This window comes from Ixodes scapularis, unplaced genomic scaffold (assembly GCF_016920785.2).
Source record: "Ixodes scapularis isolate PalLabHiFi unplaced genomic scaffold, ASM1692078v2 PGA_scaffold0__279_contigs__length_252992795, whole genome shotgun sequence".
NCBI lineage: Eukaryota > Metazoa > Arthropoda > Arachnida > Ixodida > Ixodidae > Ixodes > Ixodes scapularis.
The window spans coordinates 147,100,949-147,236,218 of NW_024609835.1; the positions used below are offsets into that span (position 1 = coordinate 147,100,949).

The following is a 135,270-nucleotide window of genomic DNA, read 5'->3' on the forward strand; positions in this document are numbered from 1 at the left end:
TAGATATAGTCAAGGGCGACCACGACCTAAGAAAAATATACATATCTGCTGTTAAAGTATATAAATGTAATCGAATTACTTTTTTTATGGCAGTAGGCCATCCTGGATGTATACCTTCTGTGTCAGATCCAAAAATGTTAATTGAGTGCTTTTAGCGATTAGCGTGTCTTTCCTCCTCTTTTAATGGTATAAAAGCCGAAAGAAAACTACAACACAAAAACTTAGCAAGATGTTAGATGCGCTTTAGAAGCACCCATAATAAATGGCGCGTCGTTACCCAATAGCGAAGTGGCAAAAAACGAACAAAAGAAGAAAGCATCAAGAAAATTAATGTTCCAGACACCTGCGGCTTCCCGAATTCCCTGGAAAATGAGCTTGTCAGTTTCTATTCAGCAGTTTTTATTCGAACTAACAAATAAAATAAAATAAGAAAACATGCGTTTTGCGGCGTTGCCCATTAGTCATCAAAGAACAAGCGCCCTTTTCTTCGATGAGGAGGCTCCGCACAATACCTGACTAATCTTTCAGTGAATAATCGATCGTCTTCGGTAATTTTTAGTTGCTGTCTTTTCATAGATTGGAATCGGTCTTTCTCTTTTCCGTTATTTTTAATAACATTTTGGTTATTAATTTTTTTTTAAACACACTTTATGATTTATTATGTCCCCAGGCAGATACTCTGGAAAACGTTTTCCATAAAAGATAATTTTTTTGTTGCTGGCGATCTGATGCCAGCACTACTTTTACATCCGTCATTGGTGAGGGGATATTGAGGCTGTAAATACGGACAATGGTGTCGTGTTTCCAGTCCGGTGCTCCAAAGTAGTTAGCTGGACGCAGGAATTTCTTTTAGTCTTCCTCTGGTGCTTCATCTTTCCTTTCTATACTGCCTTCTAGTTGGGGCAAAATACCGCCAAGTGGATCAGAGTGACACCGTCTGGGGAAAACCCCAACCTGTATGAGTTGATTGAATAGCCAGAGCAATGTGTGGAAGAAGCGTGAAGCATAAGTAACTGTTAAAAGACGCACAGCGCAGTACGTTAAACCCCCCCCCCCCCCCCCAAAAAAAAAAAAAAAAAATGGAATACCACAGCGCTTACTTGCATCTAATGCTTTGACTTCATGACCTCGAGCGTCAACAGACACGTTAAAACACTATGAGATTTCACACTTAGTAATACGCTGCAAGTAAAGGCGGAAATACATGTGCAAACAAGCACGCACATGTAGAACCAATTTTGCGTCAGTAAAAAACAATTCTTTCTATTTAAAAGGAGAAAAGCAAAACCCACGACGGGCTGGTATTTATCCCACCGGTATTATAAACATGCCTTTAACTAAACCAGATCTTCTCTTTACCTGCGGTAAAGAGAGGATTTTTACGGATCGTTCTAATGACTCCGATAGTGATACAGGATGCTCCGCTGCCGCCCTGGCGCATACGTCTGCTGATCTCTACAATAGGGAGCTGGATGGCGCATAGCTGGTTTCCGAGCCTTTCGAAAGTGTAGGGACCGCGAGTTCATGCTTTTGTCGGAAGTGGGGCGTCTGCTCTGCTTGCCTGTGCATTCAGTCGATAATTTTGGTCCATGATTTATTGCGTCCTTGAGTGGGTTTCAATAATCCCGTTCTGGTCTAAATTCCAACAATGAGGTATTTAAACTTAAGACGTATCCAGACTTGATCAACTAGAATATCATATTTTATCATCAAATGGCTTCCGAGAAGACACCTCGGGACCGCATGCGCTGTTACTGCGCTACAAGATGGCTCTCTTGAGATGATAAGCAAAATCTAGCTCCCTGGATGCCGTTTGAAGCTGCGCTCGGAAGAGTTGAAAAGCTCGTCAAGCACTCACTTCCAGGACAAGCCGCTTACTTCCGATTACTCTATACAAGTTAGCTCAACGTGCCATCCAGCCCCCTAGTTGAGTTCAGTACAGGCGTCGTCACGTTAGCGTGTATTGCTTCTGGGTGTATTGGAAGAATGGAAACAATCTGCTAAAACTCTTCAATGCCCTTGTTTCTCTAAGATGGCATGAAGCATTTTTTTGCTCGCTCCTCATAGCGTGCATTTTTTCAGTTAATTCCCCGCACATGTTCACCAGCCTAAATGCATTACTTGTATCAGCGTGTACCAGCCTTAAAGCAAGTGTACAAGTATAAATGCGTTATAGGACAACGTCTGAGATACATTTTGAAGAGGATGAAAGAGTATCGCAATTTTATTATTATTTGTTGAAATAATCAGTCGCAATATTTGCTAAGCAACCTAACCCGACTTTAGCCCCAGTCTACGCCTGTGACTTTTACGGCAATAAAGCACAAGATGCGGGGGGGGGGGGGGGGGGGTAGGCAATGAAAACAACTGCAGAAAGCATGACAGTATAGCCACTGTTATTGGGGCTACGCCGTTATGCTAAAACTGTGACCACAGGCGCAGTTTTAGCATGTTCTTAAAACAAGTACACTTCCTTCGGCGTCAAACATTGCTTTGGTTATGAATGCATGCAATTATGCAATGCAATGCGTGGCACGCATGCAATGCATGCGTGGCGATAGCTACATTCCAATTTCATTGCTTTCTGGTTTTTCAAAGGTTTCTCAAAAAGTATTCTTTAAGCGTCTGACTTTTCAATTTCACCAGACGCTCAGTCCAAATGAGCACGGTTTTCTCATGGACCACCTGTTGGAACAACTCTTGTAACCATTTTGAGGTTCGTAAAACCTATTGTTTGGTCCCGTAATCAAGTTGATGTTATTTATTTTGACCCTTCAAAGGCGTTTGACTTCGTAGATCACTATGTATTCCTGTTGAAGCTGTTGCGTATGGGTCTTCGTTTTATTGTGACTGGTTTGCTAGTTATTTTAGATAACGCTCTAACATGGTTTCCTACTTAGGATTCTAATCATTTCCTTATCTGTTGAACTCAGGGGTACCACAGAAGTCTAACATTCAACCTTTGCTTATTAGTATTTAAGAGCGCAGCTACTAGGTGCCCGTTTCCGGGTGTAGCGGCGTCGCCGTCTGCGTCGGCGTAACCGCGCGTTGCATTATGGAACGTTTCCCCGCTAAAGTTTGCGGTAAAATTTTTCCGCTAAATTTCCCGCTAATTTTTCCCCAATTTCCCCTAGCGGAGAAATTGACGCCACGGGACCTCAACACTAATTCAGTTTTCCCTCTAAATTTAGCGAAAACATTTTAGCTAAATTTATCGAAAATTTTCTGCTGAATGGTGGGGAGCAGGAGAGAAGGAGGGTAGGGTACGGAAGGGGAGAAGGGGCACAGCCTTCTCTCCATACCCTCCTCTACTCCTCCTCCAGAGCTGCGCTCTAATTCGGCATAACAGAGAACTCCAAACGTCTTTCATTTTCCAAAAAAAAAAAAATCTAATAACTAGCGTGAGTGACTCAGTGATGTTTCAGTTTGCTGGTGACGTCACAGTTTTTCGTATTATCTACAATCCTGGTGACGGTGATTTGCTACAAAAAGTGTATTGATGCAATTCATCTTTTGTGCCTTGCGAGCACGCTATTTTTCTTTTTTTAACCCCCGCCCAACTTTCTGAGCCCGGCTTCTTAAAACTTTTTGAGCTATCCAGGCACCCACAGATCAACTATCTTTTGATACATTTTAACGTTACAGGCATACCGTGAGTCGGCGCATCAAGTACAAGATTGGATCCGCAGATTTCACGTCGAGCTGAGCCGGGCGATTTCATGTCAGCGAGATAGCTGCTGACACCTGACCGTGATTGGACACGGACGCCTCCTCCTCTGGTCACCCCATTTCCGGACACTTTGGACTGACCATACACTGACTTCCTGCTAGCGCCTACAAATAACCGTGCTGCCAACCGTAGCCCACTTTTTGAGTGATCCAGGCAGCCACAGGTCGACTACCTTCTGATGCCTTCCAACGTTACAGGTACGTTGCATTTACACACGGTACCATCTTCTGTAAGCAGCACCGGGATCGCCTATGTGTCAGCTCTGCCCTGCCTTTTTTATGTGTGCAAGCGTTATTTCGCGTTGAAATGAGAGAAAAAACAACCATCCACTATTAAAGATGTTGCTAAAGTCCTCACTGACCTCTGTACCAAAGTAGACGCTAACAGCTCAGAAATTGAAAGCGAACTGGCTAAGGCAAGTTCGTCCAATGCAGCTATACAGCATGACACTGCAGGCGTCCAAACTTCGGCATCTTTTATAAATGCTAACTTCGAAGGATTTGAAACGATGGTCAAAGAAATGCAAACTGAGATAGCCATACTAATGCGCGAACAACTGCGAACCCGCAAAGGCTGTACTAACCTATACAATTAACTTTCAGAAAAAAGGAAAGAGCTGATAGAGTTAAAACAGTACAGCAGACGGAGCAACATCAAAATAAAGGGAGCTTCTATGTCACCGACCGTGTCCCTCGATGAAATAATTGTAAAAATCTGCGAGAAGCTTCGCACAAAAATTGCAAGTCAGGACGCAGATGCCATCCACCGGGGACTGACAAACGATAAAAATAAATCAAACATTATTGTTCGATTCTTCGTACATTCTGTTCGTGACGTTGTACTCCAAGCGGCTTGGAAACAACGCCTAAATGCCGCGGCTCTCCGCTTCCCAACAAATGAACCAATCTACATAAATGAGCACTTATGCGTGAAAAATAAGATCTTGCTTGGGAGAGCCCTGCAACTAAAGCGTGAGCAATTGGAAATTCACATGGACTTCGCGGGGTAGGATTCTGATGAGGAAAGTAGAAAATTCAAAGGTGATTCAAATTACCTGTGATGACGACCTCGTACAAATTGTGTAATTCCCTCCAGCCCCCCCCCCCCCCCCCCCCTCTGCTTTTATGCAATAAATTGAGACTAAACTAAAGTGCTATCTGTCACCTTGGTGAATACGTTATACTCAAAAAAAAAGCTTGTCTTTCCGTGCTATAGTACAACGTCAGAAATATTCACAAAAATAGAGACGTCCTTCTTGCTTTTCTATCACGAAATTCCTTTACTTATGATATAAAAGGCATAACCGAGACGTGGCGAAGAAATGACGAGAGTTTTGATATTCCTGGGTGTGTTGTGGTTTCGCTACCTAAAACTGCAATTCATAGAGGCGGTGGTGTTGCACTTTATATAAAATCGTCTATATTATTTAACGAGCTCCCTCAACTAACATGTTCGACTACCAATATAGACGCTCTCGTTTTGGAACTTTGTTATGGTGTCGTGGTTGCTGTTGTATATAGACCGAAGGATTCCTCTATGTCCTTGTTCCTCAATAAAATGGAAGACATTCTTATATTTATTACACAAAACAGTTAAATATCTGTCATTTCTGATGACTTCATCATCGATTTGTGTAAAGCTGTGCCCACAGATTATCTACTTCTAACACAGTAGTTTAACTTCATAAATGTTATAACAGAACCAACAAGAGTGACACCCGATTCATCCACGCTAATTGACCATATCTTATGTAATCACGACGCACATGAAGGGGCTGGTGTATATAAAAAAAACAGTGCCGATCACTTTCCAATATTCATATTTCTATCTATAAACGCTGAAGAAACACCTCAACTCTGTAGACCCTATTTGAGGCCTCACAATAATTACGAACTTTTGCTTAAAAAATTATCGGAATTTGACTTTAATTAACTATTCAATTTCCAATACCAACATCGAATTTCGAAATTGAATCACTGTATTGAAAACTGCAATCACTGATTTGTCAAGCAAAACAAAGTAAGCCACATTATTCAGAAACGATCTGCCCCGGGATGAATCGTCAAATGGTATCCACACTTCAAGAGAAGAACATCTGGCAGCAGAAACTGAAACGTCGTAAACATAATTCTTACTACTTGTCACAATGCAATATACATCGCAACCTATCTCTGTCACTGATTAGAACTAGTAAACCGAAGATTATTCTAATTTTACCGAAAGTCATGGGGACTTAAAAAAACGCGGAATGTGATTAACTCTGTTATTAAGCCAAAATCGCAAAAGCAAACTCCTGTTATAGTCACGGATGAGACTGAAGACGCATTCAACTCTTTCTTCACTAATATTGGAGACCACCTAGCTAACAACATTGCCAGCGGCAGTGCACATTCAATTTCTTTACCTGACTTTCTTCCAAGCAATTTTTTTTTTAAGAAATACGACTATAGAATTTATATACCAAGTTAATTCACTGCCTAATGAAAAAATCTGCAAGTCTGATGGCACCTCAGTTAAGGTCCTAAAATGCAATATTGATGTACTTAGCTCTCCAATGGAACATATCTTTAACCATTCTATAACAGAAGATGTATATCCAGAATCACTAAAATGGCCAAAATCTGCCCAATTCATATATCAGTGGGGACGTTAATGAACCTGTGAATTATAGGCCTATATGAGTTTTAAGCACAATTAATACACTATTCGAAAGATTGCTTGTACGGCTCATCAACGCATTTTTAGAAAAATACAATATTTTCCCCCCACATCAACATGGATTCCGTCCAAATAAATCAGCTCCTAGTGCTGTTATCTCTCTCTCTCTCAGAACATTAATGAGTCTTTAAATGACAATAACATTAGCATCGGTATATTTTTAGATATAAAAAGGCATTTGATACCGTAGATCACAGAAGTCTTCTTAATAAATTACAACAATATGGTTTCAGAGGTCACTCTTCAAATTTCCTGACAAGGTATTTCTCATCATGTTCACAATTTGTTTCTTTGTTAGATCATAAATCCTCGATAAGACCAAGAAACACTGGAATTCCCCAGGGATCTGTATTGGGACCGATACTTTTTGTCATTGTACGTTAACGACTTAGCGAACATGCCCTTAAACTCTGACATAATAATGTACGCTGACGATGCCGTCTTAATTTACACGAACCATTCATTGCGTAACTTACAAAACACTATCAATCAAGTACTAACAGTTCTACAGGAGTGGTTTAATTCTAACAAATTGAACTTTAATTATCAGAAAAAGTATACGGTTTTTCGTTCAAATAAAAAAGACGCTAATACCGACAGTTTCAAAATTTGCATCGGAAATCCAATCCTGGAAGAAGTTAGTTCATTTAAATATCTAGGAGTAACATGAGATTATCATCTTCAGTGACAACAGCACATTATAAATATTTGTAAAAAGTTAACGTACGCTTGTTATGCCTTACTGGAGGTACGATAATGCTTTGACACTCCCACGATGAAACGTATATATTTTGCTGTATTTCATAGTCATTTAACATATTGTATTGAGTCCTGGGACGTAACTTTTGACACTTACCTTTTGCCATTGCTCAAATTACAGAAGAGATCTCTCAGAATTTTGACATACTCCCACTATTTCCAACCGTCACGTATCAATTCAACGACTTCACATGTTCACATCTCTGGAAATTAAAGAATATAAGATTGCTTGCTTAATAAATATTATTTTAAAATCAAACAATCCACTGCCTGCGAACATCTTAACTAAAGGTACTCGATTAACAAGGGCCAACACATCTGGTCACCTTAACATACCACCGTCTCGTAACGTATACGGCGAGCGACTGATGCAATCATGCGGAACTAAAATCTGGAACACTTTACCATCTTCAGTCACCCATTCATGCAACTTTAACAGCGCTTTAAAATGCTATATTTTTTCGTAATAGAACATGTCTCCCATGATCCTGATACTCAATCGCATATTCTGTTATGAATTCATAATAATGTATTTCAATTTGAATACACTCGGGCTTCTTATGCGTGTCGTTATTATACATTATATAAATTACCTGCTTTAGTTAAACAACTCACTTTCTATGTTTTTTTTCTATTGTTGCTTTTTCTACTTTTCTTTCTTTTTATTGTATTTCCAGTAATAGTTCTTAAGAGTGCTGCCTTCCTAATATGTGTTATCTGGACCCATAGCCAAAAGGCTATGGGCCCACATGGTTCTCAACAATTTGCATGCGGCAACTCATGACAATAAACTCGATTGATTGATTAATTGATTCAAATCAACACTCCTCACCAGACTTCCTCACAAAAGGGAGAGGGATATCTGTAGAAGCACAAAAATACGTGAAAGAAAAGCGCTTCTAGACACACGTGCCCAGAACCAGCGTTGATGACGCGATTCAATTGAGGCACGGGCACGGAGCTAGTTATCACACCGTTCCCACCACAAACCATCCGATGAGCAACCTTTAATTATAGCTTCTTGTAGATATGTAAATATAATATTTTTGTTGGTTGTAACGACTTCTGCTTGTAATCCAACCATCCACAATTGGTGACCCGGATGTAATAATTGCGGATGGTTGGATTACAACTGGAAGTCGTGCAACCAACAAAGATATTATATTTACGTATTTACAAGATGCCATAATCAAAGATTGCTCATCTGGCGGTTTGTGGTTGGAATGGTGTGGTGGCTAGCTCCGTGCCCGTGCCTCAAGTAAATCGCGTCATCAACGCTGGTTCTTGGCAGAAGTGTCTTGGAGCGCTTTTATTTCGCGTCGTTTTTGTGCTTCTACAAAATATAAGTATCCTGAATTGTAAATATTCTTTGCGCCGTTTAACAGAGAGTAAAGGAAGTCTTCAAAGGCAAGACGAGTTGTTGGATTCTTTTTAGTATGATATTTATAAAAATCAACGTAACCGATAAATCAATTAATTAATCGATTGAAGGGAGGTAGTTAATCGGGTTAAAACATGTTAATTAAGGGTTAGCTCTAATTTATATTCTTATTTGTAAATAATGAGGAAACGTAACAATATATGGCAAAGAAAAAAAGCTAATGTAGATACAGCAAGAAAGCCCTATAGTGAACATTAGAACGAAACGACTCCAAGTTAAAAAAGCCACATTAATCCTTTTTAATTTTCTGTTCTGAAAAAAAGATATGACTAAACAGTTAGAAGAAACTAATTTGTTTTTCTCTGTTCAGTATAGGCTACAATAAAAGTGTAATTTGGTTTTCTTGTTGTTTTAACTGTAGCGACATGTCTCTTTTGAAAGCTCGAATATCCACGTGCCTTATCCAAATTTCTTTTCTCTGTTTATTCCATCATCTTATCGCACAGCTTAATTTTGTCTTTGAGGTATTTATTTTTTTCCTAATTCTTGCAATATAATATGCCATTTATAAAACAGTGCACAGTGCCTGCGTTTCCTTTGCATCCTCTCTTTGTCCAGTCGTTTCGTGGGCTGTGTATTAGGTTTAGGAAGACAAAGTGATTGGAAAAAGTACTAGTTAAACACAATCCGAAAAATAAGGAAAAACCAAGCCATGCTAGAGCACTTTTTACCAGAACACGCATCGTTCCCGAAAGCGTATGACGACATGTTTTAACGAGCTTATCTGTTTGTTTGTTTTTCCACCAAACATTTTTTGGGGAAAGGAGAAGCGATAAAAATATGTGAATCAATCGGTACTACGCTCGGCGCTAGGAAACCATAACTGGGGTCTGGAAGGATAAAAAAATAAGCGACAACGCGGGTGTACCATTTGCAAAATCTAGTGTTTTTGATATTAGATTATAGAACTAGAATATCACTTTGAACAACCTAAACTGCGATTTCGCAACACAAAACGCAGTAGAGAGTTTACAGTTGCTTCTTTAACGCAGGATAGACCAAAAAGACAAAACAGTTAGGAAAAAAAAAAAAGGTCTGGCATATAAAATTTGGAGCACAACACGTTCTTGATTCGCAGGTATTTATATAGCGTAATTGAAGCTTGAGGGTCAGCTTACAGAAAAATATAACTAGAAGACTACTGAAGTCTTATGGAGCTTAATATCACTGCGGTGCATCCCAATATGGCATTTTCTTTTCGGTGTTTTAGGATAACGTCAAAAACCGGCCAACAAAATTTATTTGTACATTGAAACGCGCCGCTTTCAAGTAATTGATTTTATGCTTTACGCTTCATTATCCAGACGCTTTTTAATAAGTTCGTGATAATGATATATTAATACACCTTGCGTAGGCTGGCTATGTGCATACTTTAGAGCAGAACTAATCCATTGCTGCTGGTATGCGCACAAAAAACATGTACATAGACGTAGTCAGACGCCAGCATGAGAGGTTCATAATCCTCATGGTTACATAAGGTGATACATAAACCAAGATTCATAATACAGCATTAACAGCATAATGAGAACAAGGTCGTAACACAATCTGCGATATAAATGTGAACACGAGACGCTCCACGTCTATCGAGGGAGACTGACGTGTTCTGGGTAAGCTCCGCAAAATGAACGCGAATGGAGCGGCGCCGCCGGCTGAGGCCACCCAACCTGCCCCGGCCGCGGAAGGAAGCTACAGGATGCTGCTGCCGCCCCTGCCAACGGGTGAGCACGTCGCGAATATGGTTTTTCTTCACTGTGACCCTAATGCAAGGCCCTACCGAATCGACGATTTCCAGGAAGTACTGAAGAATGCTGGGGGAAAAGAAAATGTGACTGCTATTGGGGCATTCCGGTATAACCATGTGTGGCTACTAACGCTTAAAAGTGTGGAAGCAAAGGAGGCCATATCAAGCCAGGGGAAGATTACAATCAAAGGAAGAACGTGCGTCGTGATAGACCCGAACCGCATCGAAAAGGAGATACGGGTGCACTGGCTGCCGCCATTCATCCCCGATGAAGTGGCAAAGGCCTTCGCCTCCTTCGGCGAGGTGAAGAGCGTCGTCAGGGAGAAATGGAGGAAGCCCGGCTACGAGGACTTTGAGTCGACAACACGGACTCTGCACCTCCTACTTCACGAGCGAGTGTCGGTGAACGCCATCCCACAGCAGCTCTGCATTCTCGGTGTGGACGTCCTCGTGTCTGTGCCGGGCCGACCACCTACCTGCCTCCGTTGTGGGCAGGTGGGACATATGCGCCGACAGTGAGAGACGCCTTGGTGCGCCAGGTGCCGAGGTTTCGATCACAGTGCCGACGCCTGCGTCCCTACATACGCGAGCATGACTCGGGTAACCGGGGCTGCGGCTCGGAACACCAGTGAGTTGGGCGCCGTTATGGATGAGATTGAAATGTCCGAGACCGGCCCGTCCAGGCAACTGCCTCCTAAAAAAGGACCTTGGAGAGAGCTGGAGGTGGACACTGCAACAACACCGGCGGAAATCTCGTGCACGGTGCCCGGTACACTCACATCGAGCAGTGCGGAGACGGGAACGCTGGACGGCCGCTCCATGGATGAAGAGCACCAGAAGACGGAGAAACCGGTTTCGGGGGAAGCGAGCGGCGCCGAGGGGACTGGGGACCTTGATGGGGACGATCGGGGCGAAGACGCGGAGGTCGGCGGTTTGCCCCCCTGGCGGCGGCAGGGCAGACTGAGGAGGACTCGGAGCTCGGATGTTCCTCGGCTCCCACCCCCAACCCCTGCTTTCACCGGCCTGTCGGGACGACCTTGACAGGCCCCCTCAGTGGAAGCTCCCCCTGCTACCGACGTTTGACCTTCCTTCCCCCGTATGTATGTGCCGTAGAGAGGTGGCAGAATCTTCGCGAATGGACTGAGTATTGTTCATGGGTTTCGTAACTCGCAATTTTTTATTTCTATTTTATGACAATGGCTACTAACGCTTCTTTCTTGTTTGGTGATGTTGACGATACTTTTAGTTCGCAGTCAAAATGCAGTTATTATGATTCGGATACTTTTAAACACTTCAATCAACTCCGCGATAAAAGACAATTTTCTTTGTTTCATTTGAATGCGCGAAGTTTAAGAAATAAACACGAAGGTGTTGACATGTTACTCGATCAGTTAAACCATAATTTTGATATTTTAGCTTTTACTGAAACCTGGTTTTCAAACGACTACGATGTCGTTCACTTCGCGGGATATGAGTGCACGTCAATATCCCGGGACAATATGAAGGGAGGGGTGTGGCGCTGTACGTAAAGGAACACCTAGATATACATGTCGTGTCAGAATTCTCTATAATTAACCCCCATTATGAGTCTCTCATGGTAAAGTGTGCAGGTACCATAGTTGTCGCTGTGTATAGACCTCCTTCGGGTACAGTAGCCACGTTTCTAGAATTCCTGGAAAATATGCTGGAATGGTGCGCCCAAATCGGTGAACATGCTATTATTTGTGGCGACTTTAATATAGATGTGTTATCAGCAGATCCAGCCAGACAAAGGCTTCTTGATGTTTTTCATTCTTTTGGTCATGAAAATGTAATTCATGTCCCAACCAGGGTGACGGAAATGTCTCAGACCTTGCTTGACCTGTGCTTTACAAACTATCAGGTGAATGAGCTAGAGGCGGGTGTTCTGCTATCGGATCTAAGTGACCATTTACCTATTTTTATTTTTTTACCCCCTTGTTCAACACAACGTAAAGAACCCACAAGTCATGCACCCATTATGTATAGGGTCATTAACGATAAAAATATTACGTTGTTTCAAAGTTTAGTCGAGGAGGAAAACTGGAGCTTCGTTCTTCGGTTGGATGATCCCGTTGCAGCATACGACTTATTTTCTACAAGAATTAAGATACTATATGATCAAGCGTTTCCAATGGTTCCATTTAAAAGGAACAGGAAGTCTAGAAAGCCTTGGATTGATGCCGGACTTCTTAGGAGAATAAAAGAACGAGATAAGCTCTTCGCCCTTTTTATAAAAACAAAACATCCGGATTATCTAGCTGAATTTAAAAAGAGCAGAAATAAACTAGGCGCTGATATTAAACGAGCACGAAATGTGTATCATGAAAATAAGTTCGCAGATATATATAATAATCCCAGAAAAATGTGGAAAAATGTAAACGACCTACTTTCTAAAAACGAAAGAAAAAGTATTTCTGAGCTTATATTTGAAGGCATGTCCTGTACAGGGGCTAAGCTTGCTGATAAATTTAATGCCCACTTTTTGATGTCCGGTGCTTCCCCTGGCAATGTTATAAGTAGTTGTGATTACGAATCTTACATCTCACCGGGTATTGAGAGTTCAATATTTTTGTTTCCTACTACTGAAACCGAAGTATACAGCCTAATACACAAACTTAAGAATAACAGTGCTTGTGGTGAAGATGGTATAAAATCCCAGCCTATAAAATCAGTTGCTCACTTAATTAGTGGGCCAATCTCACATATATGTAATCTAATTCTGAGTACCGGCATATGTCCCGATAAATTAAAGATAGCAAGAGTGTCGGTGATTCAAAAAGGAGGTGATAAAAATGACCTAAATAACTACAGACCAATCTCCGTTCTTCCCATTTTTTCCAAACTCATAGAAGGAGCTATTAATGCACGACTAATAAATTTTTTAAAACAAAATAATGTTATAGCTGAGCAACAATACGGCTTTCAGAAGCAAAAATCGTCTAAATTGGCGCTGCTAAACATCAAAAATAAAATAATTGACAATTCCGAGCAGAAGTTATATACAGTAGGAGTGTTTGTTGACTTCAAAAAGGCGTTTGATTCAATCAAGCATCATATTCTTTTCGGCAAATTGTTCAAATATGGAATTAGGGGAATCTCACTTAGTTTAATAAAAAGCTATTTATCGAATCGTTCACAATATACAGACATAAATCACGCGAGGTCAAATATGGGTCAAATAGAATACGGTGTCCCGCAAGGGTCCATTCTTGGCCCTCTCTTATTTTTAATCTACATAAATGACATTATAAGAATACCTCAAACACCAGATATAATTTTATATGCTGATGACACAAACATATTTTTTTTCTGGAAGAAGCCTAGAAGTACTCGAGCACGAAACGAACGCATGGCTTGGAAATTTATCATCGTGGCTTAGAGCAAACCAAATTCAATTAAACACGAAAAAAACAAAGCATATTATATTTCGACCACGAAATAAATGTATTCAGCAGGAGATTCAAATTCAATTTCAAAGCGAAATCATCGAACGTGTTATATCACATAGGTTCTTAGGTGTTCTGTTTCATGAAACTCTAAATTGGTCTTTCCATGTGCAGAGAATAAGAACGGAAATCTCACGCTCTATCGGGATTATCTATAGACTTAAAAATGTGCTGCCTCACTGGGTAAAAAAACAACTATATTATACCTTAGTTCATTCACGTCTTCACTACTGTCTCCTTGTATGGGGGACCACAGTAAAAACAAATATATAAACCCTGCACTTATTGCAGAAAAAGGCCCTGCGCTTGGTCGAAAATGCCCCGTACCGGAGTCACTCTGCTCCGCTCTTTAGAAAGCACCGAATATTGACTATTCAAAATGTTATAAATAAAAAATTATCTTTATTAATCTATAATCAAATCAAATTAGAACCAACTGTCTGTTTCAGTACGTATCTTTGGACAGATCATCCCTACAATTTTCGGCACACCAGCCACAGAAGGCGAAAAATACGCACAAACTATGGCATACAAAAATTAGATTATCAAATACCTGTACTTCTGAATTACCACCCTGATCTCATGACCATTATTCTGGGAGGTATGTCTATACAAGCTTTAAAGAAAAACATAAATGTCTATCTATTGTCCCTTCAAAAATAACATGTTTTTTTCAGTATTTTTGTTTTGTGCGCGTATGTTGTTTTTTGTGCAGCATCTCTTTGTAGAGATGGCTGGCTGGCTGTACTATGTTGTTGTTTGTGGCCCCTTTGTTTTTCATGTTTGTGCAGGCATAAAAATGGATGTGCCTCGTTGTTGTTTGTCTTACGTGGGGGAGAGTCTGGTTTTAGTTCATTGTTTTCTCTTTGTTTACAGTGTTCTGTACCGCTTATGGGATTTTTTGTTTGATCTTCCATGATCAAGTAGTTTTCGTCATCTAAGTCTTTCATTTTGTCTGGACGTGGAGACGGCGGGGGGCTGTCGCCTTGTCAGGCATGTCGATGCCTTTTGTGACGGCCCCCCAGACAGCTGTAATCCTCGACGGTTGTCTAAATAAACTTTGATTTGATTGATTTGATTTGATAGTGACTTAACCTTGTGGAATGTTATGAGTTCACTAATCTTAGTTTTTTTCTAGCGTTTACTCAAAACTGCAAAACACTAGGCAATAAAAGTTCAGCAAGAAAAATATAATCTCCGAAAATGGGTCAATTATTTTGTTAGATTGAAATAATTATTTTTTTTCCTCCAGATGTTCAAAAGGTATTTGAAGGCTGAAAGGTGATCCGGCAAGCACTAATCCACGGAGTCTCCATTTTAGTTGTGACAAATTAAGGCTTTCGGCTAAACATTCTCATGAACATCGACTATAAAGACGAATCATGCAATTATTTTCTTCCGATCAATACTGTACTTAAGGTGATAAAGTTATTAAATGCCTAAATCATTTAGCTTGCCACCATAGAGCCTAATAAATATGATGTTTTTCCTGTCCCATTAAATATGACCGAAAAAATAGCCATAAAGGCAGGTTAAATCGAAAGGCACACAGCATAAATAACCTGGAACAAAATTCATATTTAATCTAGGATTGTATAATATACAAAATGACAATCAAAATCTTGCGCACCATTTTTTTTTTCATAGTAAGAAAAATCGCATGCCGGTCATAGTCGCTGGCCCATAAAAAATAATTATTCGGAAAACAATCTTCCAGAGAGCGCAGTATTTTTAATACCCCTTTTAAACATCTAAAATGAAAATTGGGAACTGGGAAGAACATCAACTTTACTTGGCTCCGGAGGAAATCATTATTAACTAAATTGGCCGCGCGCACGGTGTTGAGGATCAATGAAATCCTCTTATAGAACCTGAGAAAACGACACCGGATTTACACCCAAACGTAGCAAGCACGGCAGAGGATTACATTCTGTTTAGAAAAACATTCAGATTCACTGAAGAGGAACAACGCTTTAAGGCAAAATAACATGCTTTATTTTCACACCGCGTTGCGAAAGATCGAGCGAGATGTTATAAATAAAGCCTTAGGAAAAGCACACATGTCACCTCTGGTGCATTTGTTTTTACTGTTTAGTATCTAGGTTGTTTACGTTCTAGGTGGTTTTTTATTTTTTTTTATTATTTCGAAGTCTGTTCTTCTGCAGACACGTCTCCAAAAGGAAAAATTATGTGCGTGCTAACAAAGTTGAATAGTTGGAATTTTTCGTGTCCATCTTTTCTTCGGCCTTTTGAGTTGTTACGTCCGACAGGTGAGAAGCAGTAAATATGACCCCGTCTTGGTTGTAGTTATAATGAAATCGTACTTCTTAAACGAAAATACATAACAATGCTTATTACGGCGAAAACGTATGCCAGAGCCCCACCAAAGATTAGTTTCCTTTCTAAAGTATGTCACATTAAACGATGACTTAATTGGTTGCGCAGGCACCCAATTAAGTCATCGCGTATTTTTATAAGGCAAGAGCGATACAAAAAGTATTATTTACAAAAAAAACTATATTTACAGAGTTTTATTAACACGAAGAAACAAAAACAAGGAGTTTTAAAACGTCATTCAAACGAAATTATCCGTCGAGACAATCAGATTCCTCGTGGATTAGTAAATACGTGTATTGAAAAGTCCCTTTAGACATTACCGACGTCTCTTGCCTATTGTGCTAAAACTCCAAAGCAAGAGATGTAGAAAGAGACACAAATGAAGCAACGTCTTAATTTATGGAAAGTTGCGTTCTAACAACAATCACTTTTCATCCATGTACATTACTCTAATATTACAACCATTCACGACAGTCTAGCCCTGATTAAAGCAAGTTTTATTTCAGGCACCTGCTTGCAACTAATTTTATTTCTGTCTTGCAAGAAATACCTGACCCTAACAGCAGAGTACCTCGGTCGTTTGGTTTAAGGTCCTTCTGCCAGTGTATGTACAAAAAATCGTCAAATTGGAGCTGTCCTTGGAAGGACTGTCAGGCTTGACAACAGTAATACTTTGTTTTCGCGCATTTCTTGCTTGTAGAGCGCCGTCATTATACTCAAAATAATTTTGTTTATCTGCCACGACAATACTAAACTCAAGACATGTGCCGTATTTCATGTGTTGCCTAGTTATGCAACAACAGTACACGCAATCGTTTTATATGATTTGACCGTTCAGTGTGGAGAACAGAGCGTTACGTAGAGCGGATTCTTTTTATCAAGGTGAAAACGTGCTCTAGATATTATGCTTTAATATGAATATTATGTAGATTTTTTTGTTTATCAGGTGTGGGGCACGAGTGCAACTTATCTACAATACAAAGCACGCTAATCAATATGAACTGTGAAACACACTAGACGACGCGTGCGATAGCAGGATAATATGACGCCAGAATGGGCCTAATCTAAGAAGTGAAGGATAAGTCTACCGGCTTGTAAAATGAACCTCGTAGATTGTAATCAAATTTAGGATCAATGTACTAGAAAACAAAGTATTCAAAAGGAGCGCTCTCTCATTATCGAAATGGTGCTATATACAAACCAAAAGAAGGAGGTAGGAATGGCGATTATTCTCGTACAACAATGGCGAGTATCGTTAGCTTAAAATAACATCTGCCTCATCAGACCAGACAAAAAAAAGAATATATATATATATATATATATATAACTTTGTCGACGGGAGGAGATAGTAGAAAACAGTATAAAAATATTGCTTACTTTCACCAGTGATTCAGTGAAAGAATACTCCTAAAAAATAGCTTCTACATAATTATAAGAGTCAGAGAGAACCTGGCTCACCCAAATTGCTTCCAAGATGCGTGACGGTCTTGTAACTGCACTCTTCTTCACGTTACGATAGACACCAGTGAACGCTACAAGCCACTTGAGCCAATACAACGCTGTCCAAGTGCCACGTCACCATCCGGAGGCGCACAGCGACGCAAGAGGTGTTTTGTCACGTGAGACGTTCGCAGCGCGGAATTTGCTGGGATGGCTTGCAGCATCAGCTTCAGTCGAACGTAAGACGGAAAGGAAAATGAGGTTCTTGTCTGCTGCTGAGATGGAGAAGATGGGCGGATAAGTTGTTTAGCGAGGCAGGGAGCTCCTGACTGCGAATTGTCAGGCTCGCTGTCTGACTTTCCTTAATGGATGGATCGTTTTACGCGCTTGACCCCAAATGTACTTACACAAATTCCTTGCAGGCTGAGGTATGCGTTCTCTTGGCATATATTCGTGTTTTGTGCGTGCAATCTGGAATTATAAGAAGTGTTCGAACAAAAACAAACATGAACACGCCATAGAATCCGAAGTGATAGAATGCATCAACTAAACTTTGCCCTGTCTTTTTTTTTTGTGGTTCTGGGGTGGAGAGGCACCTTGGTCGAGTAATCTTTAGCGAACATTAGATGAAAAAAAATATTTACTTTATATCAAACGCATAAAGCACGTATTTACATAGCTTTCCACATTCGTCAGGTTAAAACCAAGAGCGTTTAAACTAAATGGTTCAATTATTTTAGACACTGTTATTCATTTTATATGTTAGGGATGCGACTACGTGGTTTCTCTGACGCCTACTTGAGTGGTGATTGGTTTTAAACGGAAAGGTTGCATTTTTCCGTGGTTGGGCTAACATTTATAAGTACAAAATAAAATTATTTTAGCAACTTTAGTCAGGGGGGAAGGGGGGGGGGCACTGAAATAAAAGGCGAGCCATCTCGTTTTTCTATTAGCTCCCACGTTAGTGTTTTCCTACATCGCACGACTTTCTCTCTCTATATATATATATATTAGCTATGGAAGTGTAAGGTGTTCCGTTCGAATTATATCTCGCACTGGAGAAGTTTATCTTCCCTGGCAGCACTCCCCGCCCCTTTTGTCAATTTCACGCCAATGTCCTTCTAGCAAATCAACCTCATGGTAATAAAAAATGTGGGGTCTTTAAACCAAAAAAAAAAAAAAAAGCTTTATAAAACTAAGTTTGAACATCACTGAGATAAGTAACGTGCTCACAATTTAAAACGAAAGGTAATCCGAGTGCGAAATGTTTTGAACACGACGGGTGCATGACATCCAGACACAAGGACGTAACATTTGCACCGCACTAGATCAATTTTGCAGCGGTCGTATTTTCATTGAAAGCAAAAGCAACGAGTGCCAAAAAAGGATTTGTGGTGATCATCTAGTAACGGCAACGAACGACTAAAATAAGTTACCTTCAAAACCACCCTACTTGGTTACCAGCAAATAACGGAGTTATGCCGATAAGAAAGGAGTAAATCCCGAACGCCGCATTCAAAGCATAATTTATATATACATTAGCCACCATGGAATACCGTGTTTATCGTTGAAGCAACTGAATATATAAACTGTGTTGTTGTTCTTTTTTTTTTTTTTTCTTGCTAGGCAACGCAATCTAAAATTTGTGGCGCCACATAGCGTGAGTAGGGTTTTGCGACCTTGCTTGGTGGGTCGAAAGCTGATTTTGGCGCGCCTAGTTCGGCTCCTCTAGTTTGGGGGAATACTTTCTTGGGGTCGCCGCTAGTGCGCCATATAATGAGTTGTCATGTGCCGTGGTTCGTGTGTTGAACCGCATTTTATGAATCTTTATGACAGCTGTCACTGGGAACTCTTTTGCTCGGTATAATGGCATCTAATACGACGTTAATCGAGGAAAGAGAAATGACAGCAAACGGAAGACTGTTATCTTGTGCTTTACTCCAAGTGTTCGTGGTTGGAGATAGTTGCAATTGTATCGCAAATGCTTTTTTGTTATTCCCTGCTTTCTTTAAAAAAATATGACGTGCATAACGGAAGGACATTGAAGAAGAAAGCATGATATGTGGCAAAGCAGGTCTCATGGAATGGGCTACACTCCTTCTTGTGTGATGGCGGTTATCTGAATCGTAATATAAAATAATATTACTACAACAATTACTCTGAAGGGAATGGATAAAATCAGTTCTATATTGCTAGAACTTTTTATTGCTGACTTTATTATATTAGCTTTTACTCTCATAACAATTTGTCGAAGATCGTGTATCGACGGGAGCATAGGTTGTTAAAATTGAAGGCAATTATTTCACAGCGAATCTGTTGGAAGCACGAGTCTATCAAAAGTTCAGCTCTTAGAAATTTATGCATGAGCTTGAATTGGTATTGTAAATATAAATTCTGCTTATAATGTAATATATTTGGTGAAAACTTATTGTTTAGCAGCTTTACTACCAAGCGCGTTGCATACGCGATTCACATAACATATGAAAAACTATTGTGTTATAACAGTTGAACTTAATTTACCGGTTCTCTGCATTTCTGCGGACAATCGCGATCTACAGAAACTGATGAAAATAACTTTTATACAAATTTCACCAGGGCCCGGTTGTACAAATAATCATTCAGCTGCTAAGTGACGTATATATAATCATCAAGTCATATCGACATACAGCAATACATATATAAACGTCAGGGTCCAGCAATTCATTGCCCTGTACTTTGCAGATCATGCCCTGGAAAAAGTCTTGGATTGGCAAATTGCGCAGGTAATTATGACTGGACTGACGTTTCTAAAGAAAAAAAAATCAAGCCTACCAATTCTGCCGTAAAACGATGCCTGATTGTGTGCGAGCCAAAACGGACAAATGGTTTTGATATAGAGGCAGTGGGGTAAAACCCAGTGTGCATTCAATTCATAAAAAAACCTTGCAAGCATACTCAATATGATGGCGTGGAAACGAGCTCGACTTAATAACGCAGCTCATTGACCGCAGAGTTTCTGATAATGTAAAAGACAACGAAACTAACACGCTTCGCTTTATTCTCGATCCTTAGCTAGCTTGATACTATTATGGTCACTGGCAGTTTAAAAAGCACAATGTGAGCTTTTTAAGCGCACCCTGCGCTTAAAATACCGCCTAAGGGCTAACCCGAAACCTTGTGCTTCATGCTGCAGTTCTTGTAGGAAAGCTAAACTATGGTCACAGCTAGCGTAAAAAACGCAGGGCGTGCCGAGTTATACATGATGGGGAAAACAGCTCAGAAAACACAGACTACGAAGAGGAACAAACACGACAGTACAATGCTGCATTTGTTTATAAAACTAATAATAATAATAATAATAATAATAATCAATCAATCAATCAATGTTTATTAAAGTGTCCAGGAACAACCAATCGGTCTTAGTGCTGGCACACTAAAAAAAAAATGAGCAAAACACACACATACAAACACGCATACACACGAGTGCAGAAGGAGAACGTAGTTCTCCAGTCTGAGAATAAAAATATTAACAAGTATGAAAAACACTCAGATTAACAAGGGAAATCAAAAGCACAAAACAGAGACATCACCAGGTGTGAGAGAAAAAAGCAAATACTACATCAGCGCTTCAACTGATCAGCCCTTTTCCTGCAAGAGGAAGATTTGAACAGCATTTCCGAACTTGCTCCCGCATGAGTTAAAAATATCAATTGTGTCAGAGTAGCGATCATAACACTCCGCCGATCTTTGGATCGGGTTTAGGTTGCTAAAATGTCGAGCTATATAAAAAGATGATTGGAGCCGTGTAGGCACACGTGGAACTCTGAGGCTCACTTCGGACAGAAGGCTGGGAGAGTTAATCGAGCCGTGCAGGGTCTTAAACAAAAACAACAAATCTGCCTTCACCCGACGCTGCTGGAGGCTCAACAAGTTGACAAGTTGCGAGTTACACACACCGTTCAGACAAGGATCACCATTCTCAAGGTAACGATATTTAAAGATAGAAATAAATTTGTTTTGGACTCGCTCGACAGATGAACTGTTAGTTTTGGAAATGCCGTTCCAAACAACCGAGGCGTACTCTAGCTGGGATCTAACTAAGGAACAATACAGCGTAAAAAAAGCGGACGGGCTTTTGAACTCCTTCGCTATGCGAGACACGGCACCTAACGTGCGCAAGGCCGATTGAACCACTTTGATGACGTGAGTGTCAAATCTCAAGGTTGAATCAAAGACAACTCCAAGGTCCCTCAGTTCACTTACACGTGACAGCAGTTCGCCATGATAACTATATGGAAAGAATATATCATGGGTCTTGCGAGAATATGTCATTATTTTTGTTTTAGAATGATTCAAACGGAGGTCATTGTCTAAACACCAACGACCGAAGGAATATGCGTCATTCTGAAGCGCGATGCAATCCTCTAAGGTGGATATTTTTTTGTAAAGTTTTATATCATCAGCGTACTGCAGAAATGAAGAATTTAATATAACTCGAGAGACATCATTTACAAAAATATTTAAAAGGAGGGGGCCCAAGACAGATCCCTGAGGCACTCCAGAGCTTGCCTTGTACAAGGACGAGGTAGTATTGTTGACGCGGACGTAGGCATGCCTATCAGACAAATAGCTTTTTAACAAATTGTATACCGAACCACATACTCCGTACGAAGAAAGCTTGTATAAGAGGATGTTGTGGTTGACTACGTCGAATGCCTTACTCAGGTCGAAATAAAAAACGTCAAGCTGACCTCTATTACAAACTACTTCAGAGGCAGCAGACATAAAAGATACGAGATTGGTGGATGTCGATCTGCCGGACATGAAACCATGCTGATTAGGAATGACTATACTACGAAACTTGAAGGAGAGAAATTGATGGATTACCATTTCAAAGAGTTTGGAAAAAGAAGAGAGAAGAGAAATCGGTCTGTAATTAAGAACATCACCACTATTTCCAGATTTCAGTACCGGAACAACCACTGCCAGTTTCCAGTCGTCAGGGAATATCCCTGACGTCAAGGAGTTATTGAAAATTGTGCACAGTATAGGCGTAAGTAATTCATGATAAGCCTTAACAATTGCAGCGGGTATCCCGTCATGACCTGTGGGTTTCATTTTCTTAATACATAGCCTAACACATTCCTCATCGACAACCACAGAACCTAATGAGTCGCCAAAAACGTTCGAGTGAGGAAAAATAGATGAGGAGCAGTTATTATTATTAATGTAAACTGACGCAAAGTGATCAGCAAACAACTCAGACATGCCCTTCGCACTGTCGCTATGCTGATTCAAGACGATTTCGGACTCAATATTCTTCCCCAAGCGCGATTTAGCGTACCTCCAAAATTTCTTGGGATTTTTAACAAGATCTGATTCCACCGAGTCAGAATGCGCCTGGCGATCACGGTTTAAAATTTTCTTAAATCGCTTTCTGCAAATTTTAAATTCAACTTCCCACTTTGGAAGACCACTTTTCTTAAACCTCCTGTGCAAAAAATCTTTCCGTTTTAAAAGCGTTCTGAGTTCACGAGAGAACCATATAGGGAAGCGAGATTTTTTAGACGTTTTAAGAGGGATATACATGTCCATAGCCTCCTGAACAACAGTTGTGAGGAGATATACTTGGCCGTTGATATCAGACGACTCCAGGATAGAAGCCCAGTCAACACCCGAAAGATGGTGATACATTCCAGTGTAGTCCCCCGCTGAATACTTATATGATGTGTGTGGGGAAGGACCATTAGAGGGACTGAGGACCGGAGGATCAAAAATAGAAAGAACTACATCAAGAGCAGGGTGATAGCTATCCTCAGGAACCATAGAAAGTTCACTTCGAGCCACATGTATACCGTCCGTGTTTGAAAAGCATAAATCTAAAGCATTACCTTGGTCGTTTAGAATGTTATTGTGCTGTCTAAGATCTAAAAAGGAAGTAAAGTTGAGGAGATAGTTGCACTTTTGTTTACAATAAAAGTTGCCAGTAAGGACATTGAATTGTGTCCAGTTAATCCCTGGAGCGTTAAAATCCCCCAAGATTAAGATATTGCTCCCCTGTGAATCATTAATAGTATTTTCAATGTCAGCAAGACATCTTTGGAAATCATCTGGTGTCGTCTGAGGAGGAAGGTAAAACAGACCTATTAAAATACGTTCTCTGCTAGAACACTCAATTTCAACCCACAGAGACTCAGGAAATCTCTCCAGATCCTCACGTCTTCGTGAACTATATTGTTTGTTAACCGCGACCAATACACCGCCTCCTACTCGGCCCCGGGAAGAGAAATCACGATCATGACGGTAGACTTCAAAACAAGGCGGAAAGTAGTCGGAGGAACTAACACTAGGACATAACCAAGTTTCCGTTAAGCAAACAATTGAGTAATTAGATAGAGTAATGTTGGCAAAGAAACATTCAGCTTTCGTCCGCAGGCCACGGACATTCTGGTAAAACAAATCGACGTTACTCATCTTTGTATTTAGTGTTGGGCTTGTGGGCTTCTTCAGACGAGTGAAGGAGTTCTTGACGAAGAGCGCCTCTGAAAGGTTTAAAAAGACAATCCTTCGGCCACAAACCAGGGTCAGAGAGTTTCTCAAAGTCTTCGGCTGCTACAGAGACGCGAAAAGAGGCGTAAGTGTTGTAGCGAGTCTTCAGTCGATGGCACTTCAAGTTTTCCACATCGAGGGAACACAGATGCCCAACGACGTCAGTGGAGGTGGTGACCGGATCCAGCTTGGTCACAAACAATGCCCTCCGGCGGGAAGATGAGGGGGCAACGCTCAGCTTGCACGCCACGGACGCTCCGGCTTGCGCGGGGATTCGAGACTTTGGGCTGATCGGATTGGGCTTCACAGGAAGTGGATCATCTACCGACGCCTCGCTCACCAGCGCAGAGGCCGGTGCCTGCGGGCTCATCGGGTTCGGCTTACCAGGCAGCGCATCATCTTTCGTCGTCCCGTCTGCTGGTGCACCTGCAGGCTTTGCAGAGAGAGCCGAGGCAGGAGGGAAGCGCAGGGCTGCAGCAAATGTTTTTCCTCCACAGGGCCCTGCCTGAACTTCAACATCAGTTCTTGCACGCTTACCAAGCACATCGCGTAAGCTGCGAACTTCCGCCCGGAGACAGGCGATGGAGCCTGCCTGGAGCTCCGCCTGCTGTCTCTGCTCACGAAGGGAGACGCGCGTTGTCTTCACTGAGGGAAGCAACCTCCTCGGTGAGGAAAGAAATTCCTTCCAGCGCGTCGAGGAGAAGGGACCGAAGGGACTGAAGGCTGGCGTCCCCACGTGCGTCGAGGCCATCGGGAGAGGAGGCAGGCAGCGTCGCCGGACGAGTAGGGGAGGCCGATGGCGGAGGAGGAGAGCGGGCGAACTGGTCGTCGGGGTCACCGGAGATTGCGCCGCTGACGTTAGGCCTAGCTCCACCGTTGATCTTGGCACAGCTTTGGCAGACAAATGAGCTCACCTCACGCTGAAGAAATGTGCGTTCGGTCTCCGGAAAGCATACGCACTTCGTATGCGCGCGAAGTTGGCACTCAGTGCAGCGAAGAAATCTTTGTCGTCCATAAAAACAGCGAGAGCAAATCAGACATGCATCCTTGTAATATTAATAATAATGATAACATTAATTTGCATAAGGAATCTGATTTAGGTTGGCGTGCACGGCTGTACAAAAAGATTAGAATCCGTACGCAGTGCATCTGCCCGCCCTTCGCTCAAAATTTTATTTATTTTTATTTATTTTATTTACGAATACTGTCAGCCTTCACTTGAAGGCTATTACAGGAGAGGTAACAACAATATATATACAGTCATATCAAAAATTTGAACTCTATACATATGTACGTAATAGAAGAAGAGTGTTATACAATTTTGAATTGAAGACAACGTGAACCATATCGCCACACTTTGTAAAAAGAAGTGAAATAGAAAAAAAGGAAAAACGCCCTTCTTATTTATTGCTGGGTAAATATCTTTTCTAAAGAAGACTCGAATTGGGACATATTTGCAGAATTAATGACATAATCTGGAAGTTGGTTCCAGTCTTCAATTGTTTGCACAAAGAATGAATATTTAAAAACGTCTATCCTACTATTATACGGTTGGATTGTTTTATTATGATTTAATCTGCGCGATCGTTTATGTGTTTCATTTAAATATAGTTCAGGTTCAATGTTTAAGTGATTGTTATACAACGCAAATAAGAACTTTAGCCGCGCTATTCTCCGTCTAGTTTCTAATGATTGAAGTCCACACTGGCTAAGCATTTCAGTCACAGAGTCTGTTTGTTTGTATTTATTAAGAATGAAACGTGCAGCCTGCCTTTGAATTTTTTCTAGTCTATTGATGTCTACTTTTTTGTTTGGACTCCACACAATGCTGGCGTACTCTAAAATTGGACGGATCATTGTCTTATAAGCTGTGATTTTGGCATTACTAGTTGCATGCTTTAACTTTCGTTTAAGAAAGCACAAACTTCGATAGGCAGAGGAGTAGACATTATCTATATGGGTGCGCCATTGCAAATCGTGTGAGATCACCACACCAAGGTACTTAAAACTGTTTACAACACTCAAATTAACATTGCCTATATTATAACAAAATTTCAAAACGCTTTTTTTGTTCGTTATTTGGATATATGTCGACTTACGAAAATTTATTTGCATTTGCCAGTCCTCACACAATTGCCTTAGATTTTCCAGGTTCCTATTAAGAGCTAATTGATCATTAGTACTGTTTATGACAGAGTAAAGAAGGCAATCATCTGCAAAAAGTTTTAGTTTTACTGGTTCTGCAATATGCGTAGCTATATCATTTATATATATCAAAAACAATAATGGTCCTAAGACTGAGCCCTGCGGGACTCCTGAGGTTACAGATAGAGGTGGAGATATGTTTCCATTTATCTCAACTTTTTGACTCCGATTTGACAGGTATGCTTCTATCCAGTTAACGATTTTATCACACAACCCTATCTTTTTTAATTTGAATAATACTTTTTTGTGAGGTATGCGGTCGAATGCTTTTGAAAAGTCTATACAAATTACATCGATCTGTTCCTTATTATTTACAGATAAAGAAAAATCATGAAACGTTTCAACAAGCTGCGTTACGGTTGACAAACCATTTCGAAAGCCATGCTGATGAGAGTATAACGTCTTTCGCTCCTCTAAAAAAGTAAATATATATTTTGAAATGACGTGCTCCATCACTTTACAGCAAACGCTGGTCAATGAAATAGGCCGGTAGTTTTCTATCGTAAAGCGGCTTCCTCCTTTAAACACAGGGACGACACGTGCGGATAACCAATCTTGCGGGAGTGACTCCGTTTGTAATGATTTGTCGAAGATAATTTTTAAATAAAAAGATAGCCACTCTGCATATCGCTTTAAGAATTCATTCGGTATTTTATCCGGGCCTGTTGATTTTTTTGTATCCAGTGACAACAGCTTAGCAAATATTCCAGACTGGCTTATCTCTATTTCTGGCGTACTCGTTTCAATATCAGAATGAAAGGCCTCATCGAGATTTTGTACCTCGTGGGCTGAAAAGACTGATTGGAAAAACACGTTAAACCGATCTGCCATTTCTGCACTGTCAGTAATGACCACATCGTTTTCAACAATCTGCTCGATCATTTCCCTCTTTCCTCTTAAGAAACGCCAGAATTTCTGAGGGGCAGTTTTTATAAAGTTGTGAAGAGTCACTGAAAAGAATCTCTCTTTGGCTTGTTTGAGTGATGTTTTTAATTTAATTTTTAGAGCATTTATATGTTCTTTAAAACCTTTTCTGTGCCTTTTGATTTGACGTTTTCGGTGGATAACTTCACGCGTTATCCAGGGATTTGTGCGATATGTCTTTTTAGTTTTATTGGGAACAAAGGAATTAATGCAAAAGGAAGTAGTAGTTTTAAAAAAATTCCACAGATCATCTACTGTACTTGTAATGCTTAGTTGGTCTAATGTTTCTAAGGATGTCTCTAAGTAGTCTATAATACTTGTATCGTCTGCGCGAGTAAAGTCTTTAACAATTAGGGGCCTAGCAACCCTGCAATGACCCTGTCGTGGTAGTGGAATCGTAAACAAAATCATTTTATGGTCTGAAATTCCTTCTACAATTGAAATCTCGTAATCCGATACGTTTTCTGTAATAAAGACAAGGTCTAATGTTGACTGAGACTGGTCGGTGATTCTAGTGTATTCCTTGACTATTTGGGTAAGGTTGTGATTAAACGTTATGTCAATTATTTTTTCTCCGTTAAGGATATCAATGCCACCAGCTGTCAAAAGAGCCCAATTTACATGGGGCAAATTAAAATCTCCAGTCATGATTACCTTGGTTGTATCATTTACATATTTGCACAAAAACTCATTCAAGCCCTCCAAAAATTCTACTGGTGCGTTTGGCGTTCTATAAACCACTCCGAAAAGGAACGTTCGACTGTAATAAGAAATTCGGCACCAAACAGTTTCATCACAGTCGCATTCAAGCACCACACAATCAATGTCATTTCTCAAACAAATAGCCACACCCCCGCCTCTGGTAGTTCTATCACACCTAACTAATTTATAATTGGGGGGAACAATGCAATCGCTTTCTATATTGGAGTTTAGCCATGTTTCTGTAATAGCTACCACATGGGGACTGTGGGCAAGAAACAAAATGTCTAGAGCTTCAATTTTATTAACCACACTTCGGGCGTTTAGGCTAATAACTCTCAATTCAGGTGGATCGTTTTCAGCCGCCTTTGCATCGCGTCAGTTGTAGGCTGCCCCACTGGGTTGAACACGACGTCGCTGGTTTAGATTAAGATCCCACACAAATGTTTCACCATTAATCTTCAGCTTGTCATGAACAAGTGATACCTTATCGCCCTTTGCTCTGTTCGATGCCGCGCTTCCCCATAACAGTTTTCTTACTTGCACTGTTTCTTTTGCGTAGTCACTACTGATACTGAGCTTAGTTCCTTTTAGTTTTCTACAGTTTTTAAATATTTCCTCTATCTCGTTGTAGTCGAAGAACTTTATGATTACCGGTCTATTCGTTTCCTCGCGCTTACGTCCAAGTCTGTGAATTCGCTCAATCGAAGTTACTGTGATGCCGAGAGTCTCCAGGAAGACATCTTTCGTTACGGTTCGCTTCAGTTCCTCAGTGCTTTCGTTGTGTTTTTCGGGTAAGCCAAATATAAGTAGATTATTTCGCCTTCCTCTATTTTATAGGTCAATTAGCTTTTCACTTTGCTGTCTGACTGTCTGTTCTAGGTTTGCAACGACTTCCTTTAGACTATCAACTTTCACCATTTCGCTCTGAATATTTGACATTGCATTTTCCAGTTTATTAATTTTTCCGTGAATATTATGCATTTCTTGCCTAAGATTTGCTTGACCACTTTTAACTTCTTGAAGATCCTTACTCATCTGGCCCTGATTTTCCAAAATCTTTTCTAACTTCTGTTCTATTGTTAATGGTCCTGGGTTCGATTCAACGTCCCCAGAAAGCAGCAACAACATTAACCGACGCCAGCAATCACACAAAATGGCAAAACACTTTTGAGGGCACGGCACTATCACCACAAATTTGTAGCTATTTTTATAACTGTGCTGCTTGTATTGTAAACCAACCTGCAGAAGTAGTTGCGGAAATTTAGCCATGCTGGCCGTCGGGTGAGTGCCGAGCCCTCTGATGTTGGCCGGGTCTGGTCCTTGCTTTTGTAGTGGCGTGGTGGATGACGTTTCGCGCCCACGATGAAAATCCAGCCAATGGGGCCGGATGATGACTTGTTGTTGTCCGATGCTGTCCTCGGGTACCGTGAATGGCGTGTTGGATAACGTTTGCAATAGTATCGGCATCACCTGCAGGAGTAGTTGCGGAAATTTAGCCATGCTGGCCGTCGGGTGAGTGCCGAGCCCTCTGATGTTGGCCGGGTCTGGTCCTTGCTTTTGTAGTGGCGTGGTGGATGACGTTTAGCGCCCACGATGAAAATCCAGCCAATGGGGGCGGATGATGTCATGTTGTTGTCCGATGCTGTCCTCGGGTACCGTGAATGGCGTGTTGGATAACGTTTGCAATAGTATCGGCATCACCTGCAGAAGTAGTTGCGGAAATTTAGCCATGCTGGCCGTCGGGTGAGTGCCGAGCCTAAAATTTTAATTTAAAGAAAAGTGCAGCGAAAAAAAAATATTAACGCACACATATAGACCGGTACGCAGTACACGAATTTGTACACAAGGCCGCAACCCAAAATGTTTTAAAAAAAAAGAAGGGTGAAATTTAGAGTGTAATGGTGTATTCGCACGAAGGATCTTTATCTCCGGAAAAAACCGAGTTTGTCATAGAGAGTTGCGAGAAGTAAACGACACGAGAAGGAGGAGGAAGCGCAGAAAATCCAAGCGAGTATTCGCATGATGGAGTCGCATGTAGTCGAATCACCGGAATATTTCTTTTCGCAAACCAGCTGGCGACTTTCGGGACCTCATCGTACAAAAGACAAAAAAATAAAACAAAAATAAAAGTCACCCAACCGTTTCGAAGCTCCTCATCATTATGCTCCCCCAAAAGCCGGAGTACAGAGCAGGGGGCCCGGTCGCTCCGACAGAGCCATGGATATTCGGTAGGCCGGTCACAGATTCTTCTCGGCACCCCGCGAGCTTGAAGGATTAGCAAACATCCGTGACGTGACCTCAAAACTCGATGACGTTTAATCCTCTCCTCGGGGTCAAATCCCGTCGTGCGAATACACCATAAGATTACTCCCACATATATCTATACGAATATACATGATCTGCACATGCGCACACACAAACGCGCACTGCACCACTGTCATGACGCCTCCTGCTGCAGGTGATTTAAAAAAAAAAAAGCGGCACATTGCCACGGATTTAGTTCCGACCTGGGAAAACGGCGAACTTATCCTCGGCGGGGCCGAGATGAAGTCCTCGATGCCGGCCAAGATCGCCAAGGAACGGTAGCATTTGGTACGCGCTCCGATAAGTGCAGGCTGCCCCGATCTCTTGTTAATTCGTTGATGATCGCTAGGTACGTCCCATTAAGGGAGCCGTCGAGGAGTCGGCAGGTAATTCCGACCCTGGCGACTCTTCTCTGATGAGCCATTTGAAGCTCTTCAAGCGACTGTCATAAGTCAACGCGGGTTTGCGTTAACGGGTAATGAATGTCCGGGTGGCACGTCGCTGCACGCTTTCCAGGCTGTCAACCGAATTTGTTTGAAGTGGACAACACACAGCACCTCAGTACTTGAGGTGCGGAAGCACGTGCGCGGTGTATAGAACACAGACGGTGGGACCATCACAGGCTTTGTAAACCCGTCTCACAAATCCCAAAAGACGTCTGGCTTTGACAACAGCATTGCCAACGTGCAAAGAAAACGTCAAGTCAGGGGTGAATGTCACACCAAAAATTAATAATGATGTGACCGATGTAAGGGGGATTGCAGACACTGTGTACAAGGAGGCTCCTGAGCTTCGGGTGTGACGGACTGGCATGACTGCATACTTGGATGGGTTCAGAAGAAGGCAGTTCGAGTCGGACCACTGCTGCATTAAAGACATGTTCCACTGAAGGTTGGGACAGCTTGCGTGAGGTGCAGTCTGTGCAAGCAGAGGGATGTCGTCAGCATATTGGACTTTTTGAGTTTCGGTAGATTGGGAAATATGGTTGATGAATGTGGAGAACACAGTAGGGCAACTGAGGTGCGCCCGCTGAGGTACGCCCGCTGAGACGGCGAAACTCTCGGAACAGGATCTTTGGAAGACGACCTGGTGTGTGCGGCCATTCAGGAACCGAGCTAAACACCGAAGCAGAGGGCCGCGGATACCTTCCCTTCCTTGCTTCCAAAGGGGTAATAGCATGGTTCAGCGTGTAAAACGCATTACTAAAATCTAGTTGCACCATATCAGTCGAAACACCACGGTGAAGGTCTTCACTGAAGTATAGTGCATGATCGAGCCAGTGGTGTCTCACGGATCCTGTTCTTTCTAAGCCATGTTGTGTGGGATCAGGGAGGTTGGGTTCCTCCTGGAATTCAAGCAACTCACTATTGATGATGCGCTCAAACGTCTGACACAGTACAGATGTGACAGACACTGGCGGTCCACTTTAAGAACAATGATAGTCTCAAAGGACAAACGGCAGGATTTGGTCCTCTGAACTCCCCTCAGCTTTCCAAAGAGACTATTTGACTCGAGCGCCACCATCGTCGATGCACTGGCCATGCGGCTTTTAACCGTTGTCCTGGCGTCCTTTGCATTCTTTGGAACGGTCTTTGAAAGCGGTTATATTTCATTTTGGTTTAACTGGGATGAAAATAGCTGCGTAGCACGCGGTAAAAACGTTTCTAAAGACAAAGAAAGGGTTCAATCTGTTTACTTTTTTTTGCATTCTTTAATATATACTGTAATCGTTTTTTGTTTTTCGGGGGTTCAATATTTCTCGATTTATGTCAAAGCCGAAGTTTTACAATAATTCGCGGGTTCTCATTTTCGCGACGCGGTGGAATCTCAATATAGATTCTAATGTATTTACTTTTTACCGGAATTATTCGCGGGACTTTTTTTTTTTGCGAATTGTATGCGATTCGCGAAATTCGCGAAGATCAGGTTTCCACGCAAGTTAAGTCGTTTACAGTTGGTTTTTCTTTTCGCAAGAGACTGCGGTTGCCACGGAGACGCGCATGCGCAAAGTGGGGCAGTCTATGCGAGAAAGCGAGAACATGGCTGTTGGGAGCCTATGGGGTCGCTTTTTATAGACTGTCACAAATAATTACTCTGTGAACCGTTATTTCTTACTAAGAGATACACTCCTTGGAAAGTCTACCAACGATATCGGAGAACAATATTGGTGCGAAAGCAAGACCGTATTTATAACATCGTCCACGGTTGAGATGGTCACGCACCAAAGGACTCCTCTCAATTGATCAGTATAAAAGGCGCATGGGTAGGCTTTGGGGGGGGGAGGGCAATTGAGTTAGCGTGTCATCGCGTGTGCGTAATCTAACTCTGTAATCTAATTCTTTGCGTATGGCAAAATGCATAATACGTGTGGAAATGTGAAATAAACGCTGTTCATATGTGAATATAATGAGCTTGGAAAATATCTCCCTAGCGATGACATATTTTACCAATTTTGAATTTGACGTCGACTAGCACAACCTAGGTGTTTGAAGGCGCAATTTAGTAGTACTTAAAGTAAGGGCGACATTCAGTTTCCGTGGCCTAAATGCAAGGGTGCAAAAGTTAGTCCTGGTGGTTCAAGTGTTGGTCCCCTCGCCATTAGTCCCCTAAGGGACTAATGGTTGAGGCAGGGTTCCCGGAAAGTCTAAGTCGCGCTTCCTTTTTTTTAGAGTGTAGTTGCATGCATATCATGTTGATTTTCCTCTGCCATCGTGAAATGGGGAAACGTAAGCCCGCTTCCTTATGTCCGGCACAAAGGAATTGTCTGCAAACGACTGCAGCATGTTCATTTGGGGACGCGAGATGAGAGGGTAAAGCAGTTTTAGGAAGGTGGGAGCGAGGTGGTCAGGCCCGACGGGGCGCGATGACTTGAGGTTTTCGATGGCGCTTTGAAGATCGTCAAGAGAAAACTGAATGGTCGAGAGTGCAAGGGTGGGGCAGATGGCGTTTGCTTCCATTTCATCAACAAGCGAGTCTAAATCGAGATCACCCTAGTGGCTACGGTGGACCAACAAGACCTATGTGGCAGAAAGTGTGGCAATATCTCGGTAACCCGTTATTTGGCGATCCCCGGATAGAAGGCACGGTTTGTGAGGGATGGACCAGAGTTTGTGTTAGCAATGCTCTCACCACCTAGCAAGGGTGGTAAACAGAGAATTTAGTGCACAGGTCTCCTACGCTCTTGCGGCTTTAAGTTTCCAAGACTGAGGCATTGCAAGAAAATGGAAGATCCGATCTCTTTCGCGCTTGTGTCCATCCGTTTCTCGGTCCTTGAAACCTCTCCAAAGAACCATCCCTACAGTCCCACGACAATTGATAGACCGTTTTTGATGCCGGTCGCCATTAATAAGCAAGGATTGGACTCCCGCCTGATCGAATCAGAGTCCCCACCGAGCGGCGACGCACTGCTCATGTTCCATACGAGCTTGGAACATGTGCTCAAAGAATGGTGGACTCGGATAATTGGAGCATCAGCCCCTTGATGGCGCTCACTTTGAAATTGGTTCATTGAAAATGCTTGCCTCCGTCAGTAATGTCAGCTACTCGGCCAAAGGTGTCGTTTTAATGGGACGTGACCACACGCACATCTGCCCCCCAAGTATTTCCTTACTCTGGGGCTACACACTCGCTCCCAGAAAATATAGACGCTTCCACACACAAGTGCAGCAGCAGCCAGCAAGGGACCCTCACCGTATTCGCAGCCATAGAGCTCCAGGCGGAGAAAGATGCGGTCCCTCCACTTGGTCGGGTTGAAGCGGATGTACTGGGCCACAATAGGCGGGGTGAACTTGTTGCTCATCTCCGTGTTCCCGTTACGCCTTCCCATACACAGGTGCAGGCTACACGAGGAACATTTGGAGGGGGTCAATTCCACTCTGCGCAGACGCTACAACACATGCTTTTGTGTTCTCTGTCCCTCACCATTCTTCCACTCTCCCCCCTTCCCTCCTAAATAAAAATAAAGACACCCTTTATTCATTCATACAACTTTTCCGGGTGCCGCTAAACTGCACCATGCCAGCGCGGCCGCCACGGCGCGCCAAAACGCTGACGCGACAGAATGTTGAGGGATCACAATCCCCACAACGGGCTCCAAATCACGTTACTCGGTCACCGATCCCCCGTTTCTTTCTGGGGCGAATAATCTGCAATTGTTCCAGGGCCGGCATCGCGTGTGTCCGACGCTCTAGAAGGTGAGCTCTTGGTATGGTCTCGTGCCTCTGGGTCAACCTAAGGTCACTCTCTGCTGGGATGGTACGGCCTGTATCGTTACATAATGCCGCGGTGGGAAGATATAGAAGCCGAGCTGTCAGGAGCAAGAGTGTTCATGCGCCTTGATGCGAATTCAGGATTCCATCAAGTCCCTTTGGATGACCAGACGTTCAGGATTTGCACCTTTGCAACGCCCTTTGGTCGTTACCGCTACCTGCGACTACCTTTCGGTATATCGTCTGCTTCCGAAGTTTTCCAAAAAACTCTAAACTAAATGTTTGAAGCTCTTCCTGGGGTCAGAGTGTACGTCGACGATATACTAGTGTGGGGCTCTTCAAGACGAGAGCACGACGAACGCCTAACCTCAGTGTTGCGAGCAGCCGAACGCGCCGGAATAACTTTCAACCCAAATAAATGCGCTATCGGCGTCGAGAAAATCGAGTTTCTCGGAGACGTTATCGACAAAGAAGGCATAAGGCCATGCCCGTCCCTGATCAAATGCGTGACGGAGCTACCGGCGCCAGCGGACAAGCTCGCGGTTCAAAGATTGCTAGGCGTTGTCAATTATTTCAGCAAGATCGTACCGTCTTTATCTCAGAGGACAACACTCCTTAGGAGCTTGATAAAGCAAGATTCTGTTTTTGAATGGACGGCCAATCATGCTGCAGAATGGAAGCAGTTGTGTGAAAGTCTGCGCAAGCAGCCGCTGCTATCAATATTCGACCCGTCTAGACCAACAAAAGTATCATGTGATGCGTCGCAAAACGGGATCGGTGCGGCGTTGCTCCAGAGCCACTACGGCACGTGGAAGCCGGTAGCGTATGCTTCGCGAACGCTCATAGACACGCAGCAGCGCTATTCGCAGATAGAAAAGGAAACGATGGCCGTCGTGTTTGGTTGTGAAAGATTTAACCATTTTTTGTACGGCCGGAGGTTTATTGTCGAGACGGATCATCGTCCTTTAATTGCTATATCACAGATAGCGATCGGCGACATGCCGCCAAGGTTGCAACGTTTTTTTTTACGGCTGCTGCGCTACGACATTCAAATAAAATATGTTCCAGGAAAGCAACTCATCCTGGCCGACATGCTGTCGCGGGCGACGACCAGAAGTGACTCGGGTGGCGTCGACACCGACGATCTGGAAGTACACGCTGTAAGTGTTGTTTCTTCACTGATTAGCGATACCACGTGGAACCAGTTGGCTACAGAAACGAGCCTGGACGAATCTTTAAAAAATGTCCTAAAAGACCTCGAAACTGGAAAACCAATCGAGGGTAAGTAGAAATCGTTTGATGGAGAGCTCTCACAAGTCAAGGGAGTCCTTGACTTGTGAGAGCTGCAAAGTCGTAATTCCGGACAGCATGAGACGGGAAATGTTGAAAAGAATTCATCAAGGACATGTGGGCGTCAATAAGTGCAAAGCAAGGGCGCGACACCTTGTGTACTGGCACGGAATGAATTCAGATATATAAGCGTTCGTGCAGAGGTGTTCTGTATGCAGAAAGCACGCATATAGTCAACCACGAGAGCCCTTGACGATGCGTCCTGTGCCAGACCAACCGTGGTACCGCGTAGGAACAGACATCTTCGAGCACAGAGGAAAGTCGTACTTATGCGTAAACGACACTCTATCTAACTTTCCGGGGATCGAGTTACTCAGATATAGTTCTGCAAAGACTGTCATTGAGGTAACAAGTGCAATCTTTGCGAGGTATAGCATACCGGTGGAGGTCTGTTCTGACAATGGCCCACAATTTTCAAGTCACGAATTCACGTTGTTCTCTAGAACGTACGACTTCAAACACGTCACATCTAGTCCAGGGTTCCCACGATCGCACGGTCTAGCAGAAAAGGGAGTACAGGTGGTTAAACGAATTTTGAAGAAAACCAGCGAAAATAACGAAGATTTTTGGCTGGGACTTCTTGCTTATAGGACCACTCCACAAGAATTGGGTACAGCACCTGCCGATGTACTTCAAGGGAGAAGGCTGCGAACATCGTTAGCAGAAGCCAATGTCGGCCCTGGTCACCAAGTACGCAAGCATAGCCAAAAGGTCCATTCCAGAAGGCCGCTTCCACATCTCAACCCAGGAGATGCCGTTCGTGTCAACAAGGGTGCATGGACCACGAAAGCGCAAGTCCTGGAACCTTCTGGGCGTCCCCGATCGTACAACGGCATCACGGCGGAAGGGAAAGTGCTGCGACGCAATCTCCAGCACTTGCTGGCTACCAAGGAGGCATTCCGCTTTGACGAAGATGACGACAGCGAAGACGACACACATTGAGATGTCACTCCAACACAGCGCTACCCATCCGAATCCTCCAACCAAGCGCAAATAGCGACTAGTGCTTTGATGGCTAGTGCTCCTAGAATCGCGTGACCAACAGCAGCTCCAAGAAGGTCGCTCAGGCAACACACACCCCCGCGCCGGTTGAGTTACGACCGGGAGTTCGTTCAAGAACCATGAACTGTTGTTGCGTTTCTTGACATAGTTTGAACTGTTCTTGCGTGCTTATTATTTTTGTTTTTACGAGAAAAGAAGGGGGATGTATCGTGTGTTGCGCGTGCTGCATAAAGCGGAGCGAGAAGGGGTGGAAAATAAAGAGAAAGAGGTTCTTGTTCCTGGCTTCCCCACACCCGGCCCGTCATGTTTTATCGGCAATACTAGACGATACACAGCCTAGCCTCCTTTCCTTTGCGAATCCCTCACGCTTCCCTGTTGCAAAATCTTGTAAAACCTTCCAGCGACATCCGGTAATCTTCCAGTGACATCCGGTGAAATCTGGCCAAGTTTCACCTTTTTTATCTGAAACCAGCGAAGTTTACCATTCATTGCTGGATTATTTGCCGGTAAACAGATTTCATCGGAGTTTCACCGGCGGTGAGTTTCCAGATTTCGTTGGAATGCAACCCCCTACCACTTTCGTTTACCAGACGACCCAGTTTTGCTGGAAATCTTACCCGAAACGGGTAGGCCGAGACGAGCCGGGGACTGGTTGCGTAATTATGGTGGCTAGAACACACCAAGGACGAGTCGCCACGAACCCTCTCTCCCTCGCATTGGGTTCGTAGGGAAAATGTGAGTGGGTCGTTTTGCTGACTCTTTTGAAGAACACCGGTTTCTTTATCCGTCAACGTGCAACGGCCCGCCACGAACGGACGCTCAGTCTCAGCTTCCCGCTCCAAGTGTCCGACCGGTATCTTCCACAGCAGCTAAGTGTGCAGATGAAAAAAAAATATTTTTCAGTGACTTGTTTCTTACACCTCTTTGTCCGTCCCGCTTCAGAAGCATCCAACGAGCGAAAAACACTGTGCCCAAGATTTCCAAACGGTGGCGGATGTTCGTTCCGCGCGTTCGTGGTTTTCGCTAAGCGTGCTTCTGACAGTGTGTATGCGTCCGCCTGGTGCATCCTCGGCGACGGCATCAGGGACAGCATCCTGACTTTGCCCGTGATTTCTCAACGGCGACAGATGTTCGTTCCGCCGCCATCGTCGTTTTCAATAACATAATACTGACAGTGTGTATGCGTCCACCTGGTGCACCCGCTGTGACGGCATTAGGGACGACATCGTGACTGTGCCCGTGATTTCTCAATCGTGGCGGATGGTCGTTCCGCGCATTAGTGGTTTTCGCTAAACGTGCTACTGACAGTGTGTATGTGTCCGCGTGGTGTACCCGCGGCGACGGCATCAGGGACGGTATTGTGACTGCGCCCATGATTTTTCAACGGCGGCAGATGTTCTTTCCACACGTTTCGTAGTTTTCGCTAAACGTCCTACTTACATTGTGTATCTGTCCGCGTGGTGCACCCGCGGCGACGGCATCAGGGATGACATCATGACTGTGCCCGTGATTTCTGAACGGTGCCGGATGTTCGTTCCGCGCATTAGTGGTGTTCGCTAAACGTGCTACTGACAGTGTGTATGTGTCCGCGTGGTGTACCCGCGGCGACGGCATCAGGGACGGTATTGTGACTGCGCCCATGATTTCTCAACGGCGGCAGATGTTCTTTCCACACGTTTCGTAGTTTTCGCTAAACGTCCTACTTACATTGTGTATCTGTCCGCGTGGTGCACCCGCGGCGACGGCATCAGGTACGACATCGTGACTGTGCCAGTGATTTGTCAACGGTGACAGATGTTCGTTCCGCGCGTTCGTGGTTTTCGCTAAATGAGCTACTGGCAGTGAGTACGCGTCCGCGTGTTGCACCCGCGGCGACAGCATCACGGACCAAATCGTAAGTGTGCCCGTGATTTCAGAATGGTGGCGGATATTTATTCTGTGCGTTTGTGGTTTTCGCTAAACGTGCTACTGAGACTGTGTATGTGTCCGCGTGGCGCACCCGCGGCGACAGCATCAGGGACGACACCGTGACTGTGCCCGTGATTTCTGAACGGTGGCGGGTGTTCATTCCGCGTGTTCCTGGTTTTCACTAAACGTGTTAATGTCAGTGTGTATGTGTCCGCGTGGTGCACCCGCGGCAACGGCATCAGGGATGACATCATGACTGTGCCCGTGATTTCTGAACGGTGCCGGATGTTCGTTCTGCGCGTTCGTGGTTTTCGCTAAATGTGCTACTGAAAGTGTGTATGTGTCCGCGTGGTGCACCCGCAGCGACGGAACTGGAGACAACTTGACTGCGCCCAGAATTTCTCAATGGTGACAAATGTTTGTTCTGCGTGTTCGTGGTTTTCGCTAAACATGCTACTGATAGTGTGTATGTGTCCGCGTGGTGCACCCACAGCGACGGCATCAGGGAAGACATCATGACTGTGCCTGTGATTTCTGAACGGTGGCGGGTGTTCATTCCGCGTGTTCGTGGTTTATACTAAACGTGTTACTGACAGTGTGTATGTGTCCAGGTTGTGCATCCGCGGAGACGGCATCAGGGACGACATCATGACTGTGCCCGTCATTTCTCAACGGCCGCGAATGTTTCTTCCGCGCGTTCGTGGTTTTCACTAAATCTGCTACTGAAAGTGTGTATGTGTCCGTGTGGTGCACCCGCAGCGACGGAACTGGGGACATATTGACTGAGCCCATAATTTCTCAGTGGTGACAGATGTTTGATCTGCGTGTTCGTGGTTTTCGCTAAACATGCTACTGATAGTCTGTATGTGTCCGTGTGGTGCACCGAGAGCGACGGCATCAGAGATGACATTATGACTGTGCCCGTGATTTCTGAACGGTGGCGGATGTTCATTCCGCGCGTTTGTGGTTTACAATAAACGTGCTACTGACAGTGTGTATGTGTCCGCGTGGTGCACCCGCGGCAACGGCATCAGGGATGACATCATGACTGTGCCCGTGATTTCTGAACGGTGGCGGGTGTTCATTCTGCGCGTTCATGGTTTTCACTAAACGTGTTACTGTCAGTATGATGCCTGGATCGCGTCTTCGACTGGTGTGTTTAGCGTCCTATCCCGCCCATACATCAAAAATGGTCCCAATGTGGCAACAAATGACGCGAGTGTCATGCAGTTGCCTGTCGCGATCCTGGCGGTTGGCTTTAGAAATGCTGGCGAAAAGCACGAGCGAACGCGAGTGTCGCTTTCGTCACGGCGTCCCTTTAGGCATCCCAACTTCCGGCTGCTCCAGCTTCCGTGAACTGTCACAGTGGAAAGCGACCTGCAGCAGAACAGGCGTCTGCCACTTGTACCACAACTGTTGGGGCGCCGCCAGGGTTGCAACAGGCGACAGCATGACACTTCTATGACGTCATCAGTCGGAAATCGAGGGACCACTTTTTTGAAACCGGTAAACACACCAGTCGGAGACGCGTTCCAGGCACCATACTGTCAGTGTGTATGTGTCCGCGTGGTGCACCCGCGGCAACGGCATCAGGGATGACATCATGACTGTGCCCGTGATTTCTGAACGGTGGCGGGTGTGCATTCCGTGCGTTCGTGGTTTGACACGTTGTGCTACTGACAGTGTGTATGTCTACACGTTGTGCATCCGCGGCGACGGCATCATGGGACGAAATCATGACTGCCCGTGATTTCTCAACGGCCGCGGATGTTTGTTCCGCGCGTTCGTGGTTTTTGCTTAACATGCTACTGACAGTGTGTATCTGTCCGCGTGGTGCACCCGCACGGACAGCACTAGGGACGACGTCGTGACTGTGCCCGTGATTTCTCAACGGCGGCAGATGTACATTCTGCGCGTTCGTGGATTTCGCTAAACGTGCCACTGACAGTGTGGATGTGTCTGCCTTTTGCAACTGTGGTGACGGCATTAGGAACGACATTGGGACTGTCCCGTGATTTCTCAACGGCGTCCGATGTTCGTTCTGCACGTTTGTGGTTTTCGCTAAACGTGCTACTGACGGTGTGGATGTGTCCGCCTGGCGCATCCGCGGCGATGGCATCAGGGACGACATCGTGACTGTGCCCGTGATTTATCAATGGCGGTGGATGTTTGTTCCGCGCATTCGTGGTTTTCGTTAAACGTGCTACTGACAGTGTGGATGTGTCCTCGTGGTGCACCCGCGGCGACGACATCAGCGACGGCATCGTGATTGCGCCCGTCATTTCTCAACGGCAGCGGATCTTCGTTTTGCGCGTGCGTGGTTTTCACTTATTGTGCTACTGACAGCGTTTATCTGTCCGCCTCGTGCACCCGTGGTGACGGCATTAGGAACGACATCGGGATTGTGCCCGTGATTTCTCAATGGTGGCGGATGGTCGTTCCGCGCATTAGTGGTTTTCGGTAAACGTGCTACTGACAGTGTGTATGTGTCCGCGTGGTGTACCCGCGGCGACGGCATCAGGGACGACATCGTGACTGTGCCCGTGATTTCTCAACGGCGGTGGATGTTCGTTCCCCGCGTTCGTGGTTTTTGCTAAACGTGCAACTGTCAGTGTATATGTGTCCGCTTGATGTACCCGCGGCAACGGCAACAGGGACGACATTGTGACTGTGCAAGTGATTTTTCAACGGCGGCGAATGTTCTTTCCGCGCATTAGTGGTTTTCGCTAAACGTGCTAGGACAGTGTGTATGCGCCCGCGTGGTGCTCCCGCGGCGAAGGCATCAGAGACGGCGTGAGTGGCCGTGATTTCTCAACGGCGGCGGATGTTCGTTTTGAGCGTTCGTGGCTTTTTCTGCACGCGCTACTGAAAATATGTGTTTTTGTGCGTCTGGTTCACTTGCTCGGTTTTATTTGTCGATCTACCGTGCATCTAGAAGTTTGCCCAGCGGCATTGTGAGTACCTTGAGTGATATTTTTGCGACAAAAAGCTCGGTTGTTTCTATTTGGTCTGATTAATTTTGTCTGCAGCTCCGCAAGTTGTTTGCTGGTTTTGATCCTGTTAAATAAATACGTGGAACCTTCAGGTCTATATGGACTAACCGCTTTAATTTTTAACAAATAATCCAGCATCTGGTAAACATACACCCCCCACGGTTCACCGCATTCTTCCATTGACGCCCGAGAAAAAAAAAAAAAAGGCAAGTTCCGGTGAGTTTCGGCAAATCCGGTGACTTTCGGTGAATTCCTGCTTTACTGGAAGTGAAAAAAGTCCCATAATCAAGTAAAAAGGATTTTTTACTAGAAATGAAACTTCGCTAAAAGATCCGGCGACATTCCGGTAAAAAATCAGGTGACATTCCGATAAGAAAACCGGTGACATTTCGATAAATTCCGGCTCTACCGGAAGTGAAAAGAGTCCCATAATCCCGTAAAAAATTTTTTACTGCAAATAAAATGGGGGTTAAAAGTCTTTTTCATTGGTATTTTCTTCTCTCCACGACTCTCCCGCTCTTCTGTTTCGACGTTAGCGCCGCCTAGAGCACCCTCTCATGGGACGGCTCGGATGGTTGCCGCTGGAAACGCTGCGAGAATGCGTGTTTCTCGATTATTTTTAGCTCCCATGGTTCTGTTTTCAATGGACATGAGTGTGCGATCTCGATGATATATTTACCTCTGAGTATGTCTTTTTATAGCCTTACGTTTACCTTGAGCCTAAGTGTAAAACACAGAATGTGCTATAGCAACATTCTTTGAGATTAGTGGTGGATATTTCAGTTTTATCTTGTTTGGTTATACCATGTTATAGTATCCTAAACTTTGTCCTTTTTTTCATGCGGTGGTGGGCGCGTCCGATTTCTTGTTCCTTCCCATCAACATAGAAAGCCGAGCGCCGGAGTTTGGTGTTTAAACTGTTAGAAGAGATCACCATGGTGAAGACAAAGTCAGCAAGCTTTGCGTCTATGCACTAATTGGCGCAATGCTAGAATGTTGAGCTCACAATCGTGGGGTAGATTCCAGTTGGGGTGCGTATAGAATTAATTTTTTCTCCTCAATATAACGCTCTTTTGTACAAGTTTTCCTCTGAAGAGAGTGCCTCACATTTCATAAAGGTTTCCGTGGTGTTCTGTCACACTTTCCTCGGGGATTCTAAATTCTTGCACACACTCTGTGTTATTATCATAAAATTAAAGTCCGAGAAATTCCAAAATTCAGCAAATGGAGAAAGAAAGAACCCTAAAAATATTTTAAACGAAACAGAAATATATCCCTACTGAACCCAAACTCAAGAAAAGCAGATGTTCAGTTCTCATTAGCGAATGTTTTATTTCAAGTACACTTTCTTGGATATCAAAATCAATCGGGTAAGTGATTAACGCTGCTACGAACCTACTGCAGGTTCATCACTCGACAGGCAGAACAGAAGAGGCCCTGTAGAGCTTGGCTAAATAATAATGCACTCATAGCCTTATTTACCTAAGGGAGAATCTGTCGAAAAGCACGACTCGCTAACTCGCAGACGACCTGGAGGACAAAGGGGCACCAGTCTTCGGCACCGGAGGTCTCCAGAAAGACGTCAAAGGCAAAGGGCAGAAAATGTAGCCTTGTCCATTATAGAACTTGATTTAAAACTCCACCCTAGATGAAAGAAAAACGGAGAGGTCGGATTAAAAGCTAGACCGGTGGTTCTCAACGGCGGATGTTTCGGGGACCCCTTCTGGATCGGCAGAAGAGATGGGGGACCCTCTCTGCCGTGGAGCAGGGGACGGCATTGAACGATTTCAATGACAATAGGGTAAATGAAGAAAACTAAGTTGACTTAAAAAGGAAAGAGACACACAAGAGTACGGAACAAACGACACGTTTGTTTCGTCCTCTTGTGTGTTTCTTTCGTTTTAAGTCAATTTAGATAACCAACAGGTTCAAGTTTTTAATTAAGAAAACTGAATACATGGAAATCCAGTTTGCAGCCCTGAAGAGTTTGCAGTACTAAAAACAACAAAAGTTTTAGTTCTCGGTTTGAATGATGGTGTAAAGCTTTAGGGAGACCAAGAAGGCCATCAAAGACCCAACCACCTAGCTAGACCTTAAAGTTCTTCAATTAGATTTCTAGGAATCTGGTTTTGCCGATGATATACCCTAGTAGTTGAATGCGAATATTTGACTAGGATCAGTCAGAGTTGAGTGGAATAATTTAAAAAAAGTTCAACCCAGCACAACCCGACAATAGACCCAGGAGTACTTCGAGGCCCTAAATACCCTCTATCTAACAAACCACTACGCTGGGCATCAACTATTTTGTGCTACGTTGTCGAGGCTGGCTCGCTTCCGCTGTGTACACAGCACCGCACTGCTCCAAGAAAACGTGGTTTCACCTTACTTCTCATTTGCACGCGCTAAAGTGAAACAAAAATTGCCTCAATGTAGTTTCATGCATATGCAAGTAGCGCTGACAGTGTTCGAGCACTACAGGAGTGACGCTAGCCTTTTAGATCTACCCCCGCGTTTGACAGGGGCAGTTGTTAGTAATCTTTAGCTAACTACTTACTATTCGAAAATTATTCAAAATTTATTTTATGAGTAATCGTATTTGATTCGGTGCCACAATTGTGAGATTCGTTCTTTATTCAGTTTCAAAATCACTATTCGTACACCCCAACACTTTGCAGTCACGCTTGCATTTCTACAGCTCCATGCACGAGAGCTAATGACATTATTTTGAGTTCGCTTGTTGTACTTGCAATAAATAGTTTCGCAATGATACCCAGTGATCAGGAACCCGTTGTCATCGAATCTCGGAAGATAAACAAATAAAACTCTTCGAAAAAAAAAAAAAAAAAAAAAACACGATGGAAAGGAACGCCGAAGCCCCGAACGATGATAAACATAATTGTAACGTTCATTTTTTTTTTTTTTTTTTTTACTGTTCAGGGGGCATTCCCAATTAAAACGCTCTGTTTGCGCCAGTACCTAGAGCAGTGTTGCGGAGTTGCCACTCCGGAGTTGGGAATGATTCCGGAATCATTCCGCATTTTCACGACCCCGGAATGGAATGAGAATGGAATGGCGGCAACGTTGAGGGGAATGGAATGGGAATGGAATTAGGTGTCTTTTGCCCGGAATGGAATGAGAATGGAATGGGCAGGATTCTTCTTTTTTTTTTTTTTTTTTTAGTGGTTACGGTCAGTTAAACTGAGCCAGTCAGCGTGTCAGTTGCTCAGAAATAAAATGAGCGGGGAAACTGCTAGCCCGCGTGGAGCCCTAACAGAGTTATACGCCAAAAAAAATGCAATACAAAAAACAAGCGTCAAAGCAAAGAGCAAAGGGCGAAAGGGGGGTAACGTGGCGCCTTTCACGGACGCGCAGGCATCGGGCTTCGATTGCGTTACACGAGAGCGAAACAAGAAACCAAGCACCAAGCAGAAGAAAAGGGAGCGGAAAAGTAAGAAACCGCCATGCACAACTGCTCATTGTCCTTCTTTTCATGCTTTTTTCTTTTTGTTTTTATTACGACGATTTAAAGAATGCACGCGCGCGCACAGACTGAGTTCTGGGAGCGGAAACGACTCCTAACTCGCAGAGCTCTGATAACTCGTTGACTCGGACGCCGTCGAAAGATGATCAGGTATTGTTTTCTTATAGTTCGAGGCGCGTTGTTTAGCAGGCAGCCAACCCTGCTGCCTTCCACGTTCACTCGTGCACACTCCTTTGAAGTGCGAAATGTGGGTTAGCATCGCCACTAAAAGAAAGCGAGATTCACTTCCCTCTTCTCCTTTTGCGCTTTGCTCCGAGGCTTGTTTTTTTATACTGCGTTTGTAGTTTGAGTCCGCCTTTTACTTGGTGCTTTGTTCCGATGCTTGTTTTCTGTGTTATATGTTTTAGTGGGTTGGGGTTACAAGCAAGCTAGCGGATTCCGCTCATTTCCTTTGACTTTAGTCTCTGCATACTTCGTTTCACCTTGCGATGGACCGCTGCGGACGCTACGAGTCACCCTAGGCCATCCAGCACCGTGAGCGGGACTGCAGGGTCACGCGACACTCAGAAAGCACTGGATTGGTTTCGATGGCTCTCGTGCTGTCTGTTGAGATCCATCGTAAGCTGAAGTAGACTATCGTCACCACTCTTGGTGTGACCGAACTGACTAGACCTGCAGAAAGACCGTCCCGCGCCAGGCGAGGCGCGACCGTTGCTGTGAGGGCAACTGAGAAGGAGAGCTGGGTGCTAGCTGCCACTGAGGTTTTGGCTTTCGCGCGTCTCGGCTGTCCGATCTGCAGTCGTGCTCCTTGTCCTGGACCCTATTTGAGGCGGTGAGAAGTCAATTTGACGGTGTTGTTGAGGAAACACGAGGAATGTCAATTCGAACGGTGCGGTATTACCCCGTTAATTGTATCTTGATGTGAAGAGCTTTGTCAACGTTGACTTCCCGACCCGTCGCCACAACGCGAACAACCGACACCGAGGTAGAAGAATGAATCGGTTGGTACCGTCTGCTGCCTGAAACCGCCACTCGATCAGCGCGAAGAGGAACATCACAATTCGGACGATAAGACAAGATAAATACAGATCGAGTCATGGCATCGTAGAAGATATTTTTCTACATTAGTTGCGAAGAAAATAAACAAGCTGCACGCTGAAAGTTGTGCAAAGAAACTATACACGGTGCAGTCGGCGTATATCACCGAACTTTATTCGCCATCTGATGAGGAAACACGAGAATGAGTATGCGAAGGGTGGAAAAGGGCTGGAGAACCAGCCAAAAATTTAATTGAATATGATAAGAAATATCGAGATTCGTAAAGCAGGCGTGAACTGATGCGTTTTAAAACAGGTTTCGTGACATGGTCTATACGTTCCCTCGTGCTGCGCCGTAGAGGTTGCACTTTGTCAGAGGATGTGCTCTTGCCGGTGTGCATGAAGTCGCTTCCATCAGTGTACTAGCCGTGTTGCTGTACTGTTGCTGTATTTGAAGAATACAGTAGTATAGCTTATTCCTGCGCCACGCCCGAACTGGATATTATTATGGTCTTATCCAACAAACACGCTGGCCGCGTATGTCTTAAAAGTCAAATGCAAAAAGTTAAAAAAAGAAAAGAAAATGCGTGGATTTAAGTCTTGCTGTTTGTTGCGAGCCACGTGGTCGCGAGACCGATGTCTTTAACAAGCATCGACACATCAAGGAGCTTTCTCTATGTTTGCAGTACACTGTAAATAAACACTTTCTGCCACCAGCGGTTCGCTTAGTAAAAATCAGTGATTTTTTTTTAGGAATTTAGCTTTTTTTCAATTGTCTCCGCATTTGATAATGTCAGCTTTCTGCTGCTTATGCCGGCGACAAAATGTAGCTGTCAAGTGCCAATTTAGACGTTTAGGAATTAATGGAATAGAATGGAACGATTCAGACATTCCAGGAGTGGGAATGGGCTCAATGTTTCCATTCCTAGGAATTGAAAGGAATTGAATTATCGAAAACTCTCATTCCCCGGAATAAAATTGGAATGGAATGCGGGTGCCCATTCCGCAACACTGACCTAGAGTACCTGGAGAACATCCCACAGACCTCTCACGCGTGCATCCAGCAGTATTGTCCCGTTTGCACGAACCCAGTGAGGGCGAATGCAATGGTTATCACTTCCATTTATCCCTCTCATTCTCTAAATAACACCTATATATGCTCTTCCTAGTATGTGAGAAGAACATGCGTACAATCATCATTCATTTTAACTACTTGACCTTCATTTGCAGGGGCCCATGAAACAAGTGGACCGAATATGCTTTTATATATTTATGGCGATTGATTATGCGTGCAGTAACTGCAAATGATACTTGAAAGGTATTCCTAAACGTGGGATTTCCTAATTATTAAATGTCAAAACATAGGCTACTATACCGCTAATTTTCCTATAAAATACACGTAGTATTGCTTAATGCTTTGATGAATTATCGTAGAAAAATATATTCAACTAAAACGCCTGAATGACTACATTCAAAAGATATTGACTTAGCATATTGAACAAGAATTGTAGATATGAGAGTTTTCCTCGAGGTGAAAATCTTGTGGCATAACTTTGAATAACAGAAGGAAGCGTATGCATAAATATATAATTTTCATTACGCAGAAGCTATAAAGTATACTGTTTCAGGTGTCAGCTGCATGCCCTAATATATCCTCCGTCAAGCGTCAACAATTATTCTATGAATTCCGGCATATCTCATGGTTCATGCGAGCGGTCGGCCAACAAGGGCTCGCGGGGCGAATCCGGCACCTAAGGCAGTATTTTACGACCCCCTAAACATTATTGCGAAAGCCCCGCCAGAGACACAACAACACTCGCCGGGACTACTGATACAAATAAAGTGGTTAATTGCAAAAAAAACAAAAAAAAACTTGCGTAATCCTCTTTAGCATAAAGTTTCTTCTGAATCACGACTTGTAGCATAGTTATTTTCACAAGATTTAGACGAATAAGGTAAGAAAGGACTTTGTGGCTTTCTTTTCTTCTTGAAGATTCCGCAGTTATATCCGTGAAACCCTTGCACGATCTTCCTGACACTAATTGGTAGGGCCCCCTGGCATTACTGGCTGATGTTTCACACCACATTTATGACCTGCGCGTAAGATTACAAGAAAAGGTAAACTTGTGGGGGGAAAGTCTCAAGCGTGTAAGTTTTACCGCTGTAGCTCGAGCTCTTCCATCATAAAACAATCGCTTACAAAAACAATTATTATAAAATGTTTTTAATTGTGTTTTATATTGGCAGGAGAATTGAGCATACCTTCACGAGAGGAGTACCTGTGAGATATGTAAGTGATCTAAACAGAGTTCAAAGTCCAGTTCACTGAATTTTAAACATCGCCAACTTCCAGAAATCTGGTAAATCGATCTCACTAATACCCTAGAAAAAAAGACGAGTGTGCAGTCGCGCTGAAAAGCTCCATTAAAATATCCGTCGACATCGCTGAAATAATTTTCAAGACAAGGAAAGCTTGAAGCAGCCGTAATTGCAGCGTGCGCTATAGCACATATGTCTCCCAATACTCTTTTTCAGGAGCAAGATGAAGTCAAATGTTCAGATGAGCTCCTTCGAAAAAGGTTTACGACTCTCAATTAGTAAGATTAAGTTGTACCTTCGCATGATGACAAACAATATTATGTATATACTTCAAAAATTAGGAAAACTATTTTTTTTAATTACTGCACAAGCATTTAAGTTTGTGACAGTGTTTTTTTATCTTCTAGTTTTGAAATTTATCGACCTTTAAAATAATCCCCTTCTGTGGGCTGCTGTTATTGTCTACTGGGATGTGGAAGGCGTTCTGACCGTGCGCGTGCTCTCTTCCCCGAAATATGAGGAGCCGCGCATGAGTTCATTGCTCGGTGAAAAAGTATTCTTCGCTTGGGTGATAATCACTGCAAAAGTCTATATACCCACTTTGGTTTTTCAAACCGGCCCGACCTGTCTCCGCTTCTACAGAAGAATGACAATTCCCCGTGTATGTGATTAAACGCAGATTTCCTCCGAATACATTTCTAGATTATCCGCTCGAGTTGTTGCACTGGTACTAAGAAACAATAAAAACATTTTTATCTTACATTTTGTTATTTTGCTGCACTTTTTTTTAGTCTGTAACTATGTATAGGTGTCTCGATTGTACTCTGACGCCACTTCAAATATGAAACTAATAAGAATAAACGACTTGAAATTAGAGTAATGCTTGTCGAAAACAGAATTAATGAGCGGGGTTCTCGATGTAAATTTAAAATGCACCTTGATCCCGGAAAAGGCGCCTCCGCACTTCCAGAAATTAAAGAAACAGAATGAAGTGTTCACTTTCCCCGCTACTCCCTTTTTAAAAAGACTGCATCTAACGATCCAAATTCTGTTTGTGCACATTTACTAATATGCTTCACTTGCACTATTTTAACCGTTTCATACAGGACATTTCAGATGTTTGGTTTGTCTCAGAGATCATACACCCCCCCCCCCCCCCCCGCCCCTTTTAAAAAAAGTGTATTATTAATTTTTCCAGTTTTGATTAGTGGGAACTAAGCTAGGTGTTTATTAGTGAAGTAAAGTAATATAAATTTACGGATTATAAATATTTCGTAATTCTTCAAAATAAATCATTGGCTTAGAATTTTGATATTTTGATGAGTGAAGTTAACTCTTTTCTCAAGGCAGTCAAGCATAATAGTAATAAAATAATAAAAAAATAAAATCAATATTTCTTTAGCTTTGAAAGAAATAATTTGTTCTTTGCCAGAATGACATCATTACGAAGTTAAATTCTTGATATTCACACCGATGTTCTAAGAACGCTGCGACAGTCATGGCTATGTCTTCTACTAATCACCATGTATGAAAGGGAAAAAAGATTTTGCTTGTATTGGGATTAAACATGATTACTTCAAGGTCTGTGTCGTGAACAGAAAACGCAACTTTAAAAATTAATACCTTTATTCCACTTCCAATTTTATGTGCGATGTTGGCAAACCCAGCGTGGCTTTTGGAACGCTCCAAAAACTTGAAAAGTATAGGTGTTCGACGTAAATTGAGGGAAGTTAAAAAAAAGTGTGCTGCATATTAGGACAAGAAAAAATCAACTAAGAAGTTATTCATAGTTTGGAGCAAGTCGGGATTCTTTTTTTTTGCACTTATTCCATTTGAATACTTAATAATAAAGTAATTAATTATTTCTTTAGATATATTAGTGGTAACAACAAAAAAAAAAAAACGACAGTAAAGGTTTACAGCGTCCTCAGCCACATTCAATTCAGCGGTTTGTACTGACAAGTCTTTAACACGATTTGTTTTTCCGGGCTTCCAAAAAAACACCTAAATGAGCAAAAATAAAAAAAAAAAATGAACGCCTAACTGCATGCCCACGCACCTTGTATTATATCGCTCACACGTGGCTTCAACGAATTAAGCCTGCCATGCTGGCCGGGCGCACTGCCGCTGCAAAACCAGAGGCCAGAACAAGTCACTGATGCTGCCACAGCAAAACTACTATTACTCTCTACACTTAGTTTCACCTAAGGTCCATACGCGGCCGATGCTACGAACCGAAAAGCCAACCAAAGTGCGAAAAAAGCACGATGTTATGGCGTGCACTCTGGATTTGAATCAGACGTGCACGAAACGCGTGACTAGTAACGAGTTACTTCTCCCTAGTTACTTTTTTTTTTGGGAACGAGTAGCGTATTTAGTTACATTTCTAGAAAAGGAACGAGTAACGTTCTTAGTTACCCTTAAAGTGAAGTAACGAGTACCGGTCTATCTCGTTACTTTTGAGGAGCAACGCGTACAACACCGTTTAAACAGCCTCGTTCTAACCTGAGCGTGCGTCTATGTGACAAAGGTAGATGTGGAACCCGAAAAACAACTAAACAGTATGGCAGTATAGCAACGTTTATGCTGAACACGTCAGTCGAACTTTGCTGCTGTGAATGTCCTTCACCCAGCAGGACACAAAAACGTTCGTTGGTTGAACCTTCTAGAATCGTGTACAGACCGAATGTAAACACGGAGGTTGCCAACACGTGCAGTCACAGAACCCACTGTAAACTTGGAACTTCAGAAGCATAAAGAGCCAAAGAGAGAGGGGAATCCCAGATTCACTAAAAAGTCACATCCAACAACAGACAGACTTGAACGCCATTTCAATGAGTGAGTTACGCTCACTTTATATGCAACTAATAGATATTCTTTTCATATAGATTTTTCTATAATTGTTTGTTCATCTTATTAAGACGTGTATTTTGCCCTGCGGTTTCTTGGCTCTTTTTCTTGTGTATTTGCTCTATCACTTTTACATTTTACTTTAGTGCACGTTTATCTTAAGCTTTTTTTTTAACTTGTTTTCATGGATGGCGGTTTTTTGGCCACCAGCTTTTACGGCTTTTTAAACTCTTAATCTTAGACCTAATTGCTATGTACTTCTTGCATTGTTGCTTTCTAACCATTTCTTTAACTTTTATTGCTCTATTGCACATTTTTATTTTTAAATATTTTATTTCATTTGTTTCCTAGTAGACTTTTTTCCCACCTGACTTGAAAATGCTATCAATGTCTGCGTTTGTAATTCGATCTGGTCTAGTGTTATGTGTAAGTTTCGCTATTGAATGTTATTCTATATGACGGCTGCATTGGCTCTCGCCTTCTTGAATTATTTACGCTTGTGTTTGATTTTTTTTCGCCTGTGTAACTGTTCCAACGTTTTTTTAGGTGTATTCTTTCGCAATTGTGTAATTATTGCATTTTATTCTCGAATGTGTTCTTGCATCTTTGTGTTCCATAAGGAGTACTTCTGGGTCATAAACCCGCGGGTTCCCTGTGAAGTGTGTTTATGACAAGCCGCTATCAGCAACCGTGTTTAGGCTTCGCTGTCTGGCAATGTACAGGGGCGGAGGGCTCGTCAAGCCGCCGCTTAGCAGCTTTTTCCCTTGGTCCCCACCATCAATGATGGAAAATAAACTTCAGATCGTTATTGTTATTATTATCATCATTATCATCATCATCATCATCATCATCATTCTATTCCTGAAGCACATCACTGTTGTTCCTTCGAGTAATTCAGAAGAACGATCCTTCAGCGTCGCTGGAGATGTATTATCAAGGAAGCGGGGAACCAGAACTGATGAAAAGTTCGAGAGGTAGTTACTGCTTAAGTACAACGACTACTGAAAATAACACAAAAAACCATGAAACAAAAGCAGTTGTGTACTTGGTCGTCAAAGTAACGAGAAAAATAACCCTCTACTCTTTACGTAAAGTAACACGTTCCTTTTACGAGTCAGTAACTAGTAACGTATTTAGTTACTTTTTGAGCAAGTATCGAGTAAGGGACTTGAGTTACTATTTTGGGTAACGTGTAAATGTCCATCTTGAATGGCATTGTCGGTGTTCGCCGTCTTTCTGTGCGTGCTCCTCCGCCGGCTCGTCCGATCAAGCGCAGAATGCATGCCATGACGTTACGCTTATTGCGCTGCGTGATTGGCCCTTCGACTCATCAGATTGGCCATGCTCGAGCCTAGGGTGAAACGAAGTATGTCGCAAATTTGTCAACCGGGCCCTGTCAACAATTCAATGTCGAGCATGCGGGCCTGTACTTCGTTTCAGCTGCAGTCTAGACGTAGCCGGCGCTACGAGGTAATGGGACGAGCCAAGCAGCGGGAAAAGCCCTGAACGATAGAGCACGTACACAACGATACATAGAGAATACCATGAAGGGGCGCTTTCGACGCAGTCCGATTGGTCCCATCAGCTCGTAGCGTCGGCTGCGTCTGGACTTAAGGTGAAACGAAGTGTAGTCCATTCAAGGCAACGGTTGAGAGCACAATACAAAGAGCGGGAGCGCGAAGTCAGGTGCTTTTTTTTCTCTCGTAGTTCGCGGGCTTTTATTGAAGGCCTGAAAAACGAAGTGCGGGAGGCGTGTTGATAAACATCCACTTAATTGGATGTCTCTGAGAACACTGTACAACATTATCACTGGAACCTTTGCTATAAATAGAATATTTAGGTTAAACGGTTAATCCTAATTAACTATTTTATAGGGTAAATATAAAAATTACCTTAATGCTCCAAACTACGAACAAAACAAACATCGCCCTTCGCTTTTGTTTTTCTAAAATGCACGAAAATATTTTTAACCGTCTGCTCAAATTACGTGGAATACCCTATTCGGGATGTGCAGTTTTTCTCGAACCAATCTTTTTTAAAGGAGGTGATAATCAGACAAGTGCCGTCTTTACCGTGCATTTATTTGGCTTGCCGCGTATTAGATGGAGTGATAATGGCCATGTTAAGTTAGTTAAATAATCAAATATACGTTAATTAACATCCGATTTTTTGGTTTTAGTGGACATGTTCTAATAGCAGTATCGAGAGCAGTTGTTATTGGAGACAAAAGAATTGCCTAGAAATGTGATCGTTTTCGAGATATTGATTTTTACATTTTCACGTTTTCTAGCCCGATTTAAAGAAATCCACACAAACAGACCTCAGAAAGTCCTGCCCACAATGACCCATAGACAAATGACTTAGTCGTCTTAGTCACGTCGCCACCTGCGTTGTAGCCGCACCCAGCAAGGACACACTCCAGAAATTGTCACAATATGGTTGAATCTAGTGCGTCCCTCTTCCAAGTGCCGTTGCGGGCGACGCTTGAGGCGCTCTTTAAAGGGGTTAAAATCACTGATCTGCACTAGGAATATGGATGGCGCGTTTAGAAAACTGGTATAACGCCACAGGAAGTAAGCGGCCGGTCCCTGAAGTGGGCATTCGACAGGCTTTTTAGCCCCTCCGGTTTCAGTTTCGAAAAGCGTCCAGGGCGCTGGATTTTTTCTTGACAATTCACAAGAGCCTGCGTGCTTCAGAGTAACAACGCATGAAAACCCAAGAAATTGTTTAGAAAGCCATTCGATGTAAAAATTTTGGGAATCTAGTTTATTAAGTGTGCATATCTCCTACAGTCCAAATGTCATGTTCTCGGGGTTTTGGTCAAAACGAGATTAATAAAACCTACCCACAGTCCCGAGAAAGCAGGTACCGAAACCTCGACTGAATGCACCAGAAATCCCAGCAGACAACCGACTTCCAGAAGAAACATCGAACTCCCGATGGCTTCACTTGCGCCCTTCTCGGAAAACACAGATTCTATCCACCCTCCTATACTATACATCAGTGGATAAGATACTAACTTTAAACGTGATTATTATTGTAATTTAATCTATATATAGTACTTAGTACACACACCCAATTTCGTAATTGTAGCAATTGCGAAATTAAATATACGAATGTTGACCATTCTCGTCTGGCGACAAGGCAACCAGGTAACCGGGCAACACTAGAGCACTTGGTTTTGAAGTTCACGGGGCTTCGTTCTGCCCTCCCTGAGGGGGTAACACATTTGGCTGGGGACCTGGGTTTTACTAACGACGATGAAAGGGCGGAACAGAAAAGTATTAAAGTCACAAAGACGCGATAAGAAGATTGGTGTTAGTTATCTAGGGAAAATTGAATGGTGCACAACTAACTAGCTCAGCTGGAGACAGGCGGGACAAAGAAAATTGAGACTCCCTCCCGTGTGGCTCCGGCCCAAAGTCTCAACCCTGTCCACCAGTGGGTCCGCTGCTGAGGTGACACCAACAAGGTTTAGACAGAGCAGAATTCGCGACTCCCTCGCCGAGGGGAAGCGGCGGGTGGGATTTCTTTTTTTGCACAATCCTATAGGGTTATTCTGGTGTTATCCCACACCGCCTGGTGTATTTATGGAGAGAAAATTGGCTTAAAAGAGCGGGAGGCGTCACATGTCTGTCTTCTGAGACTTAGGCTATGTGGCGCAAGATGCCGCCCGTTACAAAGAGTATAGCCATTAACATCCCTCCATCCAGCCACCATGGTGCACATAAATCACCAGTTTATGATAATACAACGATATATGTTATCAGGTCTTCCTTCCACAGGAAATGGCGTCCATTGATGAGGTTTTAATTGTAGTTGTAATGGTGTTGATGTTGTAGTTGTAGTTGTAATGGTTGTTGGTGTTGTAGTTGTAGTTCTAATGCTTGTTTATGTTGTAGTTGGCGATGCAGGGCGTCCGACGCCGATGTCGCAAAATCCTTGAAAAAAATCGCCGACCGCCCGCGCGAATCGAAGCTGGGCCGCAGCGTGGGAAGCAGAGGCGTTACCATTGAGCTGCGCCTCAGCTTTTTATTTTTTTTTACTGCCTGAGCTACGCCACGGCGTTAACAACCCGCTTTAAACATAAGGGTTTTGCTCTATCCTATGCCCGTTGCTCGCGCTCTATCAATAAACAAAAGAAAATAGCAGATAACAAAATGCCATCGTACTCATATCAATATTCCAGAGCTCGTACCAGGAGACGCGCTCTCACGCGTGCCCATACAAAAAAAAAAAATAGAAACAAAAGCGTTTGGAAGAAAATTGAACACAGGAAAAGCGTTCAGAACAAAACAGATGTCTATTTTGTTCAGAAAGCTTTTGTTCACACGCTCCACATTGCGTGAACGCGACGCCAATTCCCAACGACTTCGGCGGGAAGTATCGCAGCTATCTCCGTTACGGTAGTGTAAATTAATATAGCACTTTTTTTTTTTGGTTGACATTTTTTGTTTTTTTTGTTTTCCTAAGGCCGCCCCGCCACGGTACGATCGCATACTCTCAGGGTGCTCGGCTACTCGAACACTACTCTTTCTTCCCGCTCCCATTGACCTTTGACCTTCCAACCTCACGCTCGTGCATGATCGTCACGGATCACGGCGAGTTCGTTCGTGACGATCTCATCGTCGTGGCTGTAGCTGGTCATTAGCGGGTCGAAGTTAAAATGGCCAGCTTCCAACGTCCCTTGATAACAATCACTCGCACTGCTGCTGCGAACGGTGTTCGAAGACCTCAACGAAGCGAGCGATGTCGTAGACGTCATCGTATCAAAACCATGGACTCAGACCAAAAGAAATGTAACGTTTCGGTTGCGCTTAGGGTTACTCCTTCCTACTCATAACGGTTTCGGTTTTTTACGTTTTTAATTTTTACAGTTTCGGTTACACGTTCCCCAAAACCTTTTTTCTTTCCGGTTTCTCCACTTAATTTTTTATTGATATGATAGACAGCCGTTTTATGATAAACGGCTGAAAGTAGTCCCACACATCCAGCAAGGGGAAAGTAACAATAAAACATCTAAAAAAACATCTTAGTGCTTCCAATTGGTCAAAAGTTGCACACGTTTTTAGCTCCAAGACTTTTTCACTGTATCTATTTGCATTATAGAGTTTGATACCTAAGCACACATCTTCAGCCATGTTTGTAAATAACCCCCAGAAAGTTCCCACTGGGTGCTGGAAGCAATATTCGCACCTTCTCGTCGCTGTAGTTTGTTGCAAAGTAAGATATGCAGAGGAGGGCTTTGCTCCCACTGAAGGAAGGAGCAGAACTATAGCCCTTCCCTAGTAAAATACTGCTGAGCGCAATAAAGGAATACAAACTTATGAGCTGGACTAGTAGGTGAAAGTCAAACATAATTGTGCAGTAGCGCAAAACAAGGAAGGTGCAGGAGAGGAACGAACGGCACAGAAAGCTGTAAAATGTGTCTTGTATTGTTCGCTCCTTTCCTTCCGTTGTTTTGCGCTGTTGCACCTACGCCATGTTTGCTATTTCCAAGCAAATGGGCGGTGCTATAGAAGCGCACATCTCTCGCTGTCCGATTCTGTGACGCTAGAAAACGTGTGCGTTGATAAAGTGGCTAGATACTTCTCCGGGACTTGAAGCCGGAGGTTCTCCTACAGACATGTGGCAACAAGAGATGACACCAACTTTCGTTGAACCGGATATTTATGTTTAACCACAAGGTTCAACTGATTCGACGAACCACCGAGCATTCAAACAGGTTCTAAATGGTTCGACGTTTTGGACAGTGCGGTTAGACATTTAAAGGAGCACGTGACAGCTTAGAGCAATAGTTTTTACGCAAAAATTTTTTTTTTGTTTTATAAATATTTACGATCAACGAAAAATATTTCTAATAACCAAAAGGTAATGATAATATTTATCCTTGCTATATTACCAAAAGAACCAAAGAGTTATGCCTTTACTAAAAGTAGAATGTTTGACCTGATCATTTAGTCATCATCATCCAATCCAAAACCAACTGAGCCAGCCCTTCGCGCATGCGCATAACAGTCGAAGCCTAGTTAAAATTTCTTGAACATTTGGATAATAATGTAAAAAAGTCGAACCTGGTCAAACTCGAACCTCAACCGGTTCGCGGAGTTGAACTTTCACTCACTGCCTTGGTCGTAATATCCCTCCTCGTCACCAGCGGGAAGGCGGATAAGCGGCCCGTGCAGTAGCGAAGTGGCTTTCGGGCGCCAGCGATCGAGATTGTTTTTTTTACAGCTTGAAGGTTGAAAGAGTCTTAGCAATGGCTAGCGATCCGTGCTTGGCGGCAGATTGCAAGCAAAGTGCCGGGAAAGGCTTTTTTTACCCTTGTTTTCGTGGGAGACAAAAAAATGCTCTCCCCGGCAGCAATGGAGACCAGTCACGTCAAGGTAATCTTGCGAGAGATGTGTGACTAGAGAAGTAGAGTCACGCGAAACATTCTCACTCATGCTCGGAATACTTCATAGCCGAGCTCTGCGAGTTGAGTATGCGCCTCTAGCTGGAACGGCGTCAAGAGCGACAAGCGCAGACTCAAGCCGGCAGTGTCCACTGCGACATCCGTCCCAAGAGAAGCGCTAATAATATCGAGAATAAATAATAAGGCACATTCTAGCGCTATAGTAGGCATTTGGCGCAGTCACATTTGCTGTTCACAATTGCTTCAGTGATTTTTTTTATATATTGACATTTATATTTGTATTGGACATTGAACCTAGCTCTGGCTACTGTCGGAGTTCCACTCACGCGGCCGATGAGATGCAAAACGAAAAGTGAAAAGTCTAAACAAAATTCATCTCTGAGTTTAACATGACTTCTACACATTGCTATTCCTGTCTGGTATTACAGGGGTTTAGGGGGCAAGTGTTGAGCTACATTCATATACGATAGAGCCGTTGCCTGGTTTGTCAGATTGGTGGCGTGCAATATTATCTGGCTGAAAAGGAGGAGAAAATCAGTTTTTTTTGTTCTATTACAGAGAAATATATAGGGCTGAAAAGTTTATAAAACCATGAAAATATTAATTTCATTGAGGGGAGGCATGTAACTTTACAGGTGATGAAAACTGCGCAAACCCGAACCTTAATTTAAAAAAAACAATCTTATTTAGGATTACCTCATTCCCATGTGCATTCGTGGATGGGTGTTTGAACGCGTTGCATCCTAATCCGGCAGTTAATAAAAAAAGAGAGAAATATGGGTAAACATTTTTGTTTGAGTAATATTCATTAACTTATTTTGAATTAAGATTGTATAATTAATTTTTGTACTTTACGCACTATTGTATCTTCAAGCAAATATTATGCGGTTGAGGTAAAAGCGTGAATTCGTGTATTTTATACGACTTTAATTGCACCTTCTTGTTTGGCTAGGTGGTTGTGGACTTCTTTTAATTTTCATTTTAGCGCGGTCTTCATGAACCTACCATCTGGCCTTCATGAATGCAGTTAATTTTAGTTTATGCATGCCATTGTTTACGAGAATCAGTCTACATCTCTTAGGTCACAGCTCAGCACCAGAATGTTCGTCGCTTTCGAAGGCGAGCAAAGTACGCGCCACACGCACGTATACGCTGAAAGTGGTACAGACCAGAAGCGCTTTTCTGGAATGGTCTATAGATATTTTGCTAAATTACTTAATCACCAAGGAGCATGCCCATGCGTTAACGTTAGTTGCACGTGCTGGCGCCTGTGACAGTAACGTTTTTAAAAGAAATCGAAAGCAAATGACATGTTCGTTCAGGTAACAAGACCGTGTGTGGCCCCTGTAGACCCCCCATTCCGAGCATTCTCTAGGTCCTTAAGTAATTTGTCAAAAAAAAAAATGTATTGCTTGACTCGTCGACATTAATACGCCAGCGTAACTGCCAGCTTCTGGTAGAAGGAAAAACGATTTTGCTAGTGATTTCACGACACTAGAGAGCCTCGGCTTCAGCGTACCGAGTGTTTTCACTGTTTGACGCTAAAAAGGAGGGCGCGAGCGTACCCGATCGCCTGCCGCGCACCTCGCCGCCCGCCGGTGACGTCACGTTGAGATGGCAGGGAAAACTGGGGAAAAACTGGAGAGAAGGATATATTGGTGTTGGCAACGAACAAAATTTAATTTTTTTAATTACCTAGTGTGAATCTAGAGGAACGAGATGGCATTTCGGAATCAGGAAGCCACCCGCATTCAGATGATTACTTTGGGTTAGGTACCTCAAAAAAATGAAGGACGTTTACAATTCTTTGTGATGTCGAATTAGAGCGCAGCTCTTGAAGAGGAGAAGGAAAGGGTACGGAGGGGAGGCTTGGATACGGAGGGAAATTAACCGTAAAATTTGGCAAAAAAATTTCTGCTCTCAACTTACCAACAAATTGGGAAACGTCCCATAATGCAACGCGTGGTTACGCCCACGACGACGGCGACGCCGCTCAAGCCCGATACAGGCGCCTAAGAGCTGCGCTCTAAATATCGGCGCAGCGTAGTACAAAACTTAGCGCTCTCAATTTTTGGTCAGTACGCCCTCTTCCATACCCTTTTCACCTTTAACTGTCTTTGTCGTATTATCCCCTCTCGCTGTTTACGAGGCGGTTGGAGGAGAGGGTGGGGGGGGGGGCTAAGTTGATTATTTTTTCTGTAGAAAACCGAAGTCATACGTCGATGTTGGAGTTTAGAGCTACAAATCAACAAATACTATAAGGATGAACGACACAGTAATGGGCGAAATGTATATCAGGCTTTGTCCTCCGCCAGCTCTGCATGACGGTAAGTTTAACTCGTTCCTTCATACTGGCTTCTGCAGGTATGGAACTTCGGCAGTTTTGAAAGAAACAAGTTGGAACGACATCTCAGAATTCGAAGTTTATATCCAGAAGGGCGCACTTGCCTAATACCTGTAGAGATGTTAGGGGTGTGGCAGATTTAGAAATAGAGACTTTTTATTATAAGGTCGACCACTAATTCCAATTAATTATTCTTAATTCTCAATTTAGATTGAACGGAAATATATTACCGGATGCACCACTCGCTGTCGCTAACTCTCTCAAAAGGCCACGATATTTCAAGATCTCTCCTCAAGTTAATTCTTGAAAAAATGTATTTTGATTTTTCGGTTAACATCGGTTAATTTTGGTCACCGGTAAATAATTTACTGTTACGGTTACGGCTATGGTTTTAAAAAATTTCATATAGCGGTTTCGTTCCGGTTACGAACACTGCAAAATTTCGCTGCTAAACGGTTTTCGGTTTCAATTACTGTTACGGTTTGAGTCCTTGCTCGAAACCGCGTGCACAAAACGCGGAAAGCAAAAGAGAATGCTAAAGGTCTGAGACGCCGAGATTGTCAAGTCTGTGATTGCGTTCTAAAGCAGGGGACACATGAGCTATGAAAACGGGCATCGAGCGACTGAGCGCGGCGGTATTCATAGCAACCGGTGCAGGCATCCGTACGTCACTGTGACGTTCGCGCCTCGCTGCGAGGCGGCGCGGCGCCACTACCATCTTGACCGGAAAGATATCTGCGCACTGTGCGTCCGTCGCGCTCAGCAGCTAGCGGAGTCGAAGCAAATATGGCAACCGTTCTTTGATCGGTTCGGTTCGGGTTCGGTGCCGTGTGCGGTTCAAACGTTCTCGCGCGAAAGTTCTAGTCGTCTGCGAAGTTATTCCAAATCTTATGGATGACACGGAAGGTTTTGTAAAATCACGTATTATCTCCACTAGCAACAGCGGGTCTTCACGAACAACAACGACGGTGCCGAAAAGCGGCGCTATGACTCCGAGCGAGGTTGGCCTAGGGTTGGTCGTTTAAGTTCGAGGTGGGGAATCTGCTTGCCGGGATGTTACCGCCACATCCGATGAAGGAGTTAACGCGAGTGGTGTATAAAGAATGCCGAAACGGCATACTTTTTACCGGAGAGACCTTTGGCACCGTCAGGTTAGTCGAGCCAGCCATTCGATACCGCCGGGAGAGAGCGAAACATGTTGTGTGTTTCGGAATTTCCCTGCTGGGTTAGTATTTTGGACTGGGTTGGTAGACATTTACATTCATGCATACTATTTTTATGATGCTCGGGGCTAACGCTTTGTCGCTGCTCATTTTGATGTCACGGTCGTACCATCTGATAATTTTTTTCATTCGTTGTGGCTTTCTTGGCATAAAATCAATAATACATATCCGTGTACTTTCGAACGAAAGCGCCCAAGTGTTTCATGAAAACTGGTCGCGTCTCATACGAATGGTTTGAGCCAGACTTCTAGGCCGGTGGCCGACCCGCATGTAAGTGATTTAACGAGCGTCGAGACGAGCGACGGCGACAGCGACGTGCGACGGAGTTTCTTAGCGTCCCGTCGCTCGGTTTTCGAATTTCTAGAAAACGTCGCGCAACGTCTTAGTCGCTTGCTCCCGTTGCTTTCATACGGGTTGCTTCGCCGCCCGACTGACCAAGCAACAGCGAAGCGGGTCAGCGTTGTTTGTCTCGTCGCTCGCCGAATCGCTTGTATGGGGGGGAATCTGGGCCTCTATGCATCTGTCTAGAACTTCGTAGCCGCTTTCAGGGGTCCCCTCTGCGGTATGTTTTCTTTAGGACTGGCACGTCATGCGCCTCCAGTTCTCTCAGTGAAGTTGGACACGTTGCTTTTGAGTATTTAAATAAATGTTTATACCCTCCAAACAGTTCTTAATTAAGAAAATTTTGATTTTGTTTTCTTATTTTCGTTTGACCGTGTAGAAAGGATAAGCAAACACGTGTTGCTAGTGTTATAAACATACCCTTTGCGGTAATGTTTTATTCGACATTATAAATTTAATTGTAAGATAATGGCAGAAGGCGACGTACACGCCAATTTTATTTGTTTTATTTTCAATTCGAAAACATGAGTTTATGTTTTGGTCATATATACTGCGCCTTAAAACAAAGCGCTGCCAGCCACTCTACATTGCGTTATAGTGGTAGCCCAGCAACCATGTGCATCGCGCGGTGGATCTATGCGCGCATGTGTTTTGGATCCACAAATATCGCCGCGTATCGCCAGGCGGTGCGTCATACGGAGCGCCGCGCGGCGCACAGTACGCAGCGCGTTGGGCGAATGACGTCACCAACCCAATAAGCATGGCGGCCATCCTGAAGGGAGTGGTTTTGATGGCCCCACGTATACATCGATTTTCCCACGAAAATATCGCACCATTTTCAAAACAAATGCATCAAATTTAGAGGCACATGCAATGGGTCCTAGAAGTATAATTATCCCATGTTTTATTTTTGACGTTCACTAAGCCCTTTACCACGCAAATTAAAAATCTGGCAAAAAAAAACGTATAAATTGATGAATTTATATCTAAAATACCTTACATTCTATTATCAGCGTAGTTGGTGCGGTCCATTATAGTAATTCCCGTCAATTCTGCGATTGCAACGTGACCTTAAACACCGATTAAAACAAATTTAATTGAAGATTTATAGTTAATTATCCAACTTACAATGGCGATTGTACCTTTATCTAATGTTCGCCGCGCCTGATAAAAATGGTGAAGACGGCACTCGTCTAACTGTCATCCCTTTCTTAAAAAAAAAGTTTCAGTTTAAATTAAACGGTACGAAAGTTATATATAATACATGCTCAGCTTCGCAGAGCCGGAGAAGGAAAAAGAGGAACCCCTCATCCCTTTTTCTCGTTAGGTGCGCGGAAACCCAAAGCTGCATTACCTACGCTTACCTTTTTAAGGCCGCATAGGAAAGTTTTCAAGGAGCACAACTATGTCCATTCTCTTTCAGTCTTTTCTGTTGTTTTTTTAATTCTAGTTTATTTAAGATCCGATAGACGACATTTCCGTACAATGGCTCCTTCTTTTCAGACCTAAGAGAATGTAAACTTTAACGCCTCGCTCCCTTTCCTCTCTTTCTGTGGTTACTAGTGGCGTTCAGAAAGCCTGCGTTATTATGTATTATACACGAGAAAGAGAGCTGCGATCGCGAGCGTCGGTGCTCAGGCGGCACAGTTCTCCCACTGATTAATTCGCTAGAAAATACTCTGATTGAGAATTTTGATTTCAATGAAGTGTTCCACATCGGTGAGCACATTTTTATCTTCCGGGAAGCGATTGCAACGCAGTGAGTTATTCGTTAAAAAAGAACGCGAAGTGTCTTGGTGCCAAAACGGGTGAATACGTGAGCAGAGGAAGAATTTTGTAGCCTAAAGCAGCCGCATGCGTGATCATTATGTTGCGGTGGTCCAAACGCTTTCTTTTGGTGAGCGTCCTGAGGCGCCTGATGGTCTCCTGTAACCCACTCAGGAGGTCCCAGTAATATTTTCCCGAGGCTGTATGACGCTTACAAACCGAATTTTTCATCAGGGCTCGATTTCAGTCTCTAAACCACTCATCGTCACCTTCCGGAATGACAGCTCCGACTTCACTTTTCTTGGCGGTGTTTAGTTCTTTAGGTAGTAGTAGTAGTGCTTTATGAAGGAAAGGCAGAGATTTTAACCCGAACGTAAGATAACCAGAAAACGTTAGAGAGAATCCTCGGTCAAATATATATTGGCTATCAGTTACCATTTAATTTTGCAGCGGCGAACGTGGCTATATCAGGCTGCTGCATCATCTGTGGGTGGGAGCCGAATATTTTGCAGGAGCGTCTGAAACAAAAATGGGGGCGGGGGAAAGAGGGGGCGTGATCTTGCGCGTTAGAAATTATAATTATCTTTCCCTTCTTACTTTGCTTTATTTACTAGTGTTCGCGATTGGACTTTGCGCGAGTTCACGAGACTCCTGAAATTTAATTTGCGCTCTTCTTCACGGCACACAAACGTTTTATGTTGTACCTTCAGTCCTTTTGCGGATGACGCAAGACCAAACAAGCTAAAACAAACTCCCATCGAAAGGGTTGTGTACTGAGACATAAAAGGACGGCCCGCAAATTCCTGTGTCCCACCGTTTTTAATTTCATCTCGTCGTTTACCCAACAATGCAATCTCGCGAGGCTCAGGTTAACGGCTACTGGAGAGGCAAGTCCATTGTGCCCAAACCTTCTATGGTCGTTATCGCTGTTGTCCCAGTCCGACGATTTTCGCGCAGAGTTTACTTCAAACGTAAACCAAATAGTGTACTGGAGGGCTGCCTTACACGAACTCCACAATTTGTTTCAATATTTTTATAATAGTTACCACCTTTTCAGACTAAATTAAGAAGAGCCGAAGAAATGTTTAGTCGCATCGAAGTGAACGTTTAGCATTTAAACTTTCAAGAACAAAATTGTACATAGAGCATCAAACTTCTAAAAATGTCACATTATTTTAAGCGGACATGTGTTTTTTTTTAAGCTCGCTATAAGAACAGTAAAAGGTTATATTTTTATATTCAGGTCAAAAAGAACGATTTTTGTTGTAGAATTGCCGCAGAATACACGTCGCGTGAACAATTGACTTCCGGCTTATCTCAGGGCTTACACGTCAGTCTATCACGCGTTAATGTCTATCGTAATGTTTTCTATATGTGGGGGTGGAAAGTCACTGAAAGTAAAGGAGTAAGGTAGGGGGGGCAGAAAATATTACACTGCAAGGAGGGGGGGGGGGGGGTGGGGCGCAAAATTGGCACGAGTCTTCCTCAGCACAGCGGCAATAAAACTCTTGGAGCAATAGAGCGGTCTTGCCTTGTAACACCACGTTCCCTCATGAACATATACAACGCTGTGCAGTTAATCAGATTTATTCATAACTTTGAGAAGTTGAGAGTATTAAAATACTGGTTAGATGAGTAAATGGGACCCAAAGTCGTAGATGCCGAAGATCCGGCTGGTTATGAAATACTTTAAGAACAAGACTTTGACAAAACACTCTGCAGAAAGTAGTAGAAGGAATCAATTGCATCACAACGACTCATTGTAACGACTTAATGTTTGGCGATAAAGGTTGCAACAGTCACAAACATAGTGAAGACCATGATTATAGTGAAAATAGCAGTATTGACTGCACCTCAGTGTACGTTTCCAAAACACGTAGATGGGTCCTTTCACGCCAAAAAATCCAAGCCTAAATTCGGCCTTTACGGATACGACCCAAAAAAAAAGTGTAACTGTTAGTGGTGGTGGAAAACAATTTTGCGGAAAAGAGGCCCCAAGGGGTGAAACATTTTTTTGCAGAAATGTTCCAAACGAGACTGCAAAATAAAGAAACGCTTTTGTAAGGCCAATACATTCTTCTAAATTATCCAGTAGGTTTATAGTATATTTCAGGAAGCAGTTGCCATAAAAAATTCATAAAAAAGCTGTTGTTCATTTTTTTATTTTTATTAACACGTTACCATAATAAGACTTAAAATTATGTGTTAGTTGTAAAGAAAACAACGCATTCTTTAGGAAACACTTTGATACAAAATGGGTTAGTGTGCTTACTAAGATAAATTGTAGATATTAAAAGTCAAGAAAAATACTAAGCTTTCGAGAAAAGAAAACTTATAAAGGTGTTCGTAAAGAAAATAAATACTCATAGGTAATTGATAGTCTAGAATGCACACACGAAACAGGCAAAGTTACAATTTTTTTTTTAAATGCGAGAAAGTAATTTTTGAATTTGTTCCACTACTTTTACTGAAAATATAGCAACGTTCTCAGTTTTCAATATAAAAGACAACAGTGCTTCAGTCTAAAAATACACACATCGTGATTATATGAAGATAATGAGAGAAAAGAACGAACATTGCTTGAAAAAGTTATTATCTCTTAGTCAACTTCATTTGGGCCTCCTGGAGTGGGGATGGTCGTCCTCATCCGGATGGTGAAGACCGATGATGGTGTTCGCCGGATGACAGCCCACGGGAAGTTGATAAAAAAGAAAAAAAAAAAACACTAAAAGTTGTTCGATCTCGCTCAAAACATTGCGACGTTGGTTCGCTTTACAGTGGTCAGTGAGGCCACGTTTATTATGAAACAAAACAACTTAACAGTGATTTAAAATCCCAAAATTAAACCCCATACTTTTGTTCCCAGTACCCCAAAATCGAATCGAAGCCAATCCCCGAGAATCCTTTCGGCACTCCTTTTGTAGGCTCGTAGGGGCCTCCTTTCCCCTCAGGGACTGACCAATGCCTTCAAATTTAACCACTCGCACGTGGTACACTGTTGCCCAATGATCGGTAAACTGTCAGCCTGGCGCTCCAACCGCCAAATCCAAAGTCCTTCTAGAGTAATCCTCTGCAATTTTACCAGTCTGGCTGGCGGCTGCAGCTAAACTATTACATCGGGTAAAAAGGCGACAATTTGATACTAAGTGGCGAAACCCTCTATACACAGGAACACTCGGTTAAAAGCCACACGCAGCTCAAAGCGCGGGCTCTCCCGAAACCCGAGACGTTTCTTAACGATCGCGGGGGAAGCTCTCGCACCTCGGCCGCGATGCCCCCACCAATGCTCCCTCCAAAACGCCAAACCAAACACAGAAAGTAAAAAAAAAAAAAAAATGCCAGTGCAACTCTGGAAAGAGCAACCTTTCTAACGAAAATCACCTTAATTCATAAGCAGGATTTTTACATACTTAATACCTCTCCAACAAGAATGTTGCAGGTACACTTGTTGTTCGCGCAACATCAGTCCATACTGTCCGTCACTTCGGACACAGATTGCACCGAGCAAGAGCGAGATCCGCGCATTCCAGATTCCACAATGTCCATATAGGTATATCTATATCTGCAAATCGCTGAGTTCTACAGTACGGGCACAGACACTACTAGAAACTCTACTCCTAATGGAGCTCGCACTAGTAAAAATAAAGATTCCTAATAAAACTAAACAATAGGACTAACAAAATGCAAAGTGCTACAAGAAAGGAATCCACAGATAACTCTCAGCGTCTCCGCCAGCACTTGCTCTGTGCTCTTTCGAGCCTCGACCTGCATGTTTCAAAATATACGTGAGGACTGACAAACTTCTCCCGCGGAGAATAAAGACTATACACCAAAAATATACCGTTGAATATAAAATACTGAAGGGCCGACCAAAAAGCAAGAGGAAAGTTAAACAGGAGGGCAGTGAAATAAACGTAACCTAAAGGCGAAACAGAAACCCCAGTAGCCTTGCTAGCTCCCCTCCTAATCTTCGCCGTCTTGTCGTCCAGCTCGTTGCCATCGAAGATGTTCTGAGAATTGCCTGGGGCGGCGTGCAGTACACGACACTCGCTGATCCCGAGCTCAAACTGAAAGTCTGCTGTCCTCGCGTGCGAGCTCTGGCCATTGGCCAAAGTGACTTCCTCCTCTCCGTGCCCATTTGGCGCTTGCCGCCCCCGCAGCTCTTGGCGTCCGAACTCCTCCTTCCGTAGGCGCTCGACGCAGCCTTTTTCCTGATCGTCACCCCACGATGCACCTCCGGCCTGACTTTCGGTGACGACACGGTGCCATCACCATCGCTTTTGTTCTCGCCTCCCTTCGTCACCGGATCACCGGCGGGTGCCTCTGCATTGTCGGCGCCAGCTCTCCTCTCAATTTTCACTTCGCCGCCACCGCAGTCATTGCCGTATGCATTCTCCTCGCGGTCTACATCTGGACTCATTTTAGTCTCAGCGTTCTTAAACCATGCCGGAGCAAGGGCTACAAACTCCGGCATCGGCGCGAGGACGGCGCGGTGTACTTTCGCAAGCTCTATCATTTTTGTCGAGTCCCTGGAACCCCTTTCAGTCATCGCCTGAATCTGGGCCAGCTTTTCTTCCTTAATTTCAAGCTGGACTCCAAGAATGTGAAGCGTTATAGCTGCCGACCCGCTACCTACTCTATCCTCTGCCCCCGAAGAGCCGCCCATGGCCCCTGATATTGTGCCCTTGGACATTGTGAGCCTCGGAGGAAACAACCCTGGGTCTCACCTGGGAACAAGGGTCCTGCCGTGCCGTCACATTTCCACGGGACGTCTCTGCGCCAGTCAACTTCCTTTGGGCCTTCTGGAGTGGGGATGAGCGTCCTGGTCCGGATGGTGACGGCCGATGATGGTGTCCGCCCGATGACAGTCCCCGGGAAGTTGATAAGAAAAAAAAAAACACTAAAAGTTGTTCGATCCCGCTGAACACATTGCGACGTTGGTGCGCTTTACAGCGGGCAATGTGGCCACGCTTTTTACGAAACAAAACAACTTAACAGTGAGTTAAAATCCCAAAATTGAACCCCATAGTTTTGTTTCCAGTCTCCCAAAATCGAATCGAAGCCGATCCCCGAGAATCCTCTCGGCACTCCTTTTTCTAGGCTCGTAGGGGCCTCCTTTCCCCTCAGGGACCGACCAATGCCTTCAAATTTAACCACTCCCACGTGGTACACTGTTGCCCAATGGTCGGCGAGCTTGTCAGCCTGGCACTTCCAACCGCCAAATCCAAATTCCTTCTAGAGTCGTCCTCTGCAATTTCACCAGTCCGGCTGGCGGCAACAGCTCAATTATTACATCGGGTGAAAAGGCGACAATTTGATACTAAGTGGCGAAACCCTCTGTACACAGGAACACTCGGTTAAAAGCCACACGCAGTTCAAAGCGCAGGCTCTACCGAAACCCGAGACGTTTCTTAACGACCGCGGGGGAAGCTCTCCCACCTCGGCCAATGCTCCCTCCTAAACGCAAAACCAAACACAAAAAGTAAAAAAGAAAAAAAAAAGGAAAAGAAAATAACAATGCCGGCGCAACTCTGAAAAGAGCAACTTTTCTAACGAAAATCAGCTTAATTCATAAGCAGGATTTCTACATATTTAACACTTTTAATAGAACAAAAATAATTTCTACATTTCGGCCTCTGTCAGCATTAAACAGATTGCAAAATGCTCAGTTTAGAAAAAAGAAAACAAAAAAACAAACAAAGAGGTGTTTAGTCTATAAAAACATTCTTAACCGTATTCTAAATTTTCAAACAAAACACAAACAAAATTTTAAAAAGTTCATTATTTTTTTAGTATTTTTTTTTTAATTTGTTTTTTTTTGTTTTTTTGGTTTGAGACAGAGACGCGCATTATTGCATACGTTAGCACATGACGGTACGGAACTACAAAGCAGACGTCGCCAGGTATAGCAAATGACAGAACGAGAACACGAGGGCGTGTCCTTCGAACGTCTGACCTCCAGCGCGCGCTCCGTGCCTTCCGTCGTGCTTTGGCTGTGTGCAGGTGGTCAAGGCGCACAAGACGCCGAAGCGTATCGAAGGTAAGAAGATGGCGTTGTAAGCGGGAAACTGAAGCTCTTCCCTGCCGTTATCACATTGTCAAGGAATGTAATCATATATATAATGGAGACGTCCATAGCAGGTGGCAGCGCTGAGTCTTCATAAGAACAATCTCCCATTGGCGCCCTTCACCTTTAGCTAATGGAGTTTTCATGGAACCTTCATTCGTCCATGGACATCGGACAGTGATCTTTCCCAAGAGCCTCAAATTGCGTTTCAGGCAATTTTTGTGATATTTTAAAGTCACAGCTTTTAGGAGCTCGTGTCACAGAAAAGCCGGCGTCATCGTCGGTGAGACGAGAATATACTGGATTGGTCGATGGGGTCATGACGTCACAGCCAGATAACCTCGCGCGGGAATTTCAAACAACCTACAACGCTCACGAGAAACGTAACGTCACGCGTGGTATGAAAGTGGTTAAAACATGACATGTAATGCGAAGTAAAGGCCGTCGCATATATCAAATTATTACACTTTATTAAGTAGTTCATTTACTTCGAAGAAAAAAATTATGAAATTAGGCGGAGGCGGGATTCGAACCCCCGAACACTTCGGTTGTGAGCCGGACTTGCTACCAACTAGGCCATAGAGAAACTTTTTTAAATTTTTATTGCTTGATTAGTTAATGAGAACAACAACACAGCGCGCACTCACGTTCACAAATGTTAAAAACGCATAGGCTTTTGTGCGGCCACGCAATTACTTTAACACACTTTAAACACACCAACGCGAACAGTATGGACATCCAGTCCAGAGGCTCTGACAGAGTGTGATATACTTTCCGGATATACGCGACACTTTCAAATAAATAGTCTGTAGAGGGATGCACCTTTATATCTGCGTTGTTTACACCCGTCCTCGTCCTCCAGAGGCTGTGGAGGCCGAGTGGCATGATCAAGTCGATCGGAACGCCGCCTTCATCCTCCAACGGCAAAAAAACGGATGCTATGTGGGATGAGGGGGAGGTCTTTCCTCAGCGTAAGGTTGAAGAATGTCCCACAGGAGGACCGCATTAAATCAATCGAAAAATATGTGATCTATTGTTTCGGGCTTTTTACATAGTAATACAATTGATCGACCATAAGACAGACAGACCTCTCTGCTCATGCTGCGGCTTTACAGGCAGCGCGCCACAGTGCAGCTTAAGGAAAAATGTCTGAGAAGAAGGCTTCACCGGCATTTTCTTTACCCTCTTTAAGACGTCCTGCCCTGGTCCGTCACAGTACAGTGACATACATAGAGGTACGGATAAAATAACGTCAGGCGTCTTTATAGAGCCGCATGCGACTTACTGAACATAGATACTCCAAGGAGAAGCGTACCTTGAGCCTACGAAAGGACAGTACAACTTTTCGCATGAACCCGTGAACACTAGCCAGGGCTGGGCAGTATTGCGGTACAAATGTAACGCGATAGTATCTTAGAGATACTTTCGAGTATCTGTATCTCTGTTTCAGATACATTCCGAAAATGTATTTGTATCTCAGTAGTGAAATACATTTAAGATGTAGCGCTTGTATCGCGGTACATTGTCAGCCTTAGGTATCTCGTTACATTTGTTGTCGTTTTAAGAAAAATCTAAAATATAAAAGCATTTGTTTGGTGCAAGTTGCTTTATAATTTGTGATATAAACCCGCCCTATGACATAGTACATCTCGGTCATCAACATTAAGAAAAAATGTGGTTTAAAAAATGTTACGAGCAAGAATAGCAATATCAACTCCTCCGACAAAGCTCTCCACTCTTTCTATTTTAGCAGGGAGTTGATTGAAAAAAAAATATGATCCTGTTGTGGAATCTCCGTACACAATGGGTGACTCAGAACTTATAATACGATCGCTTGAAATGCACCTCACGGCAAAACAGGGTTCATTTCGGGTAGGCCCTTTTGTCAAGCATGGTACGCAGTCTGTACCGTTCCGTAGCTTTTTTTTCTTCGTTATCGGAATAATTATTAATAAAAAGGTACAGGTAAGCAGAACAGCATGAAATGGCACAAAGAAGGAGCACAAGCATAAACTACAATTCATATTCGTCACGAACTACAGCCTTTCCACCGAATACCTTTCGGGAACAAACGTATTTCTATAAGCATCTGTATCTGAATACCGGAATACTGTTTGGCCGACTTTACAGAAGTATCTCAGGATATCCCGTTCCATAAAAATAGATGTATTACAGAATATGTATATTAGGCCCCATAAAGGACATGTATCTCTGTATTTGTATTCCCGAATACTTTTTGGAGTATCTCTGCCCAGCCCTGACACTAGCACATGTTGGCTCACTAGCCGACACAAGAACTTTAGTTAAAGAATTTAGCAAAAATACTTGCAGAACTGTACGAAAGAAAATCATTCTGGTCGCGTATAGACATGAACCTTGAACCAAACTGGCAGATAAAGAAGTAGGACAGTCCTGGACCTCCACTACGAACAGAGCGAAACAAATTTGTGCGGGAAGAGCCTTCCCAGCACGAGCTCCACATAAAAATTGCAAATACACTGTGCTGTCTCTGCACGTTAAGGCAAAACATATGCAATACTTGTACAATATACCAGGTTTTCGCGATCAAAAATAAATTGAAGACAGTGGCGCTCGCAAGCATAAATAAATCGCGACCTCTTCAACTCTCCGCTTTTCCCCTCGCCCTATCAGTCTCTTCATATTATATTTGCGTAGTGTCTCGGTAGTGCTCGAGCACCAAGGTTGTCCACTGGACGTTCGAAAAAATCTCACGCCCGGTGGCCAAATTACCCTGCCAGGAACCTGCACATTTTCCCCAGTTTATGGCACTACAATGTTGCCTGCAAAAGGAAGCCGCGACTCTGACAACTTCACACAAATGGTCATCGTCAGTACAAAAAACAGCTATTTCTTCCGCGTAAGAAAGGACTTTCAAATTGAGGTGACACTAACCTAAAACCATGTATGGATTCGTTATAAAAAATCTTTAAACAAAAGAGTTCTAAATAAATCGCGCACACCAAAGGGAATAGAGGACAACCTTGCCTCACTAAAAATGGACTTCGACACTATTACTGACATACCTGTTGTACAATCCGCGTGAGTTATTCTTAACCCATCTAAAATAGCATAACCGACGTTTGCGTGTTACGAAATACAAAGAGGATATTATCAGACACACGATAAAAAGCCTTCTCTAGGTCTAGTTGCAGTATTGCAACACGGCCCTTGAAAGCGCCAGAACACTCTAAACTGCTTCAAGCAACGTGAATGTTTGCGAATATAGCACGACCGTTTATGCTGCACGGCTGATGCTGCTCGACCAGGGATATAATAAAGTTTTGAAACCGTTTTGCAAAGTCTTTCATATAAATTTTGTAATCGACGCTCCTAAAATTATTGGTCTGCAATACGAAACGGATAAAAGTATTTCTGCGTAATCGGACTTTGGGATCAGTACCATATTGGGTCTTAGAAAGGATGGCGGCAACAAAGATTTTTCGTACGCCTCCGACAGTACCTCGGACAAAGCATCGGCGGCTTCCTTCTTAAACGTTTTATAAAAATCGACGCAGAGCCCATCCGGCCCGGGCGATTTACCATTGCTTAAATCCTCGATTGCTGCGTCCGACTCGCTCACCCTGATAGGAGTTTCAAACCCCTTACGCACGTGCCCTTTAAGCCTGTACACGAGCGGCGAAAATTAATTCCCAAAGCCGGTACCTTTCTGAACACACTAACCACGCAGATTGCGGTAATGCTCAACAAAAGCTCGCTCAATTGTCTTCTGATCGCGTGATTACATTACCGCAGCATATTTATTTTTTCTCATATCGCTGAGCATGGCTTTTCTAATCGCTCAGCGCACGTTCCGTTGGCCTTTCGCCCAGCCACAGCTTTTTTGACTGCGAAAGCACGATAGCCCCTCGGTATCTCTCACAGTCAATTATATCGAGCTGATTTTTTATGTCTAATTTCTTTTTCAAACCCGCCCGGCTTCGCGCTGTCTTTCTTTACGAGAACATTTAACTGGCTCCGTAACACTTTCTCTTTTGTGCCGTTCTTGATATTTAATATTACTTTTCTTTTCAGCAGAAGTAAGCTTTAGATCTTTAAAAAGCTCCCAGCGCCGGTTCATTGTCCTAGTTAAAAGCTACATAAATCACCCATTTTACTACCGAACACCTTTTAATTTTCGCTATGAAAATTGATATTTTAAAAAATGTTAAATGCTGGCAATATACCGATATTCAAGATTTCTTTTCGCTTATAAAATAATTTTTTTACCAATTTTTTGCTGTTTTATATTAAATACATATAACCATGAAGTATAAATTTATATTCGGAACCACTGTTATTTCTCGCTTTGGAAATTTAGCATTTTGCAGTATTTTCAATACTCGCAATGGACAAATACGTGAAACGATATTTTAGCCTTCATAAAGAATACTCTTTTTATTTGTTTTTGGTTGTGTGGATTTCATACTATTGATAACAGCTTAGTATATATTTTTACACTGACCACTTTTATTAGTTTCATCGTTTGGAAACAGAAATTTTCTAAATATTAAACATTGCCATTCATTTTAGGAAACACAGTACCAGATAATTTTACAGTTTGTTCCCTTACTACTAGCACATATAGGGGTTAGGTCTTGTTGTGGTAGCGGATCTTCGAAAATAAAAACTGAATATTAACTTTTTAGGGTATTCTTAACGCTTTTGCACCCTCAAAACACTAGAAAATGCGGGAAAAATCCTATTGGATAATTTTGTGGGATGTACTGACTCAATATCAACGTAGTATATTTTGCAATCTCATTTCAAACTTTTCTAAAAAAAAAAATATCTTCTTTACCGCTTGGGGCCTGCTTACCGCAAAATTCAAGGTGTCGTCAAAATATGTTAACAAAAGTTTTAACAAAAATATATTTGAAGAAGGTACTTTTGCATCACCAATACAACTCACCATTTTTTTAGGCAAACGTATAGGTCTAATTTTAGCCTCTATCATTTAGGCCTGTACCCGGAGACAAGAATGGCTTAATTGACTGTGTATCTGAGAGTTTTAGGCGGCGAGCTAGTCTATTGTTATGATGATAACCAAGGCTGAATGGTCTGAAGGACGGAACTTGCTGGGCATATTTCACTGTTTAGATTTGTGCGCTGAACGGGTGCCAATTGCATTAAATAAAAGACCTTCAGTTTTTTGCGACACAAAAACAGAATACCCAAAATAGTTTTGTTGTGCTTTATTCGCCGTGACTGCCCAAGATTCGCGAAGCCAGTGCTTGAGTATTCAGTTCAATTTTGCCGCCAGAATGTCCCGCTTTTTTTTATAACCATTCCTGAAGCTTTCAGATTCACCGTTCAATTAAACGCGTATTAAATCACAAACGCACGAAATCAGGATACTATGTCGTATTTAGTAAAAATAGTATGTTAACGCAGCTATATGTCGTATGACGTACGATTGCATTATACAAAACCCTTCGACCCCTGTTTAAAGAAAGGGGGGGGGGGTGCAACGATTTTTGAACTTCGGTCAAAAATTTGTGGAAGTTGCGGTCTGACACTTCTAAAGTAAAGAGTTGTAAACGCATTTCGCCTGCGCGTCTTAGTTGTTGTGTAAAAAGAAAAAGATAAATATTGGCATTTCTGGTACCCCTCAACTCACTCCCAGTCTTCAAGGTCTCACCTGGTCCCACCCCTAGTGACGTAATTAGGGTTGAGCTTCCCGTGTGCTCTTTCCGAGGACACTTTCTCTCCCTCTCTCTGCTGATATCAGCTGGCGTTATGCTGCAGCTTAGAGCCAAGCAATGTCACGTAATCTTCTCGCCGTAGTTCCTTCGGCTGCAGGTGGGGGAAAAAGCTCGACTTTGGCTTTGCGATTATGCAGCGGAATCGCGACATTTTTTTCAATCAAGATGTTTTCTCTATCCTCCGGGACACGATGAACAACGTAAAAATGATGAGATGGAAATTATTTTAATCTTAAAATCGTTGCACCGCCTCCCCCCCCCCCCCCCCCCCTTTTTTTTAAATGCGCTGCTTGGCATATCTACGAGAAATATAGGACGACTTACAAAAACTGAATACTTTTATTTACGATTTCATCCTTCATCTTTTTAGAGCGCAGCTCTTAGGCGACCGTTTCCGGGCTGAGCGGCGTCGGCGTTACCACGCGTGTTGCATTGTGAGACATAACAGTTTCCCCGCTAAATTTAGCGGGGAAATTGAAATGTGTGTAGGTCACGTGACTTCAATTTCCCCGCTAAATTTTGCAGAGAAACGTAGCACGCTAGATTGGGCGGGGAAATTTTCGTACTATATTTAGCGGGGAACTTCACGTTGCGTGACCTCAACACCAATTCAGTATCCCCGCTAAATTTAGATTGGAAAATGACGTCACACGACTTCGTGTCACGTCACCCATGAACAAATTTAGCTGGAGGAGGAAGAAGAGGAGGAGGAGAAGGGGAGGATGAGGAGGAAAGGAGGGGAGCAAGAGAATTGCAGGAGGTTACGAGAAGAAGAAGGGGAGGGTTAGGAGGAGGTGGAGGGGCATAGCCTTCCCTTTGTACCCTTCCCTCTCCCTCCTAAAGAGCTGCGCTCTAATTCCGCATTACAGAAATTTGTAAACGTTTTACTTTTTTTTAATACAACCGTTTTCTTTTAGTCAGGACCGATTTGAACACGTAGTCTAACATAAGTGCCTATTGTTTACTGCTGCAGATGTGTGATGTGTGCACATTCTCCACCTTTCTGTGCCCAAATAGGTTGAGAACGGCACCGAGGACTCCGCGCTGCTTGACTGCGTCTACAGTAAGGCCAAAGACGAACAGCAACTCGTGGCCAAGTGGTACCTCAACGACGACCCAGAGCCCATTTACAAGTGGATCCCAGCACTGGAAAAGAGACATGTGTCCCACAGGCTAAGGATACTCATCCTGGACTTCGCGCTTTCCGGCGGCAGCAGCTTCAACAGGTTTCGATCTCTGGACCTGGTGCGCGACACCACGAACCTGGGTGGGCGCTATTCGTGCCGCGTAAAGTCACTGCCAAGTCGGGATGCCGAGTCGATTCTCATGGCGGTCTACGGTAAGTCTTTGTGTTGTTGATAGCAGACGTTTCACAGAATCTCTTATGCAATGTGTAAAAGAAAGCACAATGCTCTAAATAAGAAACGAATTTGTTTAGATGAGATCGCTAACGTCTTAAAGAGACACTGACAGGGTATTTATGCTCGCCAAGGTTTATATTTGTACATGACATTTGAGAGCCGAGTTAACCAGAACACAATTTGCTGCTTGAAATTCGTTTTCTTTCCTCCCAAGAACCGTCGATCGAAAACTGGGCCGTTTGAGTCGCGTTCATTCCCTTCTCCATGGTCACCTGCTGTTTTCTATGGTTTAGACGCAACCACCAAAGGTAGTCAAACTCGTGGGTCATCGAAGCCACACAAGCAATACTAAAAATGGACAAAAATATGATGACCATTTTTTGGGGGGACTGTAAAAATTTAAAAATGCGTCTTTAAAAAAAAAAAAGAAAAATGTAGGAAAGGCACGTAACTTTCGGTGACTTTCTCCTCCTCTGTATGTCTGCTTCCTCTCCAGTCAAGTATTAGTTTCAGTTTCAAGCAGCTGATTGTTTTTTTTTTGTGCTTTAATAGATATATACATGACACTGTACCGAAATATTCATTTGTTAGTACTTGGACAATATAAGAGATCGCATGGCAAAACATAAAAATGTTTTTATGGGGGTGTCAGTGCCCCTTTATATGTGTACCCCTGGCATGACCTTAATAAAGGTTGGCAGAATCCGCGTTTTGTTGAAATAAACTGATGCGAGAAAAAATGACCGCGTTCTAGGGACCAGTGAATCCTCATTTCTATGACTGAAATTCTCAAGAGACTTTAATATCCCGTTGCTATTTGGAACGTGTAGGCCGCCTAGAGAAATAAACCTCGTTCTTGTAAGCAGCTCAATTTGCGGAGAACACATGAACAGGACGTTTGTCCCCCAACATTGTTTTTCGTTTAATATTCAGCTGTCTACATAAACACGCGTGAACCAAGTAGCTAGCCGAAAGCTCGTCACACATTTACGTTTTTGTTTGCACATCTTGTATAATGTAGGAGAATAGAAAACTGAGCAAAACATTAATAAAAAAGATTTATCTGAGATTAAATGGGGTTGGAATGTCATGGACGCTGTAGTTTAAATTGCTGAGGACAATGAGTAAAAAAAAAATCTGTGTGTTGGCTATTGACGGCTATAGAAGAAGAAGGATTCATCAGTTGGAGCAGCGGGAATAAAAATGCATAATTGTATTGCACTTCACCTTCTGGAAATTTCTCCTTAAAATATCTTCTCAGTACATCAAGCTAAATAAATGAAGAAAGTCTGGGCACAAAATTTAAAATTATGTTCCTCCTCTATGAAGAGAATTGCCTACTTTCAATACCAATGTCTGCAGCTCCTGAATCACGTTCCGTTCCTAAAAAGCCGTCCCACGAATGTTTCTAACAAAATCTCTCTTGACTTCCAAGTTTACGCACACACTCAACAAGCGTTTTCAGAAGAGTTAAAAACACGGAACCCATCAGCCTCGAAGGAGCACCGTTTCTTTCATTAAACCACACCAATCATGCACAGAAATCGATATTCCCCTCAATTAGGCTCGACATTTTATTCAGTCTTGGGTAGGTTACTTTTAAAAAGTAACTCGTTACAGTTACAGTTACTTTCAGAAAAAAGTAGCGAAGTTATCGTTACAGTTACCACAACAAAATAGGAACTCGTTACAGTTACAGTTACTTTTAAAAAGTAACTACGTTACTTTTCAGTTACTTTTCCATACAAAAATAGGAAAAAATAGGAAACGCCCCTCACCAAGTTTTATTGCATAAAATTAAACGTTGCACTTTTTACTTCATATTGTAACTTAGCAGCAGTTGCTGCTCGAAATTAGTGTCTGGAAGTTTCCCTCGTTCGATGGCGAACGCGTCCCTGCCCTTGCTGAACATACGCTCAACTGGCGCGCTGGAAGGAATTGCACGGGTGCAAACGCGGACCCAATACAAATGCCCTATCCTTGGTAGCGCTAGCACATTGCTGGCTCGTTGACGGTTGCGCTGGCTTCACAGAGTCGTTGGACATATTTCAGTTCGTACCCGGCAAGCCAGAAACAAACCCCGCGCAAACAGCAATAAATTTTGCATCGACTGTTGACACCACGCCGGAGTAGTGACGCAAATCAATATACGAAGCATGCTCATTGCGTAGTAGTGGCGCTGATCAAAATAAATATAAAAAAAAAAACATACGCAGCGCCCTCCGCTTGTATTGTTCATTCACGGTTGATTCACCCGATTAAAAAGCGTTTGCGCAGAAAAAAGATAAACCGTAAAATAGATAGTACTTCAAGATACTAAGATGTTTGCGTCCAGTCTGAAAGTACAAGCGCGTGCGGGAAGATAACTAGATTTTTTTCATCAAATCTACACGTAGCTATGTTCAGGTCGTGGCTCGCGAGAAAGAACGTATTCACAAGTTTGTGCAAGGCCAAACTTGGCACTCAAAATGTCGGAAAAGACAATTTGGGAAGTGCAAGGACTAGCTAGGCTGTGCTTGTTCAATGAATACTCATAAGGTAACTGGAAAGTAACGACAAAAGTAACGTCGTTACTTTCATTGTTACCTGAAAAAAGTAATAGAACAACAGTTACAAGTTACATTTCGAAAAAGTAACTCGTTACAGTTACAAGTTACCAAAAAAGTAACGAAGTTACAGTAACGTGTAACTAGTACGCGTTGTTACCCAAGACTGATTTTATTACGTAGGGTCATGTCACACGTCCCCAACGTTAGAATCCAATTAGCAATGCCCCCGACAACAGCAAATTGTTGTGTGTATGTTTATACAGCCGGAAGTTAGTCTGCCTCAGTGGGCGTCTGGTGTCTCAGGTGTAGATAAGCAATTTTACCAGTGCGGTACAACTACTAGCCTGGGGTCTTTAACGTGAGCCACGCAGTAGTGATACACGACCGCGCGCCGGTACGATGCTCATCCTGATCGAAACGGGCAGGGGCGGGGATTGCACCAAGGATTTCTGGGTTCTGCAGAGCGAGCTTTCGCTTCCCGTGCTCCGAGCTGGTGTGCGCTAGACCACTCGGCCACCGATCCCCCCTAATGCGCCCAATGTCGACAATAAAAATACGGCAATACCGTAGCTGCGCGATGAAACTGGCTGGTTAAACCAAACCCCGCAGATTAACGTGAGTTGAACGTGGAGTTCTCTGGCGCCATCGATTGGCGGCGACTCGTAGAATGCAGCTGCCCTCGATTAAGCAGATACGTGATTGAGAGCCTTCGGTACTTGCCTAATGTGCGAAAAGAAAATTTTGGCGGCAACCTCCTGTATAGCTTTGAACGCCATGAAAGTAAGACAGAATAGCTTGATGATTCCTGATCGTTCCTGTAACGGTTTGCCTCGTTAAGCATTTTAATGAGAAGTGGAATATCGGGGATACGTACTGACAGAGAGAAATACTTCAACCAATAATTATGTTATTATTGAAAGAGACAATTAAGTTATCGAAACAATTGCCGTACTATTTGTTTTCAATGTCAACACTATCACCGCTTGCAAAATTAGTATTATATTTTATCTTATTTAAATTACCTCGTGCGTATAATTAACCTTTATAGAATTCCAATACTTTCGTTGTTACCCGATGTTTTACATCAGTAAAACTTTTTTTAAAATAACTATGTTAATATTCTATGAGAAAACGGTTGTTTATTTATTTTGGATTTAGGAACGTTCCCTTAACAATGTTATACTGGAGGCATAAAACGAGGTGGTAATCGAAAGTTCCCGGACTGGGTGTGCAGAACGGATTATTTTATTTTTTTATCATACATCGGTTTAAGCTTAGTGACCTTTTTAAGTTGTCCTCGTGGGACTGAATCAGGGTTGGGCAGTATCGCGATACAAATGTATCGCGATAGTATTTTAGAAATACATTTCGTATCAGTATTTCTGTATTGCGATACTTTTTTTGCACCAGTATCTGTATTCCTGCATCGAAATACATTTGGAATGTTTCTTTGTATCGCGATACAATCAGAATGAAATGTATTTCGTTACATTTCTTGAGAAATACTCCCCCCCCCCCCCCCCCGAAGAAACAAACAAAAAAAAAAGTGCGAACGCATTTTTTTATTTTTTTTTTTTTACTTCGGAGGGCGCCAAAGTTAAGGAAATGCTGGGGCATTGTTACTATGCTGATGAAGGTTCCTTATGATTCTGCAAACTACCGTATTTACTCGCATATCGGTCGATACGTCGTATAGGTCGAACCCCTAACTTCGGGACCCCCGAAAAAAAAAAAAAGTTGAAAAATATAATACCGGGATTCGCGTATTGGTCGACCCCCCAGTTTTGATGAGGCGATTTTTGAAAAACAGGTCGACCTATACGCGAGTAAATACGGTATTTTTCTATGTGTCCTCTTCTCTCTTCTGAGAAATGTTGCGTAGTCGGGGACTCGAACCAGGTGGCGTGCCAGGAGTGGAGTCAGAGCATCTTCTGCCGCAGGTCCTTAGGTGGGGATTTCTTGAGTCATTGTTTGCTGGCATCCAATGCCCGCTGCTAACCGTCTCTCTTGCCTTAGCATACAGAGTACACCCAGCCGTGCAATGTTACGGGCTGCGCCCTTAACATTGCTCGGCTCAAGGGTACGTCATCAGCCGACGTGAACGTGGCCTGCTGCTCTGGTGATCCGAAACCCAGAAGGAGGCCAGAAGTGGCCTCGCTGTGCCATCCCAGACTACATAATCCCGCGACTCGTCTTGAGACCGCTGTTTCTCGGACAGCTCGCACCTGTGCCGGCAATATCAGTTCGCAATCCACGAAGTCTCTGTTTAGATAATGCTAGGAAAAACTTGAGGATTGCATACCGTGCGTCGGTGGCGGAGGGTCGGTAGTAAGGACCTTCAGAACAGGGATGCTACCGTGTCGTTTTTTCAACCTTAACAGAAGATAAGACATGTATTCCAAGATGCTTCAGGTTTTCCACTATTCTCAAAAATTCCAAATGACACTGTATGAACGATCTTCAACTAGGTAACCTAAAACGAAAGTACGCATTGTCCTTTCATACAGCACCGTGATAAAGTTTCATGTTCAAGGCCACACGTACAGATAAAGAATACGCGTTCATTCCACAGTGACATCATGTGGTCAAGGTTGACAGGAGTCCCTCGTCAGATAGACAGGATGTCATGGAAGGGACCGCGGTCAGCCCTTCATGGAACGTTTTTTGGGGCCCCTTTGAAGACTCCTTATCGTCCGAAACCACTACCTTCAAGGCAAAGTGCCAAGCCTACAGGAAAGTAATTTCGGGTTCGAAAACATCCACTTCAAACTTCAAGCTTCATCTCAGTTGGCGTCTCAAAAAACTTGAAAAATGTATTGCAGTATCAGTATTTCTGTATTTGTATTTCTGCCTTCCCTAAAATGTATTCCTGTATTTGTATTTCCAAATACTTTTGCCTCTTTTTAAAATGTATTTCCAATACGTATCGCGATACATTTTTACAGATGTATCTTAGTATCAGTATTTTAGCTACTATTTTAATGTATCCCAGTATTTATATTTTCAAATACATTTTTGAGTATTTCTGCCCAACACTGGACTGAATGCATCGGTCCAAGCGCGTTTGCCAGTCATGAAACGGTTTCTTAAATTCATGTTTCATGAAGCTGTCAGGGACCTTCTGCGCTTGTTGTTGGATGCTGTCCACCTTTTCAAAGCGACGCACTTTGAGCTTTAATTTAATTTTAGGAATCAAGGTGAATTCGGTGGGGGATAGGTCGGTTGAGTAGCGAGGATGGGTGCGATATCCATGGTGTTCTTTGCCGAAAAGTCAGTGGTCTTGAGGGAACTGTGACTAAGCGCGTTGTCATAATGCAACAGCCAGTTTTAGTTGTGCCAAATTTCAGGTCGTTTCCGGCGGACTTAGATTTGCAAGCTTCGCTGAACGTCGCGAAAGAAATTTGAAATAACAATCCGCTTTTCGCGAAAACATCTCCCGCACCAAACTACCCACTTTGCATCTAACAAAACTATGCGCTTGGTTATGGTATTACTACTCACTTTTGTTGCTTTTTTTGGTCTCGATGAACTCCGCACTTCAAATGGGAAGATTGCTGCTTTATTTCGGAAATATAATCCGAATCGAATCAGATTTAAGCAATATTATTATATTATAATTATTAATATTATTGTTATAAACGTAAAACCACGATTCATCCGCATTGGTGAGTGACGACGAAGGTTGCGCCTACACGTGCGGAGTCACGAAGCTCCATGTACACATAAACACGCCGTTGATTCTGGTTGGAAGTCAAAAGTCGGGGAATAAACTTCGTGAGGACGCGGTGCACTTGCAGGTGTGCATTGAGAATTTATTGGTACTGCGCGTAACCAATTCCTTCCATTTCACACAGTTCACCAATGGTTCGGCGACGATCTTCTCGGTTTAGTTGTGCAATTTTCTTAACATTCTCGGGTGTTGTACTGTCTCGCCGTCTTCCGCGAGGTTTGACCGCCCTAGGACCGAGAATACCACTCAAAACACTGACTGCGTCCCACAGCAGCATCACGGTATGCCTGATGAAGCATTTCCAGTTTCTGTGGCAGATTTACCCAACTTCACGCAAAATTTCACGCAAACCTTCTGCTCATGTTTTCCGTTCATTTTTCAAAGCGCAGACGGCTTTGACCCTCTGTCGGCAAATGAACTCTGCTGTCACCAGGATACTTGATGTAGTATTACCCGCCGCATGACCCATCTACTCGTGTGATATGCTTCCAGCTACCTATAACGGCACAAGCACCTACTTTCTTATTTTCCACATAATAAAACCAGTTCGGGGACTTTGGGATACAACCTTGTGGTGCAATATTAAGCCAGTGTTAAGCAAAAATATGTGCTCTTCTCTTTGACGGTTGCTACTCGACAAAATGTGGGATAAAGATGTGGTAAATATCATTATTGTCTGTGTACTTCACAGGAAGCAGGATAGCTCATCTAGTGTGTATAATCGAAAGTATAATACTTTTCTATTGTTTTAGTGTGTCTAAAAAGTCCACAAAATCATTTCAAAAATTTTCTTAGTACCAAGGTGTATCTAAGTGGTAATTTTAGTTTTGCTGGTCTATGTTCCTTGTACCAGCAAAACTTAGAAAAACATTTGTGACAGTGGTCGCAGCCGCGACTAAATGATTATAGCACACTAGTTTGTGCCGTAGGAAGAGAACAATCTATTGTTATTTTTCGTAGGAATATTATGAGAGTCGATATTAAGCATGTATAGGCTGCGAAACACGTGATTGCGGTTAAACAAATCCTATCTCGAAACGAGTTTCAATATGAATAAAGGTTCATGTGCATTGTCGGCGGTTAGAGGTGTAGATATTTTTACTGTTACGTGTTTTGTTAATCTTCCTTAACGCCGAGAAATTCTATGGTAGTTGCTCTTTTTTCTTATCTTCTTTTTTTTTTCTTTCTGATCTGTGCGTGGCCTCGGTCAAAACCGGCAATCGCTGGCACACAGCCACGCCGAAGTGGTTCGACTTCTCATTCGAGCGACTGTCGCCTATGATGATGGAGCCGGAAGGTGGGGGCCAGAACCCTGGGCGCGTCTCCGAGCGTTCCGCAGGCCGACAGCGACTACCAGGTCCGTCTCGCCCACATCCTGGACAGTCGAACCCTCGACTGTCCAGTCGAGGGTTCGACACTGCAGCACGTCTTCGAGTGCGTGCTCTTTATCCCGGAGACGAACTCCAAGCGACAGCGGGGTGATTCCACGTCAATTCATGCAATGATGGTCCGGGTCATATTTTAGATATTTTTGTTAAAAATATATGCAAAAGCCATGTTTTTGGGAGGAACATTCAGCTAGATATGAACGCCGTAACAATTTTTTTCGCTGAGATATAAAATAGAGAAGCTTAAAGGGTAACTGCAAAGAAAAAAACGTTTTTTTTTTTAAATAGCCTAATTGGGACAAGCATGTCAAAAAACAATTTTTCCGCGAGAAAAAACATTTTTTACAGCAATATTTATTGCGTGAGACTGATTTTAGTTTGCGGCTATTTCGCCCGTTTTAAATCGCGCGCCACGAAGTTGTGATTATGTGACGTCAATCCCAAAAGGTTCTCATTGGCTAAGAGTTTGATTGACAGCTTAGCTCTTGGTTGTTAAACCTTTGTTATTCGTTGCAATTTCCTTTTGAGCGGCATATTTTTACGTTTAAAGAATAACCCATGTGATGAGAGTTACTATTCTTTACAAAAGGTTTACAAGACGGGCACTTACGTTTGGATTCATACAAACAAAAGCTTCGCCATCTTTCATGGCCGCCGTAGTCTGCTCCCGCCTGTCTCGCCTACCTCGACTAATCGTTTCGCCGAAGTGATCAGTGTTTCGTCGTTTCGTGCTGACCCAGGTGCTTGAGTGAGACTTCTTGAAGTGAAGTAGTGTGTGTTTAGCAGCTGTCGCAGGTGTTAGTGATAGGAAGCGACGCGGGGTTTTGGCTTTCATAGCGCGGTTCTTTCGTTTCCCTCTTTGCTTGCTTAGCGTGCTTTTTTTTTTTTTTTTTTTTTTTGCTTGTTTGTGCGTGCAAATGCTGACTTTTCGTAGATGCGTGATCCCGACAGTGAGCCTTCCAGCAGCCTTGTCGACCCGAAAGGAATGCTACTTGGGTGGAGGCAATCGGGCGTTCGCGTAGCGACAAACGTGTCCAGTTACGTTCTCGTCATATCGCTCTGGAGGCCGTCGAGATTCGCCCCGTGTGCACCTAACGTCCGCGACTAGACAGAAAATAAAAAAAAGCACTATGTCGTTCATGCATCTGTAGGCAGGTACGAAATCGTGCCCAAATTTATTCACACCGCACGATGCAACACGTCGCTGTGCAAACTCAGTCCAACAGGAAGCATAAAAACGGCAGATTTAGGACAACAATGCGGAGTCCATTGTTCAATTAAAACGTAGTAATTTTGTTGAAAACGCCCGCAGCTTTTTACTCACGGAATGCGTCGCGAAACTTCCACATTTTGAAACAGAACGAGGCAGATTCACTTTTAAGAACGCTCCCAGCGTCCTCCCGGACCAGTTTGACTGGATCAGCTGACGACGACGGGACTTAACTGGTTGAACGTCAACCCCACAACAACCAATTTGCGCTCCGTGTTAGCACCGCATTACACACACCACAAACGTTTCAGCTCTGTCTCATCGCCGTGTTGCACCAAACGGAACGAGATCGCCGAAACCAACGCAGCGCTGTCGTGAACCTTGGCTCGTGGTTGCGCACTCGTGGATTCTGTGACTCCCTTCGGTTTGAAAGCGCGCACGACGATTACGAACGATACTTTCCATCTTCCGGAAACATCACAGGGGCACTTCTCCGGTTACGTCTTCGCTACATGTGCTCGCAAACCGCGTCAAACCAAAAAAAAAAATACCACGGCCTGGCGTGGTTGCCAGATCTTACCGGAAGTCGAGACGCTGCGTCGTTCAACTCCGCAACGCAAGGAGAGTGAGGGGCGGGGCGTACTCCTCTTCCGCGGGGGTCGAAAGCGCGGGAGTTTCAAATGTGGAGAAATTCTGACTACTAAATTACGTCCTGTGGCGTAAATATTGATAAAAAAATATTTTTTTTCGCGGAACATTTGTTTTGTGACATGCTTGTCCCAATTAGGCTGTTTAAAAAAAAACTTTTTTTTCTTTGCAGTTACCCTTTAAGGCGTGGAAATTGAGAAGATTTCACAATGCTACTTTGCACAGTCGTCATTTCCTTATCGAACCTTTCACGGCACCATAACTTTTTTAATAGGTTTTGCAAAGGTTATACAACACATACGTAAAAAATTAAAAATATCCATAAAATATTTCAATGCAAACAAAAATATCAAACATGGCACAAAAACGCGTTTTAGAGACATATTCACAATTTTTTTGCAAAAAAACCATCTTTCATAATACTTCACAAAACATATCAAAATGCGCGTATTTAAATATTCTTTACGAATATATAAATATAATATGCCCATCCTTAAACATATTTTTGTTATCAACGTGGAAATTTGGCTGATTTCTCAAAATGTGGCAAGATTGGGCGTCGATATTTAAAAAACGCCATCTTTTATTTTCTTTAAACTCCCCTTGGCACTTTGCAGTGACTTGAACTAACCTGTGATGGCAAAAGATTGAGTAACATATGACGTCCAAGCGGGAAAAGCTACGACAAACCTTCACTCGGAGCGAGCCGACGTCTTCGTCATAGCGGCTTTGAAGCACAGCACCAAACGTTTTGAGCGTTAGTTATGGCATGTATTTTATATTATTAAAATTTTTTTTTCATAAGGGCTGAGTATTAGTGACGCGAAAATGGACTTTGAGCTGGAATACCATTAATTAGCTTACAATTCACAGGAACAAAACGGCCCCACTGTGCGAATTCGCTAACTATGCATTGATAAGCTTAAAACTCTCAGTTATGCGAGTAGCCATGTATACATCCGGCCTCTCGGCATATGATGACTTCCACAGATGAGAAGCCTGGATTCCTCTCACAGGTTTTATGGTGGTCCACTCTGCTTGCTTTACCGCACGAAACTCTCGAACCCGTTCCACAGACAGGTGGAACATGCAGACATTTGTTACTTTTTTACGTAGCACTTCCACAAAGTCTTTAGCGGTGGCAATCGTTGAGTTGAGCGAAGATCTCGCTCAACTCAACGCAAGCGAGGAACTTGGTGAGCGTTGGTACTTCCACCTACTTCATCACAAGCGCTTTCTCCGTGTCCAGTGGCTGAAAAGATCCATCTTGCCGAAGAGTGCGGCTTCCGAGACAATTCGTGGAATTGGAAGCTATTCTTGAAATGCGCTGCCGCTCCGTCTGATACAAAAATTATTTCAAAAAAGACTGGGAAATGAACATTAACATACTCTTTTATGGCCTATGTGGCTAGAAGAGCGTGAGCTGTGTCATGTTTCGTGTACCATCGGTGACAACGGCAAAGCTTTGCGTGCCTTGCGTGGACGTAACCACACTTGCGGAGAGAGACACTTGAGTTTTTTTTCAATGAAAACTCTGCACTTCCGTTGGAAAGAGTACTGTCCATTTTTCCGCAAAATCGAAGTGGAACATCACTGCCTTGGGTGGTAAGGCGGTTCTTGATTCATGTATCAGGCTTCGTTCAAGGTCAAGGATGTAAGAATGCCTCATATACTTTTCGCTCTCCTATTGCCGCAGGAAGGCAGAAGTGTCCATAACCTTTTTGACGAGTTCGCCAGCGTCCCATAACGCGAAACAGATCTCTTTGTCTTCGTCGAGATGAAGCGACTGCAGCGGGATGCTCTGCGTTTTTGGGCACTTTTCGCAACGGCGCAGAAAGCAATCGTTCCGTGGAGCGCAGAAGAGGTAGATGGGCTTGAGGTCGTCTTCAGTAAATGTCTTCTTTGGGGCATTTGTTATTGCCGTTAAAAGCAACTGAAAATTGACGCAATATATGCATGCGCACACCTCGTGCTCGGGACTTTTTTTTTTTTTACCCATTTTGGTCGTAGGGAATAAAATTTGGAGATGCCTAGTTCGGGTTGGGGATGGTCCTTCCTAAACAGCTGGTAAGCTTCCTTAATAGAGCGGGTCATAAACTTTTTACGACTTTGAACATGTCGTTGATCATGGCTTTGACGACGTCCTTTTTGTCGGGGCTTTGAACAGAGCATGCGAGGTCGTCGCGTGTGTAGTACTCAATTGCAACCCCCCCGTCTTCGGCATTCGCCTTTTTCCCCATGTAGGCATCAGGGGTTGCCCAAACACCACCTTTGCGCTTCAGTTTTCATGTTTGATCAATCATGTAGGCAGTCGCACCCGACACCAGACGCAATATTGTTTTCTTCAGGATGATTGATGGCAGAAGCACGTACAATCGCTTGCGTTCCTGGTGAGAACTACATGCCTTCAGCACTTCGCAAAACGCGTCAAACCACTCTGCGCAGTGCTCACAACTGTCTTCGAGTTCGAGAGTTTCGTGCGGTGAAGCAAGCAAAGTGGACCACCGTAAAACCTGTCAAAGGAATCCCGGAAACTCTCCAGGAAACTCATCTGTGAAAGTCAGCATATGCCGAGAGGCAAGATGTATACATGGCCATTCGCGCAACTGAGAGTTTTAAGCTTATGTATGATGCATAGGTAGCGAATTTGCAGAGTGGGGCCGTTTTATTCCTGTGAATTGTAAGCTAATTAATGGCATTCCAGCTCAAAGCTCCTTTTCACGTCACTAATACTCACCGCGTATAAAAAAAGAATTTTAATAATATAAAATACATGCCATAACTAACGCCCAAACGTTTGGTGCTGTGTGGCAAAGCCGCTATGACGAAGACGTCGGCTCGCTCCGAGTGAAGGTTTGTCGTAGCTTTTCCCGCTTGGAGGTCATATGTTACTCAATCTTTTGCCATCACAGGTTAGTTCAAGTCACTGCAAAGTGCCAAGGGGAGTTTAAAGAAAATAAAAGATGGAGTTTTTTAAATATCGACGCCCAATCTTGCCACATTTCGAGAAATCAGCCGAATTTCCGCGTTGATAACAAAAATATGTTTAAGGGTGGGCATATTATCTTTATATATTCGTAAAGAATATTTAAATACGCGCATTTTGATATGTTTTGTGAAGTATTATGAAAGATGGTTTATTTGCAAAAAAATTGTGAATATGTCTCTAAAACGCGTTTTTGTGCCATGTTTGATATTTTTGTTTGCATTGAAATATTTTATGGATATTTTTCATTTTTTATGTATGTATTGCATAACCTTGGTAAAACCTATTAAAAAAGTTATGGTGCCGTGAAACTTTCGATAAGAAAATGACGACTGTGCAAAGTAGCATTGTGAAATCTTCTCAATTTCCACGCCAAAAGCTTCTCCATTTTATTTCTCAGCGAAAAAAATTGTTACGGCGTTCATATCTAGCTGAATGTTCCTCTCAAGAACATGGCTTTCATATATATTTTTAACAAAAATATCTAAATTATGACCCGGACCATCATTGCATGAATTGACGTGGAATCACCCAGCGGGGACTAAAGTTTGAGCCTGGTAAGATTTTCGAATATAAAGGTGCCCGACGATATGCTTCCCTGCAGAGCGTCCGGCCAGTCAGTCATTTCGAGCTGGGAAGAGAGCTTCGCAAAACTTGAAGACGAAGATACTTCTTGATCCGTCTGTCATGAAGACAGGCTCTCAATAAAATTTTTTCTCCCTACTTTCCTTTCGCGTCCTCTTAATCCCGTTTTGTCTTTTTTTTTTCTTTTTTTTTTTTTTGCTTGGGCGAAATATTGTGGATTGTGTTCAACACCATTTACTTTTTTGACGGAAAAAAATAATGATGTCATATTTAACAGAATGGGGATTGTGGCGTCATAACTATGGCTCTGGTACGCGCCTCGTAACCTGTTAATTATTGGCGAGGCTAAATCTGTGGTCTCAATATCGTGGAAGTGATAACTACCTAATAAATAATTTATATTTTAATGCGCCATGTATGACTTACTGCAAAAGACAAGGCAGCCACTCGAATTTCAGAAGACAAATATTACTCTCATCAAATCGAGACTCGACATTGCACCTGGGTATGCATCGTTTGAAAGGTTTAATGTCTCAGCGCCAGGGCGGGTTTGGGGGTCACATTGAACAATAGGATAGGGACACTTCTTAGCGGATAAAATTAAAGTTATTGTTTGTTGGTTTTGCCAAGAACGGACCTAATCCAGGGCTCTTGTTCCTAAAATGCGTCCGGTTAGTCTACTGAACACACACAAACGCGAAAGCGTTTATGTGTTCATGCTCAGGCCTTGTCGTATATGTGGTTTCGTTGTGCTGCTTAGAGCGGTTCAGGGATCCACCAACGATGACTCCATGCTCAGGCCTTGGCTTAATGGTGGTTCTGTTTTGCCGTTTGGTGCGGGTGACGGGTCCACTCACGACGACTTCATTGGCTGGCCCTGTCCCCTAGGTGGTCTTGTTTTGTCGCTTGGGGCGGGTCAGGGATCAACCCTTGATGACTTCATGCGCAGTCCTTGTCTTCTATGTGGTTTTGTTTTGCCTCTTGGGGTGGGTCAGGGATCCACTAACAATGACTTCATGAGCACTTGTCTTCCATATGTTTTTGTTTGCATTTGGAGCGGGTCAGGGATGCACTAATGATGACTTCATGCTCAGGCCTTGTGTTTTATGCGGTTACATTGTGCTGCTCGGGGCGGGTAAAGGATCCACTAACGATGACTTCATGCTCAGGCCTTGTCTTCTATGTGGTTTTGTTTTGCCTTTTGGGGCGGGTCAGGAATCCACTAACAATGACCCCATGCTCAGGCCTTGTCGTCTATCTGGTTTTGTTTTGCAGAGGAAGGGAGGGGGGGGGGGAAGGTTAGGGATTCACTAACGATGACTTCATGCTCAAGCCTTGTCTTTTATATGGTTTTGTTGTGCTGCTTGTGGCGGGTCAGGAATCCACAACGATGACTTCAGGTGCAGGCCTTGTTTCATATGTTGTTTTGTTTTGCCTTTTGGGGCGGGTCAGGGATCCGATAACGATGACTTCAAAGGCAAACCTTGTTTGATATGTGTTTTTTTTTTTTTTTGCCGTTTGGGGTTGGTTAAGGATTCACTAACGATGACTTCATGCTCAAGCCCTGTCTTCTATGTGGTTTTGTTTTGCTGCTTAGGTTGGGTCAGGGATTCACAAACGATGGCGTCATGCGCAGGCCTTGACTTCTGTGTGGTTTTGTTTCGCCACTTGGTGCGGGTGAGGGTTCCACTCAGGATGACTTCATTATCAGGCTTGGCTTCTAGATAGTTTCGTTGTGCGACTTGGGGCGGGTCAGGGATCCACTAACGATTACTTCATGATTAGGCCTTGTCTTATATGTAATTTCGTTTTGCTGCTTGGGGAGGGTCAGGGATCCACTAACGATGACTTCAGGCTCAGGCCCTGTCTTAAAGGTGGTTTTGTTTTGCCGTTTGTGGCGGGTCAGGGATTCACTAACGTTGTCGCCGTGCGCAGGCCTTATAAATCTTTTTTTTTTATATATATATCTATAAAAGGCAAAAGAATAATCTTGACTGTTACTCCCAATGTGGGTAATCATCTTTCTATTTCATATCTGCGATCTTGTTGCGTGTTTTTCCCGATGTTTTACTGCCCAGCGTACCATAATAGCGAGAATCGGAATTCGAATTCGCGGTGTCCACCAACCATCGAGCGAAAACGCGAAGATGAGATTATAATGTAGAAGTTGGTGTTCACTATTTTAACGCTCCAAATGACCTAGCTGTAGAATAAAAAAAAAGTATAGATATAATATATCAGTTTTTCTCTGTATGGCTAGGAAGAGGCCATTCAAAATTTATCCGTCAAGTTTCTAAACGTGCAATTTGACGATTTCTTACAAGATCTTATTTGTATTAATCAGCTCCAATTTATTCGACAACCGTCAATGACTAAGCCTTTTATGCTACGTTTTCATTTAGCCTGTTCTTTCTTTGCAGAAATAAGCCTCTGCATGTAAAAAGAAAAGCGTTAAGAGTTGATAACGCTGGGAGCTTAAAAATGGAAGTGTATGGCTTAGTTCTCCATTCTAATCTCATGCGACATGTACTGGCCACAGAACAGCTGTACAGCTGATACCAGCGATACAAGAGTTATTCAACCGTTGTTCACCACTACCACTCTCGACTTCGGGGGAAGACCGCACTTCTCGCTAGTATGGTGACGCAAATTCTAGTCACACGCTGTATTCAGATAAAGGCTCGGACACGGACTTGGGTCCTGTGTGCATGCGCGCGCCGTGCAAACAAAAGTACCCATGGCTTTCGGCGATGAGAGACTGTCGAAGATCTATAATCCGTTTCAACTTAAAGAGCAGCGGACGCTACCGGCCATCGAAGCCAATCCAACACTGAGAGATCGTCGCGTGACCATCCGGTTCGGTGCGGCGACACGCGAAGCACTAAATCACGTGATGCAGTCAACGGTGCTTGATTGGCGGCGATGGCTTGCAGCTTCAGCTGCGGTCAGTTTTAGGGTGGGGCGGAGTATAGCCGCCGCCGTAATTGGGCCCATGTTGAGGCTCTTCTCTGCAACTGCGTGGGGGAACACTGCGGTCTCCAGCGCTATTCGCAAGCTCTTTGTTCTGCGTCCACTTGGGAAGCAGAGTCTAATTAAAGAGGGAAGTTCTTATTTGATGTCACGTTTGCGCAGACCGCCGCTTCTCTTTTCTCTCATTTTCTTTTCCACGTATTTCTTTTGAAAGGGAGGCGACTTACTTCTGGCGTTTTCTAAGGCTTGTTTATTTTAGGGTTTCCTTTTAATATTTTTTGTGTGTTGAAACGCTCTCCAAATGTTCGTAGCTTCGATTGGTCACCCTAATTAATTTTTCTGGCGGCATTTGTTTTGGGTTAATTGTGTAATTTTGCCTTTTGTACTTTATGCGTTTTCAGTATTAAAACGTACCTGTGCTGTCACACGAAAGTGAGAAGCGCCAGCTTTCTACTATTAATTTGCTGAATCGATCATTCTGTGCGCCTTTTTAGTACGCAAATTACTGTGTTATCCGTACCGTAATTTCTATTTGAAATATGATGATAACAAGGTTAACATTTAATTGCTTCTTTTTTCAAACTCATGTTCAAATATGCATCTTCATTTAGATCGGCTGTACTAATAAAATTACAAAGAATAAATTACTTTCTGACAAAGATCGGCTGATATCTTCGGCTGAGAATTCCGCATAACGTATATATATATATATTTCTTTGCGTTATTACAGTGTTACACTTTTCAACCGTAGGAAACAAATAAAATAAAGTAAAATAAATCAAACTTTATTCAGCTTCACATAATGTAAAATTATAAAAATGAGTCTGGAGCACAATCAAGACAAAAAAATGACCGCTTTTACGAATAATTCTTTAGAAGCCATTAACGTCACAATTATTTTTTTTTATGGTGGAGCTGCAGGTGGTCTATTTTGCGAACAAATGATGAGGGCCCAAGTGAGCTGGTGTAGCTTCATCATTGCAGATTTATCCGAGACTGCGCAGACGACAACAAAACGACAAATGCTTGCTTCCCTTGAATTACATATTCGCATCATCCAAAATCTGTGATAGGTTTATGAAAGTTACATATAAACAAACTGGAATCACCATATGTATGCGCAAACACTAAGCTACCATGAAATATCTGCCCTCAGTAATGAAACGTCAGACGATGGACTTCTGAACTTAGTATCGAGTTTCACTATCTAAATTCACTATTTTGTGTTAGACGCTCTTTTTGCATCTGGCTCCTCCACTGGCGGCGAATTTTATGCTTTGTATACAGTTCAAAATGTTTGAAACCATTCTTGTCACTGCTTTGAAAACACATTTAAGGTTCAGTCATGTTTAGCACACGGATGGACAGGCGCGTATTGCAACTGGCGTTGCATTTGCTGGGAAAACGAACGAAGACATTAATATAAAATCTGACTTGGTCGCGCTTCAAGGAAAAATTTTTTTAATATCCGACTTTCTGCGTTTTCCCAATTAGCGATCAATGTGTGGATTTGAAATTTTAGATAAATGGAAAAGGGTCATATCTCTTTTGCGTAACGTGTTTAAGAGCGATGGATGACGGATGACTGCTATGGACAACTTACGATAAATATCTACCTGAGAAATAAAAATGAATTTTCTAGATGACCTGTTAATCATTTTTGTATTCCGAGAGAAATTTACAATGTTCCTTTATTATGGATGCATTTATGGATGAAAGTTAAATGTTGTACCCTTTATAAACGGCGATCGCTTGAGCCACCTAGCCTTGAAACCAAGGAAAACAAGAATATCCTTCCTTCTCTCGCACTTAGAAGCCAATTTTCATTCTCTTCTGCATTGTAACTATCACCCCGCAGTGTGGGATATTGCCAGGGTGACCTTTCGCGGAGCGGACAGAAGAGTACAAAAACATCACCCCCGCCTCCTCCTCCCCGCGAAGGAGTCTCCAATTTTAAGACCACGATGGTCGATGTTGCCTATTTTAATATATTTGCATTCCTCCTATCCTTTCTGTGTCCGGGAAGTCTGGTTATGGGAGCGAGGCACTTACAACGGCATCTCAGCCCGTGGGATAGAGACCTGTGTCTACCCTGTTCCACGGGTGCCGCCATGTTTGCTTATGCTGGCGCAATGACAGAGTAGGGGGGCTGCGCTTTTTGCCGGACTCTGTCTTCTTAGAAACTTTCACAGAAATAGAAATGTAAGGGCGTCAGACATATATTGTCACAAAGCTCCAAGAAGAACACGGATGCCAAAAGTGCTGTAAAAAGCTAAAATCTTGCGTCATGCGCAGCCCCTCTCTTCACGGGAGCCTGCGTTTGAGATGATTAATTCTAGTTTTTATCGGTAGGGGCTAGGATTTCGGACACTGGTCTATAGACCTTTCCGTCGCCTATCATTTGGGAGAAAAATGCTGAGCCATTGACCTGCGAACGTATGCGAAGACGTCTAATATACCGCACAGCAGAGCAACAGCGCATGTTCAGAAGGCGTTCCACAGCCCAGCAGAGAAAAATATCAGCGCCCAGAAAGCGATTTTTTTAAAGGTCTACAACCTGTGCTGCAACTGCGGTATTGGCCACTGCCAAGGCACAATCATCGCAGAAAAGTCAACGGATTCACAGGAAGAACAACTTAAACTAATTATACACTTAATTATTTAAATATGTCTTTTTATGATAATACTTTAAATCTGACCTGCTGGCTTTCATTGCGTTGTGCCTATGAGTGAAGTGCCTGTGTTGAGGGCTAATGCCAACGCGCATCCCAACAACGAGAACGCGGAGAACAGACAAGCGCGCATACAGCTGGTGCAGCTCGGATTACGTTCAAGGTTGTTTTCGCCTTATGATGCAAGAATAACATCCGCTTTACCCGCTGGCTTCAGACAACGTGCTCCTCGGGGGATTGGCGCTCGTGAGAACACCGGACACTTGAGGCTTGGAGCGGCCCGGAGCCAGACGCAAGGCGCGCCCTTTTTTCATGTATTATTTTCTGGCGAATATAATATTGCCTAAATTTATGTATGTTCACTGACAACGTAACGTTGAACATAACACATTGGAAATTTGCAAAATGACAGATTATTCAAATTGAGAAAACAATTACTACTTCTTGAGCACTTGGCTTGTTCCGTTTCTTCTTAAATAAAAGAACACGTAGAGGAAATGATCATAATTTAAACCTTCCGAAAAATCGATTTTTGAATTGCGCACCAGTACCTAGCCGTTTTTAGAGATTTTTGTTTTTCCTTTGTTCCCCTTCCCTAGGCATTAATATCGTAAATCTGTGTATATGGCTATAAATTGTTCCCTTGCAAATAAACTCGGAAGACTTTTAGATTTTGTTTTGTCTTGTTTGTAATTGTAGTTCTTCTTGCTTATGATATAGATTACGATGTTTCCCAACTAGCTCGCCTGTATACTTTAGCTCCTTGCAAAAAAAAGTTATGTTTTCATAAACATGAACGGAGATGAAATTTTACATACTGGTGTGTTCCTCATTTTTCGTCTCCACTCAAACGCAAAGTAAACAAGGCCTGACGAGTCGCTCTGAATAACAAGACAGTAGATCTCTGGAACGGCCAGGCCCCCACATCCTTTAAATCCAACCACTACAACGTTAAAAAAAAAAAAAAAGTTCCCTTCAACTCGTTGGTGCCCAGCAAGAACATAGAAATAGTGTTCACCACAATTAGTGCCTCTCCAATTGAAGCATAGAATCTTCTTTTCATATTTTCTGAAGGCGTAAAGAACATGTGTGTGTTTGTGTGTGTGGCCCTATGTGTGTGTTTGGTGTCCGTGCGCGTAACTGGTGTAACATTGCACACGACGACGCTTAAATCGGAAGGTCAGTGCTGCTGATGTTTTTAGACGGTAGTCTTTGGACAGTTGATTTTGATATTCATTGAGCTATAGTGTACTATTTGTGTTTTCTCTTTGGAACTCGATGTATTCCACGTTGAAAGGTTTAGAGGCCCTTTCTTTCCACCGCCTTTGTACCTAGTAAAACCATTCCGAGAGTTCAATAACTTTTGTTATATTTAGAACGCTGACGTGTGGACAACGGACAAGTAGAAACGCAAGATACACGTCCAAATAAAAAGGTCAGTGTCTCTGGTGTTTATGGTTGTCCGTTATCCATCCGTGAGCGCCATAAAAAACAGAAAATATGTTTAACCAGAACGTTCTCCTTATTTTATCTATGCTGATCTGAACGGACACTTTTCCACTAAGCGTTTGAGCATGTGTCCCGTGGCCCTGATTTCCGCTGTCGCCATTTTCGCAGGGCAATGTTCCGTTCGAGTGTATCTATTTTTTAGCTTATTTATTTTATATTTTGGTGATTCTGGCTTGAGCATATGCTTGTATCGGGCATAAAAGTCAAGGAACATCAATTGAGCGGCACGATGCAAATGTATTCTGACGGGCGGAGGCAAGTTGGGCTGCCCTTACATTCGTAGTTCTAAGGCAACGCCGCACACGTCACTCGATCGTTAATGAAAAAAGGTATTTTACGTTTTTATTTGAGAAACGTAAAAACACTAGACAAACAGTGCACGTTTTTGATGCGAAAGCATTAACTATCCAATACAGCACGCCGGCAGCTCTATTGGATAGTTAATTTAATAGAGCCGGGGGAAAAACACGAAAAAAAAGCCATTCTAAGATTAGCTCAGCAAAACGGCTCCTAAACACTAAACATCATTGCAACTTAAGCGTGTAAATGGCTTCTCTAACAACTAACACTCTTGTTGTTGTAGCGAACAGCCCCAAAGGGCGTTATTCTTAACACAACTATAGGAAGGCGATTCCGAACAGACTGACATTGAAGTGAGATTCCACAGTACTCATTTTTTAGGGTTTTATGACTGCAGTACACCCTCTAAATTGAGTATACCACCGCCAAAAAGGGTGGTAAAAAAGACGCAATGACCAACACTCATTAAATTGGGTGTCATAACCGAAAAGAGTACACAAAAATGACTCAAACATCAATGACAAAAAATGAGTTGAAGCATGCCCGGTTAAGATTTATTTTTCGATCAAGGTTCTAACAGGCTCTACCAAATTCTCAATAGACGATTTAAGTAAGTCATTTGGCCGCCCCAGTGCCTCTGCTCGTGCCGGCAAGTGCGTGCAATTACAAGCTTATCAAAGGGCAAATCTGTGTTCACACGCACTTCGTCAAGCTTTGCAAAGGCCAGATTGAAAGAAATAGTCCTCTTATCTATTCGTAATTTCACCATGACCGAGACGCAACTGAGCAAGTGGCAATCCGCGCGAGTATACTTGGGCCAGACTAGGACCGGTACACCTCGGTAAGGTCATGAGCATTCCAACCGGATATCGTTTCATGACACCCTTAACTTGTACAATCGAAGGCTCTAGCTAAATCTCCAACTTTGCTTTCTGGGCAGCATTTACGCTTTTTAGCACTGAAAGCGTAAGCAAACTCGAGAGGCTTGCAAAGAGGGAACGACCCAGAGTCGCTTGGGACCCAAACGACAGTTCATGTTTGTAAACAGTAAAATGGTGTATTGAGACGGAAGCAGGACTACTATCAGAAACATGCTTGCAGAGTACTTACAAATAAAATAGCAATTTCATGTAATCTCTAATAGATGCGTAATACCATTTGGGCAGCACAGAACAACGCAAACACAATGTCGAGAATGAAGGCGGTCGCTCACATTCAACGGAAGACTCGCGGTTGCCGATGAGCACTTCGTTGTCCAAACGCGCCCAACTAACACCAGAAAATAATTCCATGAACTTCGACGAAGAAAACGGCTATTACCGAAAAGGTGCCACGGCGGTATTCTAGCTGTTCACGACGAAAAACCACACAAGCGACTGCAACGAACGAAAAACAGGAAAACATTGAAAAGCGTTTTTCGGAAACCTAACCTATGTGGCCAGTACACATCACCCTAACTTGGCAAATGACGAAGTCTGTGACCCCAGTGAGCACATCAGCGCGTCAGAGCACGTCAAGTGACATATTTTCGTCCAAGGGGCTTCTCCTACGGAGAGTGGTCACGTGTTTCGCTCCACCCCTCTGATTCGCTAGAAGCTGCCTTAGCATTAGCTCACAGCCACACGAAGACAAAAAAGAAAGTGGGATGCTTATCAGAAGACAAGGTCAAAGGGAGCATTCAGCGGGCTGGCTGTTTGTCAAGCAACCTTGTGCCCTGATGTCATAATGGAGTGCCGAAAGTTGAGGCCATCAATGCCACAAAATCTGGTGGACTATGCGTTCGTACTGCGGCTGAGGGGATTGGGATCGACACCATCGCCAAGGCAGGAGCAGACGACGCACTGCCAGCGGGACGATTACTGCGTCCCAATAGAGCGAATCTCTTTCTGCTGCTTTTTATAGCCCTCCTGCGCTGCCCCGGGAACGCGTCGAAAACAGACTTGTCAGGATTATATTCAGTGACTTTAGGCAGGACTTGATTTGGGTAGCACAGACTTTTGCGCCTCAAGCTGCCACTTATGAAGAAGCGTGTCTGCTCTGGTGCGAACCTTAAAATCACAAAATAAAATTTAAGAAAAAAATCGTACGTGGTCGAAGCACGCATTAAAGCACAGCCTCCTCTATACTGACATAACCTGGAGGATCGCCACCAGAAGCGGCCACGGAAATTGAAAACGTAGAGCGGAAGACAATGGATGAGAGGAGAGCCACGTGACGAACGCCCGACTGCGGCGAGACGCCAAAACACACTTCTCCCGAGCGATGGAATGTCCGCTCATGGTCCTGACGTTGCTCGAGCTACCGCTTCTTTTCTCGTCGGGTTTGAAAACTATGTTTCGGGTTCTTGCCGCTGCAAAAGCTGTGCGCTGTCGTCTAGGTTCCCAGAGAAATGCTCTGTGCTACCAGATCCGCGCACTCGAAATCTCCGACCGGGCATTCTATGGCTCCGTCGTCGAACTGCAGGGCTTTGTGAGTATAGGGGAGGTTATAGTTAACGCTAACACTCTTATAGCATGAGAAAAGAGAGGCGGTTTTACGGGTTCCAAAGAAAAAAACCGAAAAATAAAGGCGTCTGGATGCTGGATATTTTGATGTCACCACGCAGAGATAGGAATCGTGTACCCTAGCGGAGGTATCAAGAATCCGGTTCTTTCTATTCTCTTGCGGCATTGTTTCTTCGAAACTACACATAAAAATAAAATCTCAGTGAAGGTACTATATGTCAGAGTTATTACAATAAACGCTAGAGATTCAGGTGGAGCTAGTGTGATGTTGCATTTTGAAGCATACAGGAACCAGTACTCATTTTACTTTCTGTAATGCATTCCTATGGGAAAACGCAAATCCGTTTCCTCTTCGCACTTGATTATAAGAGCAAATATTGCTTAGTGTTGTGACAAAATAAAGGCTGTGCAACGTTTTTCAATCCGATGTACAAAAATATCTGTCAGAGCGTTTTTCTTTAGAATTCATGGCTTCAAACACTCCGCTAAAATAACCCAATACACATGGATGTGACTCTTTGTTGATGTTACAGACTGCAATTATAGGGCACGTATTTACGCATATAGTCAATGCTATGAAACACACACAGTGAATTATCTTGGCAAAACAGCAAAAGGATGCTAATATATGCCAAATCAAACAATCAAAACAGGCGACAAGAACGAAGCATGGAGTTATGGAGCGAAGAACACGTCCCCGATTAGTGAAAAGCTGCGCATGCACAATGAAAATAAATCAGTAACCGAGTGTTGTTGCTCTGAAGTAAATGCGATTCCTCTTGGTTCATAGCGTGTATTGACATATCATACTGTACATTACAGATCTGGGCCTCAATTTTTCTAAGTTAAACCTCGCTCAGTAATAAAAAAAAATTACAAAATAAATTACATCTTTATGATGTGAATAAAGCTACATAGTACCCGTTGCGAGTAAAGAAACTACGCTGATTTCTTATTATTCCCTGGCGAAAAGAAAAATATCACGTACATTCTTTTTGTAGGAATGCACAGCAAGACTGAAAAAGTAGACTGGCTGCTGTCTGCTTCAATTTGCAACCAGAAGTCTCGCAGACACTAGCTCCACCTGAGCCCCTACCGTTAATTGTAGTAACCTTATACTGGGTGATTTCAGATAAGATCGACCAAAGGGTGGCTGGTCGACATTTTTAAATCAACTGATGTTTTTATATGACATTGTCTAGTGTCTGGTATAAACGAATCCACACTTAGTTTTGACCAGAAAAAAAATTTGGAGACAAGAAAAATCGTAAGGCAGGGAGAGGTGGACAGTTGCAATAACGCGCACTGATGGAGGGGGCAAGTTTTGAAAGTGAATAATTAAAACAATAAAATTAGGAGAATTTTAAAACTTTTTACAAACAAACTATGGGTACAACTTGCTTGTAATATAAAGTAATAATATTTATTAAAAATTTATTTTGTTTTCTAAAAATTGCCAAACATGCCTGCTCGAACGACAAATGGCAAAATTTGGAAATCTGTATCTCATGAAATAATTTAATCATTATTACATAACTTGCAGACATTATTTTACTAATATATGGCTATTATTGAAAAAATAAATAAGGTATCTGAGTTACACAATAGTTATAATATATTTAGGCAAACATGGGAAAAAAATCAAACAAAGAAAAATTCCAATGCGAATAAAAAAAAACACCACCTTCGATTTTTTTAAACTTTGGGTACCCTGTTATACTCTATTTCGGCATTCATTTCTATTAAAAACATGTTGCATCATTGCACTGTGAAAGAAGAAACAACTCCCCAAAGTAGGGTCCTTTTTCAAAGCCTACACTTAGCAAGAAGTGACTCTGAGTTCCAGTTTCATGAAACTTGCACAAATCTTTTATATACATTTATTCAGATGAGGTCATTGATAAAAAGAGCGATCGGTCACACAGTAAAAGGGAGGAGAAACTATATACAGCATTTTACTTAAGCGTACAAAGTGGTATCATATTAGAGACTAATGATTTGAGAAAAGATGATGCAGTGCGAAGTTGTACCTTCCGGTATATTTTACATCTAGAGTGAAATAAATAACTTTACTTCCGCACACAAAAACAAAGATATAATAGTAAGATATTTAGGTTGGCTGTGTATTTACGATTACAAACAATTTCAGGTGACGGATGCCATAGTGCCTAACTGGAGCAGCTTCGATGCTCTCGGTGTATGAATGAATCGTGGTAAACCGATATATTTTATCCTGCTCGAGGATAACATTTTGGGATTTTTTTTATAGTGATCAGATAAAAATTATTAGTAACCACCAACAAAAACAGTAGGTTAAATACCCCGTGAAGAAAAATGTAATAAATAAGATGTCCCTGTATTCAAAATGAGCAGTCCTTGGAAAATCAAATTCGGCACTTTACGCTAAGGTTTTCCTCGCTGTACCCATTTAATAAAGTTGCTTCCAAGCAGATCCGACTGTCCGTGCTACATATACGTCACAGGTCCCTTCTGTTGATGACTTGCTGAGCCGCCACGCGTGCCAAGACTGAATGCCAGGGAAGGCGCGCACCGTCAGCCACTCTTCTTTTTTTTTTTGTTCACGATACCGAACAATTTCATTTTCGTCCAGATATACAAGATGCACGCCTTTCAGTTTCTTTGATAGAACGCTCACCATTGTCCTGGCCGTCTGAATTGCGCTTACTGAACGTTCTCTCAGGTTGTTCAGCGTGGCCTGGTGCTTCACGAGTCCACCAACTCCGTCACATGCATTTTTCCCATGTCCAGATGCAGAAAATAACCACTGGGCTTGTGGGCAATCGTCCTTTGCAAATTGGTGAAGCTGGTAGCGATTCTTGAAATGACTGGCGGCGCCGTCACTTACGTACGTCACGTACGAGTATACCGCAACGTTGTCTTCAACCCACTCCTTCACTTTTTCTAGAGCCAAGCAAGCGGGAGCGGCGTCGTGACACAGGTCCTCACTGATGATGGCAAAGCTGTTTGTAGATTTTCTTGTCGTCACTACACATGTAAATATCGAAACTTGTTTTTTTTTCCAGTGATATGCTTGCACTTCGTCAGGAAGCACGATGGTCCAGTTTTCAGCAAAGTAAAATGAAAAACAATGCTCCCGCGTTGCATGCACTGTTTTTCATCGTAGATCGCTTTACCTTGCGTTTGCCGGATATGGTTGTGAAGTACCCAACTTCCAACCGTCACTTGGATGACTTTTAGGAAAGTCTCAGGTTCCAAAGTTTTTTTCACAAGGTCGCCGGACTCCCATGTTGCAAGCACAATCTCTTCATCCTCCGGGATATCAAGTTCCTGGAGTGTAAGAAACTGGCCTTTTGGGCAGTGATCACAGTCTCCTTGAAGGCACAGTTCTGTTTCTGGGTCGCACAGAAATGCCAAGTTCATTTCACCAGTGTTGAATGTTGAGCCTGTAACGTTCTCTAGAGCGGCAATACAAAGATAATAATTGGCGCAGCGCACACAAACGCACACTTCCTGGTGTGGAATACATTGGACCCATCTAGGGCGCAACGAATAAAATTTCGTTAGCCCAACGCCGGAATCGGGATGCTTGTCTTTGTATATACGGAAGGCCTCTCGTATTGAGCGTGTCATGAAGCGCTTTGGCACGAACGTTTTCTCTCCGTTGAGCATGACAGAGATGACGTCCTTCTGGTTGGGACTTTGGCGCGAACATTGTAGCTCGTCTTTCGTGAAGTACTCTAGGGCAGCAGACAGGTTCTCAGGGCTCACCTTTTACCTCGTGTAAGGATCCGGCTCATACCACACGCCATGCTTTTCCTTGAGTTTTCGGGATTTACTGATGAGGTACATTGAGGCCAGTGGAATCATCTTTTGAACCTGATTCTTCGTCAGTGTTGACGGCAGGAGTGTAAGCAGTTGACAACGTTCCCGGAAAGAGGTGGCGGTTTCAAAGGCCTGCCGAAAGTTGTCCACCCACTCAGTGCATGTGGAGCATGTTGGTTCGGACGACCCCGATGGTGCGTCCCTGTCGTACGCAATACGTAGCCTTGAGCGTATATTCTTGACAGCAACCTGCTCCAGTTCTGTCTGCTTTCTCTTGACCTAGGCAGGCCTGTCCCGACTTCTTACGACGCTTGGTTGTCTCAGCGGCGACACATCTGTAGGTAGTATGCTGCGATTTATATCTTCAATTGCTTCTTCAGCTGGCACAAATATGTCAGGGCACTGCTCTGAGCTTCGCATCGAGATCTCCTTAGTGATGTGCATGAAGCAATAGTAGCACAGGCAGTCCGTCGCACTCACTTTGGTGGAACAGTCAGGCGGAAGAATTTGCTTCAACGAGTTTAGGTCCAACTCGCCAACACTTCGAAAATTCCACTGCTTTGGTATAGTCTTTTTGTGTATGCAAAAGTAATCTGCACAAAACACTCGTTCGGAGCTCCAGGACGTCTTCATAATGTATACATAAATAATAGAAATTAAACCCCAACTGATGGCATATAATTGCCAAGTGAAAGAACTACTGGGTGCACAAGTGACAAGTCCGAGGCTGAGGAGCTCACTCACTGCAAACGTACATTTGAAAAGAGAGGTCACAACTGAGGCTGTCGGCAAAGCTTGATCCACGTCAAAGGAAGAAAGAGGGGAAGTCTCCAGACAAAAAATTGTGGTCAGCGGCCTTCGAAAAAGACTTTCCGGAATCGCACTGTCGTCCCTCCACGCGCTGATATGAAAGCACCCGAGCTTCTACCACGTGGTTCATGACACAGCCTGAGCCATGTCGGCGACCGGTTCGCGAGGGGTTGGCGGTGGGGTTACGTTGATGGTCACTCGGATTAGCCCTTGCTGTACTGAGCTACCGCCTGCAGTGCCTTATCGCCGGCTGGTGTCAACAACGAGAACACACACACCCTGTCTACACCAAAACTACAAGCGTTCACCGCACACGCGTCGCCGCCGCTTTTAAGCTTTTGTGAAATTGCTTTCTTTTGCCGCGGAGAACCGCCTTATCTTAACTACGCGCCTGAAATCCTTCCAGGCGGGCGTACACAATATCAAGCGTTTCGAGAAATGCCCGTGGAGTAGAACTATGGGAAAATTCGGAGCCCGCGATGTCGATATCGTCGCCGTTGTGTTAGTACGCCGTCGCGTACTGCAGGCCCCCGTTGGGGGACGGGGGGGGGGGCGGTCTTACTACGATAACATGGCGACAGCGTTTACACTCTATGTATTTACGCGAGGCTCGAGTATTTGGGGATAATGCTGCCGGTTGGTGTGCCCCTTTGTGCCTGACATTATCGCCCGTGACGCCAGCGAGTGAGATGGCGACAGGCATGACTGCTCAGTAAGCAGGCGTCGGCGGCCATGTTTTGCTGGTTGAAGCGAACCCCCTTGTCCTTGACAGCGAGCGGGGAAATGCGAAAAAAAGATTGTATCGGCCGTTTTGCCAGAACTAGCGACGAGTGTCGTCTGCGGTTTCCGGCAACTATTTTGCCATAATCGTAAGCTTAGCGAGGAAATGATTTTTGCTAGCCACAGAACACTACCACGCAGAAAGGGAATGCTTGAACATGTTTTTGTTCTGGATATATATCAGGGATATATATGAGAGAGAGAGAGAGAGAGAGATGAAGGTAGAGCGGAAGAGGGAATAGCATATAGTCTCGCAGGAGAATAAAGTAAACAAAGTTCCTAGTGGCCGATGGCTGCATGATCTTTTCTCGGATCACTAGTCCGTAATATGATACCTCTTTGTACACAGTAGTTTCTCCTTAATTTAAGTGTGTGAACGATTTCTTTAGTTATCATTGGCCTCATCTGAATAAAAATATATAAAAGATGTGTGTTGGTTTCATGAAACTGGAACTCAGAGTCAGTTCTTGTATAAAACACTGCTAAGTGTAGGCTTTGAAAAAGGACCCTACTTTGGGGAGTTGTATCTTCTTTCTCAATAAAATGATGCAACATGTTTTAATGGAAATGAATGCCGAAATAGAGTATAACAGGTTACCTAAATTTAAAAAAAGTCGAGGGTGTTTTTTTTTTTTTTATTCGCATCGGAATATTTCTTTGTTTGATTTTTTTCCATGTTTGACTAAATATATCCTAACTATTGTATCACACAGATACCTTAGTTATTTTTTAAATATTAGCTATATATTAGTAGAATAATATCTGCAAATTATATTATAATGATTAAATTATTTCATGAGATACAGACCTCCAAAGTTTGCCATTTGTCGTTCGAGCAGGCATGTTTGTCAATTTTTAGAAAACTAAATATATTTTAAATAAATATGATTACTTTATATTACAAGCAAGCTATACCCATAGTTTGCGCCTAAAACGTATTAGAGTTATCCTAATGTTATGGCCTTAGTTATTCACTCTCAAACGGGCCCCCTCCATCAGTGCACGTTAATGCAACTGTCCACCACCTCATGCCTTACGATTTTTCCTGTCCCCAAGTATTTTTTCTAGTCAAAACTAAGTTTAGGTTCGTTCATACCAGACACTAGACAATAACATATAAAAACATCAGTTGATTTGAAAATGTCGACTAGCCATCCTTTGGTCGATCTTATCTGAAATCACCCTACTATAAGTAGTACGAGGCCCAGTCAGGTGCGTTTCTACTACCCAAACCAGGGCGCCGCACGTTATTCAAAGCTTCAGCGCAGGACGCTTTTCTCAAGCCAAAAATAAAGAAGATTGAGTTCTGCTGACTTTTTTTTTTCTTCTTCGTTTAACCTCGGTTACAGATACAGAAATAAAGAAATTCTTCGGCGGCATAGCCAATTCACGAATGACACTCTCGACACTCAACCAAAAACGGCTTCGCGTACGGTATGTCAGGATGGCGTCGGCGCAACCCCTCCCACACACTAGACATTGTAATACCCATATTCGCGTGAAATGGTGTAAGTAGGGTGTAAGTTAGGAAAGACGCTTTTTGCACACTTTTTACACAATTTATAAATATCGGTAGGTGTTAAAAGGTTGTGCTGACGTTTCACACCCCTGACACGCCCTTTATACGCCCCACTTGCAGCGATGGTGTCAGAAATCGTGTAAAAAGGGTGTATGGGTGAATTTTACGCCTTTTATGGACACGGTGTGAAAGGGGCGTATGGTGATGCTGTCAAATGCACCCATGATTTCATAGCCGTTCATGTTTATTGCTTTGGTGAAACTGTTGCTGATGCACGGCGGTAGAAACATCGGGTATAGTTAATCGCCACACGGGGTCGCGCATGATTAGGAAGCGCTAGATAATAGCTTTTGCAAATCCAATTGAACTCTCCGTCCAACACGGGTAGAAAATTACGTGTCGCGCGTGCATCATTTTTAACAGTTCAACATTGATTTAAAAAAGAAATCATCTCCACTCGCAAAAAATGAACAAAAACGTGTAAATATACAATTAAGGCAGCACGCAGTATTGTGCCGATATGGAATCAAATCGGCCATATTGTGCCGAAACCAGTTTGGTCCAGCCAATATCTGTGAAAAATGAAATGGATCGCGCGACGCTATCCCGACATGCCGCACGCGACGCCGTTTTTGGTTGAGCGGCAAGGGTGTCCTGCGTGAATCGACTATGCCGGCGAGGCATTTCTACTTCTTGACTGCCTAAAGTATGACGTCAAAAAACAAAACAACACAAGATTAAGCGAAACGGAGTCTGCTTACTTTTAACCTGAGAAAGACCTCCTGCGCCTCATTTCGGGTATAGCAAACCCACCTGACTGGGTCTCGCACTACTTATACCACCTTAAATGAGATCTTATTTGTTTGCGTAGTTCTGGACAAACAGTGTCGGAAGACAATCGAAAGTGCCGGATTCATGACACCCCCGTTAGGGTACGCGACTCTTATCTCTGCGTGGTGACATCAAAATATCTAGCGTCCCGACGTTTTTTTTTTCTGTTTTTCTTTGGTACGCGTGAAACCGCGCCTCTTATTGTTTAAAGCTCTCAGCGTCTTACACTCTAAGAAAAAATGAAGGAAAGAGTGAAAGCCGTTTACGACTCCCTGTTACACCGAATTGGAGCGCAGCTCTTGAGGAGGAGGAGGGAAGGGCACTGGGGGGGGGGGGGTGAAGTGATCTGGAGGGGGGTCACGTGACCTTGGGGGTCACGTGACGATGTTGATGATGTGATCAGTGGCGTCACTGATGACGTCATCAGTGACGATGACGATGCGGACTTCGATGACGTCTTCAGCGATGATGACGATGACGATGCGGATGTCGGTGACGTCATCAGTGACGTCACTGATGACGTCATTCGTGATGACGATGACGATGCGGATGTCGGTGACGTCATCAGTGACGTCACTGATGACGTCATCAGTGATGACGATGACGATGCAGATGCCGGTGAGGTCATCAGTGACGTCACTGATGACGATGACGATGGGGATGGGGATGCCGCTGACGTCATCAGTGACGATGACGTCATCGGGGAGGTCACGCGACCTCGGCGGGGGGTCACGTGACCCTGGGGGTGGTCACGTAACCTGGGGGGGGGGGGTGTCACGTGATTTCGGGGGGTCACGTGACTTTGGGGGTCACGTGACCCTGGGGGAGGGGTTACGTGTCACGTGACCTTGGGATGACCTTGGGGTGACCTTGGTCACGCCGACGCCGCTTAAGCCGGGAACGGGCCCCCAAGACCTGAGCTCTAAAAAGTAGCAACGGCGCGTTTTCCTCCCTTCTACTGACGCGCCCCCAAGCGGACACGAGAAAAGGGGAGGAACGAAACGTTTTTCTCCTTCTCCAGGCAGACGGGAGAAAGCTTTCGCCCTCCCGACTCATCTTCTTTCGGTTTCGTTTTTCTAGCAGGTCGCGCACGTTGTTTAATAAATAGCTGTGGAGTATGATTGAGCTTCAGCGGCAGCGAAGGCCGCCTGTAATTCCGTTTTCTGGTCTAAACGTGCAAAACGTTTCGGCAGCATTGACGTTTTTATCACAAATTTTATCGAACGAGCAAACGAAGCCGCTGGAAACAGCGAAGTTCCGGAGCAGTGCTAGCATCGCCACGTATACATTGGGTAGGATGTCCATCTCCGGATTGCGGGACTCACGCGGCACGGAACTACAGTAGCGAAACCACGCGGAACTGTGTCGACGTTTTTGACGTTATGGAAACCGCAGGAACTGCGTCCAAAACAGGCAGGTTTTACTGCCAGCTGCCTGGGTGCCTTCCGTGCTGAGTTCGGTTCTGTTTTCCGATGCCGAGTGGAACCAGCGTTCAACATGGTTCTGTATTTGTGCGTGTCAGCAACATAGCTGCGACATCGTGATGGCAGTTGTGGGTTGTGAGCAGAAGACTGGAATTATCGCCAATGTGACCGTGTGTCCGCGTATCAGTGGTGTAACAACAAGATGAGATTGTAAACTGTCGGGCATTGATGCCGCTGGTCGGGCCATGATCGGAGGGGGCGGGGTGTCGCAGGTTGACATTTCGCTTTGCATTAAAAAGATTAATGCCACCTGAGGGGTTACGTGCAATCGATCAACGTGCGGATGGTCATGTTGGAACGCTGGTCTGAACAGTATAAGCTCCTATCATACAGTGGCCAATGTGACTGTCGGTTGTCTCGTCCCCGAGAGCGATTGCGCTCTGGGGCAAGGACAACAGTACGAAATCGTGACGGAAATACGTATATTTACAGTGTGGAATTTTAGCATTAAAAGACAATAAGTAAAATCGAAAAAAAAGCTACCCTTTATTTTGCTGTTTAAATATACTACGGTTCCTGGAGAAACTGCCCTCCAAGTGCCGCGCTAGGATGAGCGCTAGAAGTTTTCGGGCTTGCGACGGCGTAGCTCCGTACACTTAACACCTGCCGCAAGTCGCGGCTTTGACTGCATTCAAGTTGATCGAAAAGCGATTTCTCAGCTCGTGAAGCATGAATTCCAGCTGAATGAATATCCGCTCACAGAGATTAATTCAAGACGGCAATTGCAGCTTTGCGCGAACAGCACAAATAGAAAAACAAACACTACAATAGAAATTCAGGCTACGACGTGCCGTGCGGGGAAACAAACTCATGGCTTCGAACCGCATTGGAGCGGCTTGATTTATTGGCTTTCAAATAATTACGGCATCATCGAGCGTTTGCTTTTTAATAAGAGATTCATCCCCTGAGAGATTTGAAATACTCTCAGAGGTATGACATTGCTGGGAAAAAAACAACATGCTGGGAATATTTTTTATTGCTTATTCAGTCACCGAGAAATTTTGTCCGTTCAAAACGACCAGTATAAAAGACGGAAACGAAGAGCTGGGGTGTAGTGTTCGGGTTAGTGGTGTTCCGAGAATTCGTCGTTTGGCTTTCGAAGCGGACGGACGCGTCACTATCAACGGCTGCTGATAGCCGTGGCGACAAGGACGAACGATGCAACGTGCCTTATCGGATTGTCATCCCCCGATACCGACAGGCGAGTACCTACTGAACTCTGTTTTCCTTCATGCCGACATCCGAGCGAGACCATACAGAATTGAAAACTTTCAGGCCGGACTAGAAAACGCAGGAGTCCTCAAGGAGATAGCCGCGTGCGGCTCATTTCAGATGAAACACGTGTGGCTCGTGGCGCTCAAGTCTGCCGCTGCCAAAGAGAAGTTAGCAGCCGCTAAAGACTTCGAGGTGAAAGGCAGGCGGTGCGTCATCATTGACCCGGACAGGGCAGAGGTGCGTCTCAAGCTGCACTGGATCCCGTTCTACATGCCAGACGACTGCGTGAAAAAAGCTCTGGAGCCCTACGGCAAAGTCGAAGAAGTCTCCAGAGAAACCTGGCACGTGGGTGGATTCGAGGTAGCCCAGTCGACCACGAGGACTGTGAGACTAACCCTGAAGGAGAACGTCACCGTCGAGCGCCTGCCTCATCAGCTCCGCCTTTCTGGCTGCTCGGCGCTGGTTCTTGCACCAGTACGAGCGCCACTCTGCCTTCGCTGCCGCAAGGCCGGACACGTGCGATCATGCGGGACCGGTGTAACCCGCGAACATTCACTGCCGCTCATAAATCAAGTGGTCTCTTAATACACATATTAAGAAATAAAGGTAATATAAAAATATCACAATTTTAGTCGTATATATTCGCAAAACTGACATAATAAGTTAAAAATACTTTAAATAGAAGCGCCAATGACCGGACGACATTAAACACACATATCTTGGCCTCCAATCACCTTCTGTGTCCTCCCTTTACTTTCACTATATTACTCTATGATAAGATGGCAATGAAACGTTTAACCACCAATTCTCCCGGTGAACGCCGAAAGTATGAAGATGCGCGAGATCTGTTCACATTATTCGAATATTCTTGTAAATGAAGTTTCCTCCTCTGAGACCGTAAGTTGTAACGCCGAAGGCCCTCCTTAAAGTTCCAACCTTGCTGTCGGTGCAGAATTTATTCTTTCTAGCTCTGGTGACATAACCAAGCTTGATAGGCTAGCAAAAACGGAGCGCGAGGAAGTCGCTCGGCACGCAAGCGCGGCAGGTTGTGTTTGTAAACAGTAAAATGGTCTATTGGAGACGGAAGCAGGACTACTATCAGAAGCATGCGTACCGTCTACTTACAAATAAAACAGTAATATCATGTAATCCGTGAGATGCAAAATCCGACTGGGGCAGCACAGAGCAACGGAAGCACAGCGGGGAGAGCAGGGAGTTTCAGTATATCATTTTCAAAATCTCGTTAAAGCTTACGGGCGCGCTACAGAGCATGCATTAAAGGGGCAGAGCGAGGCTCTGCTATAAACAGCGTTGCCTGAAAACACGATCTACAGGAATTCTCTAATCAAGACGGTCGCTCACATTCAACTGAAGTCTCGTTGTCGCCGATAAGCACTTTGTTTGTTTTTTCTGTTGTTGTTTTTTTGTTGTTGTTGTTGATCCGCGTTTTACAAACACAGCGCAATAATTCCATGGGCTAAAACGAAGAAAACGGCCATCAACGAAAAGTCGGCACGGACGTATTTCGGCAGTTCACGATGAATTTAACCAAGACGGTACTGCAACACACGAAATGCAGCTGAACGCCGAAAAGGGCATTTCGGGAACCGGACCTACGTGACTACCCTAGCCGTCACCATAACCTGGAAAACGGCGAAGAGTACGGCCCCAGTGAGCCCATCAGCGCGGCGAAGCGAGTCACGTGACAAATTTTCGTTCAAGGTTTTTTGTCCTACGAAGAGCGGTCATGTGATACGCTCCACTCTTCTGATACGCTCGAAGCTGCCTTCGTGCTCCCTCAAAGCCAGCGTTGGCGGTCACGCGTTACATGTAACCGCGTTACCGGTAACGCGTTTCATTTTTTCGTCAAGGTAGTAATGTTATCTTTACTTTTCTAAAGCAGCAACGGGTAACGAACTTACGTTACTTATTGCGAGGGACGGGTAACGTAGTTACGTTACTCGTTACATCTTTCGGAGATACATAACAATACACTCTGAACTGTTTTCGTGTTTCTATTCTTCCTCTCAGATTAAGTTCTACCGCAGCCGACGCTACGAGCTAATGGCAACAATCAGGCAGCCTCAAAAGGGCACCGTCATGGTGCTCGTCATGTTTTGTTTTACCAGTTCTATCATCGCTGAACCAATAATAAACAAAAAAAAGGCCTATTGACTTGCCTTTTTGAGGCTGTTTGATTGGTCCCATTAGCTCGTAGCGTCAGCTGCGCCTGGACTTAAGCTGAAACAAATTGTGGGCGCTAAGTCGATAATCCTTCCACTTATTGAACAAACTTCCATATATAGCCTCTGTTTTTCCGCAAGCAAAAAGTCCCGCTTTAGGGAAACCGCAACGCCCGAGCCATTTGTTTTAGTGTCAAAAAACTCTGTCGCGAAAGAAACACGCTGTTACAGTCAATCAATAAGCAAAAGTAATGCAAATGTAGCGTGTGTTACTTTTTATGGATAACAGTAAAGAGTTCACTTTATTGCGATATAAGGTATGTCGATAACGCGTTCTATCTTTTGCAAGAAGCATGTTGCGTATTTTGTTGCATTTTTTTTTTACGTAACGCCTACAACACTGCTCACAGCCACACAAATACACAACATATGGTGGGGAAGTTTATTAGAAGGGGAGGTCGAAGGCAGATGCACAATATAGCTAATCTCTCTTCGCTTGTTTGTATTTGTATTTCTCGGGTTAAAAGTAAGCAAATACAATTTCTCTTAATATACATATATATATATATATATTGTTAGGAAGAAGAAGTGGCACCGGAGAGTGGCGCGCGCTCGACGAGCATTCAGAGAGCTCGGAATGTTCCCGGACGAATGTCACCCTTACTATCCATCCTGTATCTAATCATTCCTCATTAAATCACCCTATATTTGTAACCTAATACGTGGTGGAGGTGCAGCAAAATCCCCAACCTTCCCCTCCGCTCATCTGACCTGGAGCTGCGCAGCGGCCGCTTCACCTCTGCAACCATGTTTGATGAGAACGCCAACACAACGGACCAGCGGCCTCTACACATCAAGAATCGCCAACGTGACCCCCCCGAATTCGCCGGTACCCCTGATTCGGACGTCCAAAACTGGCTGAAGAATTATGACCACGTGAGTCAGCATAATCATTGGGACGACATGATCAAGCTCGCCAACGTTGTCTTTTTCCTGAAAGGCACAGCACTACAATGGTTCGACAACCATGAAACCGAAATCAATTCATGGGACGCGTTCAAAGCCTCCTTTGCGGACGTCTTTGACACACCTGAACGCCGCAGACAGCATGCCAAGGACAAGCTTTCCAAGCGGTACTAAGCCGCCTCTGAATCTTCGACCTCTTATATCGAAGAAGTACTCCGCCTTTGCAGCCGCGTCAATGCAGCTATGCCAGAGGACGAGAAAATCAGGCACCTCTTCAAAGGGTTGTCCCAGCAACTGTTTTCTGTCGTCGCACCTAAATCGCCTCCGACCGTCCACCAGCTCATTGCGGAATGCAAGAAGTACGAAGAGCTACAAAGCGGCCGGATCCTCAACCCTCCGTTTGAACGCCTCCCGGAAGTGTCCGCCCCATCTTCCGCCGGTGAGCTTTCTACTCTTATACGAAGAATCATTCGCGAAGAATTACGCGAATTCGTGGCTTCCTTTCGCCCCTCCGCCGACATTTCACTCCCACAAACCGAGACTTCTAGTGTTCAGCAAGTCATCAAGGATGAACTTCGGGCTGCGCTTTGCCCCATCGCACCGGTTCCTTGCCCTCACGTCCCGCCGCCTGCCTTCTCGCCGCCAATCTGCGCTTTGCAGCACGCATCCCCACACCTCTGCCCCGTGCAGCATTTGAATAACGTTTCCCCACCTCCTCGACGTTACGGACCACCCCGAAGAACTGAGGCATATCGCACCGAAGACAACCGTCCGGTATGCTTCTACTGCCACTCACCTGGCCACGTTATTCGCTACTGCCGCCGCCGTATTCAATCCGAGACATACAATCGCAACCCCACTTCTACCCCACCCTTCAACGACCACAACCCCAGCCGCACCTCCGACGACCGCCGCAACTGGAGTCCTCCCCCTTTTCCTGGTTCTCGGCGTGGCCGGTCCTCATCCCCCTACCCTCGACGCCGCTCTGTCTCGCCGTTTATTGATGCCACTGCCACATCTCCACCGTCAAACTAAACAACGCAGCCTGTCGTGACACAGGAAGTCAGGCTGCATCGCCGTCAACAGCCCCAAATCCTCCTTCTCTTGGCCCTACCACTATCGTCGTCGAAATTGGAAGAGAAAAAGTCGCAGCTTTAATAGACACAGGTGCAGCAAACTCCTGCATTTCTAATCAACTCCGTCGCCGTTTGCACAAAGTGCTAACTTCACCATCTCCTGGACATTTCCTTCGCATGGGAAACAGTGACCTCGTACAACCTCTCAGTCACTGCACTATGCCGGTTCAGATCGGTGGTCTTTCCTACATAATTCTGTTCACTGTACTCGAAAATTGTGTCGTCGACGTTATATTGGGATGGGATTTTCTTTCGGCCACTGACGCGACCATTGACTGCGCCAGCCGGGAATTGCTCTTGAACTCTTTGCCGACTACTGACACCACCTGTGAACCTTACCCCCTCTTTCTTCACGCCAGTGGCGATTACATCTTACCTGCCCTCTCGGCTGCCTATATCACACTCATGCCGAACCGTCCTCTTCCATGCACCTCCGGTCTTATCGAGCCCATCGCCAGCCTTGTCACAAAGAAGCCTGTCATCATTCCCTACTGCATCGCCGACACACTTCAAGGACAGGTTTCTCTCTTCATCACCAACACCTCAGTTGAACCCCAAATTGTACCCCGTGGTCCCCGCTTGGCTACACTCACTATTCATATCTACGACAACTTCGTACCCCTTTCTGACAGTATTAACATTAAGACCTTGTCAGCCCCTCCGGACGCCAACATGCACGTTGCGAAGATGATAGACGCCCGCTTATCTGACGGCCAAAAAGAAGCTTTAACCCAGCTTCTTTCATATGACGACCTCTTTGATTTCGACAATCGACCCCTTGCGCAGACGTCGGAGGTCTCCCATCACATCGACACGGGCGAAGCCTCTCCCGTTCGAAGTCGTCCCTACCGAGTTTCATCAGCAGAGTGCCAGGTCATTCACGAACACGTCACTGATATGCTTCGCAAGAAAATAATTGAACCCTCATCAAGCCCCTGGTCGTCACCTGTAGTCCTCGTAAAGAAAACAGATGGAACCTGGCGCTTTTGCGTAGATTACCGACGCTTAAACAAAATTACTTCCAAGGACGTCTACCCTCTACCCAGAATTGACGACACTCTCGACACTCTTCAAGGATCATCCTTCTTCTCTTCAATGGACCTTCGCAGTGGCTATTGGCAGATACCCGTTGCGGATATTGACAAACCTAAAACTGCCTTCATTACCTCCGCCGGCCTCTATCAGTTTAACATCATGCGCTTTGGTTTGTGTAATGCCCCAGCCACATTTGAAAGAATGATGGACACTGTGCTGCGTGGTTTCACCTGGAAAATATGCCTATGTTATCTAGACGATATCATTGTTTTTTCCCGTTCATTCTCTCAACACTTGGACAGGCTAAAGCACGTCCTCGACTGCTTTCAATCAGCCTACCTCCAGCTTAACTAAAAAAAATGTGTCTTTGGAGCACGCCAAATCAAGGTTTTGGGTCACATTGTCAGCGCTGACGGAATTCGCCCTGACCCATCCAAGGTACAAGCCGTTTCCGAATTTCCAGTGCCCAAACATTTGAAAGACGTGCGCGCTTTCCTCGGTCTTTGCACCAATTTTCGGAAATTCATACCCGGATTCGCCCACATCGCTGAACCCCTGAACTCACTTCTCCGTAACAATGCGACCTTCCAATGGAGTCGCGAACAACACGACGCCTACCAAGCCCTCAAGACTGCCTTGACGACCGTTCCAATTCTTGATCATTTCGTCCCAGGCGCCGACACGAAGATCCGCACAGATGCCAGCGGCCACGGCATTGGCGCTGTGTTGGCTCAGAACGTCTCCGGTGTCCATCGTGTGATTGCCTATGCAAGTCGTACGCTTACAAAATGCGAGCGAAACTACAGTATAACAGAACGCGAGTGTCTGGCCGTTGTTTGGGCAATTTCAGAATTCCGTCCTTATCTCTATGGCAAACACTTCATTTTCGTCACTGATCACCATGCGTTATGCTGGTTAACAACGTTAAAAGACCCTTCCAGACGTCTTGGACGCTGGTCCTTGAAGTTACAAGACTACACATTTACAGTGCACTACAAATCTGGCAAAAGACACCTCGACGCGGACAGTCCTTCAAGATGCGCACTTCCCCCTGCGTCGCAACGTACACCTTCCGCCGACCCCGACACAACAACGGCCGTCTTAGATTACATCGACATTGCTGCCGCACAACAGTCTGATCCTTCCTTACACCGCATCATTCACCACTTACAGGGCTTATATCAGAACCCTCCTGCGCAAATTCTACGCCGTGCCCGTCTATTCCAACTCCGGAATGGAGTCCTCTATAGGCGGAACTATGACGTCCACGGACGCGCTTGGCTTTTGGTTATCCCCCGACAACTACAAAGAGATGTCATTCAAGCTCACCATGACGACGCAACAGCCGGACATCTGGGATTTGCCAAAACGTACTTCCGCATACGGAGTCGTTACTTCTGGACGGGCATGACCCGCACCATCAACAAATATGTTCAGGCGTGTCACGACTGCCAGACTAAGAAAAGACCTACCACCAGGCTTTCTGGTAGACTACAACCGATTCCGCAACCATACCAACCATTCCAGCGTATAGGAATCGACTTTCTCGGTCCTTTTACACTGTCGACAAGCGGGAACAGGTAGATCATTGTAGCTGTTGATCATTTGACACGCTATGCTGAGACAACTTCTGTACCTGCCGCCAACGCCGATGAAGTTGCTAATTTTTTTCTGCACTCCATTCTCTTGCGTCATGGAGCTCCCCAGTTTATAATTAGTGATCGTGGCACTCCCTTTCTCCCTCAGGTCCTTGAAGACGTCTTTCGGCTTTCTTCCACAGTCCACAAAGTGACAAGCGCCTACCATCCCCAAACAAATGGACTGACCGAGCGCTTGAACCACACACTTGCCGACATGGTTTCAATGTATGTTGCTGACCATCATACCAACTGGGACATTATTCTTCCCTACGTAACATATGCATATAATACGGCACGGCAGTCTACAACCGGCTACTCTTCATACTACCTCCTCTATGCCCGCGAACCCTTCACACCTCTTGATACCATTTTGCCTTACACACCTGACACATTGGTTCAGCCGTCCGCAGCAGAGATCACATCCAGAGCAGAGGACGCTCGCCAACTCTCCCGCATGCACACCCAGGAATCGCAGCAGCACCAGAAGCTACGTTACGATGCATGTCATCTGCCTACCACCTACGACATGGCGACGAAGTTCTCTTGTGGACTCCCTTGCGCGCACCCGGCAAGTCTCAAAAACTCCTCAAGCAATTCGTCGGCCCGTTCCGTGTCGTCCGTCAACTTTCTTTCAACAACTACGAAGTTGCCCCTGTTACCCCGCTCTTGATCATCGTTCAAGATCTTGTGACGTGGTCCACATAAGCCGTATGAAACCTTACTATCGTCGCGATACGTAAGCCTCTCAAACGCACCAGATGACCAGTGCCTGCACCGACGGGGCGAATATTGCTAGAAAGAAGAAGTGGCACCGGAGAGTGTCGCGCGCTCGACCAGCATTCAGAGAGCTCGGACTGTTCCCGGACGAATATCACCCTTACTATCCATCCTGTATCTAATCATTCCTCATTAAATCACCCTATATTTGTAACCTAATAATATATATATATATATCGTTCGTTTTGAGGCGGCCCAGAAATAAAAAAAATACCTCGCCGACATAGCCGAAGCACGAATGACACTGTCGACACTCAAATAGAAACTGCGGCGGGTACGGTATGTAAGGATGGCGTCTGCGCGACCCATACGATACTTTACAGATATCGGCTGGATCAAAATTATATCGGCACAACATTTAAGATTGGGGCGCAATATAGGCGCAACACTGAGCGCTGCCTGGTTTGCATATTTCCATGTCTTCGTTCATCATTTTCGAACCGAGACGCTCTTTTTTTTTTTTTTTTTTGAAGTATATAGAATTGCTAAAACGTATGCACGCGCGACACGTAATATTTGGCTTTTCTTCGTACGGATTAGATCAAAATGCTAATACTATTACCTAGCACTTCCTAATCATGCGCGACCTCGTCTTGCGATTCATCACACTGGAGGTTTGTACCGTCGCACATAAGCAAAAGTTTCGTCAAAGCGATCAACATGAACGGCTATGAAATCAAGGGTGTATTCGACCGCATCACCATTACGCGTCTTTCAGACCCTGTGAGTGAAAGATGTGCAATTCGCCCATTTACCCTTTTTACACGGTTTCAGAGAGCACCGCTTCTAGTGGGGCGCAAAGGGGGGGTGTAAAGGGTGCAAATCATTAGCACATCCATCTTAAACCGACCGATTTTCATTAATCATGTACAAATGGTGTAACAAGAGTATATTTCCTGACTTACATCCTTCTTGTACACTTTTGAAACGTATATGGATTTTCAAAATGTTTAATGCGTAAACTCCACGCCGCAAGCCACGGCTTTCGTCCTCGGTAATTCCGAGAATAAGCTTGAATCTTAAAAGCGTGGCCGATGAGAAACATGCGATAGTACATAACTGTAGAGAAGTGTGCCCACCAGACCGAACTCTGAGCACATACGTACAGTGGCTTAGACAAGTAGCTGAGCGCTTTCAACATGGAATGTCGCTGCAGTGCGGTTACGATAACATGCGCCTTGCAAAGAAAAAAAAGAGATTAGGGTCACCTGTAAATGAATGCCGTCCCCGATGACTGGGTCTGCGTGAAACAACAGACGTACGGTCGAGTGTTCCGTTGACAAACGAGGCACGTTCATTTCCTGCTATCCGCATTAGCGAAGAAAAGTTGCTTTGTTCGGGATGATGAATACCTGGGGAACATAATTACCGAGTCGTAATTAGGTTGTGCTATCGTGCCGCGGGATTCAGTGCCGCTGCAGGCCTAAATGTGGGCCCTCCATACTAATTTGTTCGGGAAAAGCTTTCGTTGAAGTAAAGGGACTTCCTCATAATTAAACTCGTCGGAATATGGGGCCCTTTAAGCCGCTCTTCTGCCCCTGCAGTGTAGCGATATCGGCATTTACGAGACTTGTTAGGAACATACAAAAGGATCTGCGACCATTATATATGTCGACTACTTGTGCAGTCAGCAAGATACTTCGTTGTAAAAGTAAGTAAATTAGGCGTTGAATAATGAATGTGTTTATATTCTTATGTGATTTAGATATGCGCCATTGTTTAAGCCAACTTAGCAATTGAGCCAATGCATTACGGTTTCAAATTAGGTGTCTTAACAGAAATTTGGACCCAAAGGTGTGTGTTGAAATTTCCAGTTGTAATGGAATTTAGAGCGCATAAATAATGTATAATGACGTTGATTTAAGCATGAACGTCGTAACACATTCACATAAAAAAGCAAAAACCGTAGCGGAAACTAGTGAGTTTATTAAGAAGCTTGCTTTGTGACGTCTCGATCGTTGCTAAGTTCGTTTTTTTAGAGTTTGTTGCTGGAGGTTTCGTGAAGAGCACAGCGATGCAGCAGCAACCTGAATTAAAACGTATCACTTTCCTAGCGTGTGGTAGACAGGGAGGTACGCTGCTATACTATTTAGCGCAAGACTGTTTCAAAGAGGCGCAAGTGGCGAAGTATTAGCAAAAGTAATTAGCGACAGTAACCTTGTAGATGTCGAGGAATGCCTAGAAGGAGCACTGGAAGTGCAGTACACCCATTTTCAGAGTAGTAGCAGTCATGCCCGATTGGATCGTATGTACCTTTCTTTTGATCTAATAGGAGAATGTGAAAATTCTTGCGTTAAGCCCGTCTCTTTTTTCGATCACTGTCTAGTACATAGTACAATAGAAAGAGCAAAACGGACCGGTTTTACATGGGAGTTGTGGAAATTAAACTCAAAATTATTGAAAGATGACATGTTTATAGCAGCGGTTACGGACAATATCAAAGAGATAGAAGGAGACCAAACTAAATTGGGGGTAAATGGGAATTATGTAAACAAGACAATAAATTGGAAGCAATAGAAAGGTCGTGTCGTTTAAAGTATGAGCAAGGAATCAGGCAAAGGACTTTAAAAGTAACTTGGAAAAATTAGTAAAGCTAGAGAACAAAACGCCAGGGGTTTTTAAGGACGACATCCAGCAACTAAAAGAACGGCTAGAAGTCTTAGACCAAGACCGCTGTCGCGGTGCAATCGTGCGGGCAAGAAGGGAGGAATTGGCGGTTGGGGGAGATGCCCACAAAACGTATGCTAGGGATCAAAAAAAATGAAAGCCGTTTACAATTTCCTGTAACGCCGGTTAGAGCGCAGCTTTCGAGGAAGATGGAAGCGTACTGAGGGATAGGTGACCCCCAGAAGTCACGTGACCCCCAAAAGTCACGTGACCGCCTTGAGGTCACGTGACCCCTAAGGTCACGTGATCCCCAGAAGTCACGTGACTTCAGGGGTCACGTGACCTTAGGGGGTCACGTGACCTCAAGGCGGTCACGTTTCTGGGGGTCACGTGACCTCAGGGGGTCACGTGACCTAAGGTGGTCACGTGACTTCAGGGGGTCACGTGACTTCTCGGGGTCACGTGACCTAAGGGGGTCACGTGACCTCGGGGGTCACGTGACCTAGGGGTGTCACGTGACCTGGGTGGGTCACGTGACCTCGGGGGGGTCACGTGACCTCGCGGTTACGCCGACGGCGACGGCGACGCCAACGGCGACGCCGACGGCGACGCCGACGCCGCTCAAGCCGGAAACGGGCCCCTAAGAGCTGCGCTCTAAAAGACGAACGCCCGCCGAAATCATATAAATGAGGTTGACTGGAAAGGTGTTTTACCAGATGGAAAAAGGGCATTGAGCGGGCTTTCTTTGAATATCATCAGACCTTATTTTCCTGTCGTGTGGGGGGGGGGGGGGTAGATTTGGAAAAATTTAAGAGGGAATTTATCGGAGCAATGCCGAGACTGGATGATTAGGGTAAAGGAAGGCTACAACAGAAAATATCGGTCGATGAAGTAGAGGCTGCTATTATGAATTTAAAACCAGGGAAGGCTCCGGGTCCGGACGGGTTAAGCGCGGCCTTTTATAAAGAATTTAAACATGAATTGTCACCCCTTTTAACCTCTGTGTTTAGCGAAGCCCTTGACCTTAAAGCTTCGCCTCCATCTTTTGCGGAAGCACATACTATTTTAATTCCGAAAACAGATAGCAGAGAAAAACTTAAGCAAGTGACATTGTATAGGCCAATTTCATTAACAAATGTAGATTACAAAAATTTTCATGAAGGTCTTAGGTCAACGATTGCAGTCAGGTATTCAAGAAATCGTGGGCCCACACCAGACGTGCAGCATTAAATGACGCTCGATGTTTTCAAACATACACAAGGCGTGGTGTGTATTGGAGTGTTGCGACACCTTGATGCTCGAGTAGCGGTCCTCCAGCTCGACCTCGAGAAGGCATTCCACTGTGTAGCGCACGAAATTCTCTTTGCGATTTTGGACCATGTGAATGTAGGGCAAGTAATTCGCGAGGGCGTGGCTCTGGCGTACCGAAATCTTACTGCAAGTCTGATTATAAACAAGTGTCTGGGGGCGCCCATTAAAGTACAACGTTCGGTGCGCCAGGGCTGCCCCCTCAGTCCTCTTTTGTACAGTATTTATATCGAAACGTTATGTTTAAGGATACAGTATTGTGGGGGGATTACGGGTTTTCAACTGGGTAGCTCACAAGTTAGGCTTTTGGCCTACGCCGACGACATTGCTGTTTTTCGCACCAACAAAGAAAGTGTCGAACGAGTAGTGAGGGAAATTAAGGAGTATTCTAGAACCACGGGGAGTAATATAAACTGGGACAAATGTATTGGGTTTTGGCATGGGGAATGGACTTCAAGACCGAGTTTTTTTTACAAATGTTAGATGGGAAACAACCCCCGTCAAGTGCTTGGGAGTACCGCTAGAATGCTATAAGAGCAGCGAGGAATATTGGAAGGCGCAAGCGCAAGAAATGAAATCTCAATTGGAAAAATGAAAAGGACAGCATCTCTCGATATTTGCCAGAGCGACGGCGTGTAATTTATTTTTAGTATCAAAAATATGGTATGTGATGCAGGTGCTGTATGCACACAACTTAACATTCAAAAACTTCATAGAGCGTTTGCTCTTCTTATTTGGGGGTCATCCTGGGAAAGGTGCGTGAGGGAGAATTTGTTTAGGCGAGTCTGGAACGGGGGACTCGGATTGTCTCACCTGTTTCTCCGTCAGGTAGTAAATAGATTTTTGTTTTTTCGGGACACTTTCGACCCTTTTCTAAGAACTGTGTGTCAGCTGCCTCAGCTGATAGTGTCATCCACAGATTGTATACCCGGTCATGTTCGTGGTTATTTCAGAGAAATTGTAAGCTCTCTTCGGTTCTTGCAGACACGTTTTTCTATGGATTATTTAAGTACCGTTACACGTAAAAAGCTATATAAAGATTTAAGAAGCAGCGTATTTTCTGTACCGAGGTGCAGAGCCATATAGTGTGAAGGCCCAGGGCAGAATGTTTTGAAAGGGTGAACAGGATGCCAGTTAAGCCGGGGGTTAAGACTTTCTTTTTTAAACTTCATACCAGAACGTTATCAGTTAGAACATATTTAGAAAGAATAGACAGTTTTTTACCTTGGGAGACAAACTGTTACATTTGTAAAGTCCCCGAGACTATTGAACATGTTTTTTTACATTGTTGGGAGGGGGTATTCTTCTGGGATGTGCTCCAAAGAACCCTACACAAAGATTTTCCTTTAGACCAACACGGTATTAGATTTTTGGCAATAGATAATGAAGAAGAGGTGCCATTTGATTTGCTAATGCTCCTGGGCCTCCACAGGCTATGGCTCTCCCGCACCGCGAGGCTCCATAACGATGCCGATGCTAGACCGGCCAGGATGTATTTTCGCCAAAGTGTTGTGGCGTACGAAGAATATTTAAAAACAGAAGCTCATGTACCAGATTGGGTATCCAAAATCAAACCGTTAGAAACGTTGAGAGACTTTTGATGTGACGTCAACCATTGAAGGGATGATTGTTTCATACTTCATTTTCATTTGTACATAATAGACATGTAACCGTGTGTGTGTAATGTAAATATGTGTATGTGTGTTTTCGGTTTAAAAAAAGATAAGGTAATAAAGAAAAAAAAATGAAATCGGTGACCGAGTGGGCTAGGACACACCAACTTGGAGCACGGGGAGCTAAATCTCGCGCTGCAGAACCCAGGGATCCTGGGCTCAATCCCCACTCCTGCCCGTTTCGATCTGGACGAGCATTGTACCCGACGTGCGGTCGTTTATCGCTACTGCGTGGTAGCGTCTGTGCCGCATCGGCGAAATTGCTCATCTACGGCTGAGAAACAAGTCGCCCGTTGAGGCAGACTAAGTTCGGGCTGTTTAAGAATACACACACCAATTTACTTACTGTTTCAAACAATCTAGACCATAGGAAGTATTCACTGGCGGCCATAGCTGTGTGCACGACTGCTGAGCGCGTGCTGATGGCGAGCTTCCACAGTTCTTTTGTAACGTGCATTCCGCACCCTCAAGATTGCCGGTTTTACTAGCCTATTAATGTTGGCCCGTTGTGAACATGCGCTCTAGACAGCACCCACGACTATGGCGCCCAGTGGATACTCCTTATACAGTGGAAGGCCTCTCCGTGTACATCCGCCCGAGCTCACACTCATGAAATTGTCATTCTCATGGCTCAGCCTTTATACATCAAGCAGTACGGTAGAAAGTTGGGTGAGTTGATTGTAAGCAGCGCATAAAATGAACAGGGTAAAAAATGAATAACAAAAAGACGATGTTCACGCGCGAAGCGCTGACTCTCAACTAATTTATTTCAAAGAAACACAAATCGACGTGAACCGTAAATCATAAAATTCATTCAGTCATCTGCACTCGAAACGTGTGAAACCTTCTCAAGAATGTCGACGTGTTGTCAAACAAATGCGATCAAAGCCTACTGACACAATTCTTTGTGCCTCTAAGTAAAAAAGCTTCTCCAAACATTTATCTAGCCATCTGTTGGCTGAGATGTCCTGAAATTTCGTTTTATCGTTACCTCAGGGATAGGCGATTGCTGTGCTAAGAGATAACATTGAGGTTTCAATGTTTCGTTTTAAAATGCCTGTGGTATGAGCGAAGAGAATTTAGTACATTCTCTGTGTTTTTATATCAAGTCCCCGTACGTGGTCTATAAGAGTACTCAGTTTTTGCAGAACCAAGAAATATGTATTGGGTCTAGCGGTGCTCCTATGCCGAGCGACAATTTTCCTTCAAGCTGCGAAACAGGTATTGAAAGGGGTTTTGGATGTGATATGCTTAGTCTGTTTTGTTATGTTAATGATAACCTGGAGTTGTTAAAAAACATTTTTGTTCAAAGTGAAGTGCTTGTTATTTAGAGCATGTTAGAGGAGATCAAATAGCCTGCCAGTCGGTTGAACTTCCCGTGAGAAAACCCAGTAGATCGATGCTTACAGTTCTTTGGGCCGGTTGCACCAACGTCGCTTACCTTAACCCAAAGCGGCTCTTTCCTAAGTCGGCTTAGCGTCCTAAACCGAGCTAGAATAAGCACGGGTTTAAATTCCGGTTTCACCAATATTAACCCGGTTTTACAGACGCGCCCCTGGCTAAACGCTGGATTTGACTAGGGAATGTAAGGACAAACAGAGCGAACTAGGGAACGCTCAGAGAGTCGAATACGATTGGCGGTGAGGAATCTCAAGATCTAAACAAAAAAAACGGCTGTAGTCGGCGTCTGCTTTTCGCTGTATTTCTTCGGTGAGTAAGGAATTGAAGGTCTCCAAATTCAATCATTTTTTCGCTTATCTTTCAAAAACAGGAGTCAACGCTTTAAATAAACACGAATGCTCTTCACATCTGTGATTGTGTGTTAAATATCAGTCAATGACAGAATATTTTGACAGTGACAGTAGTTTTCGTGCTCACATTTTGAAATAAAGGAGCCATCTGGGGCCCCAAATCTCAACGAACGCGAGAAGGACGCTCTACTCACTACATCGCTGAAGACAAAACATCATCGAGAATAAGTAGGCAGGTTAGATGACTACTAAAATCAAGTCATGCCTGAGACCGATGAAGTTTAAAACAGTGACGAACTCACCACGGCAGCTGTGAAAACGCCCAGAAATCGTCGAATAGAAGTCGTCGAGTTGTCGCCGCCACGAATAGAAGTTGTCGTCGCCACGGATGAAAGCTAGAAAGCAAAATATTCCTAAAAAACGAGATCACCAGAAGAGTTACGGTTATGGGACGATACAGTTTTTGAAGCCAAGATTCTACTCGCGATACAATAAAAATTCAATGAAAATTGTATCGAAACTCTGAAAACGAAAGAAATTGACTTTGCGCTGTTTTATAATTTAAAAGCGCCGCAATCTGATGCAAACGGCAGAAGTGTCGACAATCAGCTGATCGCCGAGATCATGTACTGCCACTATTCAACGCGCTGATCGGATTGAAGGATATGCGTTGCAAGTAGAAATAAACAAGGTGGCAAATAACAATGCGTTACAGTAATGCGAAAATCAGTAGAGTAAGTAGATACGAATAAGCAAGCTATCATTGACAGAATAACCAACGGGAAGACAGACGTGAGCCCCACAGCTCCGTACGGATCTCGGTTGGGGCTAGCACGCACTGAAAACGGAGAGCCAACCTGAAAACAGGGGTCGATAAACACTTCACGCGACAATATTTTGCATCCTTGTCACAATCGAAGGTCATTCTGTCGAGACTCTCACGCTCTTGTAGCCTAAAACACTTTGTACAACCAACTTCGTCCACCGCGTCGACCGCCACAAACCGGCCGCCATGTTTCAAATCCAGGATTAAGAAACAACCAAAGCAAAGCGCCCAATGTTGAGCGCTTACGATAAGCGTAGTTTAGTGCTAGGTTTAGCGATAAGCGATTTTGGTGCAACCGAAAGAAACCGAAACTCAGCTGAGGTTCCCGGCTAAGCTCCGCTTTGCGCTAAGCGGCGTTAGTGCAACCGGCCCTAAGACTTTCAACTTCGCTTTTTAATGTCTATGGGTGCTGAGGCTACAGTCTAAGGAGCAAGAAAAGTTTACTTCCTTTTGCTCTACTTACTGAAAACTGCTAAAATTACAATGGCGTTAGGGTGCCTACAGGAGGCCTCATGGTTGAGTCATGCCAACACAGAATGTCGGCCAGATTCGTTAATCAGGCAAGAAGACTTACGGACGGAGGCTATTTAGACGACTAACTGGCAGGAATGGCGAATAGATTTTACAAAAAGGGCTTCAAGTCCATCGTAAGGCTGCCAGAAAAAGTAAAAAGAGGAGACCTGTGGTTATGCCATATGTACATACAGACGCGGAAAGAGCCTACAAGGTCACCGGCGCGCGCTCGTTATGCTGGCGGCAGGATGAACAACTCGAGCCCAGAGCCGTATATGTAGAGAGTTTGGTCAATGGGAGGCGCGGGCAGAGCCAGGGCGTGCACCAGACTCGGAAAGAGGGCTTGGCATGCTCTCTTGACCAACCAGAAGCCGAAAAGAATCCCCTAGCGGTGGTAGCGAGAAACAGTTCTGAGCCGATCGATCATCGAAGGTCTTTGTTCGTAAATGGTTTTAATAAGTGCGTAAGAGTGAAGTGTAGTAACTCTTTGTGGTTGAAAATAGGGTGTACGTGTTGTTCCATCATGATCATGCAGAAAGATGTAAGAAACGAATGCGCCGCTCAACTCTGTTTTGCGCGGACAGAGTGTGACCGCTCGGACGGCAGATTCCCGGCCCTCGGCGTTTGGCGTAAGGATTATGTCGATCTTTCCGCTAGTCGCACTCTTCCACCATCATATTAGATGAGTGTGATTGAAACATCACGTGTACCATATTTTCAGCCATCAAGAGTTACTCCAATGCAGTTATCAGGTTTGTTTCTCGCGACCACCGCCAGGGTATTATTTCCGGCTTCTGGTTGGTCACATTCGAATTTCTGAAGACGCCCTGGAACACGCCCAGCCCGCTTTCGGCCAATGGCGCCGCTTCATTTGTCTCCTATACTTCCCAACGAATGGCCAAACTCTCTACATACACGGCTCTGCTCGAGCCGTGCGCCAGCCGGTTTCGACGTTAGCGGCTATCAACATCCGGCCTTGCTTTCATAGCGCTGACCTATGACGAATGATTCATAATAGGCCAGCGCTATCTAACATAGCCAGGAGGGACAGCGGGAAAATAATAGCCGTGAATCTCGCGTGCATGGATAATCTTCCTGGACCCGTTTTCTCGAACGCGAACCGTGGTTTAAAGTTAACTATTGTCCCTAGAAGGGGGAATTCCAGGTCACGTGACTGGGAGAGCAGGGGCGCCGAGGGAGGAGCAGTATCTAGAAGCAAAATGGCCGCGGCGTCGCTTAATGAGGGCTAATAGTTCTGCTTGGTTCTGCTGAACATTCATTTCGATCTGGCTGTTATATTAATGACTCACCATCAAACTATTAGCACGTCAAGCAAAGCGATAGTTTAGAGGGACTACTAAACTAACCGACGGCAGCATTCCGCGAACGCATCACTCTTCAGCTGTCCGGGATCCAAGACATATGACGGTACATAAGCCTTGCAAGTGTTTTTATGGTGAGTAAAAAAAAATGTTTTGCGAACGAGTGTTGGTACATATTTATACTAAGACGTTTAATTTGTTACACTATGCACGCCAACTCGTGAGCAGCGATTACTTTGCGGAGAAAGAGGGTTATCCTCAATAAAGTCTTCGTTCCGGGTGAACAGCTGAGACATTGTACTGCTTTTTTGTTGTTTTTTTTTCACAGTGCGCCGACAGTATGCCGACAGCATTGAGGTTTCTACATATCCCCGGTGGCCAGCAATTCAACGGTGACGAGAAGCTTAGCTTCTCGTTACCGGTGAATCGGTTGGGCAAACGGAAGAAAGGGCAAACAGTTGAGATCAGCAGGAATCGCAGAAACGTGCGTCGCAAGGAACGAAAACGAGACTACAGCACCGGCGTTGCCAGACTGGAAGAAACACGGGAAAGTTATGCGTTGTTTATGGCGAAACATATTGAAGGAAATGTTTCTTACATTTTCGAATATTCGTCGACAAACTCTAGCATAGTAGATAAACTTTCTTCGTACCATCGGAAGCAAATAAATTGGTCTTCAAGTACAACATTACTATATTTTGCCTTAAAATACCATACTAGATCGATGACAACTAGCGGAAAAAGAGGATAAACAAAATAGCTGGCTTGTTTCACCGATAGATGGCGCATCTTATTGCCCAATCAAAAATAATTATTGTTGTTCTATATCCAGCCGTTTATTACAGTACCTAGGTACTTTTCCTTTCCTAGGCACCGTGGTTTACCAAAATGGGTTTACCATCGCATCGAGAAAACCGGCCCTGATAGCATGAACCAAGCGAGCTCGAAACCACGCGCTCCTGCAGCTTCGTTGGCACTTTTCACGACTATACTGCAGTAATCACACTTGTCTAATACGCAGAAGCGCGCGACTTTCTCCGGCAGGAGCTATACTGGTGGCATTGGCGTAACTAGTCTGCTCACGTGGGCAATATAGAGCGGTCCGCTCAAGAAGTGTCCTAACCTCTCCGTCCGACGAGCGAGGCAGGCTGCCCGTACGCATCGCAGCTGCTTTGATTCGCACATTGGCTGAGAGCTATCGCGCGCATAAACTAACTCGCTTGTCCTTCCGCATGTTTTTGATAAAACCTTACGCTTTATTTTTGTTTTCTACCGCTACGGTGCCGTTTGCAAAGAGAATGTGAGCAGCCTTTCGCAAATTCACCCGCAGCCCACCTCGAATGGGCAGGACACCCATAAAGCGGTCCGTTCCACGTTACACACGTGACTTCATTAGTCGCCGCAAATACCAGCAGTCTAGCCGTCACGCTTATGAAATTATATAAGGAATTATTTTATAAAAACACCAAGCTATGGCTCCATGCACCTCATCGGTACGCCAAATGTGTTCAATGACTCGGCTGGCTGTATTCTGCTTTCGTGTTTGGACCGTCCCTCCTTAACTCTCTTATTACCCAAACTTAGGCCTGACTGAATTAGGGATATCGGAAACCGCAATTGGGAACAGTCTTTTTTATATTATAACGATGTTTATAAGTTCACAATATTTAAACACTAGAGGCCAGAGTCGTTACAGTCTCATTATGCTACAAGTTAAATATGAAGCCTGCAATTTAGGTAAAACTTAGGAAAGTCTTGATTCTTCGATATGAATTGATTCATCAATTTATTGGTACGCACTTTTTTTCAAAATGTTGTATCGTGAACCTGACCGCATATAGTTAAAGCATTCGTAAGTACTGTTGCATTTTGTTGCTGCAATTCGAGAATATTAATTAGTTTTGTTTTGTCATACTTTGCCATCGCGTTATTAATAGATGTCTCATTTCTTTTTTCAAGTTGTCGTCAATATTTTTTTTGTATGGGTCGTGGGGCCGGTAGGAAAGTTCGATTAATGAAGGAGGATGCAGCATGGCTGCGTAGCTGAAATCTGACGTCCACTATAACGAACATTGGATCCGTGGTCAGTCCTGTCTCGGCACGCCCAGTGCCAGGGATTTTGACACCGCCTCAGAGCCAGTTTTAGTTTGCGATAACACTACGAAGCACAACTGCCTTTTCTACGATTCTTTGTGTCCGCTCTAATCTTTGATAAATAACGCTAATGCGTACGACATCACGTTGACGTCAAGACCATAAATTAAAAAAAAAAAAAAAAATGACGAGCTCCTCGAAGGCAACGACCACACCAAATACTTTGCTTCACAGTCGTTTAGCAATCCGCGTCGCTTCTCGAACAGTTCTCTTCGCCGCCCGGATTTCTGCATCTTGAGTGCGATAGACGCGGTAGCACTCCTGCATTCAACAAAACATTAATCGTCGGCAGACTCACGCTCTTCAATGTCCGCATGCTTCTTTCGTAATCCTCGTTACAAAAGAATGCTTGCGCAATACATGCAGATTTTTAGTTTGAGGAGTTTTGTTCCTTCGCGAACTAGTCGGTCTGGAGTCTCGCTATACAAAACGCAGTCGTTTACGTCAGCCTTCCACTGCTCGGTGCCGAGGCAGCTTGTTCAAATTGAGCAGAAGGCACACACACGCTTTGATGCGTGGAAGAAATAAAGCATGGAACAGTGCAGTTTGGAGGAAATGGCCTTCAACACCAGACCCACTTGGCGGCTTACTCCGAAATATTCCTCCAGCTCCGCCTACTCAACGCTAAATGTCTCCAAAAGAGCGTTCGTGTAAGAGCAGTTCAGACAAGTACGTAGAGCCTCTGTTGCTACGCACTACTTTGAGCAACAGGCCGTATAACCTGGTGGAATTTGAATGCTGTTTTGATTGTTTCAGCATATCGAGTCTCGCACTTCTGAACACGAAATGTATGCTTTTGTTTAGGTATACGCAGGTATGCAAATCTGTACCACATCCAAGGGTTATCGGTTCGTTTCTTTACTCCTTTTAACTTCCTTATATACCCAAAAAGTAATTATTCAGAGATTACGATTATTAACTTATTCACTAATACGCAATTTTAAGTGAATAAATAATTAAAAATATTTACTCGGAAACAAGGATTATTCACTCGTGCGGCAAGGCTTAGATGCTGTCGCCCAGCCGTTCACGTTTCTTTCGGAGGGTACAATACACTGCCTTTATGTTAGAAACTTCCTAGATATTGCAACCATAGTTCTAAACTCTTTCGGTGTTATGCACAACGAATTTTCAGCAAGGACTGGAATGTTATTTTTATTTTGAGCAACGTTATATCATAGAACCATTCTCGATAAAAATATATATATAATTTTTTTCATTAGTAGTCGAAGCGCCCTCAGACGAGATATAACACAGCAATGCATGCACAGAGAGTCTAAGCGGAGAAAGTTACAACGCCTTCATTGTGCCCGATGAGCTGAGTGCGTGAACGCACACGCACGAAAACGCGACGAACGCAGTCACAGTAAGCATTTACTGACAATTGTTTTTTTTATCGGCTCGTAAGTTTTAAAGCGCTTTGACTTATGGGGAAACACACCCTCAAGCATTAAGCCTGCTTCTGACTGAGTGATGAGTCAGCGGTGGGGCGCTGTGACTTTGCACTGTTCGGTGTTCTAACACTAGCATCTCAGAAACCAGAAAACCATATCAGAGTGACGACTGTCAATTATTCGCTACTCGAGCTACCTATAGGGGTCACCACTATCGACAAAATATGGTGGCCTAAAACAGGTCGTGCAGTGTCATGTGCGAGCTGAACGCAAAATGCTAGGGCTTATGCAGGCAAGCATAAAATGGTTGGCACCCATGATTATCGATTACGTTCAGCACCTAACGTGGTGTGTAGGCATAAGTGAGCTTGCAGAGGCTTACCCTCTTCGGAAAAGCAATGGGTGGGCAATAGAACCGTTGTTTTTTCAGCGCGCTGATGAACATTGATCAACTCCGGACGTCTTTTTGCGCGGCTGCGTAGTTTACGTTCGAGCGACCTAGGCAACAGGTTGATGCAACTGTAATGACAGAGTTACTGGGACAACCGTTCGCTCAAGATGTGGAGCAATGCAAGGCGCGCCTAATTCGTTAGGCCATCATGAGCCACGATTATCCTGCCGCACAGTCGTTATTGCCGTATTCGTTGATGTGGACACAAAGAACACAACTTCCCTCGCTTTACTTTGGTAGCCGCCGCCGTGCACACGCCGACAGTATGCAAAAAGGGAAGCCACAAGGAGCGAGCAAAAGTCGCGAAATGACCTTTTCTGGCCAGTGAATTGTTTTAAAAAGATAATGAGCCGAAATTACAGCTAACAAAACAAGGCTAGACTGATTGGTGGGACACTGCAAAACCTAAAAACATAAGTCATGCAGCGATACGTCTAACGGATCATCGTATTTTTGGAAAGGAGTGTGCGATTGAGCGCGGTCGACGAGGCCGACTAAAGGCTAGCCCACATGGCGCGTTTTTCAGTGCGTCTAGACGCGCGTCTCGGCTTGGCGCGCGCGCTAAGCAGGACGCGCGCGCCCAGTCAAACCACACGCGGCGCTACCGGGCAGCGCTTCGCGTCTGCGTTTCCGAAGCGTCCGCCCAACGTAGCCAGACGCGCTTGAGAAACAAAAGCAAAGCTGAAATAGGAATCGCGCGTTAAATAATAGATGCATGCCGTAATATTTAATTTTATTAATATTAAGCACCATTTTTATTACAGCAATTCTAATTAAGCTCAATATCTCTTAGTTTCATCCTTTTTAGTCCGTACGCCTCATCCACCTTTAGGTATGCCATTGGCATCACCATCTCCCGCGCCAAAACACTGGCCGCTACAGATCAGAGGTTGCGTTGCTGCTGTTATTGCCGATAGTGTCAATTTATTAGCTTTGTCTCTCGGATTAATATATTACTTTTAACAAAGCTCTGTGACGCGGACAAAATGGAGCGCGAGCTGGACGTGCTTCTTTTGCGCAAGAGGCTCGTGCTCTTGCAGCTGCTAGTTAAGAAAAGAGCACGAGTAGAGCGTAAATGGTGGGTTCGCCCAATCTTCGAGAAGCGAAGAGGACAAGGACTTTACCATACTGCGGTAAGCTCCTCTCACGTGACTTATGTGCATTCGCATGCATAACACTTTGTGATTTCTTCACTTCAGATGAAACGTATGAGAGACGGCGACGTCGACTTCTTTGTGAGGTTTTACCGCATGACGCCTCCGACTTTTGATGAATTGCACGACATGGTGAAAAAGGACCTGACACGGCAGTTCTTCATCCGTGAGCCGCTTCCATCGGAAGAACGCCTTGCGATTGCCCTGAGGTATCGTATTTTCAGAAGCTGCCTCTATTGTTTACATGTGGGTCAGATATTCCCGTCTAGGGTGATAGCCATTTTTTTGAGTCTGCCTGCGCGTAATGTGTGAAAAATATGGCAGTGAAAACTGCCCATTCCCATCACATAGCCCTTCCAACGAACGACAGCTAGCGACGAAGGTTACAATCAGTCAGCCAAACTTGCGTAGACTGGTCGTGTGAAGAAAGATGCATCAATGAAGCGAGCAAAGGTTGCACTCTGTATTTCACTCTGTTCTATTGCAGCTACCTATCATCTGGCCAACAGATCAAGGACGTGGCCCTGCTATACAGGGTTGGGCTGGAAACAGCGCGACAGGCAGTCCATGTCACGTGCCCGGCCCTGTGGGAGAGGCTGCACCAACCATTCATGAAGGTATGTTCTACTAACTTGATGTGATATGTTTCACATTTCTTTGTAAATAGGAAAAAATTAAAACATGGTTATGCTTGAAGCGAAAAAAGTCAGCGATGTAACTCTATTGATAAAAATTTGTAGTCATTTATAAAAATGCAAACAGGTGGGTTTATCAACCGAAAAAGAAAACTAACAAATCTACTACAGATCGCAACCATGCTAACACGAACAAAACTTTGAGAGAGTTGCAATTCATACATTATTGTTACCACAATTACTCAGTCGGAAAGGATACTTGGTGAGAGATCCGACAAGAACCTTGAGAAAAAGCTTAGTACGTCATATCTGCATCAGTGCTTTGAGTCCGGGACCTCCTCCTCCAATTTCGGCAGGGGGTTGGAGACCCTCCCGTTGTACCCGAGGTTACTCTGTCTTAGTCCTGTGCTTGGGGAACAGAGTCCTGGTAAATTGTAAGAATACATAGCTGTAGATGTGTCTGTTTAATGTTTTCGAAAAAGAACAAATAGAGCCCCCCCCCCTCCCCTCAAAAAAGCGTTACTTTTTAACTTTTTTTTAGCAGCATTGTGTTTCAAAGTTTGTTTGGGGGGTTGCGGGAGGGACTACAGTTGGGGAGGTACAAATGCTCAAAGCATGTGTGTTTGTGCACCGAATGTTCTGCCAGAGCACCAGCGCCACGGCGTTCATTTTCGTTGTCTGCGGCGCCGCTATCGTAGTCGCTCTTCTATTAACACGCACAGATAAGCAAGCGCCTAGACATTGCATACCCTCGCAGGCGTACATCATCTGTACATACAAGTGCGTGCATCCACAATATGGATGAAGAGGTTCGTCTCAAGGGTGCTTTTGCTAAACAGTTTCTCAGAAACCACTGCAAGAGACGGCGGTAGTTTTTTTTCTTTTCTTTTTCGATTGCTTGACACAACGAGAGTAGGCAATTTAGAACTTTGCCCGTCTTTTGTCCGAACCTGTCGTGACGTTTCCCTTCCTTTGCAACTTTGGCACATGGTTCTGTTTACTGTTGCTTGCCGTTTTTATTTTTTAGTCATTTTCAAAATGTGTGCTTTCTCACAAAACGATAGAAGGGATTTTTTAAATGAGCTGTTTATGCCCACAGATTTATTAATCCAAGGAATAATAGCAGAAAAAAAAGAAAGAAAGATGCTTGCTTTAGTGACTATGAAGCACCGTAGTCAACATGTGCAACAGCGGCAAGCAAGCTGCCATGCCGCGCAACTTGTGAGCTATACATACTGGGCGAAAATACAGCGGGCCTCAGCGGGTACGTGAAAATTAGCATCGGGCCGGGCCGGCTGTATAAAAGAGCTAGCGAACCGCTGGGCGGGGCTGGGCTTAAGTGACATGAACAGCCTGTACCTGTGCTCGAGCTAGGAGATACCCCCCCCCCCCCCCCCCCCCCCCAGACTGGAGGGGGACTTTAAGCCCTCTCTGCATGTGAAAGAAAGGAACAAAATGGACATGAACAGGATGAGACGTCTTTTTAGGTGCTTAATTTTCCCCAGAATGTAAGCATTTCATTTCGGCAAGCATACTTTCATAAGAATCGATAGATTGGGTTGCTA

At 44.0% G+C, this 135,270-nt stretch overlaps 4 pseudogenes; 3 read left to right on the plus strand and 1 right to left on the minus strand.

Moving 5' to 3' along the window:
* Positions 1–4,238: 4,238 nt before the first annotated feature.
* LOC115308232 lies at positions 4,239–4,815 on the plus strand (annotated as a pseudogene).
* A 193-nt stretch (positions 4,816–5,008) lies between these two features.
* LOC115320450 lies at positions 5,009–5,662 on the plus strand (annotated as a pseudogene).
* Positions 5,663–28,367: 22,705 nt separating this feature from the next.
* On the minus strand, positions 28,368–29,359 carry LOC120836444 (annotated as a pseudogene).
* A 46,947-nt stretch (positions 29,360–76,306) lies between these two features.
* Positions 76,307–120,051, plus strand: LOC120848765 (annotated as a pseudogene).
* Positions 120,052–135,270: the final 15,219 nt, after the last annotated feature.